This window comes from Arvicanthis niloticus, chromosome 9 (genome assembly GCF_011762505.2).
Source record: "Arvicanthis niloticus isolate mArvNil1 chromosome 9, mArvNil1.pat.X, whole genome shotgun sequence".
Classification (NCBI taxonomy): Eukaryota; Metazoa; Chordata; class Mammalia; order Rodentia; family Muridae; genus Arvicanthis; species Arvicanthis niloticus.
The window spans coordinates 21,882,893-22,027,071 of NC_047666.1; positions in this window are offsets into that span (position 1 = coordinate 21,882,893).

The window sequence follows — 144,179 nt, forward strand, 5'->3', positions numbered from 1 at the left end:
AGGAAGTAGACAAATAGGCTCAGGAAATGGAAGTAAACCCTTACCTATGAAAACAGAAATGAATAAGTCATAAAAGTAACTTAGTTATCCAAATTACCTTCTGAGGACAGATACGTATTTGAAGATTGCTCTGTAAAATGTGGATTCAAGTGGACTAAAATGAAAATAATGAAGAAATCTGCTACTCAACTTATTTTGTATTTTTAAGAAATTTTCATCGTGTATATATACCTTGTCCAGTTTTCTCTTTCATAGATACATAGGCTAGCTCCAATTCTTAGCTATTGTGAAGGGTGCAGCAATTATCATGGCTGTGTGAACATGTCATTGGAATGGTGACCTGATTCCTTTGTGCTTATCTGCAGGAATGATAGAATTGGGACACATGACATTTCTATTTTTTAATTTTTGAGGAACCTCTGTGGTAATCTCCCATGCTGTATGGCCTCACCAACTTACAGAATTCTAGGCTATACTTTTTGTATCTGTTTATATCTATGGATTGGAAATTAGATAAGGAGACCAGAAAGAGAACCTGTCATGTAACACAATTCCTGGGGAGATGTGAACAAGCGCTCACTCACTCCAGACAGGGAACCAATGGCAGATCCAAGCACAGACCATTCCAAAGTCCAGCTCAGCATGACAAGCTGAAGAGCCCCTTTCAGGTGGCTCGGTTGCTCTAAGCTTCTTCGGGGCTTTCCTGAGAGTGTCTCTCAGCAGGCCTTCGGTTTATCTATGCTTGAGGAGAAAGAGACCAAGTGAATATGGTCAACTTCATCGACTTCCTGGCTTAATGAGCTTTCCTGCCGGGTGGAATGCTTCACCTGCCCTTAGAAAACCTCTTAGTCACTGTGCTCTTGCTGGGAAGATACACCATGTCCAAGGCAACTCTTATAAAGGAAAAACATCTAATTGGGGCTGGCTTACAATTTCAGAGGTTTAGTCCATTATCATCATGGCGGGGAGTAATGGCAGCACACAGGCAGATGTGGTGCCGGAGAAGGAGCTGGCAGTTCTACTTCCAGATCCACAGGCAGCTGGAAGAGAGAGAGACTCTGAGCCAGGTGAGGGCTGTGAGACCTCAAAGCCTACCCCAAGTGAGACACTTCCTCCAGGGAGCCATACCTCTTCCAACAAAGCCACACCGGCCCGCCCACCCAACCCTCCTCAAAGAGTGCCACTCCCTGATGACCAAGCATTAAAATATGTGAGCCTATAGGCTCCATTCTTATTCAGACCACCCGAGAATATTGTGTTGTTTCTCCTCCAACACCCTGTATTTTAACAAGCCTTTCTTCAAGATGGAAGTTTTAGTCCTAGAGGAAACTGCTACACAACAGGACCATGAGAGGGGAAAAAGGAAGTCTTAAGGAAGAGTTGAGAAGAATGGGAATGAGGGTCATGGGATACATGTGGTACGAAAGCAGAGGGCTGGGGGAGGGAGCAGCAGGTGCACAGGAGAGGAGGGCGGTAGGAGAAGAGAAGAAAATCAACAACGAAAAATTAGCACGAAAACCATAAAGAAACCCATTGCAGGGCATTCTAATTTCAAAAACCTACTTATGTTAGCAGGAAATCCAAACAACATGCTTCTGTAAACAGGGAGGTTAAAGCTCCCTTCCTCCGATACAAGGGAAGTCAAGGTTCCATGTAAACTGTTGAGTGTAGAGTGAAAAATTATAAAGGCCACTTTATGAAATATGTGTAGATTTTTCGCCTTACAAAACTCAGAACTGAAAATAAGATTTCAGGCCTTCACATTCCAGGTGAAGGACACTTGCTGGATTACATGCCCCAAGCCTCGCCCAAGGCAGGAAGGCATTCCTGACTACAGATAAAGATGCTGCCACCTAGGTGGGGCCATAGCCGGAAAAAGTAAAGATAGTAATCTGAAATGGCAGGATAGGACACAATAGCATGGTGAAAACCACATTTTTGAGAAGAATGAGTGTGCAGAGTGATCTCACATGACTCTAGGTCATTTGGGCTAGATTCTCTGAAATGTTCCACTGTTCTTGGTTACCCCTCCCTTGGTCTTCCCAGTGCTATGTTCAAAATTTGTAAAACAACCAATCATGTGTAACCGAGCGAAAATGCAACCATTCATGTGTAAGCGCACGAAAATGCCTTCCTCCCCCCACCCCATGCTATAAAAGACCCTTTAACCCACCACTCTAGGCCAAAACCCTGCTCTTGGAGCTAAAGAGCTTGTCGTTTTTTGACCGCCGGCTCCTCCCCTAATAAACCTCTGCTGATTGCATCCAGGTATGGTTTCTTGTGATTTTTGGGTGGCTGCAATGACCTAAGACTTGAGGAAGGGTCTCCGGAGTTTGGAGCTCTTCATTGAGGAGAGTAGATGGGTACGCTCAGAGGTTGAGCCCTGTGATAGAGTGGGTGTTTGCCTTCTTATTTTGAGCCTGTGACCACCCTGCTCCTCCAGGGAGCAGTCATCCTGTTCCTACACCCCGGTTGTAGGAATGTTCACAGATTCCCCGAAGCTTGTCCCCACCTGGACTGAGACCTTCAGAATATAAAATGACCAGAGACTTACTACTGTGTTAGTGGCAGCTAAGCCAGGTGTTCTCTGTGCAGCCAGCCTGTTTCTGGGCCTGACTGTGCCTCACTTTTTGTGTCTGATGTTTGTTTATTTATTTGTTTGTTTGTTTTGTTTTTCTAACCCAGGGTCTCAACTAACCTAAACTGTTTGGCCAAAAGCTGATATTGCACTTTGGATCCCTTTACCTCAGGACAGCTGGAATTAACTGGTTTGTGCCACTAAGCCCAGCTTGGTTCTTCCATCTTCCTTTGAATTCCATGACACCCTAGGATCTCTTCCAGTAAAAGTTTAGAATACAAAAATTACAAATTCTGGGCATGCCGTGATGTAGCCTGGCCATGTTTATTCTAGAATAAGCCATGACTAGATCTGTTACATTCGGAGACCTATTTCCCAGGGTGATTAGAAGGGGAAAAACAGATAGAAAAGAAAGAAGGAAAGAAAGAAAGAAAGAAAGAAAGAAAGAAAGAAAGAAAGAAAGAAAGAAAGAAAGAAAGAAAGAGTATGGACGAGTACAGGGATTCCCACGCACACGGAGATTTTACCTGTCACACAGCTCAGAGCAGAAGACAACACAGACACTTTTTATGTCGATTCTATGGTCCCAGCTCTCATGAGGAGCCACTGTTAGTATTCTGTTGTGGGGAAAAAAAGGCTTGGGGATCCCGCGGTTCCTCCTGCCATGCTGTGGTGTGGGTACTCGGAATGCTCTGGGTTTCTCCAGCTGGAAGTTGGGCCCGGCTGTTCATTAACTAAAAGCCTCCCCCTGGCTCCTCACGGTTCCTCATAGCGGCGCAGCCCCAACACACGAGGAAGCCCTTGGGTTTCCAAAACCGGTTTATTCACATGGATGGATCTGGATGCGTACCCCCCAAACCCAGAATCGACCTCAGATAAAAGGGGAGGGGAGAAGGGGGAGGGGCTGGGGAGGAATGTTTAATCGGCTCCACCTCTGGCCTTCAGGTACTTCATTAGTATTCTCTCTCTCTCTCTCTCTCTCTCTCTCTCTGCCTCTACTACCCTCCTGGCTCCCCTCCCCATGCCCTCAATAAACTATTCTATACTGTACCGGTGTGTGACTGGTCCCTCGGGGGAAGAGATGCCTCTTCATGGGCCCACTGAAACATCCCCTTCCCCCATACCTCTCCACACACCCACAGAACATACTCTCTTTATCTCTTTATCTTTTTATAAACACCAGCCACTTTCCTGAAAGGAGACAGTGTTGCCCAGGGGGAAAAAAAAAAGTGTTGATATGGGAAAGAGCTAAAGGGAGCAGGATGCTGATGTAGATACTGTGAGAATGAACATTTAAATGCGGGTTGCTTTGTGCATATGAGGACAGCACCTCTCAAGACGGCCAAACCCCCTCCCCATCCCACCCCAGGGAAAAGTGCCACAAGAATAAACTTTACCTTCCCTTTTACTGCAGGTGGGAATTCTAATATGTAAATTTATGCCTCTTTAGCATCTCCCTGATCTTTTAGTCAGCCATGGGAACCCTCTTGTTCTGATGAACAGAAGAGCCTCCCAGGGCCTCCCTTCACAGTGTGCTTTATTCTGTCAGCTCCAAGCACCTCACCCTTCAGCCTCCGTAGAATTCCATCCTATTCCACTACAGCTTTTTCCAAACCTTCACCCACCTGGGATAAGACACTTTAAAACTTCCCCCATTAAGTAGCAGGGAAAAAAATCTGCTAATTTACAAGAGACTTCTTAGACTGAAATCTTGACAAGAATCAATTGAAGGAAAAAGAACTTTTCTAGGCTCAAGGCGATTATTCCATCTGGGCCAGGGGAACAGCAGCAGGAAGGAACAGTGGGTGAGGCCAGCAGCAGGAAGCCAGCTGCTCAATACAGTGCAGAGGCAGAAAGTAAACAGGATGTAGGGCCAGGCTAAAAAGCCTCTTCTCCCACCCCAGTATCCCACTGCCTACAGTGAGGCTCCACCTCCTAAAGGCTCCACACACTTCCCCAACAGCACTGCCTGTTAGGGAACAATTGTCCAAACACAGGAGCCTGTGGGAAACATTACACATCCAAGCCATAGCAAATGCCTTGCGAGGTGCGGTATGTGAACATATGTCCTATTAGTTTGTTTTAATGATACTTTTCTAGTCATGGTTGACGTTCTATTGCAGACCTATCTTAAGAAGATCTAGAAGAGTAAACACTTTCCTCTGCTTGCTGCTCTTTTTATGGTGTGATTAAAACACTGTTACTCTCTAGAACACGTTTATAATCATTGACTTACAAATAAGGCTGTGTTGTTTGAAGTTTCGAGTTCAATATCACAGTATTCTAACTACTTGGTCTTTTTTTTTTGTATCATATGAAAGATCTTACATTATGAATTTGCATCATAAATATTATCTCTACTAGAAACTCTGGGGTTTTCCCTGAGATGAAACTTGGCATTTTTTCATTAAAGTGTATTAGGGCTGAGATGGACCAATGGACAACAAATGCAACAGAAACTTGTCTGTTCAGAACATCACCCAAGGGTGTCTTGACACTCTAAGGACTGCCTTAATATGGTAGGAGGACCCAGGTCTATATGTAAGAAAAACTGTTCTGCAACTCACAGTGGGATTCTCCCCATTACCTGCCTTTCAACTCTTTTGCCCAATTATAGACTGTTAAAGTTTGGAGACTTCAAACTTTAGAATCATTGAAAAATGATTCTTTTGTCTTATACCTGACTAGTACATAGAGACAAAAGTCAGTCTTCCATGGTTCAAGTGAAGACCCCCATACTCGGGAGACCCTTCCTCAAGTCTCAGGAAGTCATGACCACCCAAATATCACAAGAAACCATACTTGGATGCAATCAGCTGAGGCTTTATTAGGGAAGTTAGCCAGCGGTCAAACCACAAGCTCTCTAGCTCCAAGAGCAAGGTTTGGCCTCGAATGGCGGGCTAAGGGGTCTTTTATAGCATGGGGTGGGGAAAGGAAGGCATTTTCACGTGGTTATACATGATTGGTTGCATTTTCCCGTGGTTACACATGATTGGTTGTTTTACAAATTTTGAACATAGCACTGGGAAGACCAAGGGAGAGAGGGGGTCACCAAGAACAGTGGAACATTTTAGAGGAATCTAGCCCAAATGATCTAGAGTCATGTGAAAATCACTCTGCACACTCATTCTTCTCAAAAATGTGGTCTTACCAAGTCACTGTCCCCTACACCGTCATTACAAAACATTTCTCACTTCCTCCAGTCACAGCCCCACCTAGATGGCTTGTATTTTTTATGGTCAGGAATGTGTCTTCCTGCCTTGGGCCTCTTCCACCTGGAATGTGCCCCAGGGAAAGTGAAGGCCTGAAATCTTATTTTCAGTTCCTCGTTCTGGAATCTGCACTTTTCTGCTCAGGTCTAAGGCGAAAAGTCTACACATATTTCATAAAATGGCCTTTATAATTTTTCACTCTACACAAGGATACTACTCAACAAAGTGCATGCGTCCATTAACCATCTGTTAGAATGTTTATGGGCCTCTATGAGTTTGGTGTCTTGTGTCTTTCCAAGTCACCATGTGACTTAACTCTGTGTCCAGCATTCATTGTTCAGTTCTGTACAGTGTATTCTCCATTATGATATTTTAGAAGGGCTTGACAGCTCAATTCTAAGAAGCCCAACTACTCAATTGAGTACACTGTGCTATAGGATGTGAGGCACTGGATGATATTGTGGACTGAGCAAGGTTACCACAGACTGTCAATTGTCAACACGCCACAGCTTCACCTAGCCCAGGGAGATCACTGTTAGCAAGCCCATTCTGCATATGCTCCCATGCTTTCTTTTGTTTAGATAGCTTCTCTCTATTGTGTCTATTAGAGAATGCTACTTTATGAATACAAATTCAGGGCAGTAAACGTGTTCTAATCATCCCACCTAACTGTCTGTTGGAGGGGGAGGTCTAACATGATGCCTGGACTTAGTGACACGAAGCTTTTGGTACTGGCTTGTGAGGGAGCTGCAAACCTGTACTCAATAGATCAGATGGGGAAAGGAACCACAGAGCAGCACAGGAATATCTCAATCCCTCCAGATGGAGACACTTGCATTAAGGCACTGCTTTAGTCCTTGGTTGCTTTGGTCTTACGGTGGTTGGTGATTTGAGTCAAACCAGTGCCTGCTACCAACAAATATAAGCCATGGTTTGACTCCTGGCTTGGGAACTATTGCTTCAAAGTGTTCCAACTGCTCACAAATTTCCATTAGCAAATGCAATGTCCTCTTCTGAAACCAGGAGCCAGGGCCAAAAATACACCTATAGCTTCTGGAAATCATCTTTTTATTTATCAATCTAAACTCCAGGACAAGGGCTTGCAGCTTGGGCTGTTTTTTTTTTCGGTGGAGAGAAGGGGAAAGACAAATGGCCGAGAAAAGAATGAAGAGACTCAGTATAGTCTGAGTGCCCCTGGGTGCTTGCCTGGAACAGCAAGGGGGATTGTGACCTGGAGGTGTCAGATGCAAATTAGCCATTCCCGCCACCAGGCTGCTTTGGGTCAGAGCACTTTATCACTGCAATAGGAGGGAAGCTAGAACACCTCTTTAACAGGAGCCAGAGTAAACCATTTTCCCCCTGCTGCTTCTTGTCAGCTATTCAGTTATGAGATGAAACGAGTAATGAATATACAGATATTAGCAACAGAAAGAGAGCAGCAAAGGTCTGATGAATGAACAAATGAATGAATGAATGAATGAATGAGTGAGTGAATAAATAGATGGATAAATGAATGAATGAGTGAGTGAGTGAAATCCCAAGCAGCAATATACCTGGAGATGTGGATTTAGACTGCGAGCAATCTGCCAGGGAGAAGGCTCTGGGAGAGCTTCATAAAGAGGCTTTATAGCAGCTGAATGTGGATGAACGAATAGCATTTTGGAAAAGAATTAGGAGAAGTGAGTTTAAGGCAGGAGACACATTTTTCTATTTGTACAACTCAAAATAGTATGCCCGCCAGGCTCGCATTCTGCTATCTTCCTTATACACGTGAGAGATACACAGTTATCACTTTCATCTGCAGCTTTGCTTCAGCCCTTATTGCTCTTCTGTTCAGGTCTGAGTTCAGAATCTGCTGCAAAAGCCGTGCCGGTTCATTTAAGAGCACGGGTGTTTTGCCAAAAAAAAAAAAAAAAAAAGAGAGAGAGAGAGAAAACATTAAACCCGCTGGAAGCCGGCTAAATGGCTAGAAAGGGGAATTAATGTTATGTAAATGTAAGTAATTAATCAGCAAGCACCTTGCAGCCAAGTACCTGATGTGAACAGCCCTCCTTTGAGAGGAGAAAATTGCTCTCTTTTGATTAAAAAAAATGGACTATCAGACAGCATTCTTCAGAGCCACCTAGTCCTCTGGCTTTTCCCAAGCAGTCTGGATGGTGTCCAGTGGACTTTCCGCTTGATCCCCGACGTAAAGAGACAAAGAGAAGCTAAAAAAGTAGCAGAAATTCATGGCTAAAGAATATACAGAGTTGAGGTCTCAGGGAGCTGTCCCAGGGCTCTGTGGTGTAGGCTAATGCCAGGCAACTATATCCTAACTGAAACTAGATGACATTGAAAACCAGCAAAGATGTCCAGAGAGATGGATCAGAGGGTAAAAGCCCAGAATCCACCTAAAACAAAACGTTCAGTCTTGTGACAGGCACCTGTCATTCCAGAGCTGCAGCAGCAGGATGGGAGCTGGAGCCAGGAGCTTTGCGTGGAAGGTGAAGGATCAGCCAGCCTGAGCTACACTGCACAGCAGAACAAGCTGCCCTCAACATGGCGAAGGCGAGAACAACTCCTTGGAGTTGTCTGATGACCTCTCACAAATACCTCTCACACAACTCAACAATTACACCTATAAAAAAGAAAAATGAAAATAAAACAGATTTTTTTTTTTTAAATGTGAAGGAAATCGTATCACAAATCTGTTACACTGTCTCCTGATGGCTGTTGGGTATTGACCCAGGTAGTGGTGGACATCTGCCCCAGCTTCATCCTGGATTGGACACAATCCAGGATTGGACGCTCAGTGCTTTCTACCCCGAAGAAATCTGGGGCTGAACTTGAGCTCAGGGGAGGGAGGGGGCTTCACCAGTGGAAAACATCAATCTTAGAGGATAAAGATTATTAAAATAAAAGTTACATTGGATGTATACTCTTTAATATACATATCTGTGCTTTGGCTTTAGTCAGATAAACTTAAAATATCTTATAAATTTAAATTTGGTATGTGTGTGTGTTGTGTGTGTGTGTGTCTGTGTCTGTGTATGTCTCTGTGTGTGTGTGTGTCTGTGTGTACATTTGGGAGACAGAGGACAGCTTTCAGGAATCAGTTCTCTCCTTTCTCCTTATGAGTTCTGGAGGTTGAACACACTTGTCAAGCTTCTGTGACAAGTGTTTTTACCCACAGAGCTGTCTCACTGGCCCAAGATTAATTTTTATAAAGTTGACAAGTCTTCCCAATTAATTTATTCTTCTAAGGGCTTTTTTGTTTTGCTTTTCTCTTTTGAGACAAATTTTCACTACATAGCTATGGTTGGCCTGGAACTAGCTATGTAGACCAGGCTGGCCTCCAATCCACAGGGTCTGCCTCCCTAGGGCTGGGATTAGAGATGTACACCTCCATACCCAGCTCCCCAGAATTCCAAAGGGAAGACTGTCCCTGAGCTGAGGGAAACCTAGGCGAGTACTCAGTTGCTGACCTAAAGCAGAGCCCAAGGGAGAGAAGAAAGTCTATGAAACGATTTCTCTTACAAGATAATAAAAGTCCTTCTAATGATAATTTTTATCTTGAAAATACATTTTAAATTGTTTGTCTTATCAGTAGTCTGCAATCCAGTTTCATATTTAAAAACCAAATTGTATACTTTCTTTCATTTTCTTTTTCAAAATTAATGTTTTTAACCAACATACAAATAACAGGTTTTATCATGGCATCGTCATATATCTGTGTCATTACCCTGTTTCCATGTTTCCATTCATTCTCTCCAAATCGTGAATTGTTTTATACTGATAGCCTTTCTAAATGACAAAAATCTTGTTTCACTACAGAAGAAAGACAAGGTTATTCGATAAGTTTTGAAAATGTATTTAAAGTGCCATATCTGTTTTAGCTTCCTTTCTGTTGCTAAGGTAAAACACTTCCATGTCACAGCTCATCACTGAGGGAAGTCAGGGCAGGATTCAAGCAGACACTTGATGTGGGGCAGTGGGCTGTGAGAGGCAGCTGGGTACCTGGTTGAGTAGGCTTTGAACTCCGGAGACCCTCAGGGACGGTAGGAATTTGGCCTTGCTCCTGGGCTACCTGGTTCCTTTCACATAGCCACAGCCCTCTACAGCCCCTCCCAAAGAGGTTTGTCCCCATCATCACATAGCACAGGTAGAGGGCATGACTACAGGCTGCAGAGCCTCAAGACATATCTCCATATTCATGAGATACCTAAAGGCCAGAGGGCATAGCCAATTAAGAATTCCTTGCCAGACCCTCCTCCTTGCAAAAGGTATTTAACCTCAGGCCTGCCCTGAGAACACCGGGAATAGCTTCATCCATTTTCCGCCATGACATTAAATACCTAAATACTTAATACCTGGACTACCTCTGTTCTTTGGGGCCCAATGTGGGGAACTGTGGAGAAGGTCTTCAACTACTGAGCTGCCTTCTAACCTCCTGCTGACGACCTCTCTGCTCTTCCAATCACAGAGGCTGCCAACTCAAGTGAGCTAGTGAAGCCAAGGGAGTCTCTGTGACCAAGAGTCTCATCCCTGGGGGATGCAGCCAGAGCTTCTCCCCCTCCCCACTTTGGTTGTGGGTCAATCCAGCCCCTACACCCCCATCTTGGCCTTTCCGTGGCCTCTCAGTTGCCCCTGAGAGCCCAGGGGCTTGAGACCAGCCAGTTCCCAGCTGCCTCCTGGCCTGAGGACCTCCTACCTAAGAGCTCCGGCCCCCACGGGGCCCTAGACTGTTCTCTCCACCACCAGAGTGGAGCCCTGCGGCTTCCCACATCCCAACATCTGCCCGGCCTGCGTGGAGTGAACTCAGTATAATCCCTGAACGTCTGCCTCCCAGAGCCATGGCCCCAGTCCCTGGGGGAGGCAGACACGGAACTCACAACTCAACCCACAGGACACACACCTGTCTGCGCACGCCACAGCCCAACAACTTGAAGCAAAACCAAGGAGCAACATTGCCTGCTGACTTGCTCCAGCTCATGCTTACATGGTTTTCTTATATATCCCAGCACCACCTGCCTAGCGGATGGTACCACCCACAGTGGGCTAAGCCCTTCCACATCAAGTCATAATCAAGGCAATCCCCCACAAACGTGCCCACAGGTCAGTCTTATTTGCGCAGTCTCTTAATTGTGGCTCCCTTCTTAGGTGACTCTAGGCTTTGTCAAGTTGACAGTTAAAGCTAACTAGGACAACATCTTATATTTCAAGATAAATTATTTAAAATTTTCACACTCAAGACTGTTTAAAAAAAAATAAGTCAAAACATTTATTTGTAGAATATGTTTCCTCCCCAACTAAAGTGCCAACCAAAGCCACAATTTTGTTCTTTTTCTGCTGACCAAACTACCTATTTCCCTCAGTATTTTAAAGAAAGGTTATCAAATCCCTTGTGACAGGAACTTAAAGAGGGAGACAAGATTATCAGATAAATCTAGATTGTCAGCTTCTTTCTCTGTATGACCCTAAGGTCAGACTTGTACTGGGAATGAGGTATTTCTTTGATAGCCTGACCTTGTTTTAAGGAGGATTGTGGAAGGACTTTGGAACTTTGGGCTAGAAGAGCTTTGTAGGATGTTCTATAGGAGCTTGGAACATAATGTTGAGAACAGTGCCTGGCTTGTGAAATTTCAGAGGGAAGATTAAAGACTTTTATCAGGACCATTGCTGTTTTGATTGTCAAGATTCTGTGGTTTTGGTTAGCTGGGGCTGAAGAATCAGCTGTGATTAACAAGATACCAGGACTACTAAAGCAAAACCTTTGCCTTACTGGGACAATTGATGCTGGTTAGCTGGAGCTAAGAAATTAGCAGTGATTAAGAAGAGACCAGCATCACTAAGGTGAAATCTTCTGGGAAGTGTTTCCTGAGAGCACAGAGAAGCTGTGTTCCAGAGGCAGCCATGGTTGTACCTCGTGTTGGCAACCAGACTTGGTAATTTGTAAGAGTCACCCAGGTTGTATTGGTTTTGAAACATGAAGGGGTAGCAGCTGATGCTTGGCACTGTGAGAGGCCAGGAGAGGCCATTGGTGAAGGTGCAGCCTCAGTGGCAGCTGAAGGCCCAGGACTGAAGGGGTCATGCAGAGAAGTTGAGGCTTAGCACCGTGAAAAGAGCCTATGAGAGGCTATTTGTGAAAGTGCAGTCCATTTGCAGCACACAACAGCAGTGTTTTAGAGATGCCAGTACCATGAGATGACCACCAAGAACAGCAGCAGCAGTGGCATACAGGCAGCTGGAGCCTAGAAGACAAGGTGTGTGCTACAAGGGGCAGAGCTGGAGAAGTGACCCAAGCCCTTGGAGGAGCTCAGAAGATTGTGAGTGGATCCCAGACATTGCATGGTTAGAGTTTGATTTTGCTTTTTGATTGTGTCTGTGCCCTGATATTTTTCCCTTTTGAAGTAAGAAAGTATTTTAATGGTACCCACAGTTACGAGACTTTGAACTGTAGAAAGACTTTAAATTTCAAAAGAAATGGGATATCTTAAAAGATTGAAATTTTAATATGTAAAAATTTGTAAAGACTGTGGGAGTTTTAAAGTTGTTTAGATCTTGGGGATGAAGAAAAAAAAAGTAAGGGTTAAGGCTTAATAGTGATGTGTTTGTGTGTCAAGTTGACAAGAGGTCAGCTGTACTGACTGGTTTTATGTGTCAACTTGACACAAGCTGGAGTTACCACAGAGAAAGGAGCCTCCCTTGAGGTAAATGCCTCCATGAGATCCAGCTGTAAGGCATTTTCTCAATTACTGATCAAGGGAGGGGGGCCCAGACCATTGTGGGTGATGCCATCCCTGGGCTGGTAGTCCTGGGTTCTATAAGAAAGCAAGCTGAGCAAGCCAGGGGAAGCAAGCCGGTAAACAGCACCCCTCCATGGTCTCTGCATCAGGTTCTGACTCCAAGTTCCTGTCCTGACTTCCTTTAGTGATGAACCCTTTCAACCCCAACTTGCTTCTTGGTCATGATGTTTTGTGCAGGAATAGAAATCCTGACTGAGACTGAGTTTTGTGTGTTGGTAAAGGTTGTACTTCCATTTGACTGTGTTAAAGTACACTCAGAAAACTTTAATAATAATAATAATAATAATAATAATAATAATAATAATAATAGTAATAATAATAATAATCCTCTTATTTATGCCCAAAGATGCCATCCTAATAGCTTCCCCTTTGGAGTGGATGGGGAAAAAAATACCAATTCTTTTTAAGTACCAGGAAGGATTTATCCAAGCAAGGGAATAAAATGTGTTCAGAAGTAAGTAAACCCAGCATGCCCAATAGTTGCTGTTTGGCTCTGTGATTTCAAACCTATAATTAGATATGTTGTTAGGTTTTGCCAAGACTTAATGACCTCTATTTTGTTTATGACAAATACCAGCGAGCCACCTCCTGGGGGACTGTCTGAGGGAAGATGTGTTGAGAGCTCAATTTATATATCTGATTCTGGGATGCAATTTCCTCATTTTCAGATTATTAAACATTCCAGCATGTTCCACCAATGTTCCTACACCCTATGTGGGTAATTCTGTGGGTACCATGGGTGGGATATGGATGGCTCCTTGGGGAGCCGTGAAAATGGAAAGGTTGAATGAGCAGAGCCTTGGTTGGAAGTCATAACTAGACTTTGCCCTTTGGGAAGTGTTCTGCTGTGCTGTGCTTTGATATTTCTCCAGAATTGGCCAATGAGAAACTGGGCAAAGTTTTCTTTTGTTATGGTTATTTAATACACAGATACTTATGGTCTTACGCTCTGGACAAATGTCTATGCTAAGAGACAAATGACGATATATGGTTAACTTGAGAGGACAGTGTTGATGTAAACAAAACAGAGAAGGATGATACAAGAGGAAGCTTATAGTTGGGTCTGGTGCCTCATACCTGTAATTCTAGCATCACAGAGGCTGAGGCAGGGGGATTTACACACATTTTAGGCCAGCCTGAGATGCATAAGGAAGACTCTGGACCTGCTGTGATGTGAGAGTCTGTGCTAAAGGACCAGCTCAATCAGACAACACTTAATTGTAGGGGCCTTCACCTTGCTGAGGAGAATATTTCTTCAGCTGGTCTTGAACTTATGTAAGTAAAGACAACTTACTCAGAATTATAATACCATGGAGAGACTATAATGCCATTAATTTCTCCATTAACTGTGTAGGAAGTTGATGGAGAGGACATTTGTTAGCGCGGCTTCCAGTACTTTGGATAAACCTTCCCTGTGGGGTCTGACCAAGAATCTGCGTATTTCTACTGTTAGATAATTTACCTTTTCTTTGTAGGTTCCAAGAGTCTGCAGTTTTGCTGTGGCTGCATCAGGAAAGGCAGAATGTGTGATTACTGTAGAAATTTTGGTTCCAGGAAAGCTTTTGAAGAGGCGAAGGAGGCAGGTGCCCTTTAGAGTGATGTTGGAATGCAGAGAATTTCTTTGACTTGAGCCCCATAGAAGCTTGTCAGTCACCTATGTCTGTAAACCTAAGTCCATTAAACATGAATGTGTGAGCTAGGGATAGTTTGTTCAATGTAAAAAATGAACAATCACAGAAAAGGACAAGGGTTGACAAATGGGATTCTCAGGAAGCAGGGCAGGGCAGGGCAGAATTCTTGCCACAAGCAACCATGGAGTAAGAATGCCACCCATTAGGACCTTTCCAAAGAAAAGACAAATGGAGACGGCAGAGATCAGATGTAACCTACAAAATAAACAACAGTACTTTAAGAAGGTTTTTTTTTTGTTTGTTGGTTGGTTGGTTGATTTTTTTTTTGTTTTGATAAATGTTTTCTACTGAACAAAAGAGCAGAAGAGAACACATTGCTTTTTTTGTATTATTCCTATATCTTGTTTCCCTCTGTCATTGGAAAGGTATCCTGGAGTTACAGCTTATAGAATTTGGATTTCACACGAAGCAAAATGAGATCTGGGGAGTAATGATTGCTTTCTTTTCCTCATGTTTACAACCAGGAACAAAGAACTAAAGTATTCATTTCAAGTCCATTGTCGAATTCCCGAAGAAAAGTCTATTTAAGGATGAAATCTTCTTACCATCAGTGGTCCAAGACATTAGTCTAATTGGCAACTTGATGAGAGTTAGAATCACATAGGAGACATAAAACTCGGCAGGTCTGTGAGGGTGTTTCCAGAGAGGAGACTGAGAGGGAAGACACAGCTTGAATGTGGGTGGAAATTTTCTATGGATTGAGAGCCTGGTGAGAGTGAGTTGAGGATGAACCAGTGTTTGTCTCTCTCTACTTCTTGACTGCAGATACAGTCCCTGAGGTTCTGCCTGCCATGGCTTCTCCACTGTGGATTGTACCCTCAAATTCTGAGCCAAAATATACCTCTCTGGAGCTGTTTCTTGTCAGTCACATCAAAGAGAAAAGTAACCTACATGACTCTATTTAATATAGAAGAAAATAAGTTTGCCTACCGAAAATATTATAAACTGACACATGAGTCTAATATTCCTGCCAGAAAAGAGGTGACCTCAAGAAAAACATTGACATGGGAATGATGGGAAAGGGATGCTTAGAATCAGACCCAAAACTTCCAAAGCCATTGGGACTGTGACAGGAGACAAAAAAAAGAAATCATAGAACAATCATAGGAAAGTCAACCAAAATCAGAGTGAGTCAAGTCTAGGGATTGTTCCAGGTGGGTGAATAATTGGGCATTCATTGAAGCATGTATTACTCCTTCAAGACATAAAACTCTTTCTGAACTGACCTGATAATACATTTGCAGCTTATATTTAAGTTTATAAAGCATGTATTTAAACACACACACACACACACACACACACACACACACACGCACATATGACAGTTACCTCATTATGTAAGGGACTTGGGTATCTACAGATGTTCACAGGGAGTTATTCTCTGTGAAGACTTTGTGACATCTTTCTCTCTCTCTCTCTCTCTCTCTCTGTCTCTCATTTTGATCTCCCCCCTGTGTGTGTCTGGTTTTTTCTCTTAACATATATGTACACACACACATTTCATTGTTATATACATATAAATGTACATATTTTTTATTGTATAGCCAACAGCTTTGTTTTTTCCAGTTAAAACTCTGAATTTGGGCTGGGAATATAGTTTAGCTGACAGAGTATTTGCCTAGTGAACACAAAGCCCAGAGTTCAGTCCCCACCACCACATAATCTGGGCACCTGTAACTTAGCACTCAGGAGACAGATACAGGAGGATCTATGTTGTGAGTCTGAGGCTAGCATATAATACTTGAGAACTTTCCTATTTTAAAAAAATGCAGACTTTTGCCATTGTTCTTGATTGACCACCAAAAGCAAATGATAAGATCCTATTGCCAACAACACTACACAGTTTGAATAGGACAAAATCCTTCTCCCTGCTCCCCTTGATGGTTAGCCTTCCTAGTGCCAGAAGATAGTATGTAAGCTGCTGAGAGTTTAGGCCTGAACACCGTGTGCTACAATTCCAACCCGTCAGGAAACTTATGCCCGCTAGTGTGACAGTAGCATGACTGTTTTTGGTAACCAGCCATTTCTGATTGGATTTGAGGCTTCCATGGGAGGAAGGAGGTAACAGGTATATTTAACCTAGTTAAAAGCCATGGCTGCAGTGGTCACAGGCCTTAAGGGAACTGACTACTGATGTTTTGCTAAATAGATACATTGTCAAACTGTCCTCTAAATATTGATGCTAGTGTAAGCTCTCAGCCTGGGTCAGAGATTGATTGATTGATTGATCGATTGATCGATCGATTTTTACTCCCCCCCCCCCAGTGGTTAACAGTTAATGAAGACACTCACAACTGGTCAAAGTGCTGAATGTAAGAGACTGTTAAGTGCTCAGCCTTAAACAGGACATCGGGATGTCACACCCCCCACACCCCATCTGCAAGGCCCCAAGAACATCAAAGAAAAGGGACCAGAAAGATCACAAGAGCCAAAGGATGAAGGCATGGTCTTCTGGAACTGAGAAGGCTATGTAAGCATGAACACACAGCATCTGTGGTTATCTGCACAAGACCTGCACACCCAAAAGAGACGCGGAAATAGGAGCAGGAATTGTTGAGAAAAGTCAGCAAGAGTGAGAAGAGGGTACAAGACAGTAATGGGGGGCATATTGCCACAACACATTGTGTACATGTATGAAATCGCTAAAAATTAAAATAAATTTGAAGTAATAAATTCATCATCAACAAAAAATTCCTCTGGAAGTCACTAGAGGTTCCCATTTACATTCCGCTAATTAAAAATGGAAGTGTGACTTAATTGAAACTATTAGACAGATCAGAATCAGTTTTTGTTAAAAGATTTCTTTCCAAACATTTTGCATAGGCAAATCAGCCATTTTACATATAATGTCAATTCTGCTTAAAAATATTAGGCTTATCAAGGCACCACCTCTGCCTTACTGGAATCTTATTCATTTTAAAATACTGAGGATAGTTTAGTAGGTAAAGTGCTTGCTTTACAGGCATGAGGACTCAAGTTCAGTCCCACACACCTGCATAAGAATGCCCAGAACTCGGCCACATGAGCTTCTTATCACAGTGCTGGTAAGTGAGGTCTGAGTGATCCCTGAGCTTATTGGCCACCAAACTTACTTCAACTGCCAACTTCCAAGCCAGTGATGCCTCAAAGAGGTGAGTGGTTCCTGAGGATGACTCCCAGGGTTGCTGTATTCTTCAGGGTTTCATTGATATGAAGAAAGAGACACTGTGACCCTGGCTACTCTTATAAAGGAAAACAGTTAATTAGGACTGGCTTATAGTTTCAGAAATTTAGTTCATTATCATCATGGCAGGAAGCATGGCAGCATGCAGGCAGACAAGGTGCTGGAGGAGCCAGGAGTTCTACATCTTGATCCGCAGGCGCAGGCAGCAGAAGTGTACCATACTGGGCAAGTCTTAAGCATAGCTCACAACCCACCCCTACAGTGACACACTTCCTCCAATAAGGTCACACCTACTCCAACAAGGCCACACCTCCTAATAGTGACACTTCCTATAGGCCAAGCATTCAAACACATGAGTCTATGGGGACCAGACCTCACACACATAGAATAGTAAGAAATAATCTTTATCCACTTCAAGGTATCTTATAGATACCTTATAGATTTATTTCATGACAATAATTTGGAATATTTCCACCTTTGCTTTTTGAGTCTCAAATCAACCCCCTCTCCTAATTCTAACCCAAATGTGAATGAATTGATTCTAAATAAAGCTGAAAATTTTTGGAAAGCTAAAAATGCAAGTGATATTTTTTTTCCTTTTAACCCAGAAAGGAACTAGGCAATGCTGACTCTGTATCCATTCCAAGCTAAATGTAGGAAATAAACAACTCAGCTTATTCAGTGGGTGCTGACAAAGTCACCTCCCTCTTATGCTTTGCCTGCTAAGTTGGCCTAACACAAACTTTTACAAATTAAAGGAGAGGAAAGGGAAGAGAAAAAGGTTGAGTTTATTGTCATTGAAAAGCTATGACTGTATCTGATCCATGTCTTTCCCCTCTCCCTCCTTCCCTTCCTCCCACCTCCCTCCCTTCCTCCTTCTCTCCTCTTCCCCTTCTGTCTTCTGTCTGACTTATGTTTATACAGTAATATGTATATGTGTATATGCCTGTGCACATGTGTCCTGTTCTATCATTCTCTATCTTGTCCTTGAGACAGTATCTCTCCCAGAATCTGCATCTAGGCTAAAGGCTGGCAGGACCTAGTGATCCCCCTATGTGTAGGACCTGCAAAGCACTGGAATTACAGGCACTTCTGTGGCCACACCCAACTTTTTAGATTGTTGCTGGGATCCAAATGTGGGCCCTTGCACTTAGGCAGTAAGTTCCCTTACCCAATGAGCCATTTCACCAGCCCCCTGTGTCTTTACTTTCAGATGACATGTTACATGAGGTCAAATTCAGTAAGGGTCCTTAAATGTTTTAAGCTCCCTTCTAGCCCACCACCTACCAGAGATAGTGGGAAAGAAAGTTTATTAGGATCCAGGGGAAGTGGGCCTGTTTAGAAATAGTTCTTTGGAGCAAATCCAGCCTGCATTGTCAGGATGTCAGCAGTTCAGCTCACAGGAATGAGTAGCAGCTCAATCCACTCACAAACACTGTTCACTAATCAGCAGCCGCAGATTGATCTAGAAGAAACCTCGAGGCTCTGCTAAGCATTGTTTAGAAGTAGTTCCTTGGGGTGATTTCAATCTCCAATTGTCAAGATATCAGCAGTTCAGTTCAGTAATGGCAGGATAGCAAACACGAATCAGCAGCAGTGGCCCGACCCAGCAGAAACAGCCTGGCCTCTGCCCAATCAGCAGGAGTCAGCAGGAGTGACCAGGACCAGCAGGGATGCCAGGAGAAGTTCTCTGCCATGCCTCTCTCAGTGAAATGAAAATCAGAAAAGACAAAGACTGGAGACCAATGAAGTATTGCAAAGCTGGCTATGCAAGCCAGCCATCACGGTCCATTGAGTCCTATTTATCCTCCCCCCAAACATCACATGACTTTCCATGGGTCTTGCCTCCCGTGAGTCTTGCCTCAGGGAAACTCCACATGAGTCTGTATCAGCTGACACATCCAGAAATTTCCACTTCATCTGCCAGTCGGTAGGAGTCCACCAGAACAACACCAGAAGGTTTTTGGTGCATTTCTTCCTATAAAATCACGATGAATGATGACTAGTAAGGAATGGCAAGGTATGCCAATACCGCCCAGCGTCGTCCACTGCCTGTTGGGTCATATTTATATTCCTTCTTTTAACATCGTGTGTCCTTTCACATGTTTGCTTTCACAAAACATCCTTTCACCTGTGTGCCCCAGCAAAACATCATTTGACATAACTGACTTTCCAAAGAAGCCAGAAGTTTCCACTTCATGTAACCCATCGTGTTATTGGATCTCCATATCTTTAAGCCCAAACTTAAAGATATAAATCTTTAGGAATCAAGTGATTCCTAAATTTTGGAAAATCAGAATAGGAAAATCAGATAGGGCTTTGGAGCTTGCCTACCCTTCACCCTGATGTAGGCGCATTGTTCACAGCTCTTCTCTTGACATCAAATTCCATTTCTACTTTGGTGACATACGATGCTGGCCTTAGTATCAGTGAAATACCCAGCCTAAAATCAGGAAAAGGAAGGACAAATTGCTAACACTATTTCACTCCGCAGTTAATGAGAGACTGTGTTTATTTTTGAAAATTTAAAAAAAAAAAAAAATTTCCATTTGTTTAATGTGTTAATCGATTTGGGTCTTTGTTGAAAGAAGATAGCTGGAGGTACCCAGCCATCTGCTAATTTATGTTACCTTCACAGGCCCATGTAGGCGTTGGAGTTTGCAGCCCCTGAATTATAGCATTGTCTACATCAGTGACTCTCAACAAAGAGGTACAGAGAAATAGCTCATCCTGGTGGCTTTTAAAAACTACATTCCTCCACATGGACAATTCTGAGATGCCTGCCTCTTAGGAGGGCCTATCCAACTGCAGATGTTATGTAGGAAACTGACATTTGGAGAAGAACCCATCCACTGAATTCTGGCCTTTACTGAATTTCATGGTCTATATATTTCAATGTGTTTCCCCTGTCTCATCCTGAAGGAAACTTTCTAACACACTGGACTTTGGGTATAGCTAATGATAGAGATAGAGCTGAAGATGAGTGGACATTATAAGAAACTGCAAAGAATCCCCATAATGGTAATGCTCTTGCTTCAAATAGTGCATGACATTGAGGCCGAGCTTCAGAACCCCTATGAAAATGTGCTAAAACAGACAAAAGTAGGATGTTAGGGAAGGGGTGACTCATAAAATTGAGAACATGGTGGCTGTATTAAAATATTGGTATGGGTTTCATGATTTTATTTGGTAATTCTTGAGTGAGCACTGACAACCAAAATATAAAAATTAACAACGGCCAGGCCTTACCTAAGAAGTACAAGTTGTGAGCTGAGAAGATGACTCAACAGGTAAAAGTGTTGGCTTCACAAGCCAGAGGAATTGAGTCTGGTTCCCAGGACCCACATATAAAGCCTGGTGCTGCAGTGCACATCTGTAAGTGTATATCTGTAATCCCAACATTTCCCCAGTGAGGTACGGAGCAGACAAGAGGATCATCTCAGTATTTATGGGCCAGCTCCCCCAGAGTACACAGGACAAAACCAGAAATATGTGAGACGCTGCCACAGCAAGGTAGGATGAGAGAACCTATTCCTGAAAGTTGTCTTCTGACCTCCACACCAATGGTGTGACATGTATGCACCTGGCACACATGTATGTGACAACACACACACACACACACACACACACACACACACACACACACACGAGAGAGAGAGAGAGAGAGAGAGAGAGAGAGAGAGAGAGAAAGAAAGAGAGAACCCATTCAGAGTTACAACCTTTGCATCAATCAACCCAAAATGTCCTGACCTTGATTAAATAATGTTTTTTTTCCTATTCTTTCAACTTAGGACCAACTGGAGAGAGCCAATTTCACTCCCTTAACGAATGACAAATGATGCCCTGCGCTTAGTTACATTATCTGTAGCATCCCCATGACAACAGTCTCCAATCAAGGCATCTGTGAGCCCTTCCCTTTATTCCTTGCAAAGCTTTTGGAATCCCATAGGCTGCTTTTGGGTCTCTGCACAATACAAGCAATTGGTGCTGGCTTCTTTGTTGCAGGAGGCTGAGGATCAAAGCTTCTATTTGTTCCCATTTGAGTGGTTTTCCTTCATCTTCTCAGAATCCAGGGATCAGTCTTACTAGCAAGTTTTCCAGATATCTCTGTTGCTCTGCACACAAGATCCATTGCTATAGCTCTCTCCTCCATGTCCCCTGGATTCCCCAGTGAGCATAGAGTCATAGGTAGAGGTCAAGAAGAAGGTATCCTCACATTCTACCCCACTCTAATGAAACAGAATCTCCAGAAGATGGTCTGGGAATCTTCTTATTGTTCTGTCCCTAGGGATTGCTTATTATTAGCAAGGGAACATTTGGGAGGGAGCCCCTGGGCTATGCTGCCCAGCTAGCAGAGCATAAAGTACCTGGGAAGCTAGTCTTAAATAAATGTGATGGTTAGCATTAGATGTCAATGTAACAGAATGTAGAATCGCCTGCGCACGGGTCTCTGGGCACCTGTCTTTGGGGGATTATCTTGACTGCTCTAATTGATGCAGGAATATGCCCACTGTGTGTAGTGCCATTCCCTTACTAAGATGCTGGGTTGCATCAATGGAGCAAATGAACTGAGCAGGAGGATACACGTTCATCATAGTCTCCTTCCAATTATGATTGTAATGTGTCCAGCTGCCTCAGGTCCCTGCTGCCAGAACTTTCCAGCCACGATGGACTATACCCTCAAACACTGAACCCAAGTAAACCCATTCTCCCATGAATTTCTTTTTCAGGGTATTTTATTGATAGAATGGGAAAGAAACTAAGGCAAGAGATTCCCAGCCTCCACCCTTGGAGAGTTAGTTAAGATAGCATCGCTAGGATGGGTTCTCCTGGGGATTAGAGACAGTGAAGGAGCAATTGCCTCATGTGAGTCCCACATAGCACTGTGCATACAAACCCACTAAAGGCCATTTAAAGTGACAGATCCCCTGTAATATGTTAACTAGAGTCCTTCCAGTAAATACCCAGGAGTAGTAAGATACATAAAATCATGTATGTGTGTAAGACGGGAGTTTCAGCTACTTTTTTCTGTTGCTGTAATTAAATATCTTGACATAAACCTCATTAAGGAGAAGGATACAGTCGTCAAGGGTATAGTCATCATGGCAGCCCAGTCATGGAGATAGGAGCTGCTCACTTTGTGTCCTCCGTCAAGAGGCAGAGAGATGAAGGCTTGTGCTCAACTACTTTCTTCTTTCTATTCAGTCTAGGATCCGTGCAGATCCACTCAGATGTCAGATGTATACCCAGTAATCCTGGAGCTCAGGGACGGCCAGCCCAGCAGGTGATCTTCAACTTCAGTAAGACGCCTGTCTCAAAAAGTAAGGCTTAGGACAGGTAAAGGCATTGGCAGACACGCCTGACAACCTGAGTTCAATCCCTAGGATCCACATTGGGGAAGGAAGGAACAACTTCTTGCAAAGTTCCTCTGACCACGCTGGTGCTGTGGCACATAAATGCGCACACACACACACACACACACGATAAGTAAATAAAAATATAACTAAAAAAATCAAAACTAAGGTGAAAAGTGATTGAGAAAGACCCTTAATCAACCAACCTTTGGTCTCCACACACCTGCACTCACACTCGTGTTTACTAGAACACTCCCAAATGAACACATACATATATCCCTACACACATAAAATACAAAAATAAATGAATAACTCCCTATAACTATATATAGTATTGGGTATATATATATATATATATATATATATATATATATATATATATATATAATTCTGATTCAATAATTGGAGGAAGGCTGATATGCTGCATTTCTGACAGACTCCCATGTGGGGCTTCTGGTACTACTGTGCCAGCTGAGCTTGGGGTGGTCAGCACCTACTGCACAGTAGGACCATGTAAGGCAAACACCCCGGAAGTAAGAAAGCACACACAGCTACACTGAGTGTGCTAGGCATCTGAATGCTAACTGGCAGCTCAATGGGAGCAGCAGGGTTTTGTTTTGTTTTGTGTTTGTTTGTTAGTTTTATTCATTTGTTTGTTTTTTTTTTTACAGGAATGGCAGCACACCTAGGTGCATTGCTGCAAGGGCTCCCTATCACACTGCCTTGTCTTCAGTCTCTTCCTGGGAGGCAGGGCAAATGCAATGGTGGTCCAGAATTCCCCCACATGCCAGCTGAGACAGACTGGCTTCCAATGACCAGTTTCCATAAGGGAAGTTTGAACTCGACTTAGAGGAGAGAGGGATTGGGGGCTTCCAGCTTAAAAGAAAGGGAGACAGCCATGAGGATGTAGAAGATCCAGGTGCTAGATTTGTTTATTATTAATTTTCTGCTGTACTTTTCTTTAGATTTGGGGGGCTGATTACAGGCAGCCGATTTCAGTATGCTCATGGCATACAGACACAGCACAGACTTACTGGATGGCTCTTTCTTGATGAGGTTTTCCTGGAACATTGTGGTGGGGTTGGGTTAGTGCCTGAGAACACGAGGGTGTGAATGGATCAACGTGAAGACATTTAACAGATCCTTGGATGCTGGGATAATTTTTGCTTAGAGAATAAATAAGATGATTCAAAAGAAATCTTTTCAAGAAGAAAACCCAGAGATTACGGGGCTTTCAAACAAGCTTGTTCAACATCAGAATGGAGCAAATGAGTGCACTGTTCTATCATGCGTTCATGGGCACTGGCTTTTAAAAACCATCTACCCAAACTGCATCCCATCCATAACAGATCCACTGTGAAAGGCTCCTGGGTGATAAACATCAATCTGCCCTGTACGCTATAATTTTCCAGAGAAAAACATCTTTTGTGTGGTGAATGGCCTTCATTTTCAACCATGTGTTACCATATAAACAGAAAGTCTCATAGTCAATATCCAAGCCTCTGGTGCCTGGGTTGTTTCTGGAGCCTGGGTTGTATTGTGAGGGGCTGTGCTCTGCCAGACGCTGTTTGTGATTTTATGATGGGTTGTGAAATTATCAGGTAGGGGTCCGGAGGTCAGCAGAGAGGAGACAACAGACAGCCCATATAAACAAAACAACTTTACTCAGCCAGTGACATGCTAAGACACAGTGGTCAGTCTTGTGGGTATACATCAGTGTGCTTAAGCTATTTAAGCTATCAACAGGCATGAAGCACAGACACACACAATGAGGGAGGGGCAGAGAGAGAGTGGGGGAGGGAAAGACAGAAAGAGAGAGAGGAGAGAAGGGAGAGAGGAAAAGAGGGGAAGGAGATGGGGAAAGAAGAGAGAAGTGAAGAGGGGGGAGGGGAAGAGGTGGAGAAGGAGACAGCACTTTAAATAAGGGTCTTGTTTAGGTGACCGCCCTGTTGAGGTTTTACAGGTGCTGCATCCCTGTTATATGTTGAAGACACTATCTTGCAGTAGGCATCCTGCCAAGCCCTCACTAACTTCTGGCCTCCTCTTCCTCCTTGTTTTTAAGCCCTGGATGCAGGAGTCGTGTTGTAGATTGTATGAGCTAGGGCCAGGCACTCCTCAAAGTCAGTTGATCTCTGCACTTTAAAAAAAAAAAAAATTATCTTATGTATGTGGGTACACTGTCACTGTGTTCAGACACACCAGAAGAGGGCATCGGATCCCATTACAGATGGTTGTGAGCCACCATGTGGGTGCTGGGAACTGAGCTCAGGACCCCTGGAAGAGAAGTCAGTGCTCTTAACCTTTGAGCCATCTCTCCAGCCCTGGTCTCTGCACTTTGACCAGAGTTCAAATGTACAGCTGAAGAAAGAGAGCTAAAATAGAAGAGTTAGTGGATCACCTGGACTTTCTACCAAAGGTTAGCAAATGTGAATAACATTGCAAGGGACTCTACTGCTTTGCAGCCAGTGGACTCCCCTTTAAAAATAATGCATTCTGCAGCCTGGGATCCTCATCTCCATGTAGTGTACACATGCCCACTCCTAAACATGTACCTAAAGATTGGTTAGCAACCTGTGACCCTCACCTGCACGGGGCTACAAGTATATCTGCTTTAAATGATAGAAATGAGTTCTTCCCTTAAGAAACACCTCAACAATGCACTATTTATATTAAAACACATCCTGAAACAGGGCAATGGGCTAATTTGGCCTGAACCAGTTTGGGCTGCATGATCAATCAGGTCAACTGTGTCTTCCGTTAGGAACGCCAACTTTTAGGAAGTATCTCCTAAAAGTTGATCGTGTTTCAATCAGGACACAGCACTGTAACGCTTACGCCAAGACTCTCCTGTCTCAAGTTTGTGCAAATTGTTCTTACCATTTATTCTCTGCCTTGTCAACAAGTGCTGATCACCCAATGGCTGGGCAGGATAGAGAACAGAGCCAGATGTCTGCCAGCCGGAGGGAGGAGAAAGGGAGAGAGGGAGATTCCAGTCAGCCAGCAGGGTGGAGGAACTGGAGCCAGGAAGAAAGGGTCCAAAGAGCCAGATCAACAATAATATGCAAGTATCATGGGATGGGGCCGGGAGGTAGCCAGATTAGCATAGAAGTTTAAGGGACATCATTTAACTGCTCAGCTATTGAGGTGCAGTTTTAAATACATTTTGGTTTCTCTGTGAAGTTACTGAGTACTGAGCATAAGGTAAATAAATACAGCCGCCAGATTCATTCATTGTTATCATTTATATCAAAGACATTTCATTTACAGCTGTGTGTAAAGTAACATGAATTAAGCGTATTCCTTGTCTAACTTATAAATGACCGAGACTCAGGCTACAGGTTATTTGTATGACTTTGGCAATTACTGGGGAGTTAGCCCTAATCTACGTGTCTAACAGCTAGGCTGGCTACTTCCCCAGCTGTTTACCCCAAATACTTGCTATTTGAATCTTCCTGGGTTATTTCTGCTCCAGCAGCCTGGTGTCCTAGGAGGGCATTTCGTTTGGGCACATGCTGCTGGTCCATCATGAGTAATGGAGACCTCCTGCTCTCCCTGTCTTCTCCTCCTTTGCACTCCTGCTCTCCCTCATTTCTTCCTCCTCTTCTTCCTCCTCCTCCTCCTCCTGTTGTTGTTGTTCTTCTTCTTCTTCCTCCTCCTCCTCTTCTTCTCCTCCTTCTTGTTTTTCTCCTTCTTCCTCTTCCTCTTTTTCCTCCTCCTCTTTCCCCTCCTCCTCTTCTTTTTCTAGCAGTTACTATCTGCAGCCCTCAGACAGTTAACTGAAAACCATCTACCTCTATTCCCTCCCCAAGTTGGCTGTAGCCATTTTTTCTTAGCCAATAGTTTTAAATTGGGGAGCTATATTTGTACATCAAAAGCTGATGTACACGAGAATTCGCTCATCTAGGGGCAACAAGATCTGGGGCGGGGGGGGGGCACCAATTTTGTCATTTGAATACACAGCAGCACCAGACCAATCCCCAACCGGTGTGCATATATTAAAATTAGATACATTATGTGAAAGGATGTGTGCAATAGAAAAGATCCAGTCTGTCAATCAAAATAGAGAAGCATCCTTAGTACATAACTTAGCAGCCAAATTCCTCCTTCTCTCGAATTCCATAGAAGGAAGCCCTGAACAGTAATTGGGCCTTGAGTACCTCCCCTCTTGTGGCTAGTTGCCAGTCTTGACAATATAGTCCTTCTTCTCTTCATTGTTTGTTTTGCATAAAGTTCCCCTATTATTTTTGCAATATATAGAAGCCTTTATTTCAGTTCTGTGAGCAAAAGACCAGGAATCTGGAGATATCCAGCCAGATTTCAACCACTAGTAACAGAAACTTTACATCAATAAATATAAGGAAACAAAAATATTTTTAAAGATTTATTTTTGTTTTCTTTTTTCTTTCTTCTTTCTTTCTTTTCTCTTCTTTCTCTTCTTTCTTTCTTTCTTTGAGACAGGATTTCTCTGTATAGACCTGTAACTCACCAAAAATTTCCTGCTTCTTCCTCCCAAGTGCTAGGATTAAAGTCATGTGCCAGGACCACCTAACCTATTTTTTTGTGTGTATGTGCATGTGTGTGTCCGTGTGTGTCCATGTGTGCCTGTGTGTGCCCATGTGTGTGTGTGTGTGTAAGTAAACTAGTAACTGGAGTTATAGGCAGTTGTGAGCTGTTAGACATGGGTGCTAGGAATAGAATTTATGTTCCCTGTAAGAACAGCAAACACTCTTAACCACTAAGCCATCACCTCTCCAGCCTCCTAGGAGACAAATTTTATACGAAGAAGGAAAAGGAGAAGGAGAAGGAGAAGGAGAAGGAGAAGGAGAAGGAGAAGGAGAAGGAGAAGGAGAAGGAGAAGGAGAAGGAGAAATCACATTATAACATGAAAGTAAACAGACAACGCTTTGCTTGCCTACTTTTATCATTATATTTTCTTGTCCACAAAGACTCATAACAAGGAGCAGGAGGAGGAGGAAGAAGAAGAGGAGGAGGAGGAGAACCGGCCTAGCCAAGGTGATTGTTATAGTTAGCATCAGCTGCCATCTTGACAGAAACATAGTCACTTTTGAAAAAGGACTCTCAGGTCTGTGGCCACATTTGTGAGGTATTTTCTTAATTGCTTGTTGGTGTAGAAGGGCCCTGCCCACTGTGGACAGTATCATTCTTAGGCAGGTGGTCTAGAACTGTATAAGAAAGCTAGCTGGGCAAGCCAGGGAAACAAGCCAGTAAGCAGTATTCTTCCATGGTCTCTGCCTCAGTTCTTTCCTCTAGTTTCCAGCTTCGAGTGCCCGCGTTGGCTTTTCTCAGTGATGAAGAGTAGTCATTAAATGAAGTCATCTTTCTTCTATAAGTTGTATTTGGCTTTCACATCAACAGAAAGCAATCTAGAACAGCTACAGAATCTAGAGAAGAGAAGCCTACTGGACACAGCCTGGAGAATTTCCTATTGTTGAATCATCAGTAGCTATAACAGCGCTGTCCCCACATGCCCTGGAACAGCCCACTGCCTGCCATGTGGGCAGGAAGCCTCTGTGAGCCCCCCCCCCTTTCACACACACACACACACACACACACATTGTGCACCATAAGTGTCAGGCCCCACAGTACCGTCCACTCTTCTTCTTCACTTCCAGATCTGATCCCCTTACATCAAAAAGTGTAGCAGGGCGGGCGAACTGACTGTGACACAATGGATTCTGGTGTCCTAGTTTCATTTTGTCATGAAGATAATTACCCTGACCCAAAGCATCTTTGGGGAGAGAAGGGTTTTCTTTGGCTTTTAATTCCTGTCTACCAGCCACCATTTTGGGGAAGGCAAGGTGGAAACTCAAGATGCTAGTCACAGCTCTCCATGGACAAGAGCAGAGAGTAACACGCATGGGTGCTGCCTGCTTGCGCATGCTCAGCTGACTTTCCTCACTCTTGTGCACTTGAGGATGCAGCCCATGAGATGGTCCCACCCACCCACGTGGTGGCTCTTCCCACCTCAGTTACTCATCAAGACACACTCCCACACACATCCATCCCACTGGCTAACCTAATCTAGACAATTCCTCAATTTAGATTCTTTTCCCAGATGGTTCTAGATTACATCGAGTTGACAGTTAAAACTAACCAGCATACTTGGCAACTGGAAAGGTTCATGACCTGTAAATGAAAAAGAAAAGTGTGTGTGTGTGTGGGGGGGGAGAGGATGTTGTTTCTATCACAAACTTGTGAGAGTCAAAGACAGAAGGGCCATTCAACAGGTTTTACCCAGAGCACTTCTTGACGGACCCAAGAAATTAGACCAGGGCCAGTTCCCACCAGTACTGCATCTACCTGTTGGAGCATCTGTCTGTTAGAAGAGGTTGGCTGTAATGCTCAGTGACTGGAGGTGTGGGAAAGAAAGATGCTACCTGAAGGTCTATGGGTAGATCTCAGGATCCATCCTATCAAAAGGCATCAGCTAATTAAGATTTGGGTGTCATGTGGTTTGATTGCAAGATGGCCTCCACAGGTGCATGTGTTTGAGCTGTTTGGAACCCAATGGTGATACTCTTTGGGGAGGTTGTGGGAATTTTATGGGGTAAAACCTCACTAGAGAGTTCCTTAGGTCAGACTTTGAGGCTTTATAATCAGGCCCAATTTCTTCTCTAATCTCTCCTTCCTGACCATAGATGCAGCACAACCAGCTGCCTCATTCTGCTGTCACCAAGCCTTCCTGGCCATGATGGACTGTATCCTCTCAAACTGTAAGCCTTCCTTCTTTAAGTTGTTTCTTGACGAGCATTAGGCTACAGCAATAAAGAAATTAACTAACCAAAATTGTGCCCAAACTGAAACAGAAATGAGAATGATTTCACATTGAAAATGAGTTGCCGTGGCTAGAGAGATGGCTCAGTGGTTAGGAGCATGCCCTGCTCTTCCAAATGTCCTGAGTTCAACTCCCATCACCTACATGCATAGCAGCTCACAACTGTCTGATGCCATCTTCTGGTGTACAAATGTATATGCAGACAAAATACTAATATACATAAAATACATAAATATTTTTTTAAAAAATGAATTATCATAGCAAAGTTAAGAATAATGCACATCAGCTTAAGTCTTCATTGAGAGCCAGAAGCCCCTAGCAGGAAGAGAGTAATACTGTAAGACTTTTAACATCCTGTGGGCTTGAACAAGCTATAGGAACCAGGGTCCTGTGAGTCAGACCTGTCTACCTGCAAGACTGAATCATAAACACTAGGGTCTAGCAACAGGGGTGGGCAGAGCCATCAGGGAAGTCAGCAGCAGAAGCTGTGGGATGCCAGAGAGCATGAAAGCCAAAGAAAGCCAGCAGGGGCATTCACACAGGAAACAATGTCTTTCCTTGAGTCTACATGCTTGTCACACTTCAAACACGCTTCCATTGACTGAGACTGCACAGAATTTTAGACTTCCTGCCTTCGTTTGTGTATGGCTTCCTGTGAAGGTGATCTACTGTGTCTGGTGTATGAAGCACAGCACTTCCTCAGCTCTTGTGTCTTACTAAAGTATGGCCTGCAAAGCCAATTACCATGTGCCCTCGTTTACGAAGACAGTATTACCACCAATGAGAACACAGCAAGCATTTTCCTAAGTCGTGACATAGGAAAACAGGTCATTCACACAACAACCCATAAGAGAGATGTGATCTTCTCCACTTTGTGGATTGCTTAGCTGGCTCCACGAATGTCATGTAACTTGCTTAGGGACTCATGGAAAAGCCAGGATCTGAACACATGTTTATGTTATTCCAAAGTCCTGTCTGCCATCATCAAATTCCCCAAAACATCACACTCCCAGGATGCACTGGTTTTCATTATAATTCCCTCAGCTTATGGTTAAGTTGGTCTCCTGTAGTCAAGAATAGTAGAGCCCCACCTGTGATCCCAGAACTCAGGAGATAGATGTGGGAAGAGTGAGGGTTTGAGGTCAGCCTGAGCCTTCAAAACAAACAAACAATTTGTTTAATTTAAATCTATACTAATTTTCCTTGATTACAGTCTTATCTAGAACCTATGTATCTATTTCTATGGACCCCCAAATTAACTCCAAAATGTATTCTTTCTCTTGGGGATCTAGTCATTACAGGCTAAAGATTTTTCACTAATCCATAACCAATTACCATCTACCCATTAGCAATTCACTAGGCAAAGACAAGAATAACCTACCAGGTAATGCTAAGGGAAGAATCTTTTGCTGAAGAATTATTGGCAGCTGATGGCTACTGGGGGCCTAGGGGGCAGCCACACCCATGCACTCATGGGTAGCAGTCACCAGACTATGCACTCTTTTTTTTTTTTTTCATATTTTTTATTGGATGTTATGTTTACATTTCAGATTTTATCCCCTTACCCCGTTCCCCCCACCACCCAGGAACCTCCTATTCTATCCCTCCTCCTGCCTCCACAAGGGTGTGCCCCCATCTACCCCCTACTCCCCCCCTCCCCACCCTCGAATTCCTCCCCACGCGGTGTTCAGCCTTCATGGGACCAAGGATCTCCTCTCCCACCCATGCCTGACAAGGCCATCCTCCCCTAAGTATACAGCTGAAGTCATGTGTGCCTCTCTTTGTGCTCCCAGGCTGGAGATTTAAACACTGGGGAGCTCTGGTTGGCTGACATTGTTGCTCTCCTCTTGGGGCCACCAACCCTTTCAGCTCCTTCAGTCCTCTAACTTCTTCATTGGGAACCCTTGATCAGATCAATGGGTTGCTACTAGCATCCGCCTCTGGATATGTCAGACTCTGGCAGACCTTTGAGGAGACAGCTGCATCAGGCTCCTGTCAGCATGTACTTCCTGACATTCATATCAGCGTCTATCTTTGGTGACTGCACGTGGGACGGTTATCAAGGTAGAGTGGTCTCCCGACGGCCCCTCCTTGACTTTCTGTCCCACACTTTGTCACCATATTTGCTCTCTTGAGCATTCTGTCACTCCTTCCAAGAAGGACTGAGGCATGCACACTTGGTCTTTCTTCTTCATGAGCTTCATGTGGTCAGTTAGTTGAATCTTGGCTATTTCAAGCTTTTAGGCTAACATCTGCTTATCAGTGAGTAAATACCATGTGTGTTCTTTTGTTATTGGGTTACCTCACTCAGAATGATATCTTCTAGTTCCATCCATTTACCTAAGAATTTCTCTAATTCATTATTTTTAATAGCGGAGTAATATTCCACTGTGTAAATGTACCACATTTTTGTATCCATTCCTCTGTTGAAGGACATCTGGGTTCTTTCCAGCTTCTGGCTATTATAAATAAGGCTGCTATGAACATAGTGGAGCATATGTCCTTGTTATATGTTAAAGCAACTTCTGGGTGTATGCCCAGGAGTGGTATAGCTGGGTCCTCAGGTAATGCTATGTCCAGTTTTCTGAGGAACGGCCAGACTGATTTCCAGAGTGGTTGTACCAGCTTGCAATCCCACCAACAATGGAGAAGTGTTCCTCTTTCTCCGCATCCTCGCCAGCATCTACCATCACTTGAATTTTTTATCTTAGCCATTCTGACTGGTGTGAGGTGGTATGTCAGGGTTGTTTTGATTTGCATTTCCCTGATGACTAAGGATGTTGAGCATTTCTTAAGGTGCTTCTCGACCATTCAAATTTCCTCGGTTGAGACTTCTTTGTTTAGCTCTGTACCCCATTTATTAATAGGGTTATTTGGTTGTCTGGAGTCTAATTTCTTGAGTTCTTTGTATATATTGGATATTAGCCCTCTATCGGATCTAGGATTGGTAATGATCTTTTCCCAATCTGTTGTTTGCTGTTTTGTCTTATTGACATTGTCTTTTGCCTTGCAGAAACTTTGCAATTTTATGAGGTCCATTTGTCAATTCTTGATCTTAGAGCATAAGCCATTGGTGTTCTGTTCAGGAACTTTCCCCCTGTGCCTAAGTATTCGAGGGTCTTCCCCACCTTCTCTTCTATTAGTTTCAGTGTATCTGGTTTTATGTGAAGGTCCTTTATCCACTTGGACTTGAGCTTTGTACAAGGGGATAAGAATGGATTGATTTGCATTCTTCTACATGCTGACCTCCAGTTGATCGAGCACCATTTTTTGAAAATGCTGTTATTTTCCCCCCCCCCCCCACTGGGTGGTTTTAGCTCCTTTGTCAAAGATCAAGTGACCATAGGTGTGTGGGTTCATTTCTGGATCTTCAATTCTATTCCATTGATCTTCCTGCCTGTCTCTGTACCAATACCATGCAGTTTTTATCACTACTGCTCTGTAGTATAGTTTGAGGTCAGGGATGGTGATTCCTCCAGAAGTTCTTTTATTGTTGAGAATGGTTCTTGCTATCCTGGTTTTTTTGTTATTCCAAATGAATTTGCAAATTGCTCTTTCTATCTCTATGAAGAATTGATTTGGAATTTTGATGGGTATTGCACTGAATCTGTAGATTGCTTTTGGCAGGATGGCCATTTTTACTAAGTTAACCCTGCCAATCCAGGAGCATGGGAGATCTTTCCATCTTCTGAGATCATCTTCGATTTCTTTCTTTAGAGACTTGAAGTTCTTGTCATACAGATCTTTCACTTGCTTGGTTAGATTCACTCCAAGATATTTTATATTATTTGTGACTATTGTGAAGGGTGTCATTTCCCTAATTTCTTTTTCAGCCTGTTTATCGTTTGAGTAGAGGAAGGCTACTGTTGTTTGAGTTGATTTTATATCCAGCCACTTTGCTGAAGTTGTTTATCAGGCTTAGGAGTTCTCTGGTGGAAGTTTTAGGGTCACTTAAGTGTACTATCATATCATCTGCAAATAGTGAAATTTTGACTTCTTCTTTTCCTATTTGTATCCCTTTGACATCTTTTTGTTGTCTAATTGCTCTGGCTAGGACTTCCAGTACTATATTGAATAGATAGGGTGAGAGTGGGCAGCCTTGTCTAGTTCCTGATCTTAGTGGGATTGCTTCAAGGTTCTCTCCATTTAGTTTGATGTTGGCTACTGGCTTGCTGTATATTGCTTTTACTATGTTTAGGTATGGGCCTTGAATTCCTAACCTTTCCAAGACTTTTATCATGAAGAGACGTTGAATTTTGTCAAATGCTTTCTCGGCATGTAGTGAGATGATCATGTGGTTTTTTTCTTTGAGTTTATTTATGTAGTGGATTACATTGATGGATTTTTGAATATTGAACCATCCCTGCATTCCTGGAATAAAGCCTACTTGATCATGATGGATGATTGTTTTGACGTGTTCTTGGATTTGGTTTATGAGAATTTTATTGAGTATGTTTGCATAAATATTCATAAGTGAGATTGTTCTGTAGTTCTCTTTCTTTGTGGGTCTTTGTGAGGTTTAGGTATAAGTGTAATTGTAGCTTCATAGAATGAATTGGGTAGTGTTCCTTCTGTTTCTATTCTGTGGAATAGTTTGAAGAGAATTGGTATTAGGTCTTCCTTGAAGGTCTGATAGAATTCTGTACTAAAACTGTCCGGTCCTGGACTTTTTTTGGTGGGGAGGCTTTTTATGACTGCTTCTATATCTTTAGGGGTTATGGGACTGTTTAGATGGTTTATCTGCTCCTTGTTTAACTTTGGTACCTGGTGTCTGTCTAGAAAATGTCCATTTCATCCAGATTTTCCAATTTTGTTGAGTATAGGCCTTTGTAGTAGGATCTGATGATTTTTTAAATTTCCTCAGTTTCTGTTGTTATGTCTCCCTTTTCAGTTCTGATTTTATTAATTTGGATACTGTCTCTGCACCCTTTGGTTAGTCTGGCTAAGGGTTTATCTATCTTGTTGATTTTCTCAAAGAACAAGCTCTTGGTTTTGTTGATATTTTGTATAGTTCTTTTTGTTTCTACTTGGTTGATTTCAGCTCTGAGTTTGATTATTTCCTGCCGTCTACTCCTCTTGGGAAGATTAGCTTCTTTTTGTTCTAAAGCTTTCAGGTGTGCTGTCAAGTTGTTAGTGTATGCTCTCTCCAGTTTTTTTTTTTTTTTTTTGTAAGCACTTAGAGCTATGATTTTTCCTCTTAGTACTGCTTTCATGGAGTCCCACAAGTTTTGGTATGATGTGTCCTCCTTTTTATTAAATTCTAAAAAGCCTTTAATTTCTTTCTTTATTTCTTCCTTGACCAAGTCATCATTGAGTAGAACATTGTTCAGTTTCCACGTGTATGTGGGCTTTCCTTTGTTTTTGTTGTTATTAAAGACCAGTCTTAGTCCATGGTGGTCTGATAGGGTACAAGGGATTATTTCAATCTTTTTGTATCTGTTGAGGCCTATATTGTGACCAATTATTTGGTCTATTTTGGAGAAGGTACCATGAGGTGCTGAGAAAAAGGTATATTCTTTTGTTTTAGGATGAAATGTTCTATAGATATCAGTTAAATCCAGTTGGTTCATAACTTCTGTTAGTTTCACTGTGTCCCGTTTTAGTTTTTGTTTCCATGATCTGTCCATTGCTAAGAGTGGGGTGTTGAAATCCCCCACTATTATTGTGTTAGATGTAACATATGCTTTGAGCTTTAGTAAAGTTTCTTTTAAGCATGTGGGTGCCCTTGCATTTGGGGCATAGATGTTCAGAATGAGGTTCTTCTCGGTACATTTTTCCTCTGATGAGCATGTAGTGTCCTTCCTTATCTTTTTTGATTGCTTCTGGTTGAAAATCAATTTTATTTGATATTAGAACGGCTACTCCAGCTTGTTTCTTGAGACCATTTGCTTGGAAGATTGTTTTCCAGCCTTTTACTCTGAGGTAGTGTCTGTGTTTGTCACAGAGGTGTGTTTCCTGTATGCAGCAAAATGCTGGGTCCTGTTTATGTATCCAGTCTGATAGTCTACATCTTTTTATTGGAGAATTGAGTCCATTGATATTAAGAGATATTAAGGAAAAATGATTGTTTCTTCCTGTTATTTTTGTTATTAGAGGTGGAATTATGTGTGTGTAACTATCTTCTTTTGGGGTTGTTGGAAGACTACTTTCTTGCTTTTTCTTGGTTGTAGTTTCCCTCCTTGTGTTGGAGTTTTCCATCTATTATCCTTTGAAGTGCTGGATTTGTGAGAAGATACTGTGTAAATTTGGTTTTGTCATGGAATATCTTGGTTTCTCCATCAATAGTGATTGAGAGTTTTGCTGGGTATAGTAGTCTGGGCTGGCATTTGTGATCTCTTAGGGTCTGTATAATATCAGTCCAGGATCTTCTGGCTTTTATAGTCTCTGGTGAGAAGTCTGGTGTAATTCTTATGGGTCTGCCTTTATATGTTACTTTGCCTTTCTTTTCTTACTGCTTTTAGTATCTTCTCTTTGTTTTGTATATTTGATGTTTTGATTATTATGTGACGGGAGGTATTTCTTTTTGGTCTAGTCTATTTGGGGTTCTGTAGGCTTCTTGCATATTTAAGGACATCTCTTTCTTTAGGTTAGGGAAGTTTTCCTCTATAATTTTGTTGAAGATATTTACTGGCCCTTTAAGTTGGGAGTCCTCACTCTCATCTATACCTATTATCCTTAGGTTTGGTCTTCTCATTATGTCCTGGATTTCCTGGATGTTTTGTGTTAGGAGTTTTTTGCATTTCACATTTTCTTTGACCGTTGTGTCTATGTTTTCCATGGTATCTTCTGCGCATGAGATTCTCTCTTCTATCTCTTGTATTCTGTTGGTGATCTTGCGTCTATGACTCCTGATCTTTTTCTTAGGTTTTCTACCTCCAGGATAGTCTCCCTTTGAGATTTCTTTATTGTTTCTACTTCCATTTTTAGATCCTGGACTGCTTTGTGTAATTCCTTCACCTGTTTGGTTGTGTTTTCTTGCATTTCTTTAAGGGCTTCTACCTGTTTACCTGTGTTCTCCTCAAATTCTTTGAGAGTGTTGTTTATGTCCTTTTTAAAGTCCTCTATCATCATCATGAGAAATGATTTTAATTCTGAATCCTGCTTTTCTGATGTGATGTGGTGTTCAGGACTTGCTATGGTGGGGGAACTGGGTTCTGGTGATGCCAGGTAACTTTGGTTTCTGTTGTTTACATTCTTATGCTTGCCTTTTGCCATTTGGTTAGCTGTAGTGCTACCTGCACTCACTGGTTCTGACTGGAGCCTGACTTTCCAGTTATCTTGGTTGTGTCAGAACTCCTCGGGGTCCGGATGTCTGTGTGATCCTGACCTCCAGCTGTTCTGGGTACAGTGGCTCCTTTAGGATACGGTGACTCCACGGTAGTAGAACAGCTAGGTGTTGCTGCTCTGAGTGTAGTCGTTCCTCTAGGATGCCTCAGGATATGGTGTCCCCTGCTCCTAGGTCAGTGGCCTCTCTAGGATGTCTGCAGTTCTGAGGGCAGTGGCCGCTCTGGGATGCCTCCAGATGTGGTTTCCACAGGGGAGCAGATCAGCTGGGTATCTGCTCCAGTCACTGCAGCTCTGTGAGCCGTATCCTCTCTATGATGCCTCTGGACGCAGCTTCCACAGGGGAGCAGATCAGCTGGGCGTCTGCTCCAGTCACCGGGATCCGGGCAAGGGGCAGACTATGCACTCTTAACAAATAATAATAAGTTCTTCCTAATCCTACAGTCTCGTCTCTGCCACAAAAGAAACTTTAAGGAAAAAAAAACATTACTAAAGAATGTATCACTCAACTTGATACAGTCATCTCATTCAGTAGACATGATTACAAATGATTTTCTAAGAAAATCAAATTCCTCTTCAAAAGGCCAAAATTCAGCACAATTTATGTAGTAGAATGCAGTAAAGGCTCTGAAAGAAATTCAACATCAGACAAGACAAAAAAAAAAAAAAAAAAAAAAAAAAAAAGGAAAAAAGTTCAAGCCACAGTGGCTGAAGCAGGTGGGTCAGGATTCCATTCAAATTGCCTACATACAATGAAGCCTGTTTTTGAATAAAAATACTCTGTTTGTTTATTAAAACCTAAGTCTTTTCCGAGACCTATTGGAATGTTTCCCAGAAAATGCTGTTTTATGCTAAAGTTAGCCAGAGTTGGTTAAGATATAAAAGTTCATTAAATAAAAACAAAAATCAAAACCTGATCTGAGGTGATATTACTTTGAATGCCAGCCCTGACGAGCTCTGGATGGAGAAGCCTGGACACTAGTCTATTCTGGCTCAGATCTATCTTAGGAACTCCAAGAAAGAGTAGCTAAAATCCACCTGTCGGTTGGGGTTTGGCTAGTATACCTCATGAGGGACTTCATGGGATTTATCAGAAAATGCCAGTTTATTAGAGGGTGATGATCCAAGGTAGTGCAATAATGTGTACAGCTCTGGGCCACCGATCAGAATGGACAGGGTATACATTAGGGCTGAGGCCTGCTGGGCCCTAGGCCCTCCCCTTAGCTATTGGCTGTGGTGTCCTCTGGTGGCCACAGGCTTGGGACTGGGGGCAGTGGGGAAGGATGGATAGTAGTGTAGAAACTGGAGAGAGTTCTACAACTTTTTAAAAAAACCTTTTAATGTGTATGTAAACCAGCAAGTCTTGCCTCCAGCCTTCAGGAAGACCTGAGAAAGAAAACCAGCTCTTGTCTTGGTTGATCCATAGGACAGAAGCAGAAAGACAAGAGAGCAGAGCAGGGTTGATCCTGTGGGCTGTGATCCAGGATACAGGAGTTGATTTACGCTGCTGCTGCTGCTGCTGATTCCTTTGCTGACAGTAGGTGCAGTATTTCCAGACTTCAACACTGATCAAGGACCAGTGTTTCCCCCCCCCCCCCCCCCCCCCCCCCCCAGTCTTCAGCCCCAGGTTGGGCCTGCTGAGGCACCAGGTCTTGTGGACTGAGCAATTACAGGGCTGTTGGCCTGTCCATTGTGGGATTTCTCCAACAGCTGAGGCAGTAGCCTCAAGGCCCCAGCAACTTTTGGCTTCTCAACCTCTCCAGTGTGAGACAGCTGTTACTATTTTAAAGTAACGCCAAGCCAGTGTTGTTGGTAAGACTTAGCTTTCCCTGCTGATGCTTTTTTGTGACCAGAGCCAGTGAGCATGGACCCAGCCCATGGCAAAGAGATGAGATTGGGTTAGAGACAAATGCTCTCTGTGTGTGTGTGTGTGTGTGTGTGTGTGTGTGTGTGTGTGTGTGCTTGTGTATGTGTATATACACATATACACACATGCATACACACATATGTATATATGTATATATACTATTATATGCCTTGTAATGTAACCTAGACTGGTATAAGTGATCAAATCCAGTGATCAAAATGGTCTATAAAATGGTTCGTGTGAAGCTGGGCGGTGGTGACGCACGCCTTTAGTCCCAGCACTTGGGAGGCAGAGGCAGAGGCAGGTGGATTTCTAAGTTTGAGGCCAGCCTGGTCTACTGAGTGAGTTTCAGGACAGCCAGAGCTACACAGAGAAACCCTGTCTCAAAAAAAAAAAAAAAAATAAGGGTTCATGTGCAACCCTGTTCTAAGACGTGTTATTTAAGTAAATACACTACTGCTCTGAAGAGTTTGAGGACAGGATATCAGGAGCATCAAAGCTGGGGCAGAACATATGACATTGTTACATGAAAAAGGTAGAACGTGATGTTAACTCTAGTGTAACAATTTATTTCAGCACTTTCTCATCTCATTTAATTTTCAGCATAGAAGCAATACAAATCCGTAGGTGATGAGCACGGTGATAACATGAAGGACCTACTGAGCATCAGAGGTTCACAGGCCTGTGCATTTACAAACACAGGAAGAGCAGAGGTCCAGAGATATGCACTAAATACCATGTATGCGGTCAGTCCTGGCAAGGGTGGGTCTGAAGCCTCCAGACGTGTTTCCAAAATGTGTGTCATTGGCCACATTCCTTGTCTGACTCTTTTCTGGGTAGACAGCCTATCATGACTGCAGCTAGGTGACATCCCAGCTGGTGGATCATAGAATGGAGGGCGAGAGTATGTGTAGGGGTAACTTTCATCCCAACAACCATCCATCTTGTCAGTTTACCAAGCCTTTCTGCTTTCTATCAATAAAGACATCCGAGGAAGAACGGGGGATGGAGGAATGCCTTTTCTCTGAGTCCAATAGCAAATGCATGAATCTCGTGTTATCCATGAGGACACATGTCAGTGGTGGGGTGGGATGACATGGCCACCAGGCCTGGGAGACCAGAGCTGAAGCCTGCTATCATTAGGGCAGCATGGGCGAGACCATGATGGAGGCCACCTGCCAGGCACTGCCTGCAATTGATTAGTCCTTCATGATCTCCCCTGTTGGGAGAAGCAAGAAAGGCTGCAGGGAGGCCAGGAAGGATGACAGTGCCCCCTCCTACTCACAGCAGGCAAAGAGCCCTGCCAACCACAAATGCCAATGCCCTCACCTTGCACAGTTGCAATTCTTTTGTTGCTGGTTTCTTTTCTGGCACCTCCTTCACTCTGTTCTCCATCAAAGCAGTGTTGGAAGGTGATGCCTCTGAGTATTTACCTCCTGTTTCAGCCATAGGCTGGGCACCTGGGGTCAGCACACAGCAAGGGCTCCTTCTTTCTTCTGGATTGTGTCCAGAGTCTTATTTCAGCTCTTGGCATCACCTTCAAGTTTTGCCTTCACTGAAGTGGGGGGGGGGGGGTTTGAGGCTAATTATTTTTACCTAATGGAAATTGTTGGCTGGATCTGGCCTCATTTCCCTTGGGGGTTCTGATCTTTCCAGTAAATAAGGTGAAACCTTGACATTTGTCTCCTTTAATAGGTGGGATGCAGATTTGTTCTATGGTTCACACAAGGGCTCCATGGCTCTTTCCTGATGGTATATTTGCAGCTCCAGTGGGGTCATTAGTAAAATTCTTAGGACCATTGGTAACATATAATGGGGGCCAGCAGTGAAAGCTGATTCAGTATGCTAAAGTCTAAAATCCAACCAAGTCAGAAACAAGGAAACTTGTGAAGAACTGGGCTCTTAACAAGCTGAGAGTTACAAGTAAACAGAAGGGAGTAAACATGAGGACAACCATACTTACTGTCAGACGTCCCAGCACAGCCTCTGGGTATCAAGGCTGAGCCCCCAAAACCAATGGCTTTGATGAGTATTATGGAATTCATTAAGTTAAAAAAATATCCAGTGGGGGTTGTTGATAAGACTTAGCAGGTAAATGTGCTTGCTGACCAACCAGAGGACCTGATTTCAATCCCTGAGAACCACATGATATAAGGAGAAAATAGACTTTTACAAATAGTTCTTCACAAGGTACCATAGTGTGGGTATCCTTCCTCAAGTTACAGACAGACAGACAGACAGACAGACAGACAGTCAGATGAGAGAGATGGATAGATAGATGGTAGGTAGATACAGACAGATTGGTATAGATAGATGATAAGAGACAGAGGATAGAGACAGATAAAGATAGATGAGATGGAAGATAGATATAGGTAGATAGATAGATATAGGTATGATAGATAAATGATAGATAAACAGATGTAACTAAAACATATTTCAATTGCCTCAGCTTTTGGTTGAAAGTGGCTTTTGAACAGCAATTCCTCTATATAGTTTTCAAATTGTGTGTTAAAATGAACCCAGAAGAAAATTTAAAGAAACACACAACACACTAACAAATACAAAAGAACACACAGACGCGTGCCTGGATCTGGGAACTGTTGAGCACCTAGGGAAGATCCGAACAAATTGTCCAAAGTCAAACCCCAAACAAAAAGACTTCACTTTGTTTTACAGACATGCCTTAAAAATCAAGTAGATTCTGTACCATGCCTGCTATATGCCCAGATCTTAGAATCAGGAACTGTAAGCTGTGGGGTACATTTTGAGGTGATCTGAGTCCCTTGGCCCTCTTGATCCTCTGACTCACCTCTTTCATGTCTCTCACTGTCTTGCTAAAACTTTCACAGATGACAGCTTCCTCAAAATGCCCAGGTAGAATTAGAATATGGATGGTGTTGCCCCAGAGAATTCTGAGTATAGCCCCATGACAAAGGCATGTGTAACTGTCTCCATTGCATTCTTGTTATCTGTTTTGTGAGATAGGATCTTGCATGTAACACTGGCCTGGAACTTTCTATGCAGATGAGGCCAGTCTCGAACTTGCAATCCTTCCACCTCTGCCTTTTAAGTGGTGGGTCTGCAGGTATGTATCACCATACCTGACCTTCTACTGTGGTTTGTGATATAACTTATGGTTCTGAGGTGCTTTGGAGTTTTTGCAAAGCCATCATTTTGGTCTAATAAAGGCCACATTAATCCCACCAGGCTATGTTTTTATTGAGATTTTTAAAAATGTATTAATCCTGGGGGATATGGTTTGTGTTTTTCCCCCACTGTGCATTCATTATATTTTTCAAGTTTTAGTACAAGTCTTTCTATCTCAAAACATATTTACTTTATTTTTATTTATGTGTATATTTGTATGTGGGAATGCATGCATATGTCTATACATATGATGCCCAAGGTAGCCAGAACAGGAATTGAACCTGATAGAGCTATAGTCACGGACAATTTTGAACCACTTGATATTTGGTACTAGGAACCAAACTTGGGTCCCCTAGAAGAGCAGCAGCAAGTGCAGTTAAGCCCTGAGGTATCTCTCTAGCCCAAAGCTTGTCCATGTTACTAGAGTGGAATGAGTAACTTTAACCTTAGTATATGTTCCTGGATATTTTATATATGAAGTTACAATCATGTATTCCTTAAAGATTTAAAAGGCCAAACACATATGCCTACTTAGCTCCAAGCATTGTGCAGACATGACTCTTGGGCCATTTCTTCTGTCGTTGCTACTCAGGTTTTACAGTTTCCTTGCTAATTATAATAATTTATATCTTAAACACTCATCAAGATATAAAACATGCTGGCATCAAGTTGATATAATGTATGCCATGCCTTGCTAAATTGTTTGGGAATGGTCTTTTGATTACTAGGCCCCTTCAGCAATAAATATTCATCTCCAATAAACACCTCGTCAATAAGAGCTGGCAAATGGAATTCTCCAGGTGAGGATCTGATCCTCAAAGATAGATGGTCCTGAAGCCCAAGGAAAGGTTATTAGTACCTCCATTTGTGGAGACAGCCAGGGAACGGCACACACTTTGCCAGGAGCAAATTCTTTATGGTTTCCAGCTTTCCTTTACTGCTTCCTGTTGTTCTGTGGAACTCTGCTCATGCAGATGCTCATGTGTGAAGTGATCAGTCATGTCATAACTCAGTGGCCACACTAGACAGACTGGAGGCTCTGAGGGCACCTTTGGGAGGTAGCAGAAGCTGCACTCTCCGAGGAACACAAACAAATGATCTGTGTGCGTGAACTCCTCTAGTCCTGTGCCACTGGACTAAGCACTTTGTTTGGAATATTGCTTTCCAGCAGAGACTGCAAGATGAATAAATAAATAAGCCAGTGCCTTGGTGAGGAGTTAGCGTCAACCCAGGAAAGCCAGGGTAGGTAGGGGCTGCAAACGGGAGACAGCTAAGAGCCTGGCACCCAATACGGACAGGAAGGGAAGAGCAAGCATGGAAGAGCCACTCCTCTGGGCAGAGTACGCTTTCATTCCAAGGGGAGTGCAGGTCTTGGGTTACGTCAGGCAGCAAGAACAGACACCTGGTGAAGCAGCCTTACTTCAGTTTCTAATCGGCACTCTGAGGAATACCAAGGTTCCTAGAAATAAAAAGAAAGAAAACACTCTAGTACAGAAAATCCTGATGCCCTTCAGCCCCAGATCCAGGGGGAGGGGATCACCTAATGGACGGAATGTCTTTCTTGACAGATAACCTCAGCCCTCTTCACATGGCTCCCTCACTTCCTCAGCCTCTCCACACTCAGTTCCCCAAAGTGATGTTTCAGCACTCTCTTCTCTCTTTCTCCCCACCTCCCAAGTGGAGAGGAGTATAGGGAAGAAATTGCATATTAGCCTTTGTTAGTTTCTGAAAAACACCTTAAATATTAAAAACCTATGGGCACCTTACTTAAATAATAAATGATTGTTTTGAAAAGTCAAAATAAGTAAACAAAAACTCATTACAGGCAAAACTTGGCCAGGCCAAAGAAGCTTCTGTACTTTCACATTTAAAGCAACTCAGAAGGTTTTATTTCTGTATTTATTTTTGTTATTTTTTTCGGAGGGCAGAGTGGGAATGGGGAGATTTAGTTATTATTCATCACTGAAGAGGGACCCTGCTCTGTAGGCTGTCCTCTCTCTGTTGTTCCATGTCCACTTGTGGCCTTTCCTTCTATGCCTGTGTCCCTGGTGGGGTCTCTGGTAGCAAGTACCAGAGACATCTTTCGTCTCCCCCCTGAACACAGATCTGGCATAACAACCACCCTGTTATAACTTGTATGGTCCTACTGAGGGTCTGACAAACTCTATGTGTAGACTAAAGGTCAATTTAGGTTTCATGACCTTTATTGAAAAAATATACATAAGAAGATATAAATGTGAATGATTCCCTCAAAAGTAGCCATAACAAATTACATACCGATTACAGTACACTGAACTCCATAGAGACAGTGCCGGGGCAATCAAGAGCCGTACAGTCACTGGGCAACTCTATGCTTCGTGGAGGAATATCAACTAAACATGTGCAAAGAAGATCCTAAGAAGGCGAGAGGCAAAATATCCTCATATGCATTCTTTGTGCAAACCTGCCCGGGACGAGCATAGAAGAAGCACCCAGATGCTTCTGTCATCTTCTCAGAGTTCTCCAAGAAGTGCTCAGAGAACATGGAAAATCATGTTCAAAAACACACCCATACTGCCTCCAATTAGGGCATGCCCCCTGAAGTTTTACCACCCCTCCTAATAACACAACCAGCTGAGGAGCAAGCCCTCAAAACAGGAGCCCTTGGGGAAAGAGCATTCCAAGTCCAAATTAATGTTTTTCAACAGGAAGAACATCCAGTTTTTTCTGATATAGCAAAAATCCAATTTTGCTGTTTACAGTATGGCACATCTGTTATGGGAAGAGATTTCCAAACATTAGTGATGTGTATTTCCAAATTGTCCCTGTTGTGTTTTATTAAAAAAAAAAAAAAAAGGATACCATGGATATGTTTGGTAGAGACCTGGTGAGGCAGAAGGGGGTGCCTCTGATCCCTGTGAGGTACCAGCCACACAATGAGTATAGTATAGAACAGAGTTTATTTAGAGCATGGGGAGGGGAGTTGAGGGGACAGGAGAGAGAGAGAGAGAGAGAGAGAGAGAGAGAGAGAGAGACAGAGAGAGAGAGACAGAGAGAGAGAGACAGAGAGAGAGAGAAAGTAGAGGCTGGCCGAGAACACTTGGGGAGAGATAGAAAGGGGGGGAAGGGGAATGGGGAAAGAAGGGACAGAGGGGGAGAGGGTAAGAGAGCAAGAGAGAGAGAAGAGGGGGCAAGCAGCCCTTTTTATGCTGAGTCAGGCCTATCTGGCTGTTGCCAGGTGACTCTGGGGCAGAGTCTAGAAGGAATGCTAACATTCCTTCATTTTGGTTTAATTTGAAAAATGAAAACTTAGAAAGAGTTGATGTTGAAGCAGGAATAGGATCGTTGTGATCTTTAATTCTGCTGACTTTGGGGCTACATATCTCTGAGAAACCTAAGGCAATGGGTATGGGTATATTGATCTAGTCTCAGGAGAGTTGGCTGTTTCCTTGTTGTCCAGGGTCTATGGAACCATCTGTGGATAGATAGGAAGGAGCAGGTCCAGTAAAAGTGTCTGTGTCTATGAGAGAAGATTGGAGCATCTGTGGGTTGCTTCTCTGGAGCTGTCTTGTGTGTAGATTTTGAGTAAACACCTGGACTTGACAAGATGCACGATGCACACACACACACACACACACACACACACACACACACACACACACACACGTTACAGGTAGAGAATAAAGTTAAGTATGTTTGGGAGAAAAAAAATTTCTTAGGTCTACATTTGAAACCCTTAGGTCTTGGTGGTTGGGGGTGAGGGGAGTCCCAATCCCAGGGCACAGGAGAAGAATCCCATCCTTGGAAAAGGTAGCAAGTGGGAACTTAAACTATTAACTGGCAGGTGTACTTGTCTGGATGGAGTCTATTTGGAACATGAGAGATAGATCTGAGTGGGTTTCTTGTAGCTTATAAGTTTACAAAAGAGATACATTTGTTAAGAAGATGAACAATCTTTAAGATGAGCTTAGAGAAGACAAAAGCCTTTTGTGGAGCAGAAGGAACAAGAAGGGTTTTTTCCTTATGCCTAGGGGACTGTGCATACATAAATTTAGCATAATGAGAAACAATTTTAAAGACAAAATTTGAAAGACAAAGGAAACTCAAAACCCTGACCTTATGAATATGATAGTTAATCATATAGTTTATCATGAGAAATACCCTAAGTCTACAGTTAAAAGACGACCAGAGGAAACTTATATTTGAGCATGGTAGCTTATGGTATAGATTTAGAATGAGAAGCACTTTAAGCCTATAGTTAGAAGACAATCAAAGAAAACTTAATATTTGAACTTGTGATTATACAGTTGGATCATATAGTAGAATGTTTTATTAGAGTTAGGCTAATTTATACAAACTCTACTGATTAATTTTAGGACAGTGGCATAGAAAGAAGAGGAAATATGAAGCATTTAGTCACTGGAAACTGAGTTTAGATAAGGAAGTAACAGAAGGTTACATCTGTGAAAGCTTGCATCTGGTTTTTTTGTTGTTTGTTTGTTTGTTTGTTTTTTGGTTTTTCGAGACAGGGTTTCTCTGTGTAGCCCTGGCTGTCCTGGAACTCACTCTGTAGACCAGGCTGGCCTCGAACTCAGAAATCCACCTGCCTCTGCCTCCCAAGTACTGGGATTAAAGGCATGCACCACCACCGCCCGGCCTGAAAGCTTGCATCTGAACTTGTGAATCTTTTATCATGAAGTCTGTGAGCAAGCCATACTTGTCTGTCTTTTTGATAAGATATCTGATAGTCTTAACTAGTTAAAAAATTGACTAATGAGCTAATAATATTCTAGATTACCTCAGGGTAAGGAGCCAGATATGTTTTTTATCTGTCAAGCTGCAGTTAGCTTAACCGTCAATGTAGTCAAAAATCTGGGAAGAATAAATTATAATCTAGGAGTTGTGTATTAATAAAAATGACAGAGGTCAGTCTATAGTCCATTACCTAAACAGTTTCCAGGTCCCTGTGGTCTCCATGGCAACTTGGGCAGAGTCAGTCTGGCCATTAGGCCCAGAAGATGAAAAGCCTTTTTCTGTGGAGTAGATATGTGTGAAATGAGAAATGACCCACCTTGACTTAAGCAATATGAGACACTTAACTCTCTGGGTATCCTCTATCCACAGTGTAGGCCAAGCCCTAGGAGCAGGCAAGGCAATGGAGCAGTGTTTCTCAGTGTTTCTCAGTGGTGATTATTCTACAATCCAGGCAGTCTTGTCACTGTGCCCATATCTTCTGAGACCTTGGGGGGTAAACTGTCAGGACTGGGGAGTCTCTGTCATAAGTTTAGCAGATTTCTGACAAGATTGAGAGCAGTAGCTATTAAGCATATCTGAGTTAGAGAACCTGTGTTTGTTTAATTACTTGTTCTAGAATGTATCTAGCATTTTGTCTGGTGCATACTTGGCTTAGAGCTGATGTGCACCAGACTGGAAAGAAACCAGAGAGCTGGTGGTAGGCTGTGCAGCAGCTTGGCTGAGCTGAGTACTGGGCAGGGACAGAAAGTGAGCACACCCAGGCCATTCCAGGCCTGTGCCACAGAGCTAGCAGCTCCAGTAGCAGGGCGGTTGGTAGTGGCTTGGAAGTGTAGGCGGGGGCCCAGCTCCAGGTGAGCTGAGCACAACGAGGCAGGGTGAGAGCTAGTGCCTGAAGTAGCATTCTTTTAGTCTCCTGGTAACTCTGCTCAGGAGGGAGAGCAAGTGCACTCAAGAGCTCACACCAGTGCCACAATGTGTAGGACTGTGAAAGAACAGCATGGTTTCTGCACCCGCTAGAGATGGCCAAAGACCCAGCAGGTTGGAGACCCAGCAAGGTTCCCTGCAAGGGACAGCATAGATTTCAACATGTTCCCAGACTCTAGGCTCCTGACACGAGGCAGAACTCCATTGATTCACACTTTCAGGCACATAGGACAATGCCCCTACCAGCCCCTCCACAGGTAGAGGGCATGACTACAGGCCACAGAGCCTTAAGACAGATCTCCATATTAATGAGATACCTAAAGGCAAAGGGTGTAGCCAATTAAGCATTCCTTCCCAGACCTTCCTCCTTGTAAAAGGTATTTAACCTCAGGCCCACCATGAGAATACTGGGGTACAGCTTCATCCATTTTCCGTCATGACAATAAATATCTTAAGACCATAGCCTATCTCTCTTCCTTGAGACCCGTCATGAGGAACCATGGACAAAGTTTTCAACTACTGAGCTGCAGCCTAATCCTCTGCCAGATGGCCTCTCTAAGTTCCAGCCACAGAGAACCATCCAAGTGAGTCACCAGAGTCTCATCCCCAGGGGACACAGTCAGGGCTTATCCTTCCCCCTTCCCCCTTTGGCTGCAGGCTGATCTAGCCTGTATGCCCCCAGTGTATCAGCCCTTCCATGGCCTCTCAGCAGTGCTTGAGAGCCCAAGGGCCTAAAAACCAAACAGTCTCCAGCCACCTTTTGGCCTGGAAACTCCCAACTCAAGAGCTCCAGCCCCCGTGGGACCTCAGACGGTGGTCCCCACCCCCAGAGCAGAGTCTCAAGGCTTCACACAGCCCAATGTCCACTCTGCACCAGCATAGAGTGAACACAGTCTAATTCCCACGCCTCTGCCTCTCTGAGCCTCTGCCCTGGACCCTTAGAGGGGCAGACGTGGGACCCATAATTCAACCCACAGGACCCACACATGCTACAGCCCCACAATGAAGTACTGGACAGTGGAGTTGAGTGGGCAGGGGTGGTGGCAGCACAGGGGTGGGGGAACAGGGTGGATGGCTGCAGGAAAAAGTTTGTTTTTAAACTGCTAGTAAGTGGCCATGTAGAAATATTGCTTGGTGGGTTTAGAGACCAACTGTAGCCTGTGAATTAGACAGGAAGCTGTATAGGAACATGGCAGCAAAGATGTTCCTACCAGCATCCTGAGGACAAAATAATAGCCACAGAGCAGACAGCCAAGTCTAGGCTTACTGGGTCATCATGTGGAGGCCCTGGGACCACAGGAGAATGGTTTGCCTATACTTAGGATTTTCCTTCAACAGCGAGAGAAAACTGCTTCTGAGTGTGTGTGTGGGGGGGGGGGGGGTCACCCAAGGGTTAGAGGTCCTATAATGAAGGTCAGTGAGAAGAATAGTCTTAAAGACTGAATGTCTCCATCCTCAAGGGTGGCTGTGAACTCAACAACCCTCCCTTGGGACCCATCCCTTGGGGATGTTAATGCTAACCAGTATGGGGAGGGAGATTACCAGTTCTCCAAAGTTTGGGTGAATAGGTCTAGCAAGACATTCAGTAGCTGTCCATGTGGCAGCAGGGGATGTGAACCTGTGAGTTTCTAAATCTGAGAGTCTTGGCACCAATGTTGTGTTTTATAAAAAAGAAAGGGAAGCCAGGGATATGTTTGGTAGAGGTGCCATATGGTGAGGTTGAAGGCTGGTGCTCCCTGAGGTACCAACCACATGATGGGTGTGGTATAGAATAGAGTTTACTTAGGCCATGGGGAGGGGAGCTGAGGGGTAGTAGAGACAAATAAAGGCAGAAAAAGAGAGGGGGGAAGGAGGAGGAAGAGGAGGAAGAGGAGGAAGAGGAGGAAGAGGAGGAAGAGGAAGAGGAAAAAGAGGAGGAGGAAGAGGAAGGAAAAGGAGAAGGAAGAAGAGGAGGAGAAGGAGAAGAGGAGGAGGAGGAAGAGGAAGAAGAAGAAGAAGAGAAGAGGAGTAGAGGCCATCCATGAACATGTGGAGAGAGGGGGAGGGGAATGGGAAGAGGGTAAAAGAGAAAGAGAGCAAGAGAGAGAGGAGAGGACAAGTAGCCCCTTTTATACCGAGTCAGGTATACCTGGATGTTGCCAAGTAACTGTGGGGCAGAGCCTAGAAGAAATGCTAACAATTCCCCCATGCCACGCCCATACACACTGACATGTTTTCAGTAGTTCTGGGCATCATGGGACATGATCATTCTAAGTTTGACCTTTAACTTTTACTTAAGGGGGCAGCTATAGTCTAAAAAGTTAACCCTTTACTAGGATGACTATTCAAATAAGTGTCTGCAAGCCATAGAACCATGTCCCAACATTCCTGTGATGGTTAATATTGTCAGGTGGGTGTTATCTAAAGCACTGGAAGACACCCTCAGCATGAGGGATTTTCTAGACTAGACTCATGGAAGTAGGAGGACCTTCCTTAAAAGTGGGTAAGATTTTGTCCCAGGCTGCATAGAAAGGGACAGTGTCCCAAGCTCCCGTGTCCACTGCTGCTTGCCCTCTGACCACAGCTGCATACAGTGTGACTGGTCACTTCAATCTCCCACTTCCATGACATTACGGCCATGGAAGTCCTTGAATGTCCAGTCTCTCCTGAAGTTACTCTTGCAGGGTGTTTTGACACAGCGGCCAGACAAGTGACAAACACAGTACCTCACTAAAATTAATCCTCCATGTAGTGTTCTACATAGAATCCAAACCATTGGTGCCCTTTCATTGCTGCCTCATGAGAGAAGGTATGGCAGAGGAACCTAAGGGAACCAGACAGTTGTCTTCAGTGACTGTGACTATACTATCTGACTTAAGACAACACAGTGTGTTCGTCCAGACCTTTCACTTTGTAAGTGGGAAGCTCTGACCATTGCAGTAAGTTGTTTTTGCTGAGAAGAGCTGGAGTGGACCACATCTGTCCTTACTCCATACAGAACTGCTACTCTGCCACATGGGCTGATGTCGGTGAGGCTGTCATCCCTGACCTGTGCCCTGATGCATGAACCACAGCCACACACCCTCTGCCCTAAAGCTGGCTCTACAACATGCCTGGGATTCTGGTCATACACGCAGCATCTGGAACTTGAGTTGAGGATGAGTCTACTCTTGGAGATCTAGGCTGTGTTAACAATCTCATCAAATTTCTTCTAGTTCTTCTTCCAGCTGTTTAGGCTCTTACCTTATTTAGAAATAAAAAACGTTATGAAATAATGTATTTTAAGTCTGTATTTTATTATATAAACTCGGTGCAATTTGTCCTTTCTGAACCAAATCTTCTTTTTTCTTTTTAATTTGGAAAAGAGCGATTTTCATGCTACATACCCAGCCCTTGTAAATCAGTAATGCATCAGATTTCAAGACTATGCCTCTGATGGACAATTTGTAATTTTGCTTAATGAAGCCAAATCAAGTGTGTGACTTGTTTTCTATGTGCTTCCTTGTCAGTGCAGGGCTAGGAGAGAGCTCAGCTGATAAAGTAGCTACTGAGAAAGTTTGAGGACCAGAGTTCAAATCCCCAGAATCCTTATGTTCTAGTTTGTTCTTCTGTTGCTACGATAAAAAAAAAAAAAAAAAAAAAAAAAAAAATTCTGACCAAGGACAGCTTGGAGAGAAAAGGATTTATCTTCTAGGTAACTGGGGGCAGTCAGGGCAGGAGCTCAAGCAGAGATCATGAAAGAAAGCTGCCTTCTGGCTTGATCAATCATTTCCTGGTACATGCTCAACTATTGTTTTTTATGCAGTCCAGGCCCAGCTTAATCTGCCTGGTGATAGTGCCATTCACATTAGGCTGCTTCCCACACCAATCATCAGTCGAAACAATGACATCGCCCACAGGCCAGTATGATCTAGGCAATTCTTCAAGTGAAATCCCATCTCCCCAGGTGACTCCAAGTTGCGTCAAACTGACATAAAGACTAATCAGCCTGCCATAAAAGAAAGCTGGAAGAGCATGTGGCCCTCCCATAATTCCAGCCGAGAAGGCAAAGACAGGGCAGCCCCAGGGAAAGCTGGCTAGCTGGACTAGCCAAATCAGCAAGCTCCAGTTTCAGTGAGAGAGCCTGACTCAGTAAAGAAAGTGGAGAGAGAGAGAGTGTGAGGAAGAACACAGGCCCAGCCTCTGGTTTCTACTTGCATGCCTTCATGCTTGTGTGCCCACACATACATGAACATGCATACACACAAATACATACATGCTAGAAAGAAAGGAAGCAGGCAACGAGAGAGAGAGAGAGAGAGAGAGAGAGAGAGAGAGAGAGAGAGAGAGAAAACGAAGCTAGAGCTGAAGCCTGGAGAGAAGGAGAATGGGAAGTGAGACAGAAGAAATCAAATACTATTTCAGTGATTCTGCTCTAGGAGGTTATAGTCTGGGCTTCCAGGCATGAGTGAGATCCTCTGAAAGGATGTGGTCTCAGGGTTCAATTGCTCATCAATAGAAAAAGATTGGAAGGTAGGAAGTGAGTAATTTCAAGCATTTGGAAGGATCCAAATGGTGGCAAACTCTAGTCTGGGCCTCTGGGATCAGGTCGGTCAAATTAGAAAGTTTGTGGTCCAGGAAGCCACCTATACTCAGTGATAGATTCAGGATCAGGCAACTCTCAAGGTTAGCTGGGGCAGGGGGATCAAGATGAGTTAAGATCAGAAAAGTTCCAAGTGGTTCTAAACTTCAGTTTTGCACAAATGCATCTGATTATCTCAGTGCCAGGGGAAGTCTGGGATGCATGGTTTCCAGCTTTCTAGTTTCTAGAGAGGAGAGCAAGGCTGTTATGTTTGAAACAGTGGGAGAGAAGCCAGTGAATTGCCGTTTCTCTATGGGAGGTGTAGACTTTTACTGACTCCTGGAATCAAAGACCCTTTTCAGTTCTGCTCCTGTGCCAGTAAGATGCCCCCAGGCCACACACGAAAAGAACATCTCCACATGCCCAGCATCTCCACAGCTTTTATCCATGGGATTTATGTCCACAGCTGTCTAGTACAGCATGGAATCCCTCGGCCATCACCATCTATGGCTTATCCCATCTGCTTTTTATGTAAGTCATTCATCTTGGCCATTCTCCCATGTAGGCATATGTCAGTTTGGGCCTGACGGAACTTTCACAGATGGCAAGCATAGCCCTAGGACTTGTCCCTTCGCCCAAGATGTCCTAAACGTAGATATCTTCTTCTGGGTCCATCCAGTTTATCTAAGCTTCAGGGTTGGACTTAATTACAACCAAATCCTAATGCTGAAGGTAATTCAGTTTTGGCTGACGCCAAACTGGGAAGACAGCCTTATTTTGATATAATTTTATAATAGTCTACTCTTCTAGAAAGGTCCCGGTATGAATAAACAAAATTCGATTCTCTCTCTTTAAATGTGTGTATGTGTATGTGAGGAGAGGGCCCGACCAGAAGATAACCTGAGATGTTCTTCCTCAGGCTCCATCCACTTTTGAGTCAGGGTCTTTCATTGGCCTGGATCTCACCAAGTAGACTAGGCTAGCTCGTTGGCAAACCACAGGCATACTCGAGTCTACATCTCCCCATAACTTTTTTTTTTTAAAAATGTGGGTTCTAGAAATTAAACTCAGAGTCTCCCGCTTGAGAGACAAGCACTCACTCTCCTGAGTCATCTCTCCAGCCCCGAACTCTGATTTGCTGAATGCACATTCAAAGAGATACGGGTCCTATCAGTAAATCTCACCGAGACAATCTTGCTTTTTCTCTCCACACTTGCATCTTGGCTGCAAAATATTATGGTGAGGTCACGACCCCATTAATTTTCATAAATAAAATTTTACTTCAGTTTATTATGTTATACTAAATGATATCAGACCTATATTATTAAATGGGCCCTTGGAAACAATCATCCTTCAATCATAGAGAAATTGAAAGCTGTGTGCTCATGACTGAACACAAACAGTGTAGTTAGTCTTCATTGTTCTGTAAAATTGGTGCATAAATTACCTTTTATCCTGGCTTTGGTACCATCCAGACATGCCATTTTAATTCCTCCCAATTCACTATTCCATGGAATTAATACAGGGAAGTATAAAAGACATTAATCTTAGTCTCACAGTAATTTTACAAAGGTCCCTTTGAATCTATGTATATAGGTGCTATTTTCCTTCCTTCCAGCATTGGCATTATGTGAAACTTAGTGCTAATCAGACACATGACAAGAGGAGGTAGACAAAGTGACACCTAGGATTTCTTGGGCCTTTTAACAATGTCATCAAAGTGTGCTTTCTGGGGCACTCCATAATCACTCTCTAACATGTGTCTCAATGCTCTGTAAGAGATCTGGATCCAAAGGACAATTTCATGGCCTCCCTCTGACTCTCCCCTGACACAGAGGGGACCTCAGTGGCTGTGGCCAGGTATGAAGGCTGCTGCCACCAACACTCTTGCCATTACCAAACTTGCCCTGCGCGTAGATCTCTGCCCTGAAGATGGGCAGTGTCGTGAGTAGGATCCACCAGCAGAGCTGTAGCTATGCCCTTGGTGGGAAAGGGTATCCCTCATCAGCATAGATCAGCCCTCCTTTTACCCCCAGGCAGATCAAGGAGAGTGAGTGCCCAGTTTACCATTATGTTTCTGCCCTCTGCTTGTCCTGAAAAAAAAAAAAAAGATTTAAAAACAAAGCAGTAGGAAGCAAAGGGATTCTAAAAACGTCAGTCTCCCAAATCTAGAGTGCAGGGTAGGTGGCATTTGGACTTTGGACACTTATCTTCTTGCTTTCTGTGGAGCCTCTGAACTTATCTGGACTCCTTCAAAACACACACACACACACACACAGATTCACACACATGCACACAAATACATAAACATACAGATGTAAATGCAGTACACATACGTATACACACATACACAGATATACATACACACATACTCACACATACATATACAAAACATATACACAAATACACATACGCACACATATATACAAACATACCACATACACATACAAACACACACATAAACATACATACACACACATACACACAGCCTGCAGAATGGCAGGTCACAGTGCACAGGGCTCTGGGGCAAATAATTCTGAGACCTCATACCTACCTTAGAACAGGGTCCCTGGGTGACAGTAGACCCCACTGTCTCTGCTACCATAAGACAGAAAGCAGCCCATGACCTGCCTCCAGCCAGTGTTTACAGATGGCCCCACAGAACTTATCTCCCTGTTGCTGCAGGACTTTAGTTTAGTTGACATTTAAACTTCTGTTTTCGTTTTATATGAAAAATAATTTTGAAAAAAAAAAAACACACACACACAAAAAGTAGTCTTTTCACAGTCCTCACATATATCATGAGGCCCCCCACACAGCTTCTTTCTCCAGCCCAGCAGAATATTGCATGCCTTTTAAAACATGCAATATTCAGAATCTTCACAACAGGTCTGAGGAAGAACACAGCAGCTAGGTGCCATCTAACTTAAGGTGCATGTGTGTGCGTGTTAGATCAGCGGGCAACTTGCAGGTGTTCTTCTCTTCCACCATGCTGAGGCAGAGTCTTGTTTCTTCAACATTGAATACTCCAAGCTAGTCAGTTGCAAGGCTCTGAACAAGTCTTTCATTTCTGCCTGCCCTTTCTCCACAGGAGTGCTGAGAGTACAGATGCCACTACATCTGGTATTTTTATTTAAAAAATTTATTCTATCCATCTATCTACATATCTATCTATCCATCTATCTATCATCTGTCTGTCTCTATCTCTGTCTCTCTGTCCCAGTCTCTGTTTCTCTCTCTCTCTCTCTCTCTCTCTCTCTCTCTCTCTCTGTGTGTGTGTGTGTGTGTGTGTGTCATGCATGTGTTAGGTCAGAGGGCAACTTAAGGGAGTCAGTTCTCTCTCCTGTGTAAGATCCAGGGATTGAACTCAGGTTATCAGGTTTTATGGCAGATGGTTTTAGCTAGCTGGCCAGCCCTGGATTATTTTACATGAGCTCCAGGTATTAATTGAAGCCATCAGGCTTGTGCAACAAATACTCTTGCCTGCCTAGCTATCTCACCTCTGCCTCTTGCTGGCGAGTAAATATTTCTCTGTAGCCATTGAAACCACCAGTCCCCTCTGACAGCAGACTTCTTGAGCCTACTGACAAGGACTGAAGACCAATGACTCCCTAGGAATCTTCCAGACCATCAGGACTGGAGCTGCCGAGGCACCTAGATGGCCACTGTTGAACTACCCAGCCCCTATCACATAAGTGAATCCATTGTATCTCCCTTTGTGATACACATTCACTCTATCAGTTCTGTTCCTCTAGAGAAGCCTGCCTGACACAGATATGTACTTATTTAACTAGCATAAATTAGCTTGTCCTGGACACATGGTATGTGCTTCACTTCCTCTTTGTGTAGACAACTTCGTCCACAGTGTAAACCTCTGAGCATAAACATATCTCGGTCTTCCAGAATGGGAACACTTGGTACACATTTCCAAACTGCCCTCTGAAACGCTATGTCTGTTTAGACCATGCTGGACAGCAGTATCTTCCCAGCAAAACTAGCACCATCTTTATCAGACCAGTTGTGTTCATTTGTGACAGAGGCCATCACAGCTGGTCCTGTGGAGTATGGTAATTCCCTCACAGATGGAGAGTATAGGAGGGTCCAAAGACCCACACCTGAGTATTTAGCCTTTTCTCCAGCCAATGGGATGCTCTAATTGTACACGGCCTCAGGGCCTCGTGAAGGGACTAGAGTATACAGGCTAGAAGAGGTTAATTGAAGAGGCTCCACCTATGTGGCTAAGGGAACCCATTGTTACACTGGTTGAAGACCTTCCAGTATGGCTGCTCTGAGGTCCCCCACACTCCAGGTCTATAAACCCTCATCCACACTCTTTAGAAACTCATCAGTTCCTTGGGTGAACCCTGGTGGAACCACACTCGGATTTATTACTGGGACCTTAGAAGTCAAGGGTAGATGTTGTTAATGTCTTCTTGGGGTAGAAAATTCTACCAGCAAACTACCAGCATTTGACAGTTAATATGTTTGAGGCTACAGACCTTGTCAATCATCCTTAATGTCCCTCCCCTTACATTCTAACGGTTTGCTAAACTGACGGGTGGCATGTCAAGATACCTCGCCATTGTCCTTCTACAGTGTATAACTTGCAGAAGATAAAGTAGGTATTAGCCTCATGTGGCCCATATACATTATCAAGAACCCTGTACGTTCTAGCTAATATTTTAGCCTTCATTCTTTTTGGAGGGAGGTATTAAAGAAATTATGTGGTAAAGAAACCAATGACAGTGACTTGCCAAGTCCCTGGCCTGAAGTATATCCAAAATAAGTTCTGTTTGCCTCTCGGGAGCCCTTACCATTGTGAGGAGCTGTCTCCTTTTATAGCAAGCTCTTTGAACATGTCCTCATTGTAAATTTGATCTTTCTCATCATCCTATGAGTGGTTCCTCCTCCCTCATAGTCTTTTATCCTATTTATTCAGCTCTTTTATCTGATCAAAGGGTGAGGCAAGGTTAACCTCTTCCCTGATTTCCTGGCCTCATACTGAAGCCTTGGTGGCTGCTTAGAAACCAGGACAAAAGGCCCTTGGGAAGAGGTTTTCATAATTCACTGTACCAAAGACCGGCCTGGAGAGCTTGTTAAAGGGTAGAAGCCTGCCTTCCCATTAGAGAATCAGATTCAGGAGGTTGAAGGGCAGTGTTAGTTACCACTGTGAGACAAAATACCTGTCAAAAGAACAGGAAAAAAGGAGGAAGGTAGGAAGGAAGGAAGGAAGGAAGGAAGGAAGGAAGGAAGGAAGGAAGGAAGGAAGGAAGGGTTAATGTGGCTCATGGTATAAGCACACAGTCCATCATGGGGAGAGTCAAGATGGCAGAGCCTTGAGGCAGCTGGTCACACCGCAGCAAGGAAGTGAATCCAACACTGCTTTCTTTCTTCTTTCTATTCAGTCCAGGATTCCATACTGTGGAATGCTGTTGCCCACATTTAGGTTGGATCTTCCCACGTTGATGAACCTAGTCTAGACACCTACACACACACACACACACACACACACACACACACACACACACACACACACGATGTTCTCCTAGGCAGTTCTAAATCTTTTCAAGTTGACAATCAGTCAAGCACCATAGCATAGTAGTTACTTGAACATTGCCAGAAAGAGTTGAGAGGAGGGGGCGGGATTACTGATTTTGACTCATGGTTTCAGTCCCTCATGGGGAGGAAGGCAGGGGAGGGCAGCTCAGACCATGGCAGCAGGAGCATGTGGTAGAGGCTGCTCATATCTGAAACCAGAGAGAGTGTCAGAAACTTTCAATGGCCCACCCACCTCCAGTGACCTGCTTCCATCAGCTGGACACCAATTCCTGAATGTTCTAGTCTCACAAAATAACACCAGCCAGAACAAAGCATTCAAAACACGAGCCTGTAAGGGACATTTCAGCTTCAAATCACAATTGTTGGACCCGGAAAGACACACTTAAACATCTCCAGGTGATTCAGACACAGGCAGCATTGCGAGACACTTGAAGGCATGGCCCTCAGAATGTTCTTCTCTTCTGCCATTTGGGGACTTTAGAGTTGCCAAATCTCTCTAGTGCAGGGATTGTCAGCTTTCCCCATATGCTAAAAGGCCTACCTGTTAATTTACAAGTTAATTTATAAGCAACTTCAAACTGTATAAAAGAATGTTACTGAATACTGGTCTCTCTGTTCAGCTCTGTGTCCCTGAGAGGATACATTTGAGAAAACTAACAGGAGGAACTCCTGGTTCCGGGTCTGAGAGGTTTCAGTGCATGGCTGCCTAGCCCCATTGCTGTTCAGGCTGTGGTGAGGCTGGACATCAGGGAAGATGGAATAAATGCTACATGCTTCATGGCTTCCAGGAAGCAGTAAAGGGAAAGAGGAGACACATTTCAAAACGGGGCCAATGAGCTGGTGCAGCACGAACAGGTGCTTGCCACCAAGCCCAATGATGCCACAAGTCTGTATCTGGGGCACACACTAGAAGGAGAGCTTCTTTTGTCTACTTGGCACACCAGCCACAGGGAACCTTTCAATAGTCTGTTCCCAGTACAGCTTTCTTAAGAAGCTAAAACGCATCACTCCTCTTTAGACTGTTCCATTCTTCCCACATCTTTCAATAAAAATCAAAGTCCCCAATGGGACCTTCTGTGTTCAGCTTCTACCCCCTGCATCTGTTTTCTGAGTCCCTCAGGTTAGTCACACTGTGTGCTTGGACATTCTGTTCCTTTGGTTTGAATGTTTTTTTTTCCCCAAGTAGGCATTTCCATGAATAATTCCTTTTCTACTTTAAACATTTTATCCAAATATTTGGCAGTGGTTGACATATAATGGGGAATCATTCAATGTTTGTCGAGTTTCTCAATACTTGTGTTCTCTGTCCTTCTGTGGGAAAGGATAGATTCATTTACTAGGAGTACAGTCCCTTCTGTTTCTTTTTTTCTCCATGGTAATGATTGTGGAGTATAGTAGGAAAGTTTAAGATTGATTCTTAAGAAAGAGACCTCTCTGTCCCCGCCCCTCTCTCTCAGAGTGCCACATCTTAAGGGTGAGTTCTGCTCCCTTCTCCTGGGCTAGGATTCTGACAGCTGTCTTCTGGTATGACTGTCCTTTTCTTGGCTTCCAGTCACACCCTTCTGTCACCACCACTGGACTATATCTCCACAATCTGTGGCTGACCGCTTCTGGATAGCGTGTTAAGCTTTAAGCTCAGCCTGGGTGAGTGTGCAGTTTACAGGTGCACACTCAGCCAGGGTAATGTCAGCACTTAAGGAGCAGAGACAGGAGGATTATGAATTTGAGGCAAGCCTGGATAAGAACCTGTTGCACAAACAAAACAAGACAAAAACGCTATTTCCAATGAGGACAAATATCACACAGTGTGTCATGAATTCCTGATAGACTACAGGGAACAACAGAGTAGAAGAATATCAAATACTTGGTTAGCGATCTGAGCGGTATCCTAGTATGAGCACACTGTTCTAAGACAGACCTGCATCTCTAGGCCAGATCCCGGAACCTCGGTCAGGTCATGTACCCTGAGCTTTCCCCAGGACAGAGACCTACTAACCTGTGCCATGGCCTAACAGCACCCCTTGACTTATGGTCCTCACTAGCACATGGCTCCTCCATGCTGTGTTACACATGCTATGTTGAACTAAATCATGCGTTGTGAAATTCCCTGCCAGCCCCCCGAAACTTATGAGTCTGATATTTCCTTTGATCTTGGGATTTGCTTCAGCTGTGGGGTTGGGGAACGTTCTATGAAGACTTCTCTCTGGAAAGGCTCCTCTGCTCCTGCCATCCTGGCTAGGGTGTCCGTGTGTCTGTCTGTCTGTCTGTCTGTCTGTCTCCCTCGTCCTCTCTCTTATTCTCACTCTTAATGAAGCTCCTCTACAATCTCTAAAGCAGTTGTTCTCAACCTGTGGGTTGTGACTCCTTTAAGGGTCAAATGACCCTTTCACAGGAATCGCCTGTGAAATACACAGATATTTACATTAGAATTCCCAATAGAAGAAAAATTGCAGTTATGAAGTAACAGTGAAAATAATTGTATGGTTGGGGGGTCACCACAACATGAAGAATTGTATTAAAGGGCCAAGAATCACTGCTCTATAGGGAATCCCCTGTTTCCTTCTGAGCTCCCACAATGTTTAGATCTCCATGTATTGTATTGTCTCTGTCTAATGCTCGCCTACTTCAAGATTATAACTGGGCTTTCCTTCCAGGAAACTGCATCTTCTGAAGGAAATTATGTGTCAGCTTCCTTTCTAGATTAATTACTATGGCTATTGCCATTTTCTTTTATTATTATTATTATTAATGAAAAATATAAACATGTAGGATTTTAAATTGAATGTGCACTATTCTGCACATTATTTATATAATTAAAATTGAATAATTATTTCTATGTGATGGCTTTCTTTCTAATTTTTTTCACCATCAGCTATACACAGATACAGATTTACGATAGATATAGAAAATACAAGTGTATGTGCAATGCATAAACATAATTTATTTGAAATTATTTTGCATTTATTTATTTATTTATGTCTAGACATATAACACACCGAGAGAGAGAGAGAGAGAGAGAGAGAGAGAGAGAAACAGAGACAGAGACAGAGAGCTGAGTCCTCATAGTTGAACTCTGGTCATCAGGCTTGGCTTCAATGCCTTTTCCTGCCATGCCACCTCACCAGCTCCACTAACATAGCCTTGACTTGAAAATAAAATGCTGGCAAATGTTTGCTCTAAGCTATTATTTTTCCCTTATACCTGGAATTTAATTCCATATTTCAATTTTTGTGTATATATGCATTTATCTAAGTATATGTCTCTTAGCATACCTATACACATATATGCATATAAAATGTGCAAGAAAAAATTATATACATAGATGTAGATATAGACATTATATACATATATACGTATACATTATACATATACATCATATACATCACACACATCATATACATATACATCATATACATATACATCATATACATGCATATGCACATGCATATACATACATGTAAATAGACACCATGCACATATATAGACATACACATATGTGTTTAGGTTTTGACTGATTTTTAGTTAATTTAGGTTAAGTTCTTTTTAAAAAAATTGCTTTTATTTTGTACCTAAGATGCTTTCCCTGCACGTATCTCTGTGCACCATGTGTGTGTTGTCCCTGTGGAGTCCAAAAGAGGGTGTCAGATCACCCATAGCTGAAGTTAGACCATTGTGAGCCACCACCACATGGGTCCTAGGAACTGAACCCAGGTCCTCTGGAAGAGCATCCAGTATTCTTAACCACCGAGCCACCTCTCCAGCCCTACAGATTAAGTTCTTATTTGTTCTTATGTCGACTTCAGCTCTGACTTTCCTTCCTTTAACATCACTCTGAGGTCAGCCATTCTTTCTGGTTTCATCATTTTGATGATGCAGTTATTGTTTACTGCTGAGCAAAGCAACAGCTATTCTTCAATTTCTTTTCCTAGAGGCGTGGTTCAGAGCTCAAGAGGCCGTTTAAAGCCTGGGCTGGCATGATTATAAATCCCTCTCTATTTTTCTCCCTCCTATATAATGGAGCTATCAATCACAAGGCAACGGTAAATATTGAATGAGCTAATATGTAAAAGGAATTAGAACCTAAGTGGCATATCTTTTACTGAGAAGTGTTCTGTAAACTATAAATAAATGGCTCTGACGGTTACCTGCTTTCTCCTTCCTTCCACTTCCTCGGGGTTCATGTTGCCTAATTAAAGTAATTGCTTCATTTACTTTGAAACTCTTTGCTCTTTATCAGGTGTATGAAGCATTTCTCATACCATCTCCACCTTCTGCTTCTCACATAGCCAGTGTGGGTTGGGGCTTATGTCAGGAGTTGTTAATTATGATAAACCGGGAAAACATCCACCCCAGGATCCTTTCTCTGCCAAACTTCATCTGCACAGGGTTCCTGCCAGATGCTGCTCTAACGGGGGTGTGCTCTGGCCCCCAGTGGTGTGTAGGTGGTGGAAACACAGCCTTTAGTTGAGGTGTTAACTTGGATAAGTCCTTGTCTAGAATGGTGGAGGCCCTGGATTCCAGTCCACTCAGTGTAAGAACTCAGGAAGAGGTGATTAGCTCACAGAGGACATCACACCCCGGAGGGATTAACTAATTCTCATGGGACTCATTGCTCCCAATAGAATGAGTTATTATGCAAGAGCAAACATTATCCCACAGTGAGTTAAGTGCTTGCTTTGCAAATGTGAAAACCCGAGTTTAAGCACCAGAATCTCCTCACAAAAAAGCTACACACAGTGGCTTCATAGTTCTAGCATTGGAGAGGTCCAGACAGGAGGATCCCCAGGGGCTCTCTGGCCAGTCAGTGTAGCCTAAGAGTGAGCTTGGGTCAGTGAGATTCCTGAGGATGACATCTGAGTTTCCCTCTGGCCTCCACGCATATATGGGCATGCCCACACGCATGCCCACATACGCATAGAAAATTTTAAATACAGGCCAACACTGGCCCCTCCCACCCTTTCTAGCTTCCTGCCTTTCTATCTTTTCTCTTCCTTTCTGCATCCCTCTTCATGATTCTATTTCCTATGATGCCATGTAGCTCAAGAAGGCTTGACAAAACTGGGCAATTGCTAGCATCATGTTCTTGGCCCTCTAAAACCGTAAACCTTTCTTCTTTATATCTCAACACGTATTTCATTATAGCAACAAAAGCTAGATATAAAAATGTGCTTCAGAGCTCTCTGCTTGGGTACTGCTCTCCTTAGCATCCCTGGGTTCCCCTCACTACTCTCTAGGTTAATATCTTTCCTCAGGAAGGCCTATATTTGCCCCTTTCTTGCTATTACATCTTCCTGTGGTTTTTATAAATGACTTGAACAATTATAAATGCAGGTATATTTTGAGATTCTATTAATAATAATAATAATAATAATAATAATAATAGTCTTTATTCTATTCTCCTGTCTGATTGATAGCTTGGTTGGACATAGAATTTCAGGTTGAAAAATCATATTTTCCTTAGATCATATTTTTAAAATTTATTTTACTTTGCGTTCGTTTTTTAAAATTTCTTTGAGAATTTCACACAGAAGTATTATATTTAAATCATTTCTACCTCTCCCACCTACAACTTCTGTGTCCCTCTTTTAAATTCACAGCATGCTTACTAATTATTAGTGTTTTACACACACACACACACACACACACCCTACCATGTCCCTGTACTGTTGCTCACATGTGTGTGTGTTTAGGGCTGACCACTGGGATTAGATAACCTATGAGGAGGCTCATCTCTGCAGAAACCGACTCCCTGCCTCTCAGCAGCCATGTAACTGTGGGGCTTTGTGAACCTCCCATCACATGCCAACCTGTGCTGTCCTTCTGCAGGTCTTGTTTACACAACCACCTTGTTGAGATCTCCTGGGCACTGTGTCGATGTCACGTCCAGAGGACACTATCTAGCAGCAGGCCTCCTGGTCCTCTGTTTGAGGCACATTGGTCTTTTAGCCTCCAGTGCTGCTGTTAAGAGAGTCGGCTGCCACTCTGGTTCTATGCTTTCATCTGAGACCCGATGTTTTCTTCTAATCTTGAGTCATCTAGAAACTTCTCCAGTTCATTTAAAATCGACTGTTTCAAATACAGTCTCCAATGTCCTTATCTTACTCGTTTTTTTTCTCTTTGTGATCTAATTCCTTGAAATAGCCTCAGTTTTGCCTCAGGAACTTTGTATTAATGCTTCCTCAGCTGCCATGCTTTTTATTTCCTCAGCAATACCATTTCCCACAGCAGCACACCCAGCTTGTGAAGAGGACACGCCTGCCATAAATCATCTCCTCAGAGCTGACACTGAGCCAACACACTGTTTAGCGTTAACAGTACAATAAACATGTTTGTACACCTGTCAGTTACCTCACCTCTCACAGTCCAGTGCGATGTCTCCAGCTGGACTTACTAGGGCAAGGAGCATAAGCAATCTCCACCCATAGCATATTAGCAAATTGTTAGCTTGCATTTTGTTTGTGTGTCAATTACTAAGTAGATGACATTATAATTTGTTTCATTGATAGTACAAACTATGTTGGTTGTGTGCGTGTACATTTTGCTTCTGCTGGTTGAACTTTAATATTTTAATACATTTTGAGGTATAAACATTAAATGTTTTAATATGTTGTTGGAAATACCTGTTGAGAATGTTTATCATTTTATATTATATTTAAATATTTTATTTTATGTGTATGGATGCTTTGCTGGTCTGTATGCCTGTGTACTACTTGTATGCAGTTTCTATGGAGGCCACAAGAGGGCTGATGATCTCCAGAAACTGAAGTTATAGATGGTTTGTGAGCCGCTATGTAGGTGCTAAGAATTCAACCCATGCTCTCTAAAAGATCAGCTGGTGTTTTTCACTGCTGAGTCATCTCTGCATCCCTACACATTTTATTTTTATATTATCTTACAACACTGTACATACTCGGCCTAGGGAGTGGCACTATTAGGAGGTGTGGCCTTGTTGGAGTAGGTGTGTCGCTGGGAGTGTGGGTTTTAATACCCTAGCCCTAGCTACCTGGGAGTGAGTATTCCCTAGCAGCCTTCAGATGAAGACAGAGCTCTCAGCTCCGCCTGAACCATGCCTGCCTGGATGCTGTTATGTTCCTGCCTCGATGATAATGGACTGAATCTTTGAACCTGTAAGCCAGCTACAACTAAATGTTGTTCTTATAAGAGGTGACTTGGTCATGGTTTCTGTTCACAGCAGTAAAACCCTAATTAAAACAAACATGATGAAAGTTATATTTTGTAACATTACACGTATTAGTATTGTTCCTGACATATGAAAAAAATCCACAAAACCAAGGATCTGAGGCAATGAGGAAGAGACAAAGGCATGAGAAAGCCAGAAAAGTCCTATTCTTACTGTGTAGAAGAGAATATTTTCAAATTAATGATTTAAAAAAAAATTCCCAGCTTAAGTGGGAAACTCAGATGCATCTGAGACAGTTACCCTCATCCCCCAGTAAGGAAATAAATAAAACTGTGACAGCAGATTTCGTCCATGAAATTAAAATGATTGAGGATCATACCGTTTACTCAGAGTACACTAAGATTCAACTAGGTTTCGCCCTCCCGAAATTGATTTTTAATATGCACCCCAAATCATAAAATTTTCCTCAACTTGGCATAGTGATCAGACTTCGAAAACTCTATCCCAAGTAAATGTCAGGTGATAGGGCATCTGCCACAGTGTTGTTCCTCACAGAGTCATTTACAAATAAAGAGACATGCAACAAAGGCCAAGGTGATCTGCCCCGCTCCCTGCAGAAGAGTTTAAAAGTTCATGGCACATACACTGATAATGCTCCACCACCAAATGATATTGGTTTTTTTTTTTTTTTTTTTTTGGTTTTTCAAGACAGGGTTTCTCTGTGTAGCCCTGGCTGTCCTGGAACTCACTCTGTAGACCAGGCTGGCCTCGAACTCAGAAATCCGCCTGCCTCTGCCTCCCAAGTGCTGGGATTAAAGGCGTGCGCCACCACCGCCCGGCTACCAAATGATATTGTAAATAACGATATTTAAGTAAGTAAGTAATGTGGAAGTATTTAAATGTTAATACTATCTAACATTATAATGTTTAAAAGGGCCAAAAAGCTATACAACAGCAAGATTTTGTTTATGTTTATTTTTATTATTTATTTATGTGTATGTGCATATGAGTGCAGTTGCCCATAGAGGCCAGAAGAGGGCATTGGGTCTCCTGGAGTTGGAATTACAGACAGCTGTGAATGATACACTGTGGGTCCTAGAAACTGAACTCAGGTCCTCTGCAAGAGCAGCAAGATTTCAATAATTAATACAAAGATAAGCCCGGTGGTGGTGGCACATGCCTTTAATCTCAGCACTTGGGAGGCAGAGGCAGGCAGATTTCTGAGTTCGAGGCCAGCCTGGTCTACAAAGTGAGTTCCAGGACAGCCAGAACTACACAGATACACAGAGAAACCCTGTCTCGAAAAAGAAAAAAAAAAAAAAAAAAAAAAAAAAAAACAAAACAAAGATACCACTAGTGATATATATATGAAATATATATATATATTATATGAAATATACATATTATATATGAAATATATATATATAATATATATAAATATATATTATATAATATAGTATATTTATATATATAATATTAATATATATTATATATATATATGAAAATTTTGTGTACTTTCTTTTTCTTTCTTCCTTATTTGACTTTTAATTGTCAAATGTCTTATAATGTATACATATGTAAAATGTCTCTAAAACAATTGAAGAAAGGCTTGGGATGAGTGATAGAATGCTTGTCTAGCATGCGTGAAGTCCTGGTTTTGGTCAACGGCACCACATAAACGGGGCTAAGTGGCATGCCTCTGTAATCTCAGCACTTGAAAAATAAAGGCAAGAGGATCACAAGTTTAGGATAATTCTCTTGGGGTTAGCCTGGGCTACATAAGATCCTGTTTCAGAGAGAGGGGGATTGAGAACTGGAGGTGGTAGGAGATTAGTGCTGTTGCAGAGGACTTGCCTAGCATGTGTAAGTCCCTGGGTTTGAACCTCAGCACAAAGGGACATAAAAACAGAATATGAATTCCTATATTAACAATTCTAGCAAAAGGGAACCTGCTAAGGCCAAGACAATTCACCCTTCCTAGAGAACTGATGGTTAATAAGTTTACTTGTCCTTAAGTACTGAAGAAAAGTAGGCTATCCTGAGGGTCCTAATCTTTATACCTCCTTCCCTGGGGCCATCAGTGTGCATCTCACAGATTGTCTACAGAATACTAGCCAGCTACTGCTCTTTCCTGGAATCTCCTCTTCCCAAGATGGAACATTTGTCTTGGACTGTATCACCAGTAACTATGACAACCCCTGGTATAAACCAATCACACAGCAAATCTTTATTGAATAAATAAAACATAACTCAGGTCTTCTAAATCTTAAATATGGTCTTCCGTCTTTCTCTTGGCTCAACGCCTTAATATTTCCATCTGCCAATATTCTTGAGTTGTGACTCCAAAGAGATCAAGTGAGTCTGACTAATATGTCTCCCTGGGTAATAGATCATTAATATCACCCAGGCATGCATTAATCTCATTGGCAGGCACGTCGCCTGTGGGCAGTATTGATTTGGGACTTATTGAGGCTCCAAGGCTTTTGTTTAGATGTATCTGGCCTTGCCACACTTGGCTTTGATCAGTTGTTGGGGGGGGGGGGGTGTCCACATGGAAGTCCTCGTGTAATTCTTTGCTATATTAAGTTTATTAGGCACACATGCAAATAGCTCTGCACCCTGTTTCTGTCTTTTATGTAGGCATGCCTTCCACAGCTTTATGTCATGCACTATCTTAATCAGCAAGCCTTCTCTGTCTTGAAGCTATGGACAAGTTTCTGAGGATGGGGGCAACCTCCCTGAAAGCTACAGTTGAAACTTTTTGGTGGTCAGGACAAATTTTCTCTTATATTTTTGGTTGTGAACCTAGCTTTTTTACAGCTGAGCCATCTTTCCAGCCCAGCAAATTTTCTTGGTAAGTTACAAGTCTCTATCATCCACCCTGTAGGTTTTTGTATGTTGTTTTTTTTTTTCTTTTAATTTTACCCATTAGGTATGAACAGAGATAGGTCTGTCTGTCTGTCTGTCTGTCTGTAATTTAAATGTACCCCTGCTGCTTAGCCATGGGGGACAGAATACTTAAGTTAATATTCTTGCTTTCAGAACCAAATAATATAAGCCAGGTGCGGTACTGCATGCCTACAATCCCAGCACTCTAGAAGCAGAGAGAGGTGGATCTCTGTGAGTTCAAAGTCACCCTGGTCTCCATAGTAAGACCTTGACTCAAAAACCAATAAAGTATACTGGAGAAATCACGTACAAAGGAAGAAAAGAAAATTATTCCTGGTCTTCCCTGAAGGTGATAGTGCAGCATTTTTCTCAATCTGCTGGGCTCTCTGTGGAGTCCATTCTACAAACTAGATAATCTCTTTTTACAACTCAAATATGACTTGCCAACCATTTCCATCAGGGTTGTTTCCAAACTGCATAAAAGTATGGAGACGGAGAGATGGCTGAGTGGTTAAGAGCACTTGCTGCTCTTGCAGAAGACTGAGGGTTAGTTTCCAGTGCCCACGTGACACAGCTTCCAAGAACCTGTGACTCCAGTTCCAGAGGATCGCACACACATGGTACACAACATATATGGAGGCAGAAAACACACATACGATAAAAGTAAACAAATCATGTAAAAGGAAAAGGTTAGTAAAGGGCTGGAGAGGGGACTCTGGGGTTGAGAGTGAATGCTGCTCCTGCAGAGGACCTGGCACAAACAATGGGTAGTGTGTAATCACCTTAACTCCAGCTCTGGGGGAGTCCAATACCTTCTTCTGACCTCTGCAGGCACCTACATATGCATCACACACACACACACACACACACACACACACACACTTAAAATAATAAAAAAAATACTAAAACAACAACATACCAAGTTGAGCAGGTCCTGAGGGACAAAGCCTGAGGGTGGCTTACACACACACACACACACACACACACACACACACACACACACACCATGCATATGCACCCACACATATACATGTCCACATACAAATTACCTTTTCTTCTACTTGACCCAATTTCCTGGTTAGTTAGATCTTTCTTCTCAACCACATCAAACACCTTTCAGGACCTTGGCATGGGCTACCACCTCTAGCTTGCATCACCCTCAAAGATGTTTAAAGAGTATAGCTTCTAACAAGTGGTAGCTGCATCTGAGCCACACCAAGGCTAAGCTTTCAGATCACCACTTTCCCCTTATGCTAACTTAAATGGCTGAAGACATAGCAACTCCCTAACGTATTCATCAGCTGAAAGGTGACAATGTGGTGCTTTTGATTTTCTAACTCAGATGGCATCTGCCCCACCTTAGGGAGTCAGGGGAATTGTTCTTACAGTTTTACATAGACTGTCAACTGTCAACCCATTATCCATGGAGGACATCTTCCAATACCTGCGGGTCATGTCCAGAACACAGAGAGCACCAAACTCTACCTCTACCTGTTCTTTGATCTATGTGACCACCCCCCTTCTTGAATTGTCCTGTGCCAGTTGCTTCAGGGCATCACTGGCTAAGTCTTTGTTGAAGCTCTTGCTTTCCTGTGCAAGGCATTGTTGTTAGGAAGACATTTCCTGTTTGTGTCTTCTACCCACAAATGTGAAGGGCTTTCCATCATAAGTAAGCATTTATACTGCAACGGTGGCTAAATCTATTGTAGCCCAAGGTATGAAAAAAAAAAACTAGCTTGAATTTCTTTTTGCTGCTTCATAATTTGATGAATAGAAGATTCATTTTTATTATACAGCTTAGTGGCTTCAATATATAGTAAGTCAAAAAATTCTGATTTTTTTTCCACTTAGATAAGGGACTTCAAGGGTTCTTTGAGGTATATCCAAATTGTCTGTATCACTACTTTCAGTCTTGAGGCCATTAGCAAGTGAAATAAAGCTTAACCGAACACCAACACTATAGTTCCAAGACAAGTCAATCTGAAAACCAAGACGGGTACTAAACAGTAGGCGGGAAGCATAAACAGCATGTGTGCACCGAACACAGCAGCTTCACTTCCCAAGGGCAGGATGAGATGCCACCACCCTCTCACAATGCAGTGCCATTTAAATTTACGCTTATGGATTATTTATATTTGGAATTTTCATTTACTATATTTAGGCCACACAGCTGACCATGAGTACAGTAGTCAACTTCCATTGCTATGATAAAATACCAGACACAAGCGACGTAATGGAGGAAAAGTTTATTTGCTTCATGGTCTCAGGGGATTCAGTCCATGGTCTCTTGACTCGGTGCATCCGGGTCTGTGGTGAGAAAGAATATGGTGGCAGGGAACATGTGTTAGAACAGAGCTGCTCACTGTTGGGAAAGAACAGAACCACAGAGGGCTTTTAAAGCAGAGCCCTTCCCTCCAATCTCTGGGAGCCATGCATTCACAAAAGACTTGATGTGACTTCAATCTGCTTGACGAAGTCAGAAACCTCAGAAAACAGTCACTTCCCCAATGCCCCACTGCTGCACTGGGGAAGCACCTTAAACAAATAAGATGTGATGAATAGTTAATACAAAACCTCTAATAGTGTGATAAGTAAAAAAAATGGAGAGAGGCATCAATCAATCAACTTACTTACTGCTGTATTTATCGATCATCTAGAAAGAACAGTGGTTCGCAACCTTCCTAATGCTGTGACCCTTTAATACAGTTCCTCATGTTGTGGTCATCCAGAATCATAAAATTATTTTTGTTGCTACTTCATAACTGTAATTTTTCTACCATTATAAAACAAAATATTAGACATAATATAAATGTCTGTGTTTTCTGATGGTAGCCCCAGTGAAAGGGTCACTAGGCCCCCTAAGGGGTCATGTCATGGCCCACATGTTGAGAACCACTGATCTAAAAACCATTGTACCTATTATCTGTCATTTGTTTAATCTTCTGTATATGTATTCATTATATCTATCTATCTATCTATCTATCTATCTATCTATCTATCTATCTATCATCTATCTATCTATCTCTACTTATCTACGTATCCAAAGATTTTTCTCTTAACTTTATTTATACTCTTTTCTAATCAGCTATAACCTTTTGAACTTCTCTCCTGTTCATATAAAGTTCATTTTTAGACAGAACTGTTCTACTTCAGTTTGGTAATACACCCCTACCTGTCCTACCTGATATCACCACCTTTGGTATCCTATCATCCTAAAAGACTTCATAGTATGACTAGAATTCCATATTTCAATGTTTTCTTCTAGTAATCTGTCTCACAGACTTCTCCTCCTTGGTCATAAATCCCTATTTGCCCTTGCTGAGGTCAGAGTTGAGTTCAGTCTCTTTTTTCCTCATGCAAGACCCTATTGCAGTAGCCCCTGCTCCTAACCTTGTAGCCCTTCTTGAGTCAAGCCTGTCCTCTCAGCTTTAAAAAAAATAATTTGTCCTTATTTATTGTATGGATATGGGTGTTTTGCCTTTGCCTTTAGAGGCCAGAGGAAGATGTCTCCTGGGACGAGGGTTACAGATAGTTGTGGGTACTGAGATTAGCAGTCAGTGCTCTGAGCCATCTCGCCTATCTGCCCAGCTTTAGGAAGCTTTACAGTTTTGGCCCTAGAGTTAACCTTTCCTACCATGCTCCTCACATGCTTGTCTGGTCCCTGGAGGGCCTCCTTCAGCACCTGCAAAGGAGATCTCACCATAATACTTAAGTGTATATGTCGCCTGGAATTTTCAAATATTAAATGAAAATATGCTTATAGAAACATGAGTAAGTTTTAGAAAATGAAATTGGTTTCTTCCCAGGCAAAGAAAGCACTGAATACAGCTTGATCTACCATGTGTAAAACTGTGAGCGACCCAAGTCCAAACCAATTAAACCCTGCAAGTAGAAGCCAAAGCCAACCATACCAAATGTATATCCTGGGCCATACAGGGTTTCTGTCCCCTTTGTCTTCTTAGGCTGCCAGCTAGGGAAATGTTCAGCAGCCAGACTATGGAAGAGAGCTTGCAGACTGAATGGAATTAGAGCCCCTTCCCCGAGTATAGTATCTGTACATCCTAGGGTGCCCTCTGTGTCTCTATCTTATTTACTAATATACTGTGCGTATGTGGTGCAATCCTAGGATGTTGTTCTACCCAGAACGTCCTGATAACCTATAGTTATGAAAAGACCTGTGCTTTCCCCACCTCCCACATACACTAACTCACAGTCTGAATTTCCAACCTCCAAATGGACTTTGTTAGGAGCCAGGGCCTTCCCAGAGGTTATCGGGACAGAATGAGATCATAAGATGGCCCTAATGTAATAAGATTGATGTCCTTATAAGAAGAGGAAGAGACAGGAGAGACAATAAACCATGTAAGGTCACAGCAAGAAGGCTGCTTACAAGCCTAGGAGCGAGATCACAGGAGAAAGCAAGTCTGCTACACCTTGATCTTGGACCTCTAGTCTCTTGTGAGATATAACTTCCTCTTGCTTAAGCTAGCATGTCTATGATCTTTGTTATGATACATCTAGCTCTCTCTCTCTCTCTCTCTCTCTCTCTCTCTCTCTCTCTCTCTCTCCATCCTTCCCTCCCTTACTTCTTCCCTCCCTCTTCCCACCCCATCAAACACAGTGGACTAGAACTCCTATGTAGTCTAGGCTAGCTTTGAAAAGTTCATGATCCTCCTGCTTCTGCCTCTTGAGTGCTGGGACTACAGGCACATGGGGTTCTTAGCGTCTAAACTAGTACTTATTCCTGAGCCTCTCTGTGGCGTTTTGGCTAGTCTTCTAAAGCCTCAGGTGGTTGTAGATGAAAGTTTCTCCTGTGGCTGCTAGCTGCTGTGAACAGCTTTTTTCAGATCAGCTGCCCTGGGCAATTTCCAAGGTTTGTTTGCAGGGTCTGGGTTATCCTATGGTTTCCTAGTCACCAGCTGCCTCCCTCTGTTTTTCTTGCTTGGTTTCTCCTTTTCTCCCATCACTTCCTAAGCTGACTGGCTGAATAGTGGCCTCCCATAGGCCTTCATATTCTAATCTCCAGAACCAATGAGATGTTTCCTTATCATCAAAGAAGGATTTGTAGACACAAGTAAACAAACGTTTTAAGTCAAATACCAGATTATCTGACAGGGCCCAATGTCATCACTATTGTCTTGGTTTCATCACTGTTGCTGTGATAAAACACCATGACCAAAACCAGCTTGTGAGGGGAAGGATTTATTTGCCTCACAGTCCCAGTAAAGTTCATCATCCAAACAACTAGCCACATCACATCACACAGCCAAAAGGAGAGACCAGTTAACATGCCGTGTGCTTGCTGTTTGCATGCATCTTGTCTCCTCCCCTCATACACAGTTCAGTTCTAGGGAATAGTGCCGTTTTCAGTGGGTGGGGCCTTTCATTTAACTTAGTTGAGACAGTCTTTCATGGACAGCGCCCACAGCCCAATCGATATAGATAATCTCTCACTGAGATTCTCTTCCTAGGCAACTCTAAGATATTTCATGATGACAATCAGTACTAACCAGCAGGACCACCATCCATCTAAAAGGGAGACAGGAACACCAAGTGCAGGTAGCAAAGTGGTGACCAAAGCATAGAAAGAAACAGAAAAAAAGTGACATGTTAGACATGTGGTGTTAAATAAAATAAAATAAAGTAAAATAAAATAAAGACCAAGAGACGAGGACCCGTGATGCAACAGGTAACAGACACAGGCTAACCCAAGAGCCTCTGTTGAAGAGCCAGTCCATCCATCTGTAACGTCAGACCTGCAGAATTGCAGGATAAGAAATGTCAAGCTACAAAGCTTGGCTCAGAGCAATAAGAAACACACAGCAGCTGTCTGGGAAACAGAGGGAAGCAGCATAATGTCGCTCAGCTGTTGTTTGTGAAACACAAGGACACAGGTAGGTCTTCATTTTAATAAGAGCTCTACTGATGATAACTAGAAATTAGCTACATGAACATTTCCCACATCCTGCCAGGTCTGAGGAGAAGAAAGGTGACAGCACTGGCGTTTCTATAGTGGGAGCTTAATGTGTGAATTGGCCCATACTATGCTGCAATAACAAAATACTTGAGACTGCAATTTACAACGCACAGAAATGTCTTTGGCTAATAGTTCTATGATTAAAAAATTCAAGGTCAAGAGACAGTGTCTGGCCTTGACCGCCTTGCTGTGTTAGAACATGGTAGAAAAGAGCGCCTTGTAAGAGATTTCCAGAGGGACTTCAAAGTCCCTCTTATAATAAACCTTCCCTAATTTTGACAGCCCACTCTGGACATAATGATGTGGGTCCCTGTGTGGGGTGGAGCCTCGAGTCCCCAACCCCCCCAAGAAAGGCCTACATTCTAATACTGCTGCATTGACATGGAAGTTTCCAGTACATAATGTTTCTTCACTCTTCTTTACATGGCCTTTTACTTCTAATATACCCACCTTTTAGGACATCCTTACATTGGGACCTTAGCATTGGCTGGTTTTCTTTCCTATACACTCTTTTCTGAGGAATTCACAGGACTAGTTCTCATGAAAGACTTTGGTCAAGAGGCAGGAAAGGCAGCTTAGTGGTTAAGAGCAGCTGTTGCTCTGGCAGAGGATCCAGGTTTGCTTTCCATAGAATCACATGGCATCTGCAGCTCCAGAGTGTGTGATGCTCTCCTGTCTTCTGTGTGCACTGCACGCATGTGCTGCTTATGCAGACAGGTAAGCACACACACACACACACACACACACACACACACACACACACACGAAAATAATTTTAAAAAAACTTTGGTCAAATGTCCTCTTCAAAGTAAAGTGAATTATGCTGGCTATCTCATTTAAAGCTGTAATTCCAGGCAGCTAAGTTGGCTAGCGGGTGAAGCCATGTGCCTCCACTGGGATTGCTGATTTGAGTTCAGTTTCTGGGATCTACATGGTGAAAGGAGAGAATAGATCACCTGTGCTGTTCTCTGATCTCCACAGAGGTATGGTGGCACTTGTACACACACACACACACACACACACACACAACTTGGAATCCCCCTTCAGCATACACAAGTAACCACTCCTATTTCTATTATTTTCTTTATAACAAAACATAAACCTTACTCATCATCATTTTCTCTTTCATTAGAATGCAAGACACACAGGGACAGTCACATTTTTTTTTTCCACTTGGCGATGAATCCTGGCAGGGAGAATCACCTGACAGAACCAAGTTATATTCAACATAAGTGCTTGAGGAATGGGTCCTTCAATCCCCTAATTACTGGATGGTTGGAAGGAACCCATAAATCTGAGCAATTATTGTTCTAGCAACTACTGAGCCTCAGCCCAGAGACTATAGTCTTAATTGTCCATTTCCATCCTAAAAACCAGGTCTTGAATTCAGTGTGGTCATCTGTGCCCTGCTGGAGAACTAAGGTACCAGCAGGTCTGTTGTAAACTGCATATGTTATATTGGTAGATTTCTGACACCCAAGGCCCTGACAGCCTCATTTATTCCATGTCTAACTCTAAACCTGACATTGATGCTAAAAGCTTAAGGCCGTGGTGTATTTGGTCGTTGCCTTCCTTCTTCCCATGTCTTTTCTGACACCTTCCTGAACATATGTGCTCCATATTAATCAATATGGTCTCCATCCCATAATCAAATGCCTGATTTCTAGCTAGACCTCACAGACATTCATATTGACCAGCTTACACAAGCCAGCCTGGCAGCCTGGTCTTTTATCCAGCTGTTGATTATACTGGCTTTTTTTTTTTTTTTTTTTTTTTTTGGCTTACCCATCTTCCTGATTGACCCATTGCAAAGCTAGCTCCAGCTCCACAATCAGTGAGTACCTTGTCAGATACACCAGTGAAGCACCTGAATGGCACGCATCTTCCCGGACTGTTCGTAGTGAGACTGTCTGCCCTACCGCATCATATCCCTTGGACCAGCCACTGCTCATCTTTTTCTGAATTACCTTTGAGTAAACTTCTGGGATGCTTGGCTCTGCTGTCATTCTGGAGTTCACCCTCGTCTGTGTTCTGTTGGTGGTAGAATTATCTTAGCTCCAGTCTCCTCATTTTCTGAAGCTGTAATAACAGTAACTACTGCATTGTTATGAAAGTTAATGAGACAGCATATGGAATGTCTAGGATATGCATCTGCTCATGCTGAAAATTTAACGATGGCTTTTATAGTATAAATTTTCAAAACATTAAGAGCTGGTCGAAATTTGGCAGTGGTTCTCAAATGCAAACAATAAGTCATATGACCGCATGCTGGTTGGTCTTATCAACTAGATGTAAAACTTGAGTCACCTTGAAAGGAAACCTCAGTTGAGGAGTTGCCTCCATCATATTAGCCTGTGGATAGGTCTGTGGGGGCATTTTCTTGATTAATTATTAATGAGGGAGATTGCTCCATTCCTGGGCAAATAGGCCTGGGTTATATAATAAAGCAGGCTGGGAGAGCCATGGGGAGTAAGCCAGTGAGCAATGCTCCTTCACTGTCTCTGCTTCAGTTCCTACCTCCAGGTTCCTGGTTGAGTTCCTGCCATCACTGATGAACTGTGCAGTGGAAGTGTAAGACAAATTCCCTTTCCTCCCCTGAGTTGGTTTTGGTCAGTGTTTTATCATAGCAACAGAAGACAGACTAAGACACCTGCCAAGAATGTAAAATCTAGACCAGAAGGAAACAACCAGGCAAATTCATTGGAAAACCATTATATAAAACAAGTGGTTCATAGTCTTCAAAAGAAAGTGTGTTATAGAAGGTAAAAAAGGTATTAGTTTAGGTAAGAGGAGACTAAAGGAGATATAATAACCAAATGAAATGCAACCCATATTGAACCCTAGATATTTTAAAAACAGCACAGAAGACTGTGAGAATAACTGACAAAGTTTGAATATGTGGAACACACACACACACACACACACACACACACACACACACACACAGAGCTTTATGAGACAGGGTCTTACTTTATCCCAGGCTGGCATGGGATTCATTATTATGTAGTCCAGGCTGGCCTCAAAGTCATAGCCCTGCTCCTGCATCCAGAGTGTTGGGATTACAGGCCTGAGGCACCATGCCTGGCTTAGAACGTACTGAATATTATATTGACTTTTCTGAGTGTGACAATGACATTGCCTTGTTTTAGAAATTGTCTCATTGGGAGTGGTACAGTTTGAAATACTTGGAATGCAGTGTACCAACTCCTAAAATTTGTTCTTATAAATCCACAAAAGTGTGTGTGTGTGTGTGTGTGTGTGTGTGTGTGTGTTGTCAGAGAGAGAGAAGGAGCAAGAGAACACTAATTAAGACAAAATGTTGGCTAGAAACATTACAGTTATTTGTTCTTATTGTTTTGGTTGTGAGCCTAGCCTCTAATGGCTGAGCCATCTCTTCAGCCCCAGTTATTTGTTCTTGATTCTTACAGATTTCATATAGACTATGACATCTTAGTTTTCATTTTTTTTTTTTCTTTTTTTTCTTTCTTTTTTTTTTTTTTTCTTTCTTTTTTTTTTGCTGTGTAGTGCCATGGATTGAACCTAAGGCCTCATGCACGCTAGGCAACTGTCCTACCATGGCTCTATATCCACAGCCCAGGACATTTTTTTTTTTTTTTTAACAGTGAAAATGTATAAACATGTCTCTGAGAGATTTAATTGAAAATAGAAGAAACAGATTTAGTTAGGATAACAGAGAATCAGTTCCGTACAAACTAGTCCAACATCGTGTCAAGTCACGTTCCCAGAAACTCATCTGTCAGTTTCCCTGAGAATTACATTTCTCACAGTTGGGAACTTTCTCAGAAGAACCTACAAGCAAACTATTTTCCTCAGGGTTTCTGAGCCAAGTGTTCCTTTCAGGTGCCTCAGTTTGTCTCTCCTGAGGAATGGGAGATGCTCACATCTGAGACGTTCTGAAGGTCCCCTTTGCTGTCTACATCTGGGCCCAGTGAATGAAGAAGGAAAGGTGGGAGACAAGGGTGCTTTCGCCCCAGCCTGGTATCCCCCATGTTGCTTTGTTTTTGGGCTGACAGGAGGCCTCTCTCCTCTTCAACAGGCATCATTTGCATGGGTCTTGTCCTGGCTTGGAGTTCTGGCTCTTGCTCTTTTGAGATAGTGAATAGCAGTAGTTCTTACTGCTGTGTGTAAGATTATTAGCTTGGCAGGATTCTAAATCACCATGGGAACAAGTCTGATTAGGTTAATTGAGGTAAGAAGACTCACCCTACATGTAGGTGGTACCCTTCTACCTGCTGGGGTTTCAGACTACATAAAAAGGAAAGGTAAGCTTCCAGCAGCATGCATTTCTCTGTTTCTTGACTGGACAGTGTGACCAGTCACCTCAAACACCTGTCCCCATGGCTCCCTCTAACTGTGGGTCAAAGCAACCCCACCCTTCCTCAAGTTGCTTTTGTTGTGGATTTCGTTGCAGCAGCAAAATGGTGACAGATAAACCCCAGATCCACCACACCCTTTGTGACGAGTTTGTTGATCTCAGTTACCTTTAAAGGATTCTGAGGTGTTCATGAGTTCTGATGGGGACTCTCGCTGATTTGTAATCCCAAGTTTCATGACTTGGAAAACACAACTCAGAGATTGAAGAATTCGTTATAGAAAACAAAATGGTGGGTTTTGTTGTTGTTGTTATATGGGGTTATGCTCCTGAGTTACTCTTGAAAAGAAATAACGTAAATCAAAGACTTAATTTATTCCACGCTATAAATTAGTAGGTATTTGGTAACTACCCCTCAGCTCTAGGTAATGCTCAGAGGGAAGCCAGTGAAAAGGAGAGAATCAATAGGCAGACACTGCAGTTTCCTGTAGCCCAAATGACATGGACGAATTAGAAGAAAAGAACAAAGTCGAACAGTCAGTGGGAAATCCCCTGCTCAATTAAATTGACTAATAACTTCCAGGAATGCTGTCTGAGATGCAGCCTCACCACGATGTATAGAATTTATTCTCTATTATCTTGGACACAGCTCTCTCTTACAGTAACCTTGAGTTAGTAGCACTTCAGGGAATGAACAGAAAGTAATTGGTTCTACCCTTGAAGTGGAGAGGAAAAAAAAGAAGAGATGAGACGGCAACTGTCAGAGATAAGATGGCAAATAATACCAATAAGTCGAGAGTACACACACACACACACACACACACACACACACACACGAGTGCGTGCACGTGTACAGATAGAGACAAAGAGACAGAGAAAACAGGAAGGAAGGCAGCCAGGCAGAGGCAGACAGAGATGAGCGTGTAGTCATGTGTCTGGGACTGGAATGCACCAGAAACGTAAGTGATTTTATCTAAATGTTAAAGGAGGCACATCAGGGTCATAGGCCATCAACGTCATAACTTCTCTTCCATCGCTAACATTTCTGAGCTGATTGTCCCACCTGACATCTCCTAGACAACATCAGTCTTAGATTTGCTTACACAGAAATGGATTGAGTCACTATGTCCCTCTCCAATCCTGGCCTCTTATTGTCCATCCACCTTTCAGAAGCTGCCCACTGTCTGTGTAATAACATAATGTGTAAGCGGCTGGCCCTTAATCTCTGTCATTACAGTCTGTGGGGGGTAATTAAAGCAGATTTCTGACTATTAGCTACAGTGTATCCTGTGACCGAGCCATGAGTCACAGTTGGCTGTACGGAGCTTGCTCTTTCCCCTCCTCAGTCGTTCTAGTAAAAAACCAGCCATGGTTTGTGACAATTCTATCTACACTGCAAGATTTTTTCCCTGCCTGCTTTCAAATCTTCCTTTGGGCTTTTAGATTTTGTCAGCTTGATTGTTATGTGTGGTGATGTGATTATTATTTTTTTTTTTTTTTGCATTTTCTACTAGCATGTGTTACATTTTTGGATCTCTACAATGCCATTCATAAAAATTCATTCATTATATCTATAAATACACTTTTACCTCCAGTAGAATTTCTATTACTATATTATATATAAAACTCCTTAATAAATGGTTTCAGTACTCTCTGAGTGATTTAGGCTTTTTTGGAAACTATTTTATTTTATGTGCATGAGGGTTTTGCCTGCGTGTATGTAAGTGCGCCATGCTTTTGTGTCTACAGAGGCCAGAAGAGAGTGCCTAGAGTTGGGCTTATGGACTCCATGGTGGAGCAAGCCACCATGTGGGTGCTAGGAGTCAAACCTGGGTCCTCTGCAGGGAAACAAGAGCTCTTAAGCACTGTGTGTGTGTGTGTGTGTGTGTGTGTGTGTGTGTGTGTGTACACATTGGCTCCTCTGGAGCTGGAGTTACAGGTATTTGTGAACTGCCCAACATGGGTGCTGGGAATGAGCGTGAGTCCTTGGAAGACCATCAAATGCTCTTAGCTACTGAGCCATCTCTTTAGCACTGTCTTCTTCCCTGTGTCTTTTTCATTGGGTGACCACCATTAGTTAGACAACTTCCACCAGTCAGACTTCGAATTGACCATTCAGACAATTTCAATGAATAGCTAAGTCAATTCAATGATTGTTTCAATTTCAATAATTTTATTTTTTCAGTGTGAGCATTTAGAGTTGGTACTTTGATACAGTGTCTGTTTTTCTACCAGAATTCCTTACTTGTTGACTCTTGTGAGTATATTTTTCTCTAAATCCTTGACTGTATGGATAATGGCTGTCTTAGTGTGCTGCTAACTGTAGATATTAGTTTGTGTTTTCTTTTCCTCTTCTTCCTGCTACTCCTCCTTTTTCATGTTAAGTAGAGACATCCTTTTCATGTTTCTTCACATGCCTCATTATTTTTATTGAAAACTGGATATTTTAAATGCCATCTGACAGATGGGGAGAGCTGCCGGATGTTAGGAGGCTGTGATGGCTGGTTTTGATATCAAGTTGCCCTAAATGAGGAGAACCTCGTAGGGAGCTGCAGCTGAGGAATCTCCCGGTCACCTTAAACTGGTGGGGGAAGACTCATGCTAAATGTGGGGCAGCTCCTGGCAACAGCCAGGTTGAAGAGGGTATGGCAGGGCAAGTTGCTTGCTGTCTGCTTCTTGGCCTTCCCTTTGCCACTGAGTTGATTTACCACCCCCCACCCCCACTGATGATTCCTTTGCTGCTACCAGAACCAGCATTTCCAGCTTCCACTGTTGACTGAGGACCAGTGGTTCTCCCAGAGACCCTGCAGGGGGTTTTCCTGACAGATTAGGACTCCTGACTCCTGAAGAACCCCTCCTTTTGTTGTTGTTGTTGTTTGAGACAGGGTTTCTCTGTGTAGTCCTGGCTGTTCTGGAACTCACTCTGTAGACCAGGCTGGCCTCGAACTCAGAAATCCGCCTGCCTCTGCCTCCCAAGTGCTGGGACTAAAGGCGTGTGCCACCACTGCCAAGCAGAAGAACCCCTCCTCATAGTCTGCAGCTCTCCTATGTGAGGCAGCCTCTGGGGGATAAGATTACTCTAACTACAGAGGCATCCGATCTCACGGTCAAACAACTAGCAGGATTTTAGCTATTGTTAGCATTTCAACATAAGCAGATTTAATGAAATTACATTCTCTCTCTCTCTCTCTCTCTCTCTCTCTCTCTCTCTCACACACACACACACACACACACACACAGACACACATGCACACTCATCCCATCAGTTTTGTTTCTTTAGAGAACCTGACTAATACAATATCCAATCAGATTAGCAGCGGAGCAATTAAGCGTTTGCTTTCTTACTGTGACAGTTAATCAAGAAGACAAAAGAGAAAATACTGCCAGCTCTCCAATGTCCATTCTCCCCAATAGAGTGGCACCTGGTGAAGGGTAAGTGAATAATGGTAGCTAGGGAACAAAAGGCTCCCTTGGGAGATTGGTTCAAATGCTTTGCTGCAATCTCGAATCTGAGCATCCAGATGCTGAAGGTCCTTGTCCCCAATTGTTTTTTGATTGATCCATAAAGATGCCAGTGACCAATGGTTGGACATGGAGTGAGACACTTAGAATTGTGTGTGAGTATGACATGGAGAGGAGCAGGAGAATCGCCATGATCAGGGAAGACTGATGGGACACAGTAGTGGCAGGAGATAAAGCCAACCAGCCATGTGAGACTTGGGGTAAGTGGTCACTGGCCACTTCCTCGAATGGGACAGGAGTAGCAGGAGAAGGTTTAGGAGAGCCCAGCCTTTGAGGTAGCCAAGGCATTTTAAAAATAAGCTTGTGTGTGTGTGTGTGTGTGTGTGTATGTTTCATTCTTAGATCCAAAGACCCTGGACATGCAATCCTCCAGGAGCCAAAAACTCACTGCTGTAGGCTCCTGCCATTTTTTTCCATCTAGAGCCTGAAGTGAGGGAAGGAGACAAGAGACAGGAGTAAAACAGTCCATGTTGATAAAAAGTGTCACCAAGAACCCTGGTAAGACCTGAGATGCCTGAGCTGGGTCTCAACTGAATCCTACCTATACTCACCAGCACAGTGCTCAGAAATGAAGGCACTTAGTGAGAAGTGCAGATGTGCACAGATGTGCACAGGGCCATGTCAGCTGGGGTGGTCACATAGCCTCTGCAGTGAGAACGCAGAAGTCAGGGAGCAGACAGAAAGTGGGACCCAGCTACAAGCTTAAGGTGATCCACTGGGTCCCAACTTCCCCTCAGAAACCTTTGTGTCTAGATGACAAGCCCAGCATGAGGAGGGCAGGTGTCCCCTCCAGTGTCAGAAAAAGCAAGGCACTTTCTCCAGGTCAAAGTTGGGAGAACAAGTTTGAAATTTTGACCTGGAGCCACCTCCCTAATGGAGACTTTCAATTTCTCTCTGTTCCTCCAGAGTGCAACAATTTACTGTTTTTAAAACAGGGATAAAGTTGAAAGACTCGAACTCCAATCTGCTTCTTGAATCACTAGCTCCTGACATGTCTCCTTTGAGTTTCCCACCTTCTGGCATTGTTTTTGGACTAAGCTCTCTGGGTCTCACATATTTTGAGGGGCAGGTTCTCTGAACATCCTTCCTTCTGGGTTTTCCTGGGGTATCACAGTGGCTAATGGTCTTCTCTCCTAGTTAGGGTTTCTATTGCTGCAATGAAGCACCATGACCAAAACAACTTAGGGTGAAAAGAATTATTTGGCTTCTACTTCCATATCATTGTTCACTACTGAAGGAAGTTAGGACAGGAACTCACACAGGGAAGGAGCCTGGAGGCAAGAGTTGATGCAGGAGTGCTGCTTACTGGCTTGCTCCTCATGGCTTGCTTAGCCTGCTTTCCTGTAGGACCAAGGACCACCAGCTCCAGGACTGTACAATCTACAAAGGGCTGGGCCCTTCCTCATGAATCATTCATTAAGAATATGCTCTACAGGCTTGCCTACAAGCCCAATCTTGTGGAGGCCTTTTCTCAATTACCATTTAATTTCTCAGTTGACTATGGCCTGCATAGTACATCTGCCAAAAGACTTATCTGTATTTTAATCCTTGGAACCCGTGGATGTTATTTACATGGCCAGAGATGTGACTAAGCTACGTATCTTTTGTAAATATGTATTTTTATTATTTTAAATTATGTATAGGCATGTGCCTCTACATGTGGCTATGTGCAGGTGATTGTGAGTGCCCAAGAGGATCAGAAGTGTTGGAGCTGGAGCTGAACCATCTAGAGAGAGATGGTTGTGAGCCTCCTAATATTGGTGCTGAGTCTTGAACTTGGGTCCTCTGGAAGAGCAGCAAGTGCTCTTACCCGATGAGCCATCTCACCAGCTTCTAACGTCAGCATCTTTAAAATGATAAAGCCTTTTATTTATTAATTTGATGTAGGAGGAGGTTGTATGTGGGTGTGCAGAGAGGATAATTTGCAGGAATCGGTTTTCATCTTCCACCATGTGGGTCCTGGGGATGGAATTATCAAACTTGGCGGCAAGTAGCTTTACCTACCGTGCCATCTCACTAACCAAGTTAAGGATCTCAAGAGAAGTTTATCTCATATTATCTGGTTAAATATGAATTCAATCACTTACCACTTTTATGAGAGAGGCAGGGGGAGTTCGAGGACAGCCATGAGAGGAGAAGCCACACAGGAGAGGAAGAGGCAATATAGAATACACAAATAAGATGAGAGCTGGAAAGAGGGAGGAATGGATTTTCCTAGAACCTCTAGGGGGAGCACAGCCCTGCTGACGTCTGGAGTTCAGACTTCTAGACTACAGAAAGCAAGAAAATGCATTTCTGATGTTTCAGCTTACCTGTTTATGGTTGTTTGTGACTGCAGCCGAAAGAAAACCAGTTCACCGTTGTGTGGCACAGCTCCCGAGTGAGGAGATAATGTCATAAGCTATAAGTAAGTTTTCTGACACTGTTTCCCCATTCTGGAAATAGAACTTCTAACTATGGGGCACAGAGCAGCACGCCTAGCAGGTGCAGCGTTGCTAGTGGGTCAGGTGTGCTACCATGGAAATGCTGCATACCAATTAGAACCTTGCTCCCCCTAGCACATGAGTAGAAAATCAAAGTGAGCATCAGGGATGTATCCCGAAATGTATCTCTGGCTTACTTCTGCTACCTCAAGAACCCACCTAGGCTATCTGCAAACTTTCCACCAATGGCAACGGTGGAGATGGTATTAGTTACTTTGCTCAGTGTGGTGACCAAATACCTTACCTGAAGAGATGTAAAGAGGAGAGGTTTATCTGGGTTCATGATTCAGGGAATGTAGTCCTTCGTAGCAGGGCGGTAGGGCAGAGCAGCTTGCAACGGTGACTGAAGACATGCTCATGGCTCTGCAAACCAGAAGTCCTGACTCTGCTGATTCCCACCTCCTTCCTACCTGTGATCCAGTCCAAGACACAGTACTACCCACATTCAACGTGGGTCTTCCCTCTTCAGTGAAATCCCTCTGGGAACATCCTCATAGACATTCCCAAGAGGCGTGTCTCCTAGGCAATTTCCAACCACTCAGGTTGAAGGCCCACGGGGGTCACTATTTGACTTACTGAGTTTTCAGTCTCTAACAACAAGAAATAAAATACATCGTTCCTTGGCTTTCTTTTTATACGTGTGTTTCATGAAGTTAGTTCCAAGCTCTCTGGAAACATGGAAGAAACATGGGACTTTCCCTCCCATGTGAAGTCAAATGTAGCCATGTGATTTGCAGATTGAGTAGAGGTAACACTTTCAGAACCAGGACTTTTTCCTGTATTTGCTTGGTTTATTTTTCTGCTGTATTGCCCAGGCTGTCTTTGAACTTATGATCCTCTTCCTGCCTCAGCTTCCCAAGTGCTTGGATTAGTAGCAGGTGGCATCGTGCCCTGAATTGTGCCTATTTTGTTGTTGTTTCTGATATGAAAACAAACAATATGATGATGACCTCAGATGATCACGATGAAGAGTGTACCTTCAAATACAAAATGGTCACAGAAGGACACAAATAAAGCTTTGTCATTTTTAGCTAGTACTGTTTGCTAGCTAACTATAGAAACACAACAGCGTCTTCTTATTCTTAGTAGGTTTAGAAACAGTCTAATCTTGTAGCATTTCATACCTGGGGAAAGCAGTCACTGTGTGAAACTGCCTCTCAGTTCACTCCCTCCCCCTTCTGTATGCTTATGGTTGACTTTTACCCCAAAATACACAAGTAACTAGTAGTTTTAAATCAACCCAGTATTCCAAATGTGAAAATCACTGGTCCTTTTTGTGTATTTGCTGTACGGTGAGAAAAGGCTCTCGGCCTTGTTTTTTTTTTTTTTTTTTTTTTTTTTTTTTTTTTTTTTTTTTTTCTTTACAGTACAGAGCCCCAGTTCAGTCAGTCATATCCTCTCTGACATGTTTTATTCCTATCTAGGAGCCTGGAGTCTCATTAAGATGCCTGAAGTTACGGTAAGTCTTACTCCAGCTCTGAAACTAGCTCCATTGCTTCCCATCACAGTACCCGGCTGCTCAGTGTCTTTGCCAAACATGTTGCTGTTCTCATTTCTATGACCAAATACCTGACAAACAACTCGAGCAAGTGTTAATGAATATATTTGCTGGTGTTGCTTTCCCCATCCTAGAAACAGTGCTTCAAGTTCCCAGACATGGGGTGGCACTTGGAAGGGGATACGGTCTGTCATGGCAGTGAAGGTGTGACAGGCTGTGGGTCATGTTGCATCTGCAACCAGAAAGCAGAGCATAGGCAGGAAGTGGACCTAAGCTACAGAACCACAAGTCCCACCCTCCCAGTGATCCCCTTCTGTTTGCAAGCTCCATGTCTTTCCGCAACCTTCCAATACAGTGCTATGACCAACTTCCAAACATACACGCCTATCTGAGGACATCTCCCACCCAAACTATTACCATGTGCTAGAAAAGAAACCACCATAGCAGTAAAGGTCATCAGAAACTTAGAGATCCTCTCTGTCACCAGTGCCTCTGGGGATTCATTTGTCCTGTGCGGAGCTGGCTCTCAGATCTACCGTGACCAAAAGGAACTTACAGAAGAGATTTACTTTGGCTCATATTCCAGACAAAGAATGACCCATCTTGTCAGGAAGCATGGCCGCAATCATGCAATCCCATCTTAACTGCTAGCCCAAAGCAGAGGGAGGTAATTACAGATGGAGGAAGGTTATAAACTCCCAGTCTGTCTCCATGACACACTTCCTCCAGCCAGACCACACCTCTAAACCTCCCCATACAGAGCCGCCAGCTGGGGATCCAGTGTTCAAAATGCCATCCTATGGGACATCAGACCATGAGAGAGAGAGGGGTTTTCTCTATTTCTACCACTAAACAATAATTTGCTTTGGTTCCTCCTGCAGGTTTTTGTTTGTTTGTTTTTTGTTTTGTTTTGTTTTGACTTTTAGGTTTCTCTGCTACTATGAAGCCACCTTGGGAGGACATAACAATTTCCCAGACTCACTAACGTCAGTTTTGAAAATGGGCAGAAATGGAGGCTCTATAGAAAAGAGCACAAGGCTAGGCATTAATGGAGAATTTGGGATGCAACCCACACCCCCTCTTCATACTTCAGCATCTGATTTGCAGAGCATTTAGTTTTGATATTTAGCTGCCAGAGCCAGATCCGAGCATGTAGAGGGGGAAGAAATAACCCCGGAAGGGAAGAAGCTGCAACTAGCTATGTAAAATAGCTGACTTCAAATTAGCCTCTGATTCAAATTAAGGTGCATTAATTTCTCCAGAGGCTGGTGGGGTGCTCTGTCTATGTGGGGTGAGCTAAATGAAGCTGTTCTGTAATTCATCACCACTGGCTGCCTATCAACTACCATTCCTCATGGGGGCCAAGCCACCACCAGTAAGCTGATTACAGTACTTGCTCCACCCAGGGTTGGAGCGTGCTTGTTTTATTTCTATTTAGATTCTGAGTTGAGTCCAAGTCCAGTGGTGGTGTGATTGCTTGGGTCCTCACTGGGAGATCATTCCTCAATAAGTTGGAACACATTCAAGTTGTCCTGGCCATGCTGAGTCGAGATGGACATGAATGACATGGCCAATTAAGGACATCATCCATCAGTTAGTCAATTAATATGCACTAATTGAAGAACTATAGAACAGTGGGTTCCACATGACGGAGGATATAAATATGCATGAGACTGTACTCTATTTTTAGATTACATAGGCAATAGTAGAGAGTCCTTTTCAGTTATATTGACCCTCTCTCAGCCAGCAGTAACCGTGGGAGGCACTCACGCAGACAGGCACTCCTTTCTCTGAATGGGCTCTGGAGTCATCTGCTATGGTCAAGTTCCTGACACCAGCAGATGTATGGGGAGATGTTAGCATGGAGACGCCACCTCCCTTTCTGCCAATGTTTGTAGTTCGTGCATCCAATTGGCCCTCAGCTCTTGTTCCCAGGGTTTGGTTTTGATTTGTTTATTTTTCTTCCTATTGTTACTGAATCTTGGCTGTGAACTCCAGCCCGATCAGTAAAGGAGCCTGCAGTCAGCCTCTTCATCTTCTCATTAACCAGGGTTTCTCAAGTCAGCACACAGAACATGTGGGGCTAGAGACCTCCAGTGCGATGCAGGCCCTCTCTTCTGTAGGGTGTTCAGCAGCATCCTTTGTCTACTAAATGTTATCAGTAGCTCGTTAGCCCCAGTTTGACAATACAAATTGTTTCCACACATTATCAAATTCCAAAATGGAGGAAAGGCTGAATAATGATGAAACAAACACTGGACCAAAGAAAGACTGAAAAATAGTCAGAACCCCAAACTCTGCATCTTATGGCTCCCACTATTTTCAGCTTTGTTGACTGCAACACATTTCTTTCTCTTGGGTTGGTTCCACTTCCTGTTAGGAAGGTTTCTGGGCAGGTATCACATGATCAGGAATCTCTATCCTCTTGAGGTCACCAAGGCAATCCAGGCTTCACTTTCCCAGCCACACACAGTGGTCTTCCTGGGTCTCCCTGCAGGGAAACCCCTGCCATATGTCTGGCCTCAGCAGTTATCCCAAGGAGTAAAGGGAGATTTCATAACATGTTTCTTCTATTCTCAACCCAGGGATATTAAAAGATACTTCATCTGCATAGTTAGGGGCTAAGGGGTTTAAAAACCTCATGAGGTCAGACAAGAAGTGAGACTTGATAACTGTCGGGGTAGTAAATTTTTCTTAGGGTTGACAGTAGGGCACTAAGGTTGATAGTGCCACTCCCTATGGCCAAGCATTCAAACACATGGGGGGCATTTCTATTCAAACCACCACACCAAGCACTCAAAGTCCTGTGCGATCAATGCTGGCTCCACTGACCCATTGGCAGTGACTTCCAGTGGCCCCTTCTTATCCACTAATCAGAGTTGCCACCTGTCCCCAGGAAGCCCATAGGAAACCCAGTAAAAATCTGGATGTATCCCTTCTCTGTAATGTCAGAGCAGTCACACGCTTCTATCTTTGGAAGCTGAAGAGCTTTGGCTTTCTCTTCAGTAAATGGAAGCTTTTCTGGTATTATGACATTCCCATCGGTCTGTTGCTGAATCCTTGGTTTGTTTCTGAAGAGCCTGGTGTTATGTAAGAAACAAGAAAATGCAGAACTGGTTTTAGGTCATTGTCCTTGCACATTCCGAATAGATTAGTCAACCAATCTGCTTTTAAAAATATGTATTTTATTATATTTTTAATTATGTGAATGTATGTGTGACTCTGTGTGTGTGTGTGTGTGTGTGTGTGTGTGTGTGTGTGTGTGTGTGTGTGTGTGTTTGGGTGTAGTGCCTACAGAAGCCAGAAGAGAAAGTTGGATTTGCTGGACTTGTGAGTGGTTGTGCGTCACCAGATATGGGTGCTAGAACTGAGTTAGAGACCTCTGGAAGAGCACTTTGTGGTCTTAATCTCTGAGCTATCTCCCCAATGAGCCCACCAAGTCCACACACTTATTTTGGACAAAGGATAATTTAATGCTTGTTTTTTTCAAGTCTGAAATCTAAGACCAAAGTTCAAACGGTGAAAGTCTCCTGTTAAATCCTTTTGTGTATATTTTTTATGATTCAGACCAAGATACCACAAATGTTGATAATGGAGTGGGAAATAGCATTATTATCTCTTGTCTGTTATTCTATCGAAAGCAACACAGTATTAACCAGTCACTATATCCTTACAACAGTGCCAGGGATCCATTCACAGACAGGGAATAAAGAAAATATAGGAGGTACAGAGTGACTGGGGGAGGGGGGAGGAGTATTTGCTACAACAATGACCACTGAGGACGTTATTCAAAGTAAAACAATTCAGTCGTAAAAAATTTAAAGGAAGATGAATGTTGTCCAGTCCCTCTTCCATCAGTTACTTAGTGTAGACAACCTACAGAGACATGAAGAGAACCTTGGTGATTGCCAAGGCTGAGGGAAGGCAGTCACCATTCCAGCTGGGGAAAGTGAAGACTTCTGGGTATAGAGGGTGGTGGTGGTCATGTAAGAGAAATCTGTGAGGCTCCACATTCTGTAAACTTAAAAGGAGTGCAAATGGAATGTTTATTTTCTGTCTACTTTTCTTTAATTTTTAAAATTCCAAACAAAAAAAATTACAAGTGGCCACAGAATCATAACTTCCTATGAGCCTTGAGAAGGCAGACAGCCTGGAGCTTCAAGTTTCTTGCTTCACAGGACCCTGGAAACACGCAAACACAACTTTTGAAGTGAAACTTGGATTAAAACCAAAAAAAAAAAATATATAATTAAGATAAAGTTTTTCATACCTACCCCATTAACAGGCTTTCTTATATTCTACATTTTGTTTATACTGTGTTATTTTGGCTCACTTAACAGGATCTTGCTGACTAGTACAAGCTGTGTTGAAACTTGGGGTTCTCATGTCACATCCTCCTGAAGCCTGGGGTCACTGGCCTGCTACCTCCACATCCAGCCACTGATGTCTTTTTTAAAAATGTTCCCTGGAATGACAGCTCTGATGGTCTGTCTGGGGCCAAAGCCTTTTCTGAGGTGTGCCTCTTCCAGTGCTAAACTGAGAAGTGGTAAGCATGGCCCCCTGAGCTCTGCTTCTTTACTACAAGAGCTAGAAGTGAAAGCTGACAGAACTCTGGGTTTCCATAGCAAGACTGTACTGGCTGGTTTTGTGTGTCAACTTGCCACAAGCTGGAGTTATCACAGAGAAAGGAGCCTCCCTTGAGGAAATGCCTCCATGAGACCAGGCTGTAAGGCATTTTCTCAATTAGTGATCAAGGGGGAGGGCCCATTGTGAGTGGTGCCACATCAGCTCCTACCTCCAAGTTCCTGCCCTGTGTGAGTTCCTGTCCTGACTTCCTTTGGTGCTGAACAGCAATGTGGAAGTGTAAGAGGAATAAACCCATTCCTCCATAACTTGCTTCTTGGCCATGATGTTTGTGCAAGAATAGAAATCCTAAGAATCAAGACTCATTATGGCTGGTGTTGGGCTCTGTCGCCAGAGATACACTGGGATTCCTTGGGTCTTTTCTGGAAGACTTTCAGCTGCTGTTGCATACCTACATTCATTTTACAGTATTGGGGTCTTGAAATCTTATAATTCATTTTCCACTTATTCATGCAATATTTCCCCAGAAACTCTTCCATCAATTACTAGATTCTATTTACCATTTTTTCAAACTAATGGGTCCAATTCTCAGTCATCTCTGAGGCTGATCAACTCAATTTCTTTGATTTGCTCATGAGCTCATGATTTTAAACATGTTTAATGTGTCTCAATCTGTTGCACTTTCTTTTCTGTTTGATGCTCAGCTGTCTGATCTTCAGCTGCAAGGCCTTTTTAAAGTGAGCACCTGAGCCCTTTTGACAAGCTGTCATTAATCGTTCGTGATTTTTTCCTTGCAATCTGTTTCACAATTTGTTATGGGCCGGGAACCAGACAAATCTCTAAGGATTATTGGCTGCTTGTGGAGGAAATGTTAGCCTAAGATTATTCACCTGGCTGCTAGAAATAGTTATTGCCACTGAGTTAGTGATTATTTCAGGGTGTTTTCAGTAGATGGTGCTTGAAATTTTACTTTATAAAATATATGATCAATGTAAAACAATGCCTTCAGTTCAAATCTAATTTGAACAAATCACACAGCCTTTGTTTCATCTTCCTATCTTGATCTTTCTCCTGTGTTGAGACTGGTTTCAACAACATTGAATATTAAATTTGAATCTCACATGATTATTTTTTTATTTTACATAGAAGTTTACTGTCTTAGCATGACCAAGTCATTTCTAGAAGTATTATTGCTAGAAAGAACTTACACATATTTTTGGGTAGTTTTCTCTTGATGTGTATTACAATAGGATTACATAGTCAAATTACTGTGTTTTGAAGCTACTTGGTATAATCTCTTAATTAGTTTTGGGGTTTGTTTGTGGCTTCTCTTCTTTTCTGCTGAGGATCAATCCTGGGCCTAGTGTGCTAGACAAGCACCCTCCCACTGAGCTGTGCCCAGCCTCACAAATAGTGGTTTTCAGAATATTCTCCTTAAAAATATAAACAGACAGGTTTAGATAAGAACTTAGTTTCTTAAAGAAATAATCAAAGTGGAAATTTTAAAAGAAAACTATCCAAACAAGGTGACATGAAAAAGAATAGCTTTATTTTTCTAAAAGTAGCTAGGATGAATAACCTTGACTGACTGTCCATGTGACTAGATTGAGAGATGCCTAAGAGGTGGGTGAACCTCGACCACAGGGTGTACCTGTGAGGGCATTTTCAGAGACCTTGGATCCAGAGAGCTCTGTCCTAACAAACCCTGAGTCCAGAAATTGAGGAGAGTATTAGATGAGATGGGAGTGTGGGAGGTGTGGCCTGACTGGAAGAAGTGGATCTTTGAAGGGGATATATCAACCCAGCTCCTTCCTGTCTCATTCACTGCTTCCTGTCCACCACGTAGTGAGAAACCTTCACTACGGGCATCTGCCATGATGTTCCTCACCATGGGCCCAGAATCTACTGAGCCATGACCATGACCAAAACATTTGAAAGCGTGAGCTTAGACAGTTTCCTCCATTAAATTATTTTGACCAAATTCTTTCCATGGTGAGGAAGAGTCTGACTAATACAGTAGCAGAAGAGTTGATAACTAAAATTGAGGAAATATTCTAGAAAAATAGGGAGAAAAACATATCCCAAAATATGGTAGGAAAGAAAGGCATGTCATAAGATCAACTCAAGAAGCTGAATCGGTTTAAATTATAAGGGGATTAGAGGAAATAAGAGAAAATCTGTTGGGGAACTTTCTAGAAGTGTAGATCATGTTTCTAGGTTTCATGCTCATCAAAATGCCAAGTAGAATGAAATGATGAATGAAGAACTCAATCAAATTATCACAATATAAAGCTATTAATTTGGGGATAAAGTTTTTTTTTTTCCAAAGAGGAAACTTCAGTCCATACACACGCACGCGCACACACACACACACACACACACACACACACACACACACACAAATCTTCTGGCAGGAAGGGCAGATGGTGGTTCATGAAGTGCTTGTCATGAAAACAGGAGGAGCTGAGTTTGATCCTCAGCGCACAGACGTCCATGGTGGCATGTATCTGCAGCTTATACTCTGATGGAGGAGAAAGAGACAGGGAGATCTCCAGAACTCACTGGTCAGCCAGTTAGTCTATGAGCTCCGTATTCCAAGAGACACTGTTTATGAAAATAAAAAAAAGGTAGAGAGAGGTAGAAGAAGATCTGCATCTTAACCTTTATCTTCTTCACTCACGCGCATAGGTGCCTGCACACACACATGTACACAGGCAGAAATTTCCTCTCAAGCCAGGTGTAATGGTGCGTGCCTGTGATCCCAGGACTCCCCAGCAGAGACAGAAGAATTACTTCAACTTCAAGGTAATCTGGGCTACACAGGGAAGCTCTGTCTCAAAAACGAGACAACAAAATCCAAATCCAAGAATATGCTATCGGAACCATATCAAACTATTTGATAATCTAAAGTAGACGACTGTGGAGCAAAGCTTTCCAAATCCTTAGAGGAAATAATTACCAACTATTATCCTGCCTCATTCAAGTTATGAATGAAGGTAAAAAGTCATTCTTAAGCATGAACTGAATATTTATCCATTATATGTTTGGGGTTTTTTCCTTAAGAAGTCACTGTAAGATATATTTTTCAAAAAGGAAGGAGTAAATGAAGAATTAGTAAGACAGAGATCTACTTTCCTTTCTGTTGCTGTAATAAAACACTCTGTCCAAAATCAACAGGGAGAAAAGGATTTCCTTTGTTTATACTTCCAGGTCACAGGTCATCATGAGGGAAGTCAGGGCAGGAATTCAAAAAGGAACTTGAAGCAGAAGCCATGGAGGAATACTGCTTGCTGGCTTGCTCAGGCTCATGCTTACCTAGCTTTCATCTACAGCCCAGGACTAGCTGCCTAGGGAATAGTACCACTCATAATGGGATGGGGTCCTCATACATAAATTAACCATTGAGATAATCCCCCAACACACACACAAATATACATGCATGCATGTACGCACACACATACACACACTCACACTCACGTACACAAATGCACACAGTCACACACACAAATACACATTCACATACACAAATACACACACAGGCCAATTGATCTAGGCAATTCTTCAATGAAAGCTTTCCTTTCAAAGGACTCTAAGATGTGTCACAATGTTAATTAATGCTAACTAAAACAGCTGGGAATCCAGGAACTGGTACAACAACATGGAAGAGAGGTTCTGAATAGACTGAGTCAAATTAGAGCAGTAGAATTAAAGTCTCAAGGGAGGAGCTGAGAGAGCAAACATACTTAGCATGCACATATCAGATAAACTTGAATCGTAGTGTTAATAGACAGGTGTCATATTTCTTAAGCAGATTTCCTGAAGGATTTGGAAAACAATTAAGTAAATTTAAGGTGAGATACATATTAGCTCCAGAAAAATATGAATCTATTACAAAGGAAACATTTCTAGCATACTTTAATAGTGTTTACGTGTGTGTGTGTGTGTGTGTGTGTGTGTGTGTGTGTGTGTGTGTGTGTACGCGCACGTGGGAGTGTGTGTTCTAGTTAGGAATACCATTGCTGTGATGAAACATCATAAAGAAATGTGGAGAGGAAAGGGTATATTTGGCTTACACTTCCACATCACAGTTCATCATCAAAGGAAGTCAGGACAGGAACTCAAGCAGAGCAGGAACCTGGAGGCAGGAGCTGATGCAGAGTTCATGGAGGGACGCTGCTTATTGGCTTGATCCTCATGGCTTTTCAGCCGGCCTTCCTATAGAACCCCAAACCACCAGCCCAGAAATGGCACCACCCACAATAGGCTGGCTTTTCTTCCATCTGTCAATATTGAAATTGATGACTATTGTCCTGGGGTAGTGGGATTGTTGAGATTCTTGTTTCATTTTTTTATACATACTGTAGTTTACACATCGCTCTATACTTACAAAGTGTGACCATTAATCTCTGGTGTTTCAGGTGCATGAGGTACATGTAGCTAGCAAAACCCAGAAGTTTTGGCAGTGTGTCTTTGTTTTCTCTTTTACTCTGGTGTCTGAACCCCATGTCCTGTCTACCCTTTTCCTAAAACTCTGTCTCCAGTCTCTGGGGCCTCCATTTGAGAGAGCTTAGTTGTTTGTCTGTGTTTTGTTTTTATTGTTGTTTGTTTGTTTGTTTGCTTGCTTTCCCATACATCATCTTTTCAATTCCCATTTGGCCCATCCCCTCCAGGATGTCATAGTCTGGGAATCTAGAGGAAGAAGAAAGTGACCTTCCCTGGGCAAGAGTTTGATCCTCACGGCGATACACAAGTATATGAATAATTACAAGGTTATAGATGCTCTTACAGAGAGTCAGATGAAATCCAAACATCAGGCTCAGCACAGCCAGTTAATGGCACGTTTACACATTTATAAATGCTGTGGGATCAGAGAGGGGTTGGGCATGGGCTGGGCACCTAACAGTAGTATTGCTTTTGTAGTGGAAAGTTGCTTGCAGTGGAATGATGAGTACTGGGGTTGCTAGGTGATGTGAGATGATAAGGTCCTGTCTTTGATTCTCCTGGGCTTATTTGTAAAGGACAAGCTACTAGGTTGGGTTGCTGGAGATTAGAGTGAGCTGCAGAGCCAGTTGAGAGTACTTGTAGAGAGGCTGTAATGGGACCAGGAGAGTGGGAGTGCTCACTCAGAGGGGACGATGCTAAGACAGAGAAGAGGGCATCCTAGGATTGCTGGAGAGAACTGAGCAGGCAAAGCCAGGCAGGGAGACAATCAAAATCGAGGAAAGAGCTCCACCATGCACTAGGCAGTGTCACAGACTAGGGAGAGAGGCTGGCAGTGGATGCTAACTAACAGAGAAGGCCATGTTTACTAGGGAGGTCAGAACAGAAATCAGATTCCAAAGGGTTAACGTGGAACCTAGGCAGCATGCACAATGCCAACTTCATTAACTTCCTACTCTCAACCCCTTTTCATGCCCAAGAAAGTTCTACATAACCCTGCATATATACATAAAATAGGAATCAAACATTTACTAAGTTGTAACGAAATTTGCCTTAAAACAATTCTTTGGTAGCCATACTGTTTTACCAATTAATAAAGGTGAAACCAAACCTGCATACTGGTAAGATGAATGTGATTATTTTTACATTGAAGAATTAAATCTTAACTTAATGCTTGATACTGAAGATCACAGAATATCTTCAACATTTTTCAGAGGTGACTTTATACTCAGCAGTGCTGACTTTGCAGAGCTACATAGTAAAAGATCGCAGAAGTATTTCTTGGGCTATTTCAGAAACAGTTAGAAATTCTATCCTTAACCCGAGATTAAATTCAATTTAAAAACTGTAAAATGTTATATACTATTGATTGATGTGTAGCTATGTGGACTCTCAAGTACCACAGCATGGATGTCGAGGTCAGGGGACAATTTACTGGAGTTGGTTTTCTCTACAATGTTGGTCCTTGGGATAGAATTCAAGTTGTCATACTTGTAGTAAGTGTCTTCACCTGATGAGCCATCTGAGCAGCAGCCCCATCCTCATCCTTATATAAAAGAAGAAACCATTTCCCTACATACATATAATATGTAATTCCAGTGTCATTTCTGGGACATGGTGAATCAGAATGTCTTGGTAGATGGGCATGGCAGAGACACGCTCCTCTGTGGCAGCTGGGAAGCAGAAAGTGGAGGAGAAGACAGGACCAAGAGGAAGCTGTACCCTTCAAAGACATGCTCTCTAGGACCCACTTCCGCCTGCAAGGCCTGTCTCCTAATTTCTATCACCTCCCAATAAAGCTGATAATGACAAATCTGTCCAAGGAGCAAACTACCAGTGAAGTCAGAGCCATGATCCAGTCTCCTTCTGAGTAATTTCACCAGCTGGAGCCAAGCCTTCCACATGGGACTGCTATTTATCCTAACTGTAATAGGTCATTTGGAATTGTCTGAATTATCTCTCCTGCTGCTGTGATAAAATGCCCTGACAAAGCAACTTAATAGAGAAAGGGTCTATTTTGGCTCACAGTTCTGAGTCATAGTCAATGACTGCGGGGAAGTTGTAGCAGCAGGTGCTTAAGGGAGCTGACCACATGGCAAGTACAGTTAAGACCAGAGTGATAAATCCGTATACTCAGCCAACTCTCTCCTTTGTATAGAGCCCAGAATCCCAACCCAGGGAATGGTGCCACCCACAATGGGTGGGATTTCCCACTTCAATTAAGCAATCATGATACTCACCAGCATAAAAACCCAGAGGCTTCTCCCAGGTGATTTTAGATACCATAAAGGTATGCATAATTCAGAATAGGTACCACAAGAACTAAATGAGATAAAGTGTAAAGACGCTTAGAGTGGGTCCTAACACAGAAACCACGGAAACAAGTATTTATGGTGTATTAGTGAGGGTAATTATTGCTGTGATGAAACATCATGACCAAAAGTGATTTGGGGAAGAAAGGGTTTATATCACTCACAGATCTAAATAATAGCTAATTGGCAAAACACTGAGGGCAGAAACTCTACCAGGACGGAACCTGGAGGCAGGAATTCATGCAGAGGCCATGTGGGGGTGGCTTACTAGTTTGCTCCTCATGACTTGTTCAACACATGTTTTCATAGAACCCAGGACCACCAGCTCAGAGATGGCACCACCTACAATGGGCTGGGTCCTCCCTCATCAATAGTTTAATAGTGCAATTTTTTCTTATGCTAAATATTTTTATTGGATGTTTTCTTTATTTACATTTCCATTATTTTCCCCTTTCTAGGTCTCCCCTTCAGAAACCCCCCATCCCATCCTTGCTCCCCCTGCCTCTATGAGGGTTCTCCTCCACCCACCTACTGACTCATGCATTCTTGCCCTGGCATTCCCACTGAGGCATCGAATGCCCTCAGGCCCAAGGGCTGCCTCTCCCACTGATGTTCAACAAGGCCATCCTCTGTCACATATGCAGCTGTAGCCATGGATCCCTCCATGTGTACTCTTTGGTTGCTGGTCCAGTCCCTGGGAACTCCAGGGGTCTGGCAATGTTTAAAATGCTCTATAGGCTTGCCTACAGCCAATTCTTATCTAAGCATTTTCATCACTGAGAAAACCTCAATGAAGATGACTTTATGTCTGTCAAGTTGACCTAAAACTATCCAGTATACTTGATCCCTTGTCAGCTTGACACACAAACACATCACTGTAAAGCCATAACCTTTCTTTTCTTGTTTATCCCCAAGATTACACATTAACATAAACATCAAAATATATTACAACCTTTAAAAAAATCCCACAGTCTTACAAATTCAAACACTTTAAAAATTCAGTATCTTTTTTAAAAGTCTCTTTTAAAAATCAACAGTATTGTGCAGATCCCAGGCGGCAGCTCTGCCCCCAATCTCACAGAACCCGGAGGAACTCTAACTGGGCAGTATCTTAAGTAAGAAGACAGCAACAGTCACCTCAAACAGGGAGTAACTGGGACCCAATAGAACCCAGGAAGTCACTCCTGGCCTGGAGCACTGAATCCTTCCTGTCTGTGCCTGAGCACTGGGCAGATATTGGGCCCCAGTTCTAACACTAGTAGTAACACCCACCACACACAGTTCTGATACAACCAAGAAAATAGGAAAGATAGGCTCCAGTCAGAGACAGGGCTGGTAGCACTAAGGAGATCCAGATGGTGAAAGGCAGGTACAAGAACATAAGCATCAGCAACCCAGGGTACTTGGCATCATTAGAACCTAGTTCTCCCACACAAGAAAGTCCTGAATTCCCCATATCACTAGGAAAGCAAGACTCAGATTTAAAACCACTTCTAATGATGATGATAGAGGACTTTAAGAAGGACATAAATAACACTCTCAAAGAATTTGAGGAGAACACAGGTAAACAGGTAGAAGCCCTTAAAGAGGAAGCACAAAATCCCTTAAAGAATTACAAGAGAACACAACCAAACAGGTGAAGGAATTGAACAAAATCATCCAAGACATAAAAATGGAAATAGAAACAATCAAGAAATCACAAAGGAAGACTACCATGGAAATAAAAAACCTAGGAAAGAAATCAGGAGTCATAGATGCAAGCATCATCAACAGAATACAAAAGATAGAAGAGAGAATTTCAGGTGCAGAAGATACCATAGAAAATATTGACACAGCTGTCAAAGAAAACACAAAATGCAAAAAGTTCTTAACACAAAACATCCAGGAAATTCAGGACACAATGGGAACACCAAACTTAAGGACAATAGGTATAGATGAGAGTGAAGATTCCCAACTTAAAGGGGCAATAAATATCTTCAACAAAACTATAGAAGAAAACTTCCCTAATCTAAAGAACAAGATGCCCATAAACATAAAAGAAGCCTATAGAATGCCAAATGGACTAGACCAGAAAAGAAATACCTCTCATCACACAATAATCAAAACACCAAATGCACAAAACAAAGAAAGAATATTAAATGCAGTAAGGAAAAAAGGCCAAGTAACATATAAAGGCAGACCTATCAGAATTACACCAGACTTCTCACTAGATACTATAAAAGCTAGAAGATGCTGGACAGATGTCATACAGACCCTAAGAGAACACAAATGCCAGTCCAGGCTACTATACCCAGCAAAACTCTCAATTACTATGGTAATAGTAATAGATGGAGAAACCAAGATATGCCATGACAAAACCAAATTTACATAATATTTTCCCACAAACCCAGCATTACAATGGATAATAGTGGGAAAGCTCCAATACAAGGAGGGAAATTATACCCTAGAAAGAGCAATAAAGTAATCCTCTTCCAACAAATCCAAAAGAAGATAGCCACACAGAGATAATCCCACCTCTAATAACAAAAATAACAGGAAGCAACAATCACTGTTCCTGAATATCTCTTAACATCAATGGACTCAATTCCACAATTAAAAGACATAGGCTAATGGACGGAATACATAAACAGGACCCAGCATTTTGCTGCATACAGGAAACCCACCTCAGTGACAAAGACAGACTCTACCTTAGAGTAAAAGGCTAGAAAACAATTTTTCAAGCAAATGGTCCTAAGAAACAAGCTGGAATAGCCATTCTAAAATCTCTAACCCAAGAACTCAAAGGGAGGGACTCATGGCTCCATCTGTATAGGTAGTTGAGGGTGGCCTTGGCAGGCATCAGTGGAAGTGGAGGGCCTTGGTGTCTGAAAGTTTGGATTCCCTAGTGTTGGGGAATTTTAGAGCAGGGAGGCAGAAATGGGAGGATGGTGGGAGCACACCCTCATAGAAACTCCCAGAATTATATGGATTAGACATGACAGAGGCAGGCTGCCAGAATAGATTGCAGAATTTAAACAAAAAATGATCTTGATACTAAAATTTGTTTTGAGAATTGTATATTGTAGAATACACAGCCTTGGTGTATCTACTCATCAAACAAGCTGACCAGACCTGCTCAAACCTCTGATGTCCTGGAATTCCAGCTGGATGCAGTGAAGACACAACGTCACAGGCTTATAAATTTACTCTTTCCCTTGCCCCTCTTCTAATATCTCAATGCCCATAATCAGCTTGAAGAAGTTAATGAAGAGTCGGCACCTCTATTCCCTGGGCTTGGGGACTGAGGTGGTTAATGTTGGTCTGTCTTTCTAGGGAAAAGTAGTGGTTTTGTTGGAACAGGGAGGAATAGCTAGGATTTATTGCATAGCCATAACCTATTGGTAGCAATAGTATAATTGTTATTAAGTTGAAGTTATAATTTCTTAAATGGTACAAAATTTACTTTGATTTCAAATTTAAGGTTTTCATTGGTATGAACTTCTTATTAATATAAAAGTTAGATTAATATTGTTACTCTCATTGTGCCCTTATAACACATTTAGGAATACAAGGCTTAGACACAGTCCTTCTTTAACTTTTCTAACTGATATGAGATGGTTAGCCTGTGAGTTAACAGCCTATAACAAATTCATGGCTCTGAGTTTATTGTTAGGGTGTTTTCTATATTTTATTTAGAAATAGCTGAGAGGAGTTAACAGACAACTGTCCAGATTGCCTTACTTGGATAGTCGGTTTTCAAAATGTCAGAAGTCCACAGAATTGACATTACAAACATTTCTGTATCAATGTTCATTTTGATTAGAGAACTGTCTGCTCCTGACAGCTTCCTGTTTTGGAGTCTAAGAAGAAATTGAACATCTTTGGAGCTACTCCAGTTGTGGTGAGACAGCCACTAGGCAAGAATTGCTTCTCTTCATCTACAGACAAATCACTGTCTAGAGAAGGACACACTTGTAGAATAGTCGACTGATTATATCTGGCAAGACAGAGTAATCAGCCCTTAATAATTCTGCATCACTAGGTCTGTCAGATGATCCTGGGCCAGAAGGCTGAAGATTGAATGTTCCAACGTTTTGTAGTATAGGGACTGTCCAGGTGTAGGAAGCCGACAGAAGGCAGCTACCATCCTTGCAGCCATCTTGAGCCATATACCCTGACAAGAGACTTGTTTTCAACAGCCTACAACAGCTGAGCACACTCTGATAACATCTTGTTTTATATACCCAGGATTTTCCTTGGGTGTGTGTGACTTAAAGGTGTGACTTGAGAAGTCAGACTTACAAAAGGCTGAGAGGCAGACAGAAGAAGGAACTGAAAACTTGGAACTTGGAGGCACTAGGGACTAGGAACTAGGGACTAGGAACTCGAGACTTGGGACTTGGACTAGGAACAAGAAACTTGGAAAGAGAGAAGAGAGACTTGAGACTAATGGGACTGAATCACACTCTGTCTGGTCTCCATTCTTTGCGTCCGCCCTCACTCTCTCTCTTGCTGAACTCTGACCCACGGACCGGAGCAGCAGTACGGGCCCTGACAATTTAGCCCCCAAAGCTTGGGGCAGTGCGGGCTCTAACAATTTTGGCCCCCAAGTTTTTGGCAGTGCGGGTTCCAACTTTTGGCAGAGCAGTCCCCGACATCCAGGTGTTCATTGGTCTCTATAAATTGGCTAAGTTTTAGAAGCTATGCTTTGTGCTTCCCATAATTTCAGTTAATTCAGTCATTCTGGATTTCTGACGGGGTTGAAAACTTTTAGTCTCATAGCCATCCCGGCTATTTACTTTGAGAAAAAAGATTTGAGAGGATGGTTTTCAGCTGACATTCATTCTAAAGCCAAGAAAAAAGCTAGGTTCAAAACTAAACCTTTTAGTTAGGTGGGATGACAGAGGTTCTGGTTAGTCAACAAAATGATGGACTGGGTATTAGGTCTATCTTGCACCTTACTGACACAAATTGGTATAGTTATGCTCTAATTGTATTTTAAGAGAAAAGTTTTATTTTAACAGGCAGGGTGATATGTATGAGGAGCTAAGGTGGGAGGAGTAAGGACAGGAAGAGGAGTAAGGAGAGGAGGAGGAGAAGGAGGGGAGAAGCTAGGTGATGAGAGAGGGTGTGTGGGGGGGAACATGGAGATAGATGTTTTCGTGTCTCTACCAGTCAAAGATAGTTGGTATATCTAGGTTGGGTATTGGGTTACACTTATGATTGTATGGGCATCTTGTTATTGAGCATTACCAAACTTATAAAGCCTTTGATTAACATTAAAAAACAAACAGACAAACAAAAAACAAAAACAAAACAAAAAGATAACAATATGCAGAATACAGGGGGAAAGAGAAAAAAGAAGAAGCTGCAGAGAGAGCAGAAGGCATAGGTAGGCTTCTCCTTACCATGAATAGAACAGGTCTTTTCTTAATAGAAAGGCAGGCTTAGTCTTATTAAGAAGAACAAAGCTTTTTTTCTTATGGACTTGGTTTTAATCCATTTATCAATAATAGGGTAGAAGCTTTTTCTTTCTCTGTGCAATAAAGATTGGAGCTTATTTTTCATCCAAAAAAAATCAAAATTATCTCAACTGTTAGCTCCTATGAAATAAAAAAAAAATTAAGTTAAATACTTTCTTATTTTAATAGGGAATAACCAGGGCACAATCACAATCAGATCAAAGTAAAAACAAATTCTAATAGTATAAATCACTCAATAACTATCGGGGATTTACTCATGATCTTCAGGGCTCCTCCAAAGAGCTGGGTCACTTCTCTGGCTCTACCCTCTGCCATATACATAGTGTGCCTTCTAGGCTTGGCTGGATCCACTCCATGCCTGGTTCTGGTCTTGGTGATTATACCATGGTGCTAGCATCTCCAAAATACTAGGGTCTTCTGCTACTGGTCTCTACTTTTACCAATAGCCTCTCCTGGGCTCTCTTCATAGAACAAAGGCTCAACTTTCTCTATGGCCCCTTAAATTCTGAGACTTCCACTGCCACTCCAACTGTACCTTTATTTCTTGCCTCCTCTCCTGGCCTCTCACAGTGCCATGCCTCAACTGTTCTCCATGACATCTTCATGCCTTCAAAATGAGGGTCACTGGGACATACTTATATATGACCACACTTGGCTGCCAGCATAAGATACAACCTTGGCCACCTCAGGAACACGGCCTGCATGTGCTGACTCTGAGGAAATGCATTCGTGGTTGCACCTCAGTCATGCTGGTCTCTTCTTGATCACTGCCTATTTCTCAGCTCCATCTAACCAGCATTAATTATCCCAATAAAGCAATGGCTTGCCTTCAATGGTTCTGGTATCTTGTTCATCGTGGCTGACTCATCTGGTTAGCCGCAGCTAACTAGAACGACAGACTCCTAACTCAAACAACCCTGATAGAGTTATTAAAGGATTCTCAAACTTCCCTTTGAAATTTCATAAACCAGCCCTCATCATCTGCATTGCTCTCAACAGTCATATTCCAAACTGCCATAGCAACTCACCAAGCTTTGAATACTCAATGGCTTTTCTAGCTCAAAGTTCCAAAGTACCTCTACAATGCTAAGAAAAAAAAAACCCACCACAAATGGTGTCATAATACCCCATTCCTGGTACCCACTTATGTTAGGATTACTATTGCTGTGATGAAACACCATGGCCAAAAGCAACTTTTGGAGGGAAGGGGATGTTTGGTTTACACTTCCACATATCACATCGCTCAAGAAAGTCAGGATAGGAACTCAAACAGGGCAGGAACCTGGAGGCAGGAGCTGATATGGAGGCCACAAGGATGCTGCTTACTGCCTTACTCCCTCTGGCTTGCTCAATCTGTTTTTCTCATAGAACCCAGAAGCACCAGTGCACAGGTGGCACCACCCGCAATGGTAACTCTACCCTTAATCACTAATTAAGAAAATGCCTTACAGCCTGATCTTATGGAGGCATTTTCTCGATTGGGGTTCCCTCATCTCAGATAATTTAAGCTTGTGTCAAGTGGACATAAAACTACTTGTCGTACATGGCTACCACCATTGTAGAGAACTGTGGTTTCCCTGAGGCCATAAGTGAACCTATTGAGGCACAAAGCTAATCCCAGGAGCCTCTCCAAACTGTTTTTTCCCCCTATTTCTCATTGTTTATTCAGCCATCAAGGATGACAATTGAACATCTTGGGAGAATTAGTTGTGCACAAAACTGATCGACTTACTGGGCTATTTCCATTCAAGGGATGGGAGACATAGTCTAGGAAAAGAACAGGGGGAATTAGCTGACATAGTTCTGTATTCCATTTCTTCTCCAGGGTTCTTTTGTGGTGTCCAGACAAAAGGATTTCTTGGGCAATGTATTGAAGGACATACAACTCAGAGGAAGAAACAAGTCTCTGGTTTCCAGTAAACATCGCCCTGGCATGTATTATTCAGCTTTGGAAATCCGGCTGAGTGAGTCTTCTGACTATGAGCCGTCTGAGTCCACATTGAGTCATAAATATCCTTGACAGAAATAGGATGTGCTCAGCAGGACACCTTTCTTTCTTCATTTTATTATTGCCATGAAATCAGAGCCTGGCTTTACTTTCAGCTCTTCCTCTGTCTATCGTTGTAAAGGCTTAGTATCCCTTAATTAAACAAAATGTTGGACACATTTACAACCAACCTATTTCTCTCCTGGCTTTTGAGTAATGTTTCTGTGGGAGAAATGTATAATCCAACAATGCACTTTTTGTGTCCTTGTCTACTGACACTAGTGGAGGATTCAAGTGGGTGATGCAGTGTCTTGCTTTGCAGTTGTTCAAGGTGATTGGGCCTGGAATAGGAAGTTAAATCACACGGTCAAACCAAAGAGTATGAGCCTTCTGAACTCCAACTCTGCTTTTTAACATGATTTTTATTTTCAATTCTGTATATGTGTATGATTGTGAGCGACATGTTCATGCAAGTGCAGTACCCAAAGAAGCCAGAAGTTAAAGTAGGATCCCTGGAACTTATGTTATAGATGAGTGTGAGCCATTCCACATGGAGATTGGGAACAGAACTCTGGTTCTCTGCAAGAACAGCAAGTGCTCTTAACTGCTAAGCCATCTTTCCAGCCCCCTTGACCTTGCCTTTCTTCCTAGTCCTAGTTGAAGAAAATCACAGTAAGACTATCAACTGTTCTCTAAGGATGAAAGGCTAGCCATAAGTGGACAAGTGCAGCTTGGGAACTCATGGCCAACAAGTTTAGGGTAATCATTCAACAAGAGTTACCTGTCCTCACAAGGTTCACGGTGCTATAGTCAGGACTCCTGAAAGTTTAAGTTGAGTTATAAGGACTATCTTATACTTTAACTCATTCATTGTTTCATGAATTTCAAATCCCACTTCTAGGAAGAGATGGTATAAACAAGTCTTCAACAACTGTGCATCAGGTAAAAGATTAATGTCTATAATCTATAAAGAATCCCAAGAACTAAACACAAAAGTCCAAATAACAAATGTGTCAATGAATTGAAAATGTTCTCAAATGAACTATAAATGGTGAGTAAATATTTGAAAAAGTATTCCGAATCCTTAACTATCAGGGAAATGGAAATCAAGAAAACAACACATTCTGGTGAGGATGTGGGGAAAGGGGAGCCCTGGTCACTGCTGACGGGATGCAAACTGATGTAGCCACTTTGGAAGCGATTACGATTTGGTGCCTTATAGCATATCACATGACCCATCTATTCCACTCCTAAGTGAGTACCCAAAGAACTCAAGCACATCACAGAATTACTACCTCACTACTAACAACAGCTAGGGAACCGAGCCAGCCTTGATGTCCATCAATAAATTAGTGGATAGAGAAAATTAAATTTAACATTTCAATATTTGTTTATTTATTTGTTTAGTGTGTGAAAGAAAGAGAGAGAGAGAGAGAGAGAGAGAGAGAGAGAGAGAGAGAGAGAGAGAGGAAACTATAGGAGAAAAATCATTAGAAGAGAAAAAGAGGTCTTAGTGCAAAGGAGAGAAAAGGAAGAGTGTAATGGAATATATGTGATATGGAAGCAAATGCAGGAAAGATTTGGGGGAAGAAAGGGAACCAGAAAGAGGATTATTAAAGGGGATGGGAGGGAATGGGATGGGGAAAGGAGTTACAAAAAAGTGCAGTGCCATATTATACATATATGTGATGTATTACATGACATATGCCACGATAAAATCTGTGACTTTGCATGCTAACATAAATACTTTTATTTAAATCTCCTCTTTGCCAAATATTGGCTGTGTGATCTTGGATACATTGTCTTCTCTGTGTGCTTCTGTTTTCTTTTCTTTTTTTCTTTCAGGTTTTTTATTGGATATTTTATTTATTTACAGTACAGATGTCATCCCCATTCCCCATTTCCCCTCCCTAGAACCCCCATCCTATACCCCCTCTTCCTTTATGCTTTTATACCATTTTGATTACATGCATGTAATAAGGTTTGTTCTAGGTTGAGCGTCTAGCGATACAATAGATGCAAATAGTTGAGGAACAAGCAATACAATAAACACAAATAGTCAAAAAAAAAAAAAAAAACCAAGGCATTAAACCCAGTTATATGAACACTCCCGTGATCACTGTTTCTAAAGGCTTATCAGGATGACCAAAGTATCTGAGCCTACTTCCGTATCCTAGTCCAAGGTCATTTTCATGTCTGAAGCCTACTTTCTTATTCTAGCTTAAAATTTAGAATCCTGTCTGAAATTACTTCTTTGTTCTGGCCTACTATTTAGATACTTGCCTGAGATTACTTCTTTGTTGTAGCCTATGATTTAGACTCCTACCTGAAGTTACTTCTTTGTTCTAGTCTAATGTCATATTCCTGCTTGAAGCCTACTTCCTTGTCCTTGGCCAATGTCATATTTCTGCCAAGCAGCCCATTTCCTTGTCCTTGGCCCATGTCAACTTCTTGCTAAGCAGCCCCAAAGGCTCTCCACTTCTCCCACTTTTTTATTTCATTAACAAAACTGAGCCTGTCTTAGGTCATTCTGACAAGTATGCCTTCCTTACCTGTCATGGAATTTGCATTCTCAAAGGCAATGCACTTCTGTCTTAGGTTGGTAAGGCTCTGTGCAGAATCTTCCCATCCTTGGCTTGCCAGCCTGTTAATTTAATAACTTTGTCTGGGGGTCCATTTTCAGGTTTAAGCCATGTACTTTGGCTGCCGACATGTTGATATTGTTAAAGATAAGCTTTAAGCCGGGTAGTGGTGGCTCACGCCTTTAATCCCAGCACTTGAGCGGCAGAGGCAGGTGGATTTCTGAGTTCGAGGCAAGCCTGGTCTACAGAGTGAGTTCCAGGACAGCCAGAGCTATACAGAGAAACCCTGTCTCAAAAAATAACCCAAATACAAACAAACAAACAAACAAACAAACAAAAAGATAAGCTTTAACATGATGGGCAGGAATAAAAGTATTCCCAGGACAAGAAGGGCTACCTGATCAAGCTATATATGCCATTCCTGGGGTTTGGCCAGAATGGAAATACTGAGCTCAGGCCACGGTTAATTTTATCGGCATTATCTGCAGCATCAAAGGTCAACAGAGCAGCATTCTTTAAATTCATAATCTCACTATGCAAAGTTAACACACCTAGAGAGGTGTTAGGATTATGCCAAATATCCTACAGGTATCTTTAAACTTTTTTCTAATTATGAGTATTATTGTGAATTTCAAAAGTAACACTATTCCTATAATATTTGTCATGACACTTGGGATGGCTCTTAACTCTTGAACCCTGAACCTCCTTCAGATAATTTGAATGGGTTATAGAGCATTATTTGTTGTTCCAGATAACTATATAAATCCTTTGGTATACTCAATACATTAGTAACATTTTTTGCTGGATGGTTAACAAAAACAGTTGTCTTAACTCCTTGTGTCAATGCTATTGCAGAAGCAGTAGTGATAGCAATTAATGGAATTAAAGCTGTTATACCAGCAATAATCAAGCCTGCTACCCTCTTGCTTCTGCTTAAAGCCTAACTCACTTCTTCCAGCACTTTCAAGCTTTTTTTCAGAAAAATCAAGGTTTTCTAATACTCAGGGCAGTGAGACAAAAGCTGATTGATTGACACCCGTAACAAACATGCTAGCTTTCAGCAGGCTAACACAATTGGAAATTATACGGTCAATGCAACTTACAATAAATGCTGTAGAAGAGACAAAACCAATTTTAGCTTGACAATTAAAAGAGCCTTAAAACATGCACTAACCCTTGTTTCAAATCCAGATCCTGTCCCAACATTATCTCTTGCTATCCTAACATCATAGCTAGCTATACCTAGCTTCCAAATATGTTCCTGACAAAGTCCAGATCCAGTCTTCCAAAAGTAAACTGTTATTTCCAATATTGGATTGATTTCTAGACCAGTACACAATTGAGTCATAGTAGCTTGGCATCTTTAAGAACACTACAAGAGACATAGTTTCTCTTTTTTGATTCTCTATCCCATAAGGTCTAAAAACTTGAGGCAAGGCAGCTTGTTCCATCTGGGATATAGTCAAGCAAAGGTGGGTCAGGAACATATGTCCAATACAGCTCCCCAGTCACCCTTGTCAGGGCACTCAGAAAGCTCAAAGGTCAACATCATTCTTTGACTCAGCAACACTATGTCTCACCAATCTTTTTAAAGTTCCATGGGCCTCTTCCACGATACCTTGTCCTTAAGGACTATACAAAAATCCCCCATAATAAATTGTTGACAAAAAGTCTTGACTGCTCAACTACAATTCCCAGCTCCATTATGTCTTTTTTATTGGATATTTTATTTATTTACCTTTCAATGTTATCCTCTCTCCCATCCCCCACCAAAACCCCTTATCCCATTCTCCCTCCTCCTACTTCAATGAGGGTATGCCCCTAACCCATCCACCCATTCCTGCCTCCCTGCTCTAAAATTCCCCAACACTAGGGAATCCAAACTTTCAGACACCAAGGCCCTCCACTTCCACTGATGCCTGCCAAGGCCACCCTCAACTACCTATACAGGTGGAGCCATGAGTTCCCCTCTTTGTGTTCTCAGGCTGGAGATTTTAGAGTGGCTACTCCAGCTTGTTTCTTAGGACCATTTGCTTGAAAAATTGTTTTCTAGCTTTTTACTCTAAGGTAGAGTCTGTCTTTGTCACTCAGGTGGGTTTCCTGTATGCAGCAAAATGCTGGGTCCTGTTTATGTATCCAGTCCATTAGCCTATGTCTTTTTTATTGGATATTTTATTTACATTTCAGATGCCACCCCTCTCCCCATTTCCCCTCCCTAGAAACCCCTATCCCATGCCCCCTTTTCTTTTTTGCTTTTATACAATTTTTTAAATGTTAATCAAAGGCTTTAAGTTTGGTATTGCTCAATCAGAAGTGTAACCCAATACCCAACCTAGATATATCAACTATCTTTGACTGGTGGAGACACGTGAACATCTGCCTCCATGCTCCATCCTCTTTTTCTCTCTTTTTCTCTCTCATCACCTAGCTTCTCTTCTCCTTCTTCTTCACCTCTCTTTACTCCTTCTCTTCCTCTCGGTACTCCTTCCCCCTTAGCTCCTCCTACATATCACCCTTCCTGTTAAAATAAAACTTTTCTCTCTAAATACAATTACAGCATAATTATGCCTATTTGTATCAGTGAGGTACAAGATAGTCCTAATACCCAGTCCATCATTTTGTTGGCTAACCATAACCTCTGTCATCTCTCCTAACTAACACACTTAGTTCTGAACCTGGCTTTTTTCTTTAGCCTTTGTCTTTTAATTGTGGAATTGAGTCCATTGATATTAAGAGATATTCAGGAACAGTGATTGTTGCTTCCTGTTATTTTTGTTATTAGAGGTGGGATTATCTCTGTGTGGCTATCTTCTTTTGGGTTTGTTGGAAGAGGATTACTTTCTTGCTCTTTCTAGGGTATAATTTCCCTCCTTGTATTGGAGCTTTCCTGCTATTATCCTTTGTAGTGCCGGGTTTGTGGGAAAATATTATGTAAATTTGGTTTTGTCATGGCATATCTTGGTTTCTCCATCTATTACTATTACCATAGTAATTGAGAGTTTTGCTGGGTATAGTAGCCTGGACTGGCATTTGTGTTCTCTTAGGGTCTGTATGACATCTGTCCAGCATCTTCTAGCTTTTATAGTATCTAGTGAGAAGTCTGGTGTAATTCTGATAGGTCTGCCTTTATATGTTACTTGGCCTTTTTTCCTTACTGCATTTAATATTCTTTCTTTGTTTTGTGCATTTGGTATTTTGATTATTATGTGATGAGAGGTATTTCTTTTCTGGTCTAGTCCATTTGGCATTCTATAGGCTTCTTTTATGTTTATGGGCATCTTGTTCTTTAGATTAGGAAAGTTTTCTTCTATAGTTTTGTTGAAGACATTTATTGCTTCTTTAAGTTGGGAATCTTCACTCTCATCTATACCTATTGTCCTTAGGTTTGGTGTTGCCATTGTGTCCTGGATTTCCTGGATGTTTTGTGTTAAGAACTTTTTTCATTTTGTGTTTTCTTTGACAGTTGTGTCAATAGTTTCTATGGTATCTTCTGCACCTGAAATTCTCTCTTCTATCTTTTGTATTCTTTTGGTGATGCTTGCATCTATGACTCCTGATTTCTTTCCTAGGTTTTCTGTCTCTAGGGTAGTCTCCCTTTGTTATTTCTCGATTGTTTCTATTTCCATTTTTATGTCCTGGATGATTTTGTTCAATTCCTTCACCTGTTTGGTTGTGTTTTCTTGTAATTCTTTAAGGGATTTTTGTGTTTCTTCTTTAAGGGCTTCTACCTGTTTACCTGTGTTCTCCTGTATTTCTTTAAGGGAGTTAATTATGTCCTTCTTAAAGTCCTCTATCATCATCATTAGAAGTGATTTTAAATCTAAATCTTGCTTTCCTAGTTATATGGGGAATTCAGGACTTTCTTGTGTGGGAGAATTAGGTTCTAATGATGCCAAGTAACCTGGGTTGCTGATGCTTATGTTCTTGTACCTGCCTTTCAACATCTGGATCTCCTTAGTGCTACCAGCCCTGTCTCTGACTGGAGCCTGTCTTTCCTATTATCTTGATTGTATCAGAACTATGTGTGGTGGGTGTTACTACTGGTGTTAAAGCTGGGGCCCAATATCTGCTCAGTGCTGCAGCATAGACAGGAAAGAACCAGTGCTCCAGGCCAGGAGTGAATTTCTGGGTTCTAGTGGGTCCTAGTTACTCCCTGTTTGGGGCGGGTGTTGTTGTCTCTTTACCTAAGATACTGCCCAGGTTAGAGCTCCTGGGAGGCCCACTTCCTTTGGGTTTTGTGTAGCTTCTATTTTCTTATGTAAGGTTCCTTTATCTCAGATGACTTTGGCTTGTGTCAAGTGGGCATAAAACTATCCAGTACATGTGGTTACCATCATTGTAGAGATGTTGCCCAAATGTTGCCCTTCTCTAGACTTCTTTGTGGTGTCCACAACAAAAATTTTTCTTGGGCAGCATCTGGGGCCACACAGGGACCTAATGAAGCACAAGCCTAATCCTCAGAGCCTCTCCTAACTGTTTCTCTCTCTCTCTCTCTCTCTCTCTCTCTCTCTCTCTCTCTCTCTCTCTCTCTCTCTCTCATTGTTTATTTAGCTATGGAGAAAAAGAAAAACAACTGTGGGTTGAAGAGATGGCTCAGAGGTTAAGAGCACTGACTGCTCTTCCAGAGGTCCTGAGGTCAATTTCCAGCAACTGTGTGGTGGCTCATAACCATCTGTAATGGGATCTGGAGCCCTCTTCTGGCATGTATGAAGACAGTGACAGTGTACTCATATACATAAAGTAAATCTTAAAAAAAATTGCACATCTTTGGATAATTAATTGTGAACAAAACTGATCAACTTACTGGGCTATTTCCATTCATGGGAGTAAAGATATATTCTGGTAAAAAACAGTCGTTTTGTATTCCATTTCTTCTCCAGAGTTCTTTGTGGTGTACACAACAAAAATTTTTCTTGGACAACATATTGAAGTGCTCCTGTTGTCTTGTTTCGATGATGATGATGATAGACATTTTTTTCATGAGAAGTTTGAGAAGATTCAACTCTGACCTACATAAACAAACCAGTGTCATGCCTAATACCTAGTACATGTTCACATATACATTCAGCAAATATATATTGCGCCTACTTTGTACAAGGTACTGTACTCAACAAAACAGGCCAAGAATGCCATGGATCTACAATCTAGGAATAGAAAAATAATCATGAAAAGACCACAGGTGTCAATGCTATGAATGAGTGACATGAAACCAAAAGAGAAGGGATAAAGAACAAGAAGGACAACAGGGTCCAGAAAGTAGGGGCTGGACAGGGCTGCAGTACTGGAAATACTGGATAAGCTTAGAGAAACCTCCTTAGGGTAGAATCTGGAGTAAAAGTCCCAGGGACTTGAGGGAATGTGCCAAATAGGTATGCAGAGGAAAGCACTCTGTGATCCATTCAAGGCTTAAAGGCAAGGATTCAGCATCACTAAGAGAAGGCGAGGAGACAAAGATCCAGCAATATCAAGATCCCTTCACTTATGGCTTGAAGGTTTCTCTCAGAGCTTCACTTTCAACTCTGAGTGATGCAGGTTTATATTTTTCAAGACCTACTCTAATAAGGATTCTTAAATAACCTCCCTTCAAGCCCACCACCTACCAGAAGTAGTGGAATTAAAAGTTAATAAGGCAAAGGATGATGTGGACCTGTTTAGAAGTAGTTCTTTGGGGTGATTCCAATCTTCATTGTCAGGATAGCAGCAGTTCAGTTCACAGGAATCAGCAGTGGAATTTCATTCCACTCCCAAACACCATTCATGAATGAGCACCAGCAATTAGTCCAGAAGAAACTGTGAAGCTAAGAAGCCTCTGGAATACTACCAGAAGTTCTTTAGTGCATTTCTCTCTACAGAGTCATGACAAATGATCAATGAAGAAGGCAAGGCGAACCAATGCCACTGCACCATCTGCTGTCTGTTGGGTTATACTTATATCCTTTCCAACATCACATGTCCTCTTAAGCACTCACTCTAGCCAAACATCACAAAACCTTTTTCCAGGCAGCTTCCAGAAAAATGCCACATATCTGTCCTTGAAAAACATCCACCCACGTGTCTGCATCAGCAAAAAACATCCTCTCTGAAGACAGTTTCCAGAAAAACATCACATGACACAACTGAGTCTTCAAAGAAATTGGAAATTTCCACTTCAGTGTGACATGGTGACCACCCTGCAAGATTTATAGCAGAGTGACCTGGTATGACTTATGTCTCAAAGGATCTACTCTGGTTCTCTACTAAGAACAGATTGCAGGTGGGAAAGTCAAGTCAGGGTGTCTGTTGCTGACACAAATTAGGGAGACCCAACTCTCCATAGGGCTTGGAGGCAAGCCTTATGCTGACACCCTGCTAAGTCCTATTTAGAATGTTCATTTTGTGTTGAGTTTTCTTTAAGTTTTTTTTTTTGTAAGCATCCTACCTCTGTGTTGTTTGTCTTCCTTTGAACGTGACATCATCATGAATTGTCCATTCAAGCCATTGAATAGAAGAACATTGTCCTCCTCTTGTGCCTGACACCTTGAGAGTAAGAAGTTGTTATGCCAGCAGCTCTTTCTCTGACAACAACTCAGACTACCCTCATAACAGTCTGGCTAATTGAGTGTTATCTAATCACTCTGGCAGCACTTTGGCTGTGAGGCCATTGAAACAGAAGCCATAATTCCTGTTCCAGGAGGCCTTGCTCCCAGTTAGGGCTGCTTCTGAAAACCTGCAACAGCCTGGAAAGGCAGCATCCTAGCAAGGCAGCATCCGCGCAAAGCCAGCCCTGGTAGACTTTAAATGATCATTACCTAAGATGGCAGGACAACCACTTACTTCCTCATTTCCTCAGCAAAATGCCAGTGATTAGAGGATCTGAAAGCTATGATGTGATTGGTGGAATTACAATCCTTTGTTTGCATAGCACATCTAAGCCGCAGCACACTCTGAGTTTTATAATTAGGCTGTTTATCTCACTGTTTAGGTCAGTAGAGAAAAATCCTCCTGTGTTTTTCTCACAGTAACTGCCATGGAATGCTTCTGCTAAATGGTGTTTTATCATGAGTAGAGAGGGCTGAGCCAGTAATGGAGAAGTAGAAGAAGCTACCATCTTGGTGATGGCAGCATTAGCAGCAATGGCTGGAGTGTGGAAAGGGAAGTTGAAGAGGTCTGAAGAACAGAAGAGAGCAGAATCAGAAGGGACCTAATACAGTGGAAATAATTAAAATTAGTAGAAGTAAAAAGACGGTGACCATGACAGTGGCGAGCCTGCAGAAAGCAGAAGGTGCTAGGAGAGAGACCACAGCCACAGTTACTGGAAGAACTCCCGGAAGCTGCTAGGATCCCAACCCCCAAGTCTTGAGAGCAGTAACTAGTTGGTGCTGACTGTTGCCAATGACTACTGGCTGCAACTGAAGGTTAAAGATTATACTAGCTACTTGGTACCTGGCTGCTGGCATTGAGAACATAGCAAAATTAGCTTCTAATTTCAGCACCTACATTTCTGAATTCTAAGACCTGGAACTACAAGACTCTAGTTCTCTGGGGTTTGAGCTATAAGCCTTTGGTGCTGCTGATCTACCCAATAAGCCTCCAGCACTCAAGGACCCATGATTATTGTGACAGTTCATCTTGGTTGTCAACTTGATCGGATCTGGATGAACTAAGAGATACATCTTACCTGTGAGAATGTTTCCCAGAAAAACGTAATTGAAGAAGGAAGACCCTTCCCAGAGTAGACAGCACTGTCCAGTTCAGATGCCAAGAGGTCCAAGGGAAAGCAGAATTGCTCTTCTTAGTGCCCTGTCACTCTGTGGGGATGAGTACATCTACTCTCTTGATGATGCTGCTCTCTGCTGACATCAGAACTCATGATGCCATGAATTCTTCTCTGCTTCCCAGAGTGAACTACAGATCAGTGGTTCTTCAGGAACCCTCCTTCATCACTCAATGGGGAATACTGAGGCATCCAACTTTATGGACCAGGCAGATACCAGATTCTCAGCCTGTCCAGAATGCTGGTGGTCAGTTCTTGTCTTCCCAGCCTGAATCTAATGCAGGACACATTCTTTGTCATAGATGTCCATTATCAGTTCTGTTTCTCCAGAGAACCTTGACTGGTATAACCACCAAGGACTACAGGGACTATCCCTCTCCTTTTGGTAATTTCCATCTCAGTTGAGCAAAACCATGCCAGCCAGCTCACTGGTAGCATTGCTACCTCTGTGGATCCAGTGAAAGACAGACAGCAGAAGTAAGGCTGGGGATGGAGTAAAGAACAAAGGAGGTTAGCCCCAAGGATGGTGAGAGATGGTTGATTTGGGATCATCCTTAAAGGCAAAGCTAGCTACATTCCCTGAGAAACTAGACAGGAGGATATAAGAGTGGATAGAGGGTCAAAGAGTGCAGCCTGGGCAGCTAACAAGAAGGAATTACTGCCTACTAAGATAGGAAAGGCTAAAGAGCAGAAAAACCACCCAAGCTAGCCACTGAGGTAGCCTTGGCTACTTAAGCTGTTGTTGCATGCTGCCTTGTGTTTTCACGAAGATACATTCTTGTCTTACTTCTGTGCAGACACCTGGCTGGCTAGTTCAGCTTAGGAGCCATAAGTTCCTCCTTTAAACTGGCAGCAGTGTCACTGCATTTTGGCTGATATGACTGTGCTGTAGGCTCGTGGCACATATCATCCATACTTCTGGGGCTTGGAAGCCTAAGCATCCAAAACAACAATTATGCATTCTTCAATCTAAAATAAAGTATAAATATGGGGGATGGGAGAGTTGGTTCAGCTGTTGAGAGCACTTGCTGCCCTTGCAGAGGACCCAAGCTCTGGTCCCAGAACCTATGTCAAGCACATCACAACTGTCAGTAATTCTAACTTCAGGGAATATACAGTAGCCTCTTCTGGCCTTTACATACATACATACATACATACATACATACATACACACACACACACACACACACACACACACACACACACACACCTTTAAAAGATAAAAATAAAAGTAAAAAGAAGAAACAAGGGCTGGGGAAATGTCTCAGTGATCAAGAGCATATGCTACCTTGCAGCCGACCTTGGTTCAATTCCCATACCTACACTAGGTGTACACTAGGTGGCTTACAGCTGCTTTTAACTCCAGTTCCAGCAATTTGATGCCCTCTCCTGGCCCCCACAGGAACTGCACTTAGGTAGTGCATATACAAACAAGCAGGCACACACACATACACAAAAGTAAAAATAAATTGTAAAAATTTTAAAGGAGAAGTGAAAAATTGAGAGATGATATCATTCTTCATGGGTCTACAAATATCAACACTGTATTAAAATGGACTCTTAGAAACACAGATACACCTAAAATATGTTGCTCATGGTGCCTTGAAATGATGTCAGTGTGGAGAGCTTCTGTAAGGAATAGCCCTTCAGGGTTGAGTTTTCTGGTTCTGAACACATAAAAATCCAGCTTAGTACATGGCAATCTCTTTCCTGAGGACTTATCTCTTCTCTGACTCTACTTTCCCCCCAAAATACAGTCAAATCTTCCTGCTTTAAGATAAATCTTGAGTACTGTCTATATCACGAATCAGCAGATGGTTTTTTTAATCAGGTTTTTCTGGTCAGCAGGCTCTTCTGGGACTACTTGATTTGCAAGAGACAACATAAAATCAAGTAGTCACAGTCTAATAAGACTGCATTTACGAAAGCTGAATCTGGCTGGTAGACCATAGTTTGCTGGACCCTCGGCATGAGTCTTAAAGCTGTTCACCTCTCCATTGGCAATCAAATGTTATTATCAAGATTACAGTGACTTCCACATGGCTGTGGCCAACCCTCAGTCCTGTGCATCCTGACCACCAGCAGTGTTTGCCAACTGTTCTCATCTGTTTGAGAGTATTTCTTCCTGGGCCTCCATCGTGTACAATTTAATGTCTTCCTACCACATTGGCTCCTTCCTCTAAAAAGAAAGCTCTTAAACTATATTTCTCATATTCTCCATAATTTTTTATATGGGAAAGCCCTGCGGCTCAAGTCGGTTTCCCCCTTTAATATTTACATTCATTCCCATGTGCTTACTGGGTCTTGTAACTTTAAGAATAATTTATAAGCTGAGCATTCTCAAATATAGATTTCCAGCCTTAGATCTGTCCCTGGAGTCATACTTCTGAGGGCTTATTAAATGCTTCTAGCTGTAATGTAATGCCTTAAACTTATATCGTCCAGAATTGAACTTCTGTTCTTTTTGGTTAATGGTCGCCCCGTCTTTTAAGCTTCTTAATATTTTGGAGTCCTCCTTGAGCCCTCCTTTTCTTGATCACCTTATATCTAAGCCGAAAAATTCTATAGAACTCACCTCAATGTTATAGAGACCAGATGTGTTCTCATTAACGCTACTGCTGTATCCTGGACTTAGACACAATCCCTTCTCTCCTGGAAAACCCATATTTCATGTCTCTGGTTCCCTTTTCCTTCTTAAAGTCACTTTTCAGCACATCAGCTAAAAATCATTTCAAAATACAAGCTATGTTTTAACTTCACTCAATAGATACCACAGTCTGCAGCATCTCATGTTCTGCTCATTAAGATATGGCACTATCCCAGGCCTGTGTTCTTTCACCTCGCATCATTGAGACCAAATTACTTGCAAGGGCAAGTCAAGGAAGGAAAGGTTTATTTGCTCTTATGGTTTGAGAAGATATAGTCATCACAGTGGAGAAGGCAAAACCATAAAAGCATCTCTCCACCACAACAGCAGGAATATGAGGCTTCTTGTTCACATCATGGTGGGCAAGGAAATAGAGCAAAGGGGATTCCTTATTAAACTGGCTTTTCCTTTTCTCCCTTTTATAAATCTGAGGTTCCAGCCAGTGTGATATTTCTACCCACATGCAGGATGGATCTCTGTTCTTTAGTTAATTGTCCCTGGAACACACTCCTAGACAAACCCAAAGGCGTGATTCACTGATTCCCTTAATCCAATGAAGTTTGCAATAAAAATTAGCCATCAAAATGTTCATTATTGCATTGCTCTTCCTGTTTTTTTTTTCTTGCTCTTATTTGATTCGCTGAACCCCAGACTCACCGAGTCCCTTCCAATGCAGCCTCTTTATCCAGGCTGTATGATTCCTCCTACCTAAAACATGAGATGGACATGAGGCTTGCTTTCTTCTGGGCTCATTCTCATTGAGATCTACTCTCAACACCCTATTGAAAATGTTAGTGCTCCCCAATAACACCCCGATGTTCCTGATGTTCCTCTTGTAACAGATTCTTTCTGTAACATAAATTTGTTTCTAATACACATTCTCCTGGCATGTCAGGTACCAGGGCAACTGTCCTGTCTGCTTTAAACATTACTGTATCCCTGGCACCCTCAATAGTGCCTGCATAGAGAAATCCATGGCCACATATTTGAAAAGTTTGATATGAAAATGGTTTAGTTTATGTACAGAATAAATCATGTGAATGATAATATTTCTTTTGCTACCAGGAATAGCAAAATCTGATTAATAGAACATATGGTGGAATGCATGTATATTCAGAGGCTCCTGTTGAGCTACCCAGCTCTGGGTTTGGAGGTCTTTTGAGTCTAAGTCTCATCAAATGGCTGCCTCACTGATTTGAGGAAGTAACTTGAAGGTGTTGTACCTCAGTCTTGTTTTATACTCTGGTTTAAAAATTATTGTAAATTACAAGATAGTGTTACAAGAATGAAATGCTTAGAACAGGTTTGGCATATTGGGAGAAGCCAGTGATGCCTTGCTAGCTCTGAGGATGTTTGTGCAGGACTGAGGAATTTCCCTGGAAATATGGTTTTCTGTAGACATCCCAGGTGCACCATCTTATTTCTCAACACTGACATTCCTCTTTGTCTCTCTCTTATTTTTATTTATTTCCTCTTGCTGAATGGGCTTTTTGAAAGGTACCTTATATTCTTTTTGAAACAAAGTGCAATGTGAATAAATAATACATACATTCTCATATTCTGCTCAACACATTATATACCCTTAATAGATGTGAATAAGCTAAATGCTTTATGAAGGAAGAATAAGTGAGTGGATTGATGCCTAAACATTTTTCCTCTAGTGGGGCTTAAATTTGCTTCCCAAGTTTCTTTATGCAAAACAGAGGCAGAAAAGGAAAGATGAGGCAGAGCTGACAAGATCTGAGCAACTCCATCATGAAAGCAGTATCACTGTCCAGCTACTATAAGATTATGCAAATGAAAAACTAACACTGTTAAGTGCCACACAAATGTTGGTTGATGTTATTATAACAGTCTGGTCTTATGATGCCCCAATGTTCCTGGAATAACAGAGATGTGCTAATGAAATGAGGCCACATATTTTTAGAAATACAATACGAAGTGTGTGTCCACAATTCTCCTCAAATCCCCCATGTAATTAGCTTTTCCAGTGATTGCTTCATTTGTATTTCCCCCTTTCTATGGCCCTTGTGAATATGTGAAATATGAAACAGGTCTCACCATCATTCAAGACTTTCCAGGTTGCAAAGTCAAGAGCCAAGCAGATTCTGTTCTGGAAAAACAACAGTAACTGTTGAAAACTATCTTTTAAAAAATTAAGTCTCTGGATACTGTCTTAAGGACCTATAAAAATGGAGGAATGGTTATCCAAGAAAATCCACTATCTTGGTAAAGAAAGTGAAAGTCTGGGGCATTCCTCTGCCATTCAGCTCAGCATGATGGAAGCCCAACTCCAGCTGGGTGAAGACAAGAGTATAAGGCAGCCTTCCCCATCTCTCAGTATGGGGTTTTGCTGTCATCCCAGGAGTAAGAAGGAGGTTACCAACATTTCTCATGCCTGACCCTCCACTGCAGCCTGCCCACTGCTGTCTCGAGATAAGGCAGGAACACATACGTCATTGCAGGCAAGATCATCTGAGAGACATGAGGATCCCTTTTTCTACACTGTTCAATCAGGGACCTGCTATATAAAGTGTGCCCACGCTAATCGATCAGATGCTTCAGCCAGGGAGAAATCAAGCTGTACTTCCCTGTAGTTTGTCCTTTGAAACAAGACCTGGCAGGTTATTTCATGCTATGAATGGGGAGGAGGGGTGGAGTAAGTTCAGCCCTTCCCCTTTCAACTGCAAGATAAGTTTATGGTCCAATCTAGTGTTTGCCTCTGTGTGGCTTCATGACACCTGGTATGTTGGTAGGCAACATAGTAGGTGGTGTGGGGCTTTTTGCCATCCCCAGAAGACCCAAAACTCAGAATCCTTCATTTTGGATGTAAATTAAAGGCTTTTTCCTCAGCCCCCTATCATGCTATACACAGTGGCTATCTCTCTAATGCAGATCCTCTCTGAATTTTAAAGGAATGGTTTTCTTTTTTTTTTAGATTACATCATGCTAGCTTTGGTATGAAGCTATATCTCATAATATTCTTCTAATGGAAGACCTGATCATGGCCTCTGTAATAATGGGTCTCTGTTCATTTTAATATTTTATACATATATATCCCAATCATTTGTGATAGTGATTTCTCAAGAATAGACCAAGTTTACACAACAGTTTAAGGAAAATAATTTTGAACTAAAAGTATAAGTCAAAGTGGAGTCTCTCTTTCCAGATGATTTTTAATGATGAGATTCTCTTAATTATAGCAGCCATCTTGTTACAAGTTTCAGGTAAAAATGACCTCTAAATGCTAGAGACAAGCAGAAGCCACATGTGTTAACTTATTGTTTTGTACAATTAATATATGCAAATAAATAAATAAACTTGCATATCAAAAAAAGAAATCTTATCTTGTGGGGTAGGGCAAGAACTACTCAAGCTCAGGTTGACCTCAAATTATATATATATATATATATATATATATATATATATATATACGTATATATATGTATATATGTATATACATATATATGTATACATATATATATGTAATGTGTATCTATTTATGTGTATATATACTTTTTCTGGTTACAACAAACAATGTTTTGAAAAATAAATTAAATACATATATTTATGTTCAACTTGGAAATAAATATGTAAACAGAACAGTAAAATAAAAAAAAATGGGTCTCTGTTCTCTGTTCTAACAAAGCCCTCTAAAGGATAGTTCTCAGACAGCTCCTTTCCTGAACCTGCCTCTTGATGGTTTTAACACTCACAGTCACCACCCGTAGGTGGAAGTTCTGTCTTGCTGGGCACACATGTCCTCATAGTCCTCATGGGCTCATGGGATGAGGGCTTGGTGCCAGCTGACACAGTTCACGAAGGCTCAAGGCTGATACTTTACAGAGAAACTGAATCCCCATGTAGAAAAGAATGGAAGAATGAATTTGTCAGGAGGTAGAGGCCACCTTAGGACACAGAACTTTAAAGCTGCATTCAAAGAAACAGGATTTCTTTGGAATAGAATGTCGGTTTCACATCTATCAGTTCTACCAAAATGACACAAGCAGCAAATGCAACCACAGAACAGCTATGAGTTTCACAGAGGGACAGAAGGTAAGACATGAGTAGGAAAGCTCACCTGGATCGGAAATGAGTCCCATAGAGCATCTGCAAAAACCAAGTGTGGAAACTGGACTACATGTAAATGGGGGACGACTCATTCCCCACGACACTGCTGGCAATAGCAATCAGCTGATCCTGGGGAAACAAGGGGATGCAACAGTAACCGGTGCAGAAATTTAACACAGGGGCCAGGGAAAGAAATGATCCCGGGGAGACAAGCTGGAAGAGCTGTCAGTGCAAGGTGACTATGCATGTCCAGGACTGAGCCCTCGGAGAAGTAATGGCCAAGACTGCACATGGGAGAGGGAAATAGTTTAAAATAGCTAAGCTGAGTCGATTAACAAATGAACAAGCCCTGTGTGAGGACAGGGGAGATGGAAGGATCAGTGGTAAGTATAACTGTAACTATATTATTTAAAAATTTCCACCAAAATGTATAAAAACATGAAAAAGTAAAGAAGTAGGTTTTTCACACAGCAAATACACACACACACACACACACACACACACACACACACACACACACACACATATATATATATATATATATATATATATATATATATATATATATATATGACTTTGAAAAGACTTGGGAAAGCCTGCATATTGTATTTAGCAGGCAAGGACTTCAAAGCAGGCATTGAGAGGTATGTTCAAAGAAAGTAACAGAAACCAAATTTAAAGGAGAAGACATGCTGTCAAGTAAAGAGTAATAAGAAGAGATAGAAATTATAAGATAAAAACCAGTAAAAAAAAAATTAATCAGAATGTGAGCGAGCACAGTAGTAGTTCCAAGTTGACTGAAAGGGGAATCAGCAACATTAAAGGCATCGCTACAGATCAAATCATTGAGAGAACCTGAGGAAACACTGGAAAAATGGAGATTCTTGATGTACCCTAACCACAACAGAGTAAAATTAATATGAGAAAAATGGGTAGAATTTGTATACTTTATGTAGAAATTAAACAATATACTCTTCAATAGCTAGTGGGTAAAAAAAAACACTAAGAATTTAGTAAATGTTGAATTAAATAAAAATGAAAAAAATATAGTAAAATATATCATATAGCTAAATTGGTGGCTACAAGGGAAATTTGTGCACATCAGTCCCTGCTTGTGGGAAAAAGATGGCTTTGTGTCAGGAGCCTAATCTGCCATTTTAAGACAACCAAAGAATGAGCAAACTTGAAAACCATATGGGTAATTAGCATTCTAAATAGTGAGGGGTTGAACACTTCTCTGCAGTTGCCAGAAATGAGAACAAGGACGCCCACTGTCTTCACATCTATTACCCCTGTACCAGAAGTTATAGTCAGAAAACTTAGCCAGAAAAAGAAGGGAAAGTCATTCATATGGTGAGGAAAGAAGATTATCTTTATTTTTAGAGATGATATGCTTTATACATAGAAAATCACAAGAAATATGATCCAAAATCATGAAAACCAGTCCACCTAATTCTCAAGATACAAGGAATTAGTTGTACATCAGTACAGGAGTAGTAAGCCGTCTATGAACGTAGATGGAATCCCACCACCATAGTATACCTGAAGAGGAAAACCCTTAGTAAAATCTTACTGGAAGAGTATTGATGAACATAGAGACTCATGCTTGCCCAAGATGCAGAAAACAATCCACAGATGTGGATCCATTCCTAAACAAGTCCTGTCTACCACCCCATCTAAGGCCTAGGAACCGCTGTAGGACGGGGAACAGAGAGTATGTAAGAGAAGGAAGACAGGGTGAAGGGCTATGAAACACCATTTCCTGTACTTACACATCCCCTGTAATCATTAACTCTTATCAACGGTAGTTGTCTGCACTGGGACCACACAAGACCACCTCTAGCAACCCAAGTCAACGTGAACATGTGACTACACACTTGAAGTGCAAAACATACATGAGAGTTACAGAACATTGTTGAAAAAAATTAAGAATGACTTTCTGGATGCTGAGACATTCTAGGGCTGTATATCAGAAGACTTCATTTTGACAGAATGGAAATAGGCCACAAACCCATGGACTGGTCCAGTGCAGGTCCCACCCAAATCCCAACTTCCTTTTCCTTCCTTCCTTCCTTCCTTCCTTCCTTCCTTCCTTCCTCCCTCCCTCCCTCCCTTCCTTCCTTCCTTTCTTCCTTCCTTCTTTCCTTTTACTTATTTACTTTTTATTGGTTGGTGAAGGAGAAGTCGACAAACTGTTCCTAACAACCATATGAAATCCTGAGGGACCCAAGCAAGCCAGATCACTTTTAACAAACAGGAGGAACTATGATCTCAGTTTAAAACCTCAGTGCAGAGCCACAGTAGTGAAGACACTGTGGCAGCAGAGCGGGGACAGACACATAGATCAACATGACAAAACAGAGAGTCTGGGCTAGAGAGACAGCTCAATGGCTGAAGCACTTTCTGAACAAGGCCAAAGATCAGAGGTCAGGTCCCTGAAACCCACATAAATGCCAGGTGGACAGAGAGGCAGCTGCGCTTGCAGCCTCAGAAGGAAGAAACAGGCTGCCTCAAGAGCAAACTGGGAAAAGTTATTAGCAAGCTCTTGCTTTCACTGAGAGGCCCTATCAATGAATGAAGTGGCCAAGGGGTCAAGGATAATTCTCACTGTCAACTTCAGGCTTTCACACATGTGCACAGATGTGCAAACCAAGATGCACAAATGTAGACCATACAAACATATATGTGGGGAAAAAAACTTGAGACTCTAGAAATAAACCATTGAATATACACAGCAATTCCTATGATATCCAATAATTTCAGTGTAGAAAGTATTTTCTTCTTAATCAGAGGTGTTGGCTGTTGGACAACTGGATGTCTACATGTGAAAAAATAAATCTGGACCCAAATAAGACCCCAGATAAATTGTTTAGAAGAAAATTGGCTTAGATTGAGCATGAGTTTGGTCTTGTCTTTTTTTTTTTTTTTTTTTTTCTGTAGCACTTAAAGCCTACGAAACCAAACAAGAAATGAAAATTCTTTATATCAAAAGACTTACCAAAATAAAAAAACTTGTGTACCCTCTTAAGCTCTCTTTAGGATGCTCCAAAGAAAGTAAAAAGATGACCACAGAATGGGAGAAAATATTTGAAGGTAGTATAGTTAAGATGAATCTATTCAGAATATATAAATAAAATTAATCACAGAATAAAGAAAGGGCCTTCACAACTCACAACAAAAGGACAGGACATCATATTGCGGGAGCAAAAAGTTCCTACACAGTTTTTGTCAAAGATTAGACACAAATAATCAATAAGCACATTAAGAGACACTTAGCATCATTGCTTACTAAGAAAATGAAAATTACATGGAGATTCCACTTCATACCCAGCATGTGAACTGTAATTTTTTAAAGACGGAAACTAGTCCCTGATTTCAGTGGGATTGCTTCAAGTGTCTCTCCATTTACTTTGCAAGACCAGCATATACTCATCAGAAGGGGGCGGGACAAAGATGGAGCACAGGGGTAAGACTGCCACCACTAGAGAACAGACCAGCAGTTTTGTTTAAGTGTCTGATGTAAACCGGCTAATGACCCAGATCTCCACTCCACTCCTACGCACCAATGGAAGAAGGCTCCAAGAATGAGGTGTCCACACACAACCATGCACAGCACTGCTGACCTGGTGGTCAGTGTTAGTACTAGAAATAACAGAAAGTAGCCTGTGGGTGAGACATACTCAACTGGCACACTGTCTTCCTAGAACTCCAAAAGCCCTAGAACAGATATCCAGCACTGCATGAGGGAGGTATGGCAATGTATGCCTGCAGTCCCCGTGCTTGGAAAAATCAGGGGTTCAAGGACATCCTCTTTAACTTAGCCAGTATGTTACTAAATGTGTGAGTATTGACTTTCCTGGAGAGAAGCAGAGCATTCAGTATTGAAATTCATTATTAGATTTATTAGCTCAGCAACATATTGAGTCATACACACACACACACACACACACACACACACACACACTCACACTGTGCATGTGTGTGCATGCTAAAAGCAAGATGTGTAAGCAGGCAAGTGTTTCAGGACCTTTGTGATCACTTATGTCATTAAAGCCCCGATGAAGACATGCATTACTACCTCCAATCTTCCAACAGCCCCTAGGGAAAGCACCATTAATGCTATGTCACAGCCATACATTTTATAGCTGGGAAAAGCAAGGTGGTAATAAATCCCCTGAGTTATAAGTGCATATCTGGTGGAGTTCAAATGACAGCCCAAGTGCTCCTCCCTCTACCGTCTGTGTCCTCTCTGTATTTCTTCTTCCATATGAACTGCTCTTAAGAAAGCAAGAGCACGGTGAGCCCTCCCTTCGAGAGATAAATGTGGCCTTTAAAAGAGAAGGCTCACGCCAGTCTTGGCACTGAACTTAGGTTGGGTGTGCTTATTTATCAGGTGTGAAATTGATTTTTAATGCCTGTACACACAAGCATGCTTTCTAGATTTTCTCCGTCTTAACTTTTTGTGACTTCAAGAAGCCTGAACACAAGCAGACGCTTGCCTGCTCCTACACTTTGGAAGTAGACACGTGCATGAGTCTGCTGACAGTTTCATGTGTCAGCGTGGCTGCAAAATGGGCTTCCCAGATACGCAGCTCAACATTACTTATGATTTTATTTGAATCATAATGTCTAGACTGAGGGACAGAATAGAGGAGAAATTCATTCCCAGTGCAGATAAGCTTCAGACAATCCACTGAACTCCAGGTTGGGCAATTAAAGTGGAGTTTGATTTTGTCCTCCATAAAGACCTCATAGTGTGTGTGTGTGTGCATTCGTGCATGCAGAAGCACAAGTGCTTGTGTGTGTGCACATTGTATGTGTATTATATATTTCCTTTCCCTAGGATATATACACATGTACATGCATGCATTAGTGTTATCTTGGGGAACAGAGCTGATTGGATAAGCGTATTAAAGATAGGTCTACTAGACTGGCTCTTATAATAGAATCAGAACAGCCCAGCAATATTTGCCTCACCAGAGAGAAGCCAGAAACTCAGTAGGTGTCCACTCTATAAACTGGGTCTTCCATGGTCTTCCTCCAGTGCTGAAGGATGGTGGGAGTCCTGGAAAGGCACTGGTCATCTGCCCATATTTGAATCAGGAGCTGATAGTTCTAAGATCAGCAAAGCAATCAGCAGTGGCAGCAATAGAGAACTCACAAGCCAGCAAGAAAGCAGAAGCCTTTCCTCCTACCATGTCCTTTTCTCTGAGTGCTAGCTAAAGGTGCTGCCCAGTTAGCATTAATGTGGGTTTTTCCTCATCAATAAATGCAGTCAAGATGCCCCTGCCCTCTACACCCCAGGACATACCCACAGGCCAGTGTGGATTGTCCTTCACTGAGCTCTTTTCTCAGGTAATTCTAGGTTGCATTAAGGTGACAAAATTAAGTATCATAATACACGAACAGGATGTTCTATAGAGAGAACATTTATTTATTTATATTTATTACACACACACACACACACACACACACACACACACTGTTTTATGCCTCAGTTCCATTGATTTAGCTTCATTGATTCATTTAGGATGCTGGAACAGGGTTTGTTCCAGCATCCTAAAACAAAGACCAGCACATCCTGGAAATCTTGGGGCTATTAGGAACCTCATGCCACTTTATAATACTGAAACCCTAAAGGGAAGGAGTGGTTGAAGGTGACCCATTTAGGTTTTCGCTAGATAGTGATTCTCCAGGTATCCTTGCATTTTAAAATAACCGTCACTGCAAACATTTGCATACTTTCCTCAGAAGTCAGCTAGGAAAACTTAGGTGACAAGATGCTATCTAAATAAACAATTTTTTTCTGATAATGTGCATATTCAGAGGGCTGTACAGTTTAGAATAGCATATAATGAATTTGAAATTCATCTCAGTCTGTTAGGATAGCGTTGACTGCACATAGGATAGGGAAGGAGTAACAGAAAGCATGCAGAGGGTGTAGCTTAGTTGGTAGAGTGCCACATGAACCCCAGAGTTTGGTCCCAGCTGTGCACGCTGTAAGCATGGAGGCATACACCTGCCATCCCAGCACCAGGGAGGTGAAGGCAGAAGAATCAGAATTTCAAGGTCATTCATCAAATATATACTGATTTCAAAGCTACCCTGAGCTACCTGAGACCTTTTTCTCAAAACGAACCAACAAAGGGTCTGTACAGATGTAGTCACGGGAAGAACCTACTTCTCACCTGTTTACTTCATAGACTTTCTCACTTCTCAATTCCTTTACTGATGTCTGCATTCCAGACGCTACTGGATCCTCCAAGTAGCAGACTGTCAGGGTTTCACAGAGAGTTCTAGAGGTTTGCTCATAAAGTACACACACACACAGAGAGAGAGAGAGAGAGAGAGAGAGAGAGAGAGAGAGAGAGAGAGAGAGAGAGAGTTTATGCTTTAGTATTCTACACTTTAAAGCATTGAGATAATAAATTTTAGGTAATAGTTCAGATATTTAGCAAGAATATAATTGATACAAAATAAGACTGCCTGAAGATCAATAAATATGACTTATGACTTTTGAAAATTCAGTCAATTTTTCGAAAAGGAAACAAATCCATTTAATGAGACCTTGTTATTTGCAAGTATGGTATGAATTTTCCATTTGTCATAGGTAAATAAACTTAAAAAATAATGTCTGGCTTCTGCCCCACCTCTCGATGAGACATCTATTCCTGGTAGTGCAGAGCACACGGGCCAGGACAGCTAAAACAGACTCAGGAACTGCACATCAGGAGGAGGAGAAGGCAAGGATAGCCTATAAGTTATGGAGTCCAGAGAACAAGCAGTTAAATATATCGGCATAGAGGATAACCACCAGAAAAAGGAAGAAAAGCAGCAAGGTGCAAACCAGAAGGAGCCAGACTAGTCAACTTGCCCTTGGAGGGTGGTAAAAACTGAGAGAAGATGGCAGGTACTCCTGTGGCAGATCACCCATCCTGTACTGGGAACTGATGCACAAGGCTGGAGAGGACCAGCCAAGGATGAGTGAGGGGTTGAACATGGGAAGATCTGGGGAGGATCTGAGGCATCTAGCAGAGAAGTGGGGGGAAAGGCAGTGGTGGGCAGTTGACACTGAGCTGCTCACCATGGCCTTCAGGATGGTTCTGCCTTATACCCCAGTCTGACGGTTTCTCTAAGGATGATATTGAACCCTGCCTCTGAAACCTACACAGTTGGGAACTTTTTTGACATTACTTATTTCTTGTGGGTCTCTCACCACTCACCACCCACCCTCATTGCCAGCTTCTAATTGAATATTGTGGTTTTTACCCAGTCTGTCATTCTTCTGTTAGCAGAATGTATTTGTTGCAAGGAAAGATGCACATTACATATAGTGAAAGTAATAAAGTAGCTTAGAAGGTAAAATAGTAAATAAAGTCTGATGCCCATGAATATGTTATTGTAGGCTTCCATTTGGCTGAAGACTAAATAGTTCATGACTACTGGTTTTTTGGTTTTTATTGTTGTAGTTGTTGTTCTTTTTATGGTTGTTGTTGTTGTTAGGGTTTGTCTATTTGTCATGAGTCAGGGTCTCTCTGTGTAGCCTGGAATTTGCAGTATAAATCAGGCTGGCCTCGAACTCACACACATTCATATGCCTCTGGCTTTGGCATGCTGGGATTAAAAGTGTACACCACCATGCCTGGTAGAACTGTTTTGTTTTAAATCCATTACAAAGAAGTATTTCTTTACTAAACTATGGACGACAGGACTTCTCTAAACTTGGACAACAAATCAACAAAATTACCAGAAGTGGGTGCCAGGGTGTCTTAGTTATGGTTTTATTGTTGTGAAGAGACATCATGTCCAAGGCAGTTCTTACAAGAGCAAACATTTAATTGGAGCTGTCTTATAGTTTCAGGGGTCCAGTCCATTATCATCATGGTGGGAAACATGGCAGCATGCAGGCAGACCCAGTGCTGGAGAAGGAGCAGAGAGTTCTACATTTTGATCCAAAGGCAGCCAGGAGAAGACTGTCCTCTGCAGGTAGCCAGGGGGAGGCTTTCCATACTGGGTGGAACTTGAGCAATAGAAGACCTCAAAGCCTGCCCTCCACAGGGACATACTTACTCTTATGTTAGGCCACACCTCCTCCAATAAGCCCACACCTCCTAATAGTGCCACTTCCCATGGTCCAAGCAAATTCATTCTTTTCTTTTTTCTTTCTTTCTCTCTCTCTCTCTCTCTCTCTTTCTCTCTCTCTCTCTCTCTCTCTCTCTCTCTCTCTCTCTCTCTCTCTCTCTCTCTCTCTCTCTTTTGAGACAGGGTTTCTCTGTGTAGCCCTGGCTGTCCTGGGACTCACTCTGTAGAGCAGGCTGGCCTCGAACCCAGAAATCCATCTACTTCTGCCTCCCAAGTGCTGGGATTAAAGGCATGTGCCACCACTGCCCAGGTCCAAGCAAATTCAAACCAGCACACTGGGAGAGCTGGGCACTCAGCTCTGCTGCTGCATGCACCAATGACCTGTTTGCATGGGGTCTGTTTGCTCCTGGGCTTGTTTTGTTTTTGTCTTGTCCTTTTCATGGTAAGTCTGAGTTCAGATGTCATAGATCTTTCCAGCATAAACAAGCAAAAGTTCTTAGAACCAAGGTTGATGAGATGAGATGTGATTTGCCCCGGTGATTTGCTTGGACACAGAGATCAGCTGTGTTCCCACCTTTAGCCTTCATTCTTACCAACCACATTTCCGAACCTGCTTCAGAATTCTCTACTTGTTCTATGGAAGACATATTTCATTCATGATAGAGCCTTCTCACTCTGTTTCTGCCTGATATCGAGGATTATGTAGGCTTATTTTTTTATGGAGTGAGAACCTAGATGCTACTGAAACATTTATCTGTATGTCTCTTACCTCTCACAGTTAGCATCAGTGTATCATATACTCACTGCAGATGCCGCAGGCAGAAGATAAATCCATGGGCAAAACGCCACCAAAAGCTAATCCAAAAATATTCTCAAGGAGCAGTGAAGAGTGCTGCGCAAAGGAAGGATTAATCAGTCCAGGACCACTTGTGAGTGTTGAACTCAGTGTCCCACTGTGCCCTCTTATACCACCTGGGCTTTCCCTCAAAGCTGTTAGGATGATTACATTATAACTGGGAGTCTATTTATGGAATCACATGCTTAATGGCTGTCTGTGCCCACAGCTTCTTTGTTCCTTTGCCTAGGTGAGCATCCGCAATATAGTAGCTTCTTGGTAAACAGTTATTGAATAAATAAACGAATGTTTAACAAACTAGGAAGTCTGGGAGTATCTTTCCCTATTTAAAATTCTAAGTCAGCTGCTTCTCTTTGGGACAAAGAGCTTCTCAGTCTCACAGGGTATTTAGGCTTTTGGAGGCACCTCAGTAATGTTGATTGTCGTGTTTTTCAATGGGGAGAACTTACATCAAAGGATGTGCTTCAAGACCTAAAGATGAGAAACAGAAAGCAAGGGATCTTGGGAAGAACAAGAGATTCAGAGACGTCCAGCAAAAGGAAAGAATTGGCTTTTCTTCATGGAAGAATTCTGGTTCCTCAACTCATAAAGACAAAGAGGATCAAAATAGACCAGAAGATCTTCTTTCCCAGAGGCTTCAAGAAAACACAGAGACAAGGGATGGTCTCTGGACAGGGAGCTTCCTGGAGGGACTGGCAGTTGGGATGCCTTACAGAGCAGGCTCCCACAACTATAGAATTACTGTGGGTATAGAGTATTCTTATTGACAGCCATTGTGGCCAACAGAGTGATAACCTACTTCATGAAACAAAGAGGAACAGCAGGGAGGAGAAAAACAGATAAGCCATTTGGAGCTTCACATTCAGTTGTGACAGGGCGGACAGTTGGCGGACATCTCCCAGAAGAGTCTCATACTCACCATTTATATGATGATCATACGCTGTATGTTACAAATATTCAATTATGCAGTTTCATGTGAAATTATACAAATTATTAAACAGAGCTTTCTCCAATCAATTCTACTTGTTAGATTTTTACAGATAGGCCATGATTTTCTGATCCTTGATATAGGATAAGACTATCTCTACACCTTCCCTAATGATTTGTAAAATGGCCTTAACAACACCCACAGGGAAATCAGAATTGGAGAGATGATCTCATCCCATAAGGTTAAGAGTCACCATAGACATTTCACAGTTTTGCCCTAAGCATAAAACCAAGTCCATACAACTATTTCACTGACAACTAAAAAAAAAAAACATAAATATTACACACACACACACACACACAAATAGAATCTCAAATGCATGTCCATAAGATCTGGTGTATAACACAAAATCACTAGATATTTTAAAGAACTAGAAATGTAACTCAGAATCTAGAAAGCAACACCAATAGACAGCTTCCCAGAACACTGCTTATGGCTGGGGACAAGTCTGCTCAGTTACAGCGGACATGTGAGCTATGCTCATGTGTGGGCTGTGCTAATGACAATGGTGAATGAAAACAAAAGGCAAGCATGACCACAATGTTTTAAAGTTCCAAGACCTAATCCAAAGACCAAATCTAAAATATCTTTATGTAGAAAGATATGAGTCAGAAACTAAACACCGAAGACTCATATAGCACAGGGAAATCTAGAATTTGCTCTTTTTGTTTTTCAGGCTGGCCTTGATCTTGGGGATCTTCCTGTCCTGATGGCTTGATGTTTAAAAGGGCTTGCTTCACAGTCCTGAGAATTTAGATCCTAGCACTTATATAACAAGTGGGGCAATTCTAAACATCTATAATTCCAGCTGTATTGGGCCTGACACTCTCTTCTGGTCTTCTGGTGTGAGGGACTATGCACTTAACACACACACACACACACACACACACACACACACACACACGAATATTTACACACACATAATTATTTAAAGCTTTAAAAATTAGTAGACAGAAAGAAATAATAAAGACAATGATATTAATGAAATGAAGCATAAAATAACAGTATGATGGATTCATGACAGAAACAATTGGTTCTTTGAAAAGATAAACAAGATTTGGGAAACTCTTAGACAAACCAACTCAAAAAAAGACCTTTTTAAAAAAAGACCCAAGCTAATATGATTAGAGAGACTAAGCAGGTACCATGAAAATTCAATGGATGAATAGAGAATACCTCCAGTAACTTAGAAGAAGTGGATAAATTTCTAGACACAAGTGGCCTATTCAAAAAGATCACTAATCACTCACTATGGCCAAATTGGTTTCAGTTAAAGAATGCAAGAAACAGTCAACATATGCAATCATATAAGTAGAATCAAGGACAAAAGTCACACAGCCATCCCAAAAGATCCAGAAAAAACCCTTTTGATCAAATTCAACATCCCTTCATAATAAAAATCCCTGAAAATCAAAATAGAAAGAACATATCTCAACATAATAGATACCAAGCATGTTAGTGTATACAATATTACACTAAATGACAAAACTCTCAAGGCATTTTTCTCTAAAATACAAAACAAGACACATGTATACTTTCTTCCATATTATTGAAGTTGGGAAGTATTCTCAATTGTTCTTCCATCTTATCCTTGGAGGCTGCATTCTTCTCATAAACCCAGCACTGACCCATGCCCTCAATCCTGTATGAGGAAAAGTTAACATCTGATGAAAGTAAGTTAAAAACAGTATGTTACAGTATTTTTCCTATACTTACCATACAGTATTTGCACACATTTTAATAGGTTTAAAATTTTAATGCAGAATATCTAAAAAGATTTCTTATTATAATTTTAACCTCCCTGTTGCTTCATATGGCTTTTCCCAACTAGCTGGTAATTGAACACCACTGGCAACTGACACTCATTCCTGTCTAGGACACAAGATGAGAGAGAGAGAGAGAGAGAGAGAGAGAGAGAGAGAGAGAGAGAGAGATTGATTTGCCTCTGCAGGTCCCCCAGGTGTAGGAAGATGGAGGGAACACAGTTTATAACAAGATGTTGTGCAGTGTGGGATATCTTGAATGTTAACTCCAGCTTGTTTTCCACAAAGACCCCATTCCTCCTCCTACCAGAGGATATTATCTACATGGATTTAAAGAATGACCAAGTTTCTAGTCACTGCTCGAGAATGCTTGACTGGGAATGAAGTGATGGGTCAGGAGTTATGAGCACTTGTGCCTCTTCCACAAGGCACAGATTTGGCTCCCACCCTGACACTGGACACTGCACAGCTGCTTGTAATTCCAGCTCCAGGAGATCCAGTGTCCTCTTCTGGTCCTCCAAGGGAACCTGCACTCATGTGCACATACCTAGATGGAGACAAACCCACATAGTCATAATTAGAAATAAAATAAATCTTTTTTTTTTAAGATGGGCCCGGCTCCTCCCATTTCACTGGTGATCATGGGTACTCTCACTATGACTTGACAGCTCTGAGAATGACTTCATCCATATGTATGACTGGATAAGGACTTCTTTTGAGAAATAGAAGGCTGGTCAAGAACCTGTTGTCTCCATAGATTACATACACATTAGAGGACCTGGTCCCTTCAAAACTGACTAGAAGCAGTCTTCCTTCAAACCTGAGTGCCCATATTTCATCCACTCATTCTCTTGACTTACATGGTATGTGAACACCTCTGTGTTCAAGCATATGAGGCCTGACATCAACCTCTAATTTCCTCCTCAATCACTCTCTACCTTAGTTTGTGAGACAAGTCTCTTACTGAACCTGGAGAGCATGGATTCTGCTGGGCTTTTTGTCTAGTGAGCTCCAGAGATCACCCTTGTCCACCCTCCCAGTGCTGGGTTTATAGTCATTTACTGCCCTACTCAGCTTTCTCTCCTGTGGATTCTGGGAGATCAAACTCAGGTACTAACACAGCAAGCACTTTACCAACTGAGCCATCTCTCCCTCAGGCCCTCCCCAACTTCTGACTTCTACTATCAATTATACCTGTTCTCTTTTCTTCATACCCTGCCCATGGGGAGGTTCAACTCTACAGAGAGCATCAGTGGGGGTCCTTTGCCAGCTGATTATACTGAGTATGGCCAAGGGTATTAGGTAATAGCCTCAGGGAATTGAGTAAGGTTGTACTGGGCAATAGTCCCTAGCCATAAAGTGTCCAAGCCAGCTGGACAATCAAGTGGGACCCTTAGACCCTGTGGAGAGGACTGGGATATGTGAGAAAAATAAAGGGCACAGCAAGTCAAGAAGTCTGATCAAGGTGGTAAAGATTTTATTGTTCACACAGTTTATATACTCTGAAAACAGGATATGGGGAGGGGTAGGAAAGGAAAGAGGGCTTTGCAGGTGGAGGAAGCTAGCTGCAGCTGTGGGGTCTAAGTTATACCCTGTTGCTCTCGCAAAGCCTTGTCATTCCCAGGGGTTCTAAAAACATCTATCTAGCAGGATGTTGGCTAAATCTAGAGATCAGGAGGAAGGGTTACTAAGGTGGGTTGCTACGAGGCCTTGTTTGAAGTTCTGAGAACTGACAAGTGAATCATGGAAGGTAAGCAGAAAGAAGAATAGTAGATAGGAGAGCCAAGGGTGAGTGTTTGCCAAGAGTAAGGCCTTGCCATGGCTTCCCACGTAAAGAACGGTGAAGCCCCAGCATGACTGTTCTGTTCTACCTGTAGAAACAATGCGCCTAAGCATTGAAAACCCTGCTTCCAGTAAAACCAGAAAAAAAAAAATCTGTAACTTCCTGGTAGCTACCCACATATGTGTGTACATACATACAACTGTCGCTCAGCTCCTCTAGGTGCACTCAGCTTTCATCTCAGAGGAGAGATGAGAACCCTCGATGTTCCAATAAGGTTCTCTCAGCTGGTTGAGATGGAGTCCATCTGCCTCTGTGCCTTATTTTTCTTATGTCAGGAAAGACTGGAGAGTGACCAGAGGACAAAAAAGAGAAGCACCCAGAGCAAAAATTTCCTCAGTTGCCTGTTTGTTCTTTTGGCCGTAGCTGTATCCTGTTCCACACAGTTCCTAGTAGGCACTTCCACCATCCTCCTCCACTTGATCTTTCCAGCTTAAGTGTGAAATGGATACATCACGGCACTGGCATTTTTTCTTGGTCTACATAGCCAGACCATACACATCTCACTGTGTAGTTTTGTCGTGGTTTGAATAGGTATGGCCCCCAAAGACTCATGTGTGTGAATGTTTGGGCCAAAGAAGAAGCACTTTTAGGAGGTGTGACCTCGTCGTATGTACTGGCTGGTTTTGTGTGTCAACTTGACACAAGCTAGAGTTATCACAGAAAAAGGAGCCTCCCTTGAGGAAATGCCTCCATGAGATTCAGCTGGAAGGCATTTTTCTCAACTAGTGATCAAAAGGGGAGGGCCCAGGCCATTGCGGGTGGTGGCATCCCTGGGCTGGTAGTCCTGGGTTCTATAACCAAGCAAGCTGATCGAGCCAGGGGAAGCAATCCAGTAAGCAGTACCCCTCCGTGGCCTCTGCATTAGTTCCTGCCTCCAAGTTCTTGCCCTGTGTGAGTTTCTGTCCTGACTTCCTTTGGTGATGAACAGCAATGTGGACATGTAAGCTGAATAAACCCTTTCCTCCCCAACTTGCTTCTTGGTGCAAGAATACAAACCCTGACTTAGACATTGTAGTAAGTGTGGCCTTGTTGGAGAAGGTATGTCACTGTGGAGAAAGGGCTTTGAGATTATGTATGCTCAGTTCCCTGTTTGTTCTTTTGGCCATAGCTGTATCCTGTTCCACACAGTTCCTAGTAGGCACTCTGACCCCACCAGTGTGGAAGACAGTCTCCTCCTGGTTGCCTTTGGACCAAGATGTAGGTCTCCCAGCTCCTTCTCCAGCACCATGTCTACTGCATGCTGCCATGTTTCCAACCATGATGATAACGGACTAAACCTCTGAAACTGTAAGTTAAATGTTTTCCTTTCAAGAGCTGCCTTGGTCATGGTGTTTTTCACAGTGATGGAGACCATAAGACAGGTTTCTTGACTTAGAGTTGATAAGCATTAAAAAAAAATGGTTTGGTTGCCCAAAAAAATGTCTTCGAATACACATAAACTTGACTAAATCTCTTCTTACACCTCCTCATTGTAGGTAAGCCTTCCCACAGACCTTAAAGGCAGAACAGAGATTCTGCTTTATGGTTTAGTCTCTTCAAGCATCTTACCTGAGACCCTGCTATATCCCTCAGAAGCCTCCAGCCATCTTTTGAAGCCCACCATAAGGCTTTAAAATAACCAATAAGTTACCATATGTAGGAGACAAAGATGAAAAAAAAACCACATGAAAAGTCCTGTTTCTTGTGTTTGTCACTCAGTTTCTTTTCAAATGAGGCCATCTGAGCCTGTGCATGCACATTAAAGCTGTTTCCTCAGAGAGGCCTCAGTGTCCTCTCTCTCTTAGTTCAAAATCTCACCTTGCCTAAAAAGGGTTTCAGGACTAGCAAGTATGAAATAGATTTGGGGTTGATTGAAAGATATTTTAAAAAGATTTGTTTTAATTTTGTGTGTATGAGGGGGGTCCATATGAGTGTATCGCCTGCAGAAGCAACAGGCATTGGCTCTCCTTAGAGCTGGAGGTCTGGGTGACTGTGACTCATGTGACATGGGTCTTCTTTAAAAGCAGTAAGCACCCAGTTTATGGCTGAGCCTTCTCCCCAGGTCCCTGAAAGACACTTAATACAGATTTTAAGCACAAGGATTAAGAGAAGGCATTCAGGAGGAAAGTCAGACAAGTCTGAGAGGGTGGGTGTGGTCTCTCAAAAAGGCATTCTTTTTTATTTTACTCCGCAAGAGTCAATACAGGACTTGGGTTATTTTTAAAGTTACTATCTTTAAAGAGTAGTGTATTAGTTCCTTTTCTGTTACTGTGATAAAATACCATGACCAAAGCAGGGGAGGGACAGCAGTAGGTTGCCAGAGCAGGAAACCTAAGGATTTCCAGAGAATATTTGGGTGAGAAACAAGGCCCTACCAAAAGTCATGTATACTCAGGCTGTAGGCAGAAATTTTTTTACAACCTACTTTTAATAAGGGTTCAACCTGTCCTCTAGCCCACCACCCAGCAGAGGTAGTGGAAGAGAAAAGTTATTAGGATATGGGGGAAGTGGACCTGTTCAGCAACAGTTCTTTGGAGGTGACAGCTGTAGTTTCATCCTAAAGGAACCATTAGACTCACCGATAGGCCTGAGGTGAGACCATGGAAGCAGCAAGCTGCCATAGGAACCTCATGAGCAGTTCTTGAGTGAGCTTCTCTCAATGGCAGCATTACCTCAAGTTGAGCTCAACCATGCTAAGTGAAGTGAACCAATACTTGCAAGTCATTAGCGAAAAACAGTGAAGCGTAGAAAACCAAACCAATGCTCTATGCTCATCTCTCACTGTCTGTGGGGTCGTATTTATACTTTTTCATCACATGTCCTTTCACATGTTTCCTATATCAAAACATTCTTTCACCTGTGTCTGCTTCAGGAAAACATTCTTTCACAGATCTGCTTTAGCAAGACGAACTTTCACCTGTGTGCCCCAGCAAACCATCATTTGATCACTAACTTTCCAAAGAAACCAGAAGTTTCCACTTCACAGGCCTTAAATCCTGGGCATTGCTCATTTTACACAGAATACCTATGTATGAAAGGACTCTCCTTTCCACGTTGGTAGTTTTCAGAGCAAATATTAACTGTGCTAAAATTCCTGCTTCTCAGATGACAATGGGTTTCAATCAGACTCTGGGTCTGAGTCTTTCCTTTTCCCATAATTCTCCTTGTCTTTCCACCTTGCTTCACTCTGACTGGTGCCCTCGGTCTCTTTTCTCTCTTCCCTTACTCGTAGACCTGATCTCTGCACCGTTAGATCATCCTGGACACCCTCCATTGTGCTAGAGAATCACGCCATGATTAGCAAGAATTTTTCCACCTTCACATTCACCAAAAACCCCTCCCAGTCTCTGAGGTGACTTCTTTCCCCACAGCCTCCTGTGGGCAAGGACTGCCCACAGCCAACAAGCTATAGCTACAAACGCTGGCTGAACTACCTATGTTCCTCATGGCTGTTTGCAAACTGTAACTCTACCATCCCTCCAACAAACCAGTTTATCTGCAGATTCACAGTGCAGAACTATGTGAACCTTTCTTTTCCAGTGAGCATTTGCCCACTTCTTTTTCAGTCTTTGAAGACACTGCCACTTCGAGCAAAGCCTTTATTTAAAGTGACCTTGAAGCTAATCACCATCACGTATGTTCACCTCCATTTCGTTACACTCAAACATGTCTATGCTGACAAGGTAAGTAGCTGCTTTAGTTGTATGAATCTACCTGCAGGACGAAAGTGGTTTAATTAAAAGTTAATTCGGCTTTCCATTTTTTCTCTCCTGGTTAGCATCATCTTCTCTATTAGACACTCTATGAAATCTTCCAGAAGAGCCACAAAAGGAGGGGAAGGGGAGAAAAGACAAGACAAGCAGAAAAGAAGATAATAATTGAATGTTTTCTCTCGTATGTATAATCAATCATCTATGTATCTATCTGTATCTGTCTGTCTATCTATCTATCTATCTATCTATCTATCTATCTATCCTTCTAGTGAATATAGAAGAAGAACTGTATTGGGGACAGAAGGGGTTTGTAATAAGCATTGACAATGGGGACTATTAGGAACAAAGTAGAATGATTTGTATCTATGACAATCTCAGTGAAATACATTGTTATTTGCACTATTTAGAAAAAGTTGTGATGACCCCAGACATAAAATTATTTTCATTGCTACTTTATAACAATAATCTGCTACTGTTATGAATCATAATGTGAAGATCTGATATACAGGATATCAGACATGAGATCCTCAAGGGGGCACAGCCCACTGGTTGAGAACCACTTCTCTAAAGACTCACAACCAATATTTAAAATTGGAAAAAATTGGCACCATTTGTTTTGACATTATTCTTTTTATCTGTTCTTGGACTGTCTTCACACCGACGTTGAAGCTTCTCATGAGATACTTCCTGTCTCTTAGTCTTTTTTTTTTTTTTTCCTTTTCCCTTTCTTTCATCTCCCTGTGCTACCTGCTGGGTAAATTTTTTTTTTTTGGAACATGTCAGTGAACTAATTCTTAACTACCAAGTTACTCAACATAAATAGTTCATTTTTTTGTAAATTTTTATCAATTTTTTAAAATGCCCCTAATGCTTGCTTATAGACCCTTTCCATATGGGTAATATTCTCCACCAGGCAGGCATTTCATTTTATCCTTTATTTCTCTACGTTCCTAAATGAACTCCTTTTTAAAGCTCTGTCTAAGGCTTTATTACCTACGAGTTCTTTTATTTCCTGAACCTTATGACTCTTCTGTGGAAAGGGTTTTCCATCTTCTCTCTGCTGTCTTCTGGGCTCTCATGTCCTAGATTATTTTATATATTTCCCATATATAAACCTGCAACCATTCTCTCCGCTTCCCTGTGTTGAGAGACACTGCTTCCACTTGCCAAATGCCTGGTTTGAAACCTTAGAAGGTCAAGATGCTCCTTGAGTTTGGCTCTGTGGTGGCACCTATAACACTGTGTTATAATCATTTAAGTGTTTCTCTGCCGGGCACTGCTGTTGTTAAAGGACTTAGCTTCATTTCTTTGCAGTTATTCCACTTAGATGGTCTAGCGTTTGCTGTTCCATAAAACCAGAAAGTTGGAGTCTCAAGGTTTGAGAAACAGTCCCCGATATCTTATCAAGACCCTTGCTGTACTGGGACTCCTTTTCCTGCACCCCTTTACTATGCTGCTCTTTTTCATCCTTAGCTCGTATGTCATTGGTTCTGAAGAAGTTTCCCAGAGCCCTCAAGGGGAGGTTACTTCTCTGTCTTCATGAACCCCATAGTTTCCAATGCTGCCTTTTTTTCTATAGCTCTTATTAATGGAAGAGTAGGGTCTATCTTGGTTACCTCTGTATCACACCATCTCGCTCACTGTACAGCATGAGGGATGCACAGGGGAAAGCCAAAAAGGAATAGCTGGACCCATAAACGATGATCTGTAGAATACCAAGCTGGAAAAGATAACTTCTATGGTCTCTTTAGGCCTTCACCTAAAGAGATAAAGATTCACATTTCCACAGTGGTTAATCATATTAAATGATTCTATTTCTGCAAACTATTCTGACGGTCATGATCTCAGCGACTGTTAAAAAGAACACACAGATTTTAGTCAAAAGGGTCGATATGAAGTAATGAGTTAGTAGCGCGAAGGGGTTTCTCTGTTATGACACACATCAGCCAAGACAGTTTGCAGAAGAAAATGTCTGTGGTTTACGGTTCCTGAGAGATAAGTCCACAATGGCGGAGTGGAGGCGAGGCAGCAGAAACAGGAAGCCAACAGCTCATATCTTGAGCTGCACGTAGGAAGCATAGAATGCAAACTCAAAATGAATGGCATGAGACTTTAAACTCTCAGAGCCCATCTCCACAGACATGCTTTCACCAACCAGGCCACACCACTTCCTCCTACCCAAACAGCACCACCTAGAACCACGCATTCAAATGCCCAAGATACTGATGGGGGACATCGCATTCAAACCACCATCCACACTCATGGGGACTTAATGGCCTTCATAAAAACGAGAGATCATTCATCTTCTTTAGGGGTCTTCTGCCAGTCCACTGGAGGCTTGCAGAACTTTCTAGCATCTCATAGAAGAGAAACCAAGATTTAACAACTCTACCTACATTAGCCACTCAAACCCACAGGTCAGCTTCTGCAGAAAGAGTGAGCCCTTTTGGTAGTACACTCAAGCTCTCTGTTCCTGCCATAACTGATCTGGAGAAACAGAATTATCCCACACAGTTTCCTCAACCCAGCTCCAGCCAGTCCTCCAAACAGTCTGGCCTCTGTTCTCTGATTCCCACTTTCCAGAGAGCCCTGTAGCTTACACCTCCCCTGTCTACTTCTCCTCTATCACCACACCATAGATCCTCTAATAGAGAACACTTAACTACAACCTCTGTCAGCAAGGCCTCGTCAAGATGTTTGTTTGTTTGTTTCCAGTTCCCATATCCGGTTCCTCCTTCCCCAGAGAGACACTTTCTGTGCCCACCAGTTACCACAGGACTCTCTGTCTGCTATCCTTCAGAAACAATTTTACCTTAGGGCAATTTCTATCTAAAGAAAATGCAGCCTCATTAAGCTTGTGTTGAACAGTTTCCTTAAATTATTCACCAAGAATTGTTCTCAGGCAAGAGCTCAACCTTTTCAAATGGCCAGATGAGACAAGATGAACATGCGTCTTTGGGGAGGATTGCTTGGATCTGAATGCTTTCTTCCCTTCTTTTTGTTATTGCCACTGCCTTTTAATTTCCTCTACTTCTGAAGCAGCATCTTCCTGTAGAGAGAACTTTAAAGGAAAACACTTGTCTCATGCCAAAAGCGCTGAGTTTAGGACTCAGGGGACTTGGTGAATGATGGAAGAGAAGGCTTTGAGGAGGGATGGAAATTGCCTCTGTGGAAGCTCATGTGAGCCAGAGGAGAGAGCAGCTGCAGTCAGGATGGAAGACACTACTTTTATTGAAATGCTGTGAGATGATGATGCAGAGGGGTTCCTGAGAAGGGAAAGGTATGACACTTCCGATGTCTTGTGGTTAGTGGGCTATATTGGAGGCAGTAACTTCTGAGCATGGCTGGTTATTAGTAGGCAACCATGGTGGAGCACTGTGGGAGCCATCACCAAAGAAAGATGGAGCAGGATCAAACAGAAGGTAGCTGACAAGATTGGTTAATAAGAACCGATGAGGAAGACATTAAGCAGGCCTTTAAATTGTTGAGTGAGTCTTTAGTCTCTACGAGTCCTTTTAATATGGATGGGACCCAGAACCAGGGTAAGAAGATGTGCTAGCTAGTTTTTATTTCAACTTGACACAAGCTAGAGTGATCTGAGAAAATGGAGCCTCCATTGGGGGGGAAAAATGTCTCCATAACATAGGACTGCAAGTAATCCTGTAGGGCATTTCTTAATTAATGATTGATAGGGGAGGTTCCAGTCCATAGTGGGGGGGTACCAACCCTGAGGTAATGATCCAGGGTATGAGAAGAAAGCAGCGTGAGCGAGCCATGAGGATCAAGCTAGAAAGCAACACCTCTCCATGGCCTCTGTTCTTTTTGAAAGTACGAAAGGGAAGAGGGAAATATTGTAATTAAATTATAATCTTAAAGGTAAAATAAAATAAAAGGATTTAAAAAAAAGGGGAGGGGACCCAAAAAGGAAGGATCCTGGGTCCAACTGAAGTGCCAGCTCTCTCACCCAGAGAAGCACACTTTGTGAGAAGCAGCCTGGGCTATACAAAGCCTGATCTCTGTGAACTCATGGCTTAGTAGATTCCTGCAAAGAAATAAAAGACAGAGACTGTAAAAAAAGAGAGAGAGAGAGAGAGAGAATAAAATGCATGTGCTGAAACCAGATCATGGCTGGGAACAGGAACAGGGGCTTTGACAGATAATTGAGTCATGAAGAATGAGCTATCAGAGATGAACTTGGGGTCCTTAGGAAAGATAAAAGAAGCCCCAAGAGGCTGTCTTGTGTCTCCCACTGTGTAAAGACACAAGGGGTGTCATATAGGAACCAGAGCCTGAGTGCTCACTTGACCTTGGATTCCCCTGACCCCAGAGCTGGGCAAGATCCATTTCTGTTGCCTTAGAGAGTACTATGTAGCCAATGATTTTATGTCACAGACCCTCAAAAAGACTAAGATGGTGCCCTGATGACAGGTCCCCTTTGAAGGGAAGAGAAGCCGAATCATAGAGTCAGTATCCACTGAAGAGTCACATATCACATCAAGATTACTGGAGCCTTTGTTGTGATTATTTTTTAAAGTGTGTGTTAAAACATATACAAACCACCCCTTATTTTGGATATATCCCAAAAGCAGTCACTGTGAAGCAATGGAGAGAGCTGGTGGGCTTGCAGAAAGGCTAATGTGACCCTATGTAGAACCTGTGACAACAGACACTGTAAACAATGATGTGCTCCTGGGGACACTCACATTCTATTAAGGTCTGGAGGCCTCTTTAGAGCCTTGCTGTCACTGTTAATCAGGGGGAGCATGCAGACCGAAGGAAAACACAAGACACAAAAGCCTCCTCAGGCTTATGGGGTTAAGTTAAAGAGAATAGGGCCTTGTACTAGAGATGATGTTAGGATAGTAACCCTTTAGGGAGGAGAGGCAAGCCCCTATCATCCTGTTCTTAACAGGACACACACATATACACACATGCAGATGTGAATACACACACCACATTCTCATGTGCATACATGCACATATGCACACACACACACGCACGTACATCTACTTATCCCAGAAAGGAAACCACAACAGAGCAAACTATGGTTATAACAAAACCCAACTTGGTGAACCAATGTGTTCTTATTGGGGTCACTAACAGAGTGTGGGTGATGGTTATTTTTATGAGCAAGCCTGACTCAAAAGCAGCTGCATCATTGAAAAGTCTGCCTCATCAGGAGAACTGTCTCAGGAGAACTGAGACTCTGAAGCTCTCTGCACAATTTAAACATAGCTGGACAGATGGGGGAGGTCTCCTCTACGCAGCTGAGCAGGTCAGAATGAACTGCCCAGAAGTTCTCTTCTGTTTCTGTAATGCAGGAGGGGTCCTCCATGGATCTGTGGCAGCTTTTCCAGACATGAGAAGTCTGTTTACCTGTGGAGACTCCTGAGCTTCCCACTCTGCCTTGCAAGGAACATTTCAATTCAGAGGAAACTACTAGATAACAGAGCCCAACCTGGCTTTTCTCATCTCTCTTCTTCAAACTTCTTCCCCATCCTGTCCTCTGGTCCACAGAGCACTTCTCTCAAATCTTCCAGTCTCTCCCCTCTCCCTCCTGAGCTATCCCCTCTTCTCTGCCCATCCCCCTCATGTTACAAACTCATTAGCTCCCAGATAAGCAGAGAAAGTTCTTATCCG